At 43.9% G+C, this 120,337-nt stretch overlaps 1 protein-coding gene across 1 annotated transcript; it reads left to right on the plus strand.

The window, feature by feature from the left end:
- The first annotated feature begins 18,168 nt into the window (after positions 1 to 18,168).
- Positions 18,169 to 96,829, plus strand: HOOK2 (hook microtubule tethering protein 2). The gene is made up of 22 exons (XM_082254301.1): positions 18,169 to 18,343; positions 19,817 to 19,902; positions 27,486 to 27,558; positions 31,405 to 31,455; positions 34,704 to 34,836; positions 37,854 to 37,921; positions 40,127 to 40,189; positions 48,517 to 48,597; positions 59,589 to 59,746; positions 68,385 to 68,525; positions 80,435 to 80,636; positions 81,450 to 81,560; positions 82,353 to 82,440; positions 83,096 to 83,165; positions 84,841 to 84,978; positions 86,476 to 86,563; positions 86,637 to 86,671; positions 87,689 to 87,771; positions 90,201 to 90,304; positions 91,330 to 91,434; positions 94,487 to 94,558; positions 95,599 to 96,829. The coding sequence occupies exons 1-22, from the start codon at positions 18,296 to 18,298 to the stop codon at positions 95,767 to 95,769; spliced, it is 2,169 nt and encodes a 722-aa protein (XP_082110427.1). The 5' UTR covers positions 18,169 to 18,295; the 3' UTR covers positions 95,770 to 96,829.
- Positions 96,830 to 120,337: the final 23,508 nt, after the last annotated feature.

A 120,337-nucleotide genomic window follows, 5' to 3' on the forward strand; every position in this document is an offset into this window, starting at 1 on the left:
AGTTGCATTACTACAGCAATCAGTGCTAAAAATATGCACTGTTACTGTAATAATGACACTGGCAGGGAAGGGGTTAACACTGTTGGTGATCAAGGGGTTAGATGTATGCCTCATGCTTACTAACGTGTGTGGGGGGAGGGGGTTCTGTGACACAGACAGAGATCGCAGGTTCAGCTATGCTGAATCCTGTGATCTCCTCCTGTCTGTCACAGAGAAGATCTGCCTGTTTTGTTTACGGATCTTCTCACACTTTCCCCGACGATCAGGGAAGAGAGGCGGTGATCGCCGGCTCTCCTCCTCCGGCCAAACTCTCGCTCTGTCTAAACACAGTGGGAGCGAGCCTCCAGTGGCGCGTGCCGCCAAGACAGCTAGGAGTCCAGCCACGTAGGTCTACGTCGCTGGACCCAGGGCTGCCACTGTGCCACAGTAGCAGCACAGCGAGTGGTCCTTAAGTGGTTAAAGTGGAAGTTTAGTCAAAACCTAACTATCTCTAAACCTACTGCCTACTGCCGGCAACACTCATGCAGCCCCAGACCATGACGCTCCCACCACCATGCTTGACTCACTGTAGGCAAGACACACTTTTTTTCGTACTCCTCACCTGGTTGCCCCCACACACGCTTGACACCTTCTGAACCAAATACGTTTACCTTGGTCTCATCATACCACAGGACATTAATTCCAGTAATCCATGTCCTTAGTCTTTTTGTCTTCAGCAAACTGTTTGCGGGCTTTCTTGCGCATCATCTTTAGAAGAGGCTTCCTTCTGAGACGACAGCCATGGAGACCAAATTGATGCAGTGTGCGGCGTATGGTCTGAACACTGTAAGGCTGACCCCCCACCCCTTCAACCTCTGCAGCAATGCTGGCAGCACTTTTTCCAAAAGACAACCTCTGGATATGACGCTGAGCATGTGCACTTAACCTCATTGGTCGACCATGACGAAGCCTGTTCTGAGTGGAACCTGTCCAGTTAAACCGCTGTATGGTCTTAGCCACTGTGCTGCAGCTCAGTTTCAGGGTCTTGGCAATCATTTTATAGGCTAGGCCATCTTTATGTAGAGCAACAATTCTTTTCTTCAGATCCTCAGAGAGTTCTTTGCCATGAGATGCCATGTTGAACTTCCAGTGACCAGTATGAGAGAGTGAGAGCGATAACACCAAATTTAACACACCTGCTCCCCATTCACACCTGAGACCTTGTAACACTAACGAGCCACATGACACCGGGGAGGGAAAATGGCTAACTGGGCCCAATTTGAACATTTTAACTTAGGGGTGTACTCACTTTTGTTGCCAGCGGTTTAGACATTAATGGCTGTGTGTTGAGTTATTTTGAGGGGACAGCAAACTTACACACACATATATATATATATATATATATATATACATATATATATATATATATACATATATATATATATATATATATATGTATATATACAGTGCATTGCGAAAGTATTTGGCCCCCTTGAACTTTTCAACCTTTTGCCACATTTCAGGCTTCAAACATAAAGATATAAAACTGTAATTTTTTGTGAAGAATCAACAACAAGTGGGACACAATCATGAAGTGGAACGAAATTTATTGGATATTTCAAACTTTTTTAACAAATAAAAAACTAAAAAATTGGGCGTGCAAAATTATTCAGCCCCCTTAAGTTAATACTTTGTAGCGCCACCTTTTGCTGCAATTACAGCTGTAAGTCGCTTGGGGTATGTCTCTATCAGTTTTGCACATCGAGAGACTGAAATATTTGTCCATTCCTCCTTGCAAAACAGCTCGAGCTCAGTGAGGTTGGATGGAGAGCGTTTGTGAACAGCAGTTTTCAGTTCTTTCCGCAGATTATCAGTTGGATTCAGGTCTGGACTTTGACTTGGCCATTCTAACACTTGGATATGTTTATTTGTGAACCATTCCATTGTAGATTTTGCTTTATGTTTTGGATCATTGTCTTGTTGGAAGACAAATCTCCGTCCCAGTCTCAGGTCTTTTGCAGACTCCATCAGGTTTTCTTCCAGAATGGTCCTGTATTTGGCTCCATCCATCTTCCCATCAATTTTAACCATCTTCCCTGTCCCTGCTGAAGAAAAGCAGGCCCAAACCATGATGCTGCCACCACCATGTTTGACAGTGGGGATGGTGTGTTCAGGGTGATGAGCTGTGTTGCTTTTATGCCAAACATAACGTTTTGCATTGTTGCCAAAAAGTTTGATTTTGGTTTCATCTGACCAGAGCACCTTCTTCCACATGTTTGGTGTGTCTCCCAGGTGGCTTGTGGCAAACTTTAAATGACACTTTTTATGGATATCTTTAAGAAATGGCTTTCTTCTTGCCACTCTTCCATAAAGGCCAGATTTGTGCAGTATACGACTGATTGTTGTCCTATGGACAGAGTCTCCCACCTCAGCTGTAGATCTCTGCAGTTCATCCAGAGTGATCATGGGCCTCTTGGCTGCATCTCTGATCAGTCTTCTCCTTGTATGAGCTGAAAGTTTAGAGGGACGGCCAGGTCTTCGTAGATTTGCAGTGGTCTGATACTCCTTCCATTTCAATACTATCGCTTGCACAGTGCTCCTTGGGAGGTTTAAAGCTTGGGAAATCTTTTTGTATCCAAATCCGGCTTTAAACTTCTCCACAACAGTATCTCGGACCTGCCTGGTGTGTTCCTTGTTCTTCATGATGCTCTCTGCGCTTTAAACGGACCTCTGAGACTATCACAGTGCAGGTGCATTTATACGGAGACTTGATTACACACAGGTGGATTCTATTTATGATCATTAGTCATTTAGGTCAACATTGGATCATTTAGAGATCTTCACTGAACTTCTGGAGAGAGTTTGCTGCACTGAAAGTAAAGGGGCTGAATAATTTTGTACGCCCAATTTTTCTGTTTTTTATTTGTTAACAAAGTTTGAAATATCCAATAAATTTCGTTCCACTTCATGATTGTGTCCCACTTGTTGTTGATTCTTCACAAAAAATCACAGTTTTATATCTTTATGTATGAAGCCTGAAATGTGGCAAAAGGTCGCAAAGTTCAAGGGGGCTGAATACTTTCTCAAGGCACTGTATATACATATATATATATATAGAGAGATATATATATATCTATATATATATATATATATATATATATATATATATATATACACAGTGCATTGCGAAAGTATTCAGCCCCCTTGAATTTTTCGACCTAGAAAGTTTAGAGGGACGGCCAGGTCTTCGTAGATTTGCAGTGGTCTGATACCCCTTCCATTTCAATATTATCGCTTGCACAGTGCTCCTTGGGATGTTTAAAGCTTGGGAAATCTTTTTGTATCCAAATCCGGCTTTAAACTTCTCCACAATAGTATCTCGGACCAAAAAAATTACAGTTTTATATCTTTATGTTTGAAGCCTGAAATGTGGCAAAAGGTCGCAAAGTTCAAGGGGGATGAATACTTTCGCAAGGCATTGAATATCTAAATATATATATAGATATAGATATATATAACCCTCTCTACACTCCAGTGCTTTCCCTGACATACCCCTGGGTCCCAAGTTAGCAGTCCTCTCCAGCACAGAACGACACTTGCCCATTTCCTGTAAGCCTAGCCTGTCCTTTAGCATGCCCCCTAGCAGGCACTTTATCATGAAAGTTGGGCTTATAGTATTCCACAACTGAGCACCGTTCAAACACCATTACATGTGCGCTGTTCATTTCTGGATCAATGCCAACCGCTACAAAAAAGGAGAAGCTGTGGTCACAAAAAAATATCAGCAAAAGGACCTGAAACTGAACTAAAGTCCAAAAAAACTCATGTTTCCTTGCCAACGCCAATATCTTATCTTTGACTTCTTGCAGGTGCTGGGTTTTTGGTCACCTTAGGTTGACAGAGAATGATGTGACTCCCAAGCATGCGCCAATGTGTGCCAAAAATATACACTGAGCTGCGCATGGCAGGGGTAAAGGGGGGGCGTTTCAGGAGGAGGGGAAAGGTTTGGAATTTTGGAATTCCGCTTTAGATTATCATACATATGCAGGCTTACAGTTTTTATCCCCCCCCCCCCCCCCTTATGTATTTTTCAATTTAGTCTGTCTGAGGACAGCCCCAGTTCTTCAGAAATAAGAGGTCATCTGAAGTCTGGTCTGATGTTAGGCTGACAATGCATGCTGTCTCCTGAGTGTGCATAACAATATCATATGACAGAGACCCGGAGTTAAAGCAAAAGTGTTGCTAAAAAATAAAATCTATTTTTTAAAAAGCCAGCCTTTAAAAAGGCCACCAGTGACACCAACCTCTGCTCTCTTGCAGAGCTGCAGGTACACCCACCACAGGAATCTTCAGCGTCTGACAGTTCCCATAGCTCCCAACTGTCCCTGATTTTGAGGGACTGTCCTTCATTCGGAACAAAGTCCTTCTGTCCCTCTTTCCTCCTCATTTGTCCCTCATTTTGGTCTGATCTATGTACAGTAGCTGTATATAAAAAGCAGTATTTATCTTTCAAAAATTGTTTCCCAGTGATAAACCTTTAACCCAATTTCTAAATTACCGCATTTGTAAATTTCAAAAGCCAGTATAAAGGAATAGAAGTGGTTAAAAAAAAGCACTTGTGGGTTTGCCTAATATTTTTTTTTTGTTTAATTCTCCTTTAAGGGGGCTTGGCAGGAGATGCGTCCTATCCCTACATACTTTTGCTAGTAGATCTCCCTCATTCCAATCTCAAAAAGTTGGGGGGTATGCACTTCCTGGTGTGTCAGATGTCTGCATCTTCCCACTTACCTGCTGTGATTTCACCTGACAGATTTCAGACAAAACAAGAAGTGAAAGGAAAAGTCCCCACTTCCTACCTAAATCCATGGATAACAGACAAAACAGGAAACAATGAGAAGTCTTTTTCCTTCCTACTTTTTGACAGGTGTCAGACAAAAGTGGAATTGAGGTGAAATTGTATCCCTTCCTACCTATTTGACAGTGTAAGACAAAATAGGAAGTAAAGGGAAGTCACATCACCTCTTACCTATTTGACAGGTGTCAGACAAAACAGGAAGTGAGAGGGAAGTCTCAGCACTTTCTGCCACTTTGACAGCTGTCAGACAGAAGAGAAAATGAGGGGAATTTTCCCCACTTTCTAATGATTTTACAAATGTCAGACAAAACAGGAAGCGATGAGAAATCTTCCTTACTTCCTATCTTTTGACAGGTGTCAGACAATTTCAGAGGTGTCAGAAAAAACAGGAAGCTAAAGGAAATCTCTGCACTTCCTACCTATTTGACAGTTGTCAGACAAAACAGGAAGCTAAGGAAAATCTTCTTGCTTCTTACCTCGCAGTTTCATGTTTGTCGGGTGTCAGACCAAAAAGGAAGTGAGGAAAACTATCTCACCTCCTCCCTACCTGACAAAAAAGGATGTAAAGGGAAGTCTTCCCACTTTCTACCTATTTGATAGGTGTCAGACAAAACTGCAAGTAAAGCTGGATACACACTATACAACTTTTATTGTTAGATTTCCTTTAGATTTACCTTCAACTATGTAGTGCAAGGGCCTGACTGATTGCATACAAATTGAAAGTGTTTAGATTTGACCTCATATTATATGGTTTTGGTAAATCTAAAGGAAAAAATCTAAAGACAATTGTATAGTGTGTATGGCCCATAAGGCTGGATACACACTATACAACTTTTGTTGTTTGATTTTCTTTAGATTTACCTTCAACTATGTAGTGCAAGGGCCTGCCTGATTGCATACAATTTTGACAGTAATTCGATTTGACCTCGTATTATATGGTTTTGGTAAATCTAAAGGAAAAAAATCGAAAGGTAATTGTATAGTGTGTATCCAGCTTAAGGGGGAAAATCTCCCCACTTTCTACCACTTTGACAGCTGTTAGACAGAGGAGAAAGTAAAGGGAAATTTCTCTACTTTCTAACAATTTTACAAAACAGGAAGCAAGGAGAAATCTCCCCACTTCCTATATTTTGGCAGGTGTGAGATAAAACATAAAGTTAAAGGAAAGCTCCCCACTTTCTTCCTATTTGACAGGTGTCACACAAAACAGGATTGAGTGAACCTTGCGCTATAAAAGAACAGACTGCTGCACTTTTTACAATCCTGAATACAGAATATAAAACCAAAATGTAAACGTGAAAAAAGGATGCGCTGTCTATAATCTATCAGAAATCAATCCCAAAAAAGAAGTGCCTTAATAGTCAATTATTCCACTTAATATAAATAGACACAGTGTAAATAAAACATGTGATATAAATGTATAAGAAATTAGTATTCACATAGGAAATAGATTATAGAATAGAATAGATATGGGAATGAAGGACTGTTCTTGGGGTCCTCCATTCCCAGGTGATGCCTTTACAGGAAAACGAGTCAGAAGGAGACAAGAGTTGTGACGTCACCACGTTCCGGACCTGCCAGTGTACTTCTTGGTTGGATTTTCTCTCTACCGCTTGACTAAACTTTTAACTTATAAGTGCAATATTTTTCGTTTTAATAAAGAGTGTGAATATACTACACGACGAGCCTTCCTCTTTATTACATATAGTACATATGCCATGGCCCGAGTGAAAGGGAAAGTTGATTCGTGGTTTGCAGCGAGCTCTGACATATGTGTGTGGAGGCTGGGACGCTGACCATCTTGCATACCATCCATTCCTGATTAGTGCTGCTGTGAGAACGAGATTTGCCCAATCACAGGATACCCCCTTATCTCATACTGTTCATGATCTCCTATAATCTAGAGATCATGATTATCTGGTAAGAGGCTATTTTTTCTTTGAGCACTGATGGAGCACGGAAACATTTTATGAATATTTAACACTCAGCACTGGGAGCAGCGCACTTCATATCCATATTTGTTCTTTTGGAAATTGATATGGACACTTGTTTATATTTATAATACTATTTTATTTTAGGCCCCTTTCACACGATCGGACTGAAAGGGTTCGCCTGTCCGTTTTTTAGGCAGACCAGATTGGACCACCCATTGACTTCAATGAGGAGGCGGATGTCAGCTGACACCCGCCTGGCATCTGATCCGACAAGATTTGCTAAAAAACAGACAGATGGCAATATGTTCGCCATCCATAAAGCGGGTCGGGTCAGATGAAAATGGACACGCTGTCCGTTTTCATCTGATCTCCCCATAGAGAAGAGCAGGACTCTGACAGGTCCGTCTCTGCACAGTGAGCGGAGACGGACCTGTCATTCGCCTGCTCAGCGGGGATTAATGGAGTGACCCCGCTGAGTAATCTGAGTCCGTCCAAATGGATCCGCCCCGTGTGAAAGGGGCCTTATGGACACTTATTTATTATTATAATTTCTTCTATTTCCTATGTGAATACTAATTTTTGATACATTAATATCACATGTTTGACTTACACCATGCCTATTTATATTGAGTGGATTAATTGACTATTAAGGCACTTCTTTTTTGGTATTGAAGTCTCCCCACTTCCCATCTATTTGACAAAACACATAAGCATGTGGAACTCTCTTCCACAATTGGTGGTGTCAACGGGCAGTATTGATATTTTTAAAAGAATCTTGGATGTGCATCTTAAAGAACACAACATACAGGGATATGGGAAATAATTATTGACACTGACACACATACACCTACACAGGTTGGACTGGATTGGATGGACTATTGTCTTTATTCAACCTTACCTACTATGTGTTAGACCATGGGTGTCCAAACTTTTGGCTTCTCTGGGCCACATTGAGTGTAGAGAAATTTTCTCGGGCCGCATATAAAATATATACTATAGTTAAGGTATATAAGTAATAAAATGCTGCCGCGCCGCCGCACCCCCCGCACTAATTTAACACAACTAGAGGATAATCAAATGAAATGGAATCAGTATACAGAGGTTTACTTCTTCTGAGAGATATTAAAGGAACACTCTAACCACCATGACCACTTCAGTGATTTGAAGTGGTCATGGTGGTAGGAGTCAGAAACACTGCACATGCTCGCCTCCCTCCCCTCCCCTCCGAGGCAGTTTCTGCCTACCGTTAGTTGGAAGCCGCTGTGGCCATGCCCTCGACCCGACTTCCTTCCTCCCAGCAAAAAAAAATTTTCAGGGGGCAGTGGGCTGCATTGCCTAGGGTTCCGGGCCGCATGTGGCCCCCGGGCCGCAGGTTGGACATGCCTGTGTTAGACAGAACAGAAAATTAGGGAAAATCTTCCCACTTCCTACTCATTAGATGGGTATTAGACAAAGCAGGAAGTGAATGGAAAATATCTTCACTTCCTACCTAATAGATTGGTGACAGAACAGAAATAGAGGGGGCAATCTTACCGCTTCCTATCTAACAGGTTTTAGACAAAATAGGAAAAGAATGGAAATCTCCACACTTACTAACTATTTAAGGAGTGTCAGACAAAAAGGGAAGTGAGAGGAAAACGACCTAAATTGAGGAATTGAGCTGCCATCTAGAATAAGGAAGGCCTGTGGATGTGTTATATCTGGATTTTTACAGTTCCCCATAAATGTTTACTTTACAAACTGAGGTATGTTGGCATGGACCATAGGGTGAGCACCTGGATAGAAAAATGGTTACAGGGGCGTGTCCAAAGGGTGGTGATCAATAGCGAATACTCAGAGTGGTCTGGTGTGGTAAGTGTGGTCCACCAAGGATCTCTCCTGGGACCAATTCTGTTTATTTTATTCATAAATGATATAGAGATTGGTATAAATAGCTCAATCTCAGTGTTTGCTGACGATACAAAGCTAAGCAGGGTAATAACTTCACAGCAAGATGTGGAAATCTTATAGGAGGACCTCAATAAAATAATGGGCTGGGCAACTACATGGCAAATGAGGTTCAAAGTGGAGTTCCACTCATTTTTTTTAACCTTAGCCACATTGTAATGGGCACCCACAGTGGTTTAATGTTTGGTTGCTTATTTGGGGAAATGCCGTAAGGAAGTACCTTTTTCTCATTTATCTTCCCCGCAAATTCTGGCCGGGGCTGCCTGTGCGACTACGTCATCAGCCTGGCCCGTTGACTCCTGGGAAATCAACGTCATTGATCCCAGAAGTCGCAAGATTTAATGATCGGAACAAAGCGTGCCCGCAGTGTCATTACTGCGCAGGCGCGAGATCGCTAGGTGCATGCCGGGTAGCCAGCTGCACAAAATCCAGTAAATGAAGCCAGGCTGGCTTCAGCTGCCCACATCCTCCATGGCCGCAACCGGAATCGATGGAGAAAAGGGAAAGCCTTATATAGTAAGTCATTATAATGTGCACATGGCCAGCTCTATCCATTGCAGTCATGGTGAATTACAATGATGTCAATGATGTGATTAGGATCATTTTGGCTTGGAGACTGGAACTCCACTTTGATGTTGAAAAAAGTAAAGTAATGCATTTGGGTGCTAAAAATATGAATGCAAGTTACTCACTAGGGGGATTACCTCTGGGGGAATCCAGGATGGAAAAGGACCTGGGGGGTTCTAGTAGATAACAGGCTCAGCAATGGCATGCAATGTCAAGCTGCTGCAAGCAAAGTCAACAGAATTCTGGCAGGCATTAAAAAGGGGGATTTACTCCAGAGATAAAACTAGAATTCTCCCACTCTACAAGACTCTGGTCCCGCAACTTCTTGAGTATTCCATCCAGTTCTGGGCACCGGTCCTCAGGAAGGATGTGCTGGAACTGGAAAGAGTCCAAAGAAGGACAACAAAGCTAATAAAGTGACTGGAGATCCTCAGCTGTGGGGAAAGACAGGCATTAAACATATTCTCTCTGGAAAAGAGACGCTTGAGAGGAGATATGATAGCAATATACAAATACCGTACTGGGGACCTTAGCATAGGGAAAACATTTTCAGTGGGAGGGAGTTTAAAAAGACACGTGGCCATTCTTTAAAAATGGAGGAGAAGGGGTTTAACCTTAAACTGCATAGAGGGTTCTTTACTGTCAGAGCAGTAAGGATTTGGAAGTCCAATCCACAAGCAGTGGTATCCACAGGGAGTGGGGCTAGTTTCAAAAAACGTTTCGATGGGCATCTTAACCACTTGCCTACTTTGCACTTAAACCCCCTTCCCATCCAGACCAATTTTTAGCTTTCAGTGCTCTCACACTTTGAATGACAATTGCGCGGTCATGCAACACTCAACCCATATAAATTTTTCGTCCTTTTTTTCATAGAAATAGAGCTTTCTTTTGATGGTATTTATTCACCGCTGGGCTTTTTATTTTGTGCGCTATAAATGAAAAAAGACCGCAAATTTTAAAAAAAAACATTTTTTTTTTAGTTTCTGTTATAAAATTTTGCAAATTAGTAATTTTTCTTCATAAATTTTGGCCAAAATGTATACTTCTACATATCTTTGGTAAAAATAACCCAAATAAGTGTACATTATTTGGTCTGCGTGAAAGTTAGAGAGTCTACAAGTTATGGTGCTAATCATTGAAAATTGATCACACCTAATGTACTGACAGCCTATCTCACTTCTTGAGACCCTAACAAGCCAGGAAAGTACAAATGACCCCCAAATGACCCCTTTTTGGAAAGTAGACATTCCAAGGTATTTAATAAGAGGCATGGTGAGTTTTTTGAAGTTGTCATTTTTTCCCACAATTCTTTGCAAAATTAATTTTTTTTTTTTTTTTTTACAAAATTGTCATATTCAACAGGTTATTTCTCTCACATGGCATATGAATACTTACAACTACACCCCAAAACACATTCTGCTACTCCTCCTGAGTATGGCGATACCACATGTGTGAGACTTTTTTACAGCCAGGCCACATACAGAGGTCCAACATTGAAGTAGCACCTCCAGGCGTTCTCGGAGCATAAAATACACTTTTCATTTCTCAACCACCTATTACACTTTTGAAGGCCCTGGAGCACCAGCACAATGAAAAAGCCCACTAAATGACCCCATTTTGGAAAGCAAACACCCCAACGTATAATCTATGAGGCATAATGAGTCTTTTGAACATGTCATTTTTTTCCAGAATCTTTCGGAAAATGTGGAAAAAAAATGAAAACGCATTTTTTTTACACAAAGTTGTCCATTTATAAGATATTTCCAACACATAGCATGTACATAGCAAAAATGACCCCCCAAAATACATTCTGCTACTCCTCCTGAGTATGGCGATAACACATGTGTGAGACTTTTTTACAGCCAGGCCACATACAGAGGTCCAACATTGAAGTAGCACCTCCAGGCGTTCTCGGAGCATAAAATACACTTTTCATTTCTCAACCACCTATTACACTTTTGAAGGCCCTGGAGCACCAGCACAATGAAAAAGCCCACTAAATGACCCCATTTTGGAAAGCAAACACCCCAACGTATAATCTATGAGGCATAATGAGTCTTTTGAACATGTCATTTTTTTCCAGAATCTTTCGGAAAATGTGGAAAAAAAATGAAAACGCATTTTTTTTACACAAAGTTGTCCATTTATAAGATATTTCCAACACATAGCATGTACATAGCAAAAATGACCCCCCAAAATACATTCTGCTACTCCTCCTGAGTATGGCGATAACACATGTGTGAGACTTTTTTACAGCCAGGCCACATACAGAGGTCCAACATTGAAGTAGCACCTCCAGGCGTTCTCGGAGCATAAAATACACTTTTCATTTCTCAACCACCTATTACACTTTTGAAGGCCCTGGAGCACCAGCACAATGAAAAAGCCCACTAAATGACCCCATTTTGGAAAGCAAACACCCCAACGTATATTCTATGAGGCATAATGAGTCTTTTGAACATGTCATTTTTTTCCAGAATCTTTCGGAAAATGTGGAAAAAAAATGAAAACGCATTTTTTTTACACAAAGTTGTCCATTTATAAGATATTTCCAACACATAGCATGTACATAGCAAAAATGACACCCCAAAATACATTCTGCTACTCCTCCTGAGTATGGCGATACCACATGTGTGAGACTTTTACGCAGTCAGGTCACATACAGAGGCCCAACATGCAAAGACACATAGCATGCACATACCATGAATTACCATGAATTACACCCCACAATACATTCTGCTGAGCAAAGGGTAAACAAAAGCTTACCTGTAGTTTTAGAAGCGCAGTTGTCCACAGGAGTTGAGTCCAGGCAGCAGGCAGGGACTTGATCAGCAACAGTGCATGCAATTCTCCAGGCAAGGATACCAGTCCAGTGTCAGTGCATGCGGCAGGCAGAGGCATGATGGCAGTAAGTCCTGCAGGCAGAAGTAGGGCCTCTGTCGGGATAGAATGGGGACAAGGGTAGAGGCTTCTCCCACCCAAATCGCTTTGAAGCCTCCGGGATCCAGACCCTAATCTGAGAAGAAGAAAAACAAAAAAAAATGTTTTCTTCATCCAGAAAAACAATTCTGGTCCCCTCACATATGCGAGACCCCTGTGGTATGAATCCCACTACTTCCAGAGGCAGGCAAAAATCGTGGTCAAACAGTCCAGGGTCAGTTCCAGAGCAGGCAGAGGTATGAACAGAATCAGCAGGCAGAAGCATGGTCAAAAAACAGGCCAGGGTCAGTTCCGGAGCAGGCAGACATAGGTACAAAATCAGCAGGCAAAGGCGTCGTTGAATAACAGTCCAGGGTCATTTCAGGAGTATACAGTGGCATAAGGGGTGAAAGCGGAGGACTACGTTTACCATACTAATAATTTAGACAAGTATGGTAACGGCGGAAACAGTCGTCTACACAGAGGCCTGGTTGGGAAGGACACTGGGGACAGTAATAGCGGGTGTCTTTTCGAATTCCTGCCTTGGTACACACCCTACATTTTTTCTGCCGTTTTTGGTCTCTTTGTGTGGGAGGGATTTTACTTGGAAAATGGCGTTCAGACAGTCTGCTTATTACGTCAGATCTAATGTTTTCTGGTGGGCCGTTTGGAAATATGAGGGTTGTGAAGATTTCCTCCAGGTAATAAAGGAAGGGTTGGGGGCTTTCGGTGGATTTGCGGTATAAAATGTAGGAATTGTATATGGCCAAATGAAAAATATAAATTGCTACTTTTTTGTACCAATGATAGGTACGTCTTGTGGGTAGATAGGGTTCCATCATTTGGTCGTTGAAATCCACTCCCCCCATGAATAAGTTGTACTCATGTACACATGTTGGCTTTCGGACTGGGCCATTCCTTCGTCGGGATTCCACATAGTTGTCATTGTGGATCGAAGACAACATGTAGACGTCTCTTCTGTCCCTCCACTTCACAGCCAGAACTTCCTCATTTCTCAGACTCGCCGTCTCCCCTCTTCTCAGCTTGGTGTTTACTAGCCTTTGAGGAAAGCCTTTCCGTTTTTTTCGGACCGTGCCACATGCAGGAGTCTTCTTTCTGTGAAGGTTTCGGAACAGGGGCAAACTGGTGTAGAAATTGTCTACGTACAGGTGGTAGCCTTTTTCAAGGAGGGGGTAAATGAGGTCCCAAACGACTTTCCCGCTTGATCCCATGTAGTCCGGACATTCAGGGGGATGCAGCTGGGTGTCCTTCCCTTCGTACACCCTGAAGGCATAGGTGTACCCTGTGGCTCGGTCACATAGTTTGTAAAGCTTCACCCCATAGCGGGCCCGTTTGCTGGGAATGAATTGTTTGATGCCCAGCCTGCCAGTAAATTTCACAAGGGACTCATCCACACATATATTTTGGTCTGGGGTAAATAATTGAGGGAATATTTCTGAAAAATAATTTAGAAGTGGCCGAATTTTGAACAGCTTGTCAAATGCTGGGGAATTTCGGGGAGGGCACTGGGTATTGTCGTTGAAATGTAGGAACCTCATGATCATCAGATACCTGGCCCTGGGCATTACTGCAGAGTAGATGGGCATATGGTAGATTGGTTTGGTTGACCAATATGCTTGCAGTTCGTTTTTTTTATTGAGTCCCATGTTGAGGGTGAGGCCTAAAAATATCTTGAACTCCTCCACCGTTAGGTCTCTCCACTCAAAGGGACGGGAATAAAAAGATGTGGGGTTACTCTGGATAAATTGATGTGCATACAGGTTGCACTGGGCCACAATGGACGTCAGCAGGTCCTCCGTAAAAATTAAACGGAAGTAGTCAATTGGGGCAAAGTTCTCAGTGTTGACCTGGACTCCTGGCTGGGCAGTGAAAGGGGGGATGATGGCTTCTCCTGAGTTGGGAGGAAGCCACAGGGGGTTCAGAAGGGCATAGGGAAGGCTGGCGTTGGTCCTAACCCTTTGGGGACGAGGTGACACCCCACTTGAGCTTGGCCTTTCTTGCCGAGGCACTGTGGTGCTGGTGGATGGCACTGCGGAGCTGGTGGATGGCACTGCGGAGCTGGTGGATGGCACTGCGAAGCTGGTGGATGGCACCGCGGAGCTGGTGGATGGCACTGCCTCCTCCTCACCAGAACGCCTTCGTTTGGCAGGCGGGCAGTATTCCTCCTCGTCGGAGTCGGTCTGCGTCCCGCTGCTAATGACCGGCTCGTAATTTATTTCGGAGTCAGACTCTGACTCCGAAGATTCCGAAGCAGAAAGCTCCCTGTCCATGTCCTCACTGATTATATTGAAGGCCTCCTCGGCTGAGAAAATTTTTTTTGCCATCGTTGGTGACACTGATGGGCACGGTGACACTGATGAGCACTGGGCGGCACTGATAGGCACACTGGTGGGCACTGGGCACACTTATGAGCACTGGGCGGCACTGATGAGCACTGGGCGGCACTGATGAGCACTGGACGGCACTGATGAGCACTGGGCGGCACTGATGGGCACACTGGTGGGCACTGGGCACACTTATGAGCACTGGGCGGCACTGATGAGCACTGGACGGCACTGATGAGCACTGGGCGGCACTGATGAGCACTGGACGGCACTGATGAGCACTGGGCGGCACTGATGAGCACTGGGCGGCACTGATGAGCACTGGGCGGGCACTGATGGGCACTGGGCGGCACTGATGAGCACTGGGCGGCACTGATGGGCACACTGGTGGGCACTGGGCACACTTATGAGCACTGGGCGGCACTGATGAGCACTGGGCGGCACTGATGAGCACTGGGCGGCACTGATGAGCACTGGGCGGCACTGATGGGCACACTGGTGGGCACTAGGCACACTTATGAGCACTGGGCGGCACTGATGAGCACTGGGCGGCACTGATGAGCACTGGACGGCACTGATGAGCACTGGGCGGCACTGATGAGCACTGGGCGGGCACTGATGGGCACACTGGTGGGCACTGGGCGGCAGTGATGAGCACTGGGCGGCAGTGATGAGCACTGGGCGGCACTGATGAGCACTGGGCAGGCACTGATGGGCACAGGTGGGCACACTGGTGGGCACTGGTGGGCACACTGGTGGGCACTGGTGGGCACACTGGTGGGCACTGATGAGACTGGGCACACTGATGGCACACTGATGGCACACTGGTGGGAACACTGGTGGGCACACTGGTGGGCACAATGGTGGGCACTGGTGGGCACTGGTGATCACTGGTGGGCAATGGTGGGCACTTTTTTTACACTTACGATCTCTCCTCTCCTCACACTGCAGTCTGTGTGTGAGGAGGGAGAGCTGGCAATGAGTGATGATCTCAAATGTTTACATTTGAGATCATCTCTCATTGGATGCCTCGATCGTGACGAATGGCCGCTGTGATTGGCCATTCGTCACGATCTGTGATTGGCTGTGTCCAAGGGACATGGCCAACACAGATTATCCCCGGTGCGCGCTCGCGGGAGCGCGCGGGGAGTCTGTTACTACCGAGGCAATGACAGATGATCTCATATGTTTACATATGAGATCATCTCTCATTGGATGCCTCGATCGTGACGAATGGCCGCTGTGATTGGCCATTCGTCTCGATCTGTGATTGGCTGTGTCCAAGGGACACGGCCAACACAGCTTCTGCCCGATGCGCGCTCGCGGGAGCGCGCGGCGGGCGTGTTTATGGGAGGCCGTTTAAAAACGGCCTCCCGAAAATTCAAGTCCGCGCTGCAGCCGTATATAGGCTGTAGCGCGGATGTGAGAAGGTTAACAATCACAACATACAGGGATATGGGATTTATTATTGACATAAGCACACACACAGGTTGAACTGGATGGACTGGTGTCTTTATTCAACCTTACAAACTATGTAACTACACTATATTACCAAAAGTATTGGGACGCCTGCCTTTACACACACATGAACTTTAATGGCATCCCAGTCTTAGTCTGTAGGGTTCAATATTGAGTTGGCCCACCCTTTGCAGCTATAACAGCTTCAACTCTTCTGGGAAGGCCGTCCACAAGGTTTAGGAGTGTGTCTATGGGAATGTTTGACCATTCTTCCAGAAGCACATTTGTGAGGTCAGGCACTGATGCTGGACAAGAAGGTCTGGCTCGCAATCTCTGCTCTAATTCATCCCAAAGGTGTTCTATCAGGTTGAGGTCAGGGCTCTGTGCAGGCCAGTCATGTTCCTCCACCCCAAACTCACTCATCCATGTCTTTATGGACCTTGCTTTGTGCACTGGTGCGCAGTCATGTTGGAACAGGAAGGGGCCATCCCCAAACTGTTCCCACAAAGCTGGGAAATTGTCCAAAATGTTTTGGTATGATCATGCCTTAAGAGTTCCCTTCACTGGAACTAGGGGGCCAAGCCCAACCCCTGAAAAACAACCCCCACACCATACTCCCCCCTCCACCAAATGATTTGGACCAGTGCACAAAGCAAGGTACATAAAGACATGGATGAGTGAGTTTGGGGTGGAGGAACTTGGCTGGCCTGCACAGAGTCCTGACCCCACCCCGATAGAACACTTTTAGGATGAATTAGAGTGGAAACTGGGAGTCAGGACTTCTCTCCAACATCAGTGCCTGACCTCACAAATGCGCTTCTGGAAGAATGGTCAAACATTCCCATAGACACACTGCTAAACCTTGTGGGCAGCCTTCCCAGAAGAGTTGAAGCTGTTATAACCGTAAAGGGTGGGCCAACTCAATATTGAACTCTACAGACTAAGACTGGGATGCCATTATAGATATGTGCGTGTAAACGCAGGCGTCCCAATACTTTTGGTAATATAGTGTATGTATGACAGGCAAAACAGGAAGCAAGGGGAAATCTCCCTACTTCCTGTTTGACAGGTATCAGACAAAAGAGAAACTGAAGGGACGTTTCTCCAATTCTTACTTATCTGACAGGTGTTTGACAGAGGAGGAAGTTAGAGGAAATCTTTCTACTTTCTGCCTATATGGCAGGTGTTTCAATATGAGGATAAAATCTCCCTTTTTTCTTATGTATTTGGCAGGTGTCAGACTAAACAGGAAGTGAAAGGAAATCTCTTCACTTGTTACTTATTTTATGGGTGACAGAACTAGAAGCAAGAAGAAATCTCCCCTCTTGATATCTGATGAGGTTCAGACTCATCAGGAAGCAAAGGGAAATCTCTTCACTTGCTACTTATTTTATGGGTAGATAGGGTTGCCACCTCATCCCTTTAAACCAGGACACACAATAATTACACAGGTTCTGTGGCTGATTAAGGTGCTAATTAAACTCACTTGGTACCTAATGTGCATTATATCAGCATCAGAACCTGTGTAATTAATGTGTGTCCTGGATTAAAGGGATGAGATGGCAACCCTAGTGATAAAACAGGAAGTGAGAGGAAATCTCCCCATTTGATATCTGACGGGTTTCAGACTAAACAGGAAGCAATGTAAAATCTCTTCACCTTCAACCTATCTGAATGATGTCAGACATAATAGGAACAGAATGGCGAACTCCCCACCGAAATTGTTGGGCCACAGACAAAACAGGAAGTGAAGAGAAATCTCCTCTTTGTGGACACCACATCCACTACTAATCCATATTATTCCCAGAATTTTGACACCACATCCACTAATCCATATTATTCCCAGAATTTTGACACCACATCCACTAATCCATATTATTCCCAGAACTTTGATAAACCTAAGGGATGTCTGCAGCCTCTGGCATCTATTAAGCAATGTGTCAGGAATGCACTGTGCTCTCTAGGCGTGTCTGACACGTCACATACTTTTAATCACTATCAAAGCCTCATTTTTCCAATCAGGCATCGCCCAGGACAGCCTCCAGTCCTCTACAGTGAGAGCAAAGGCCCCTTTTCAGGAAGTGTTGCCTATGGCCACTGGAGAAAGCCGTACGCTGATTGGAGGATAAGCGGAAGAGGGCGTGTGTAGACAGGTGACGCGCGGTGGAAGTCAGCCGTGGCTGGTACGGTGGCCGGTGGAGGATAGAAGTGGTTTGAATTTGTCTTGGCGTGGCCTAAAGTGTTTTTTCCCCGGTGTACGTGAAGGGTGAAGAACCGACAAGAGAGCGGAAATGAGCGGCAGGAGGAAAGAGGAGCAGAGTGACCCTCTGCTGACATGGGTACATGGTGGGAATGGGCACTGCTGGGGGGCACTGTGCGAACCTTACCTGACACCCCAAATAACTGCTTATTATTTCTGCCCCCCCCCCAGGGCTTTCCATTACCCGGAGGGGGAGGGGGCTCCATACTACACCTGCAATGCCCCATGCTGACACTGCACCATATGTCACCCTGCACAGACAATTAGATTCACCTAAAGAGCATATTGAGAATGCAGTGGATCTAACATTCACCAAACATTCACTGCAATACATCTTCAGGGTGCATGAGTATTAAATGACAGGCCATGTGCATCCAAACCTATTGTTGTCAGCGCCCCTGAGAGGCACAGGTGCAGCATCCCGCCTGTTGCGTTTACCACCCAATGTATTCAGGGGCGTGCGCCCAGAACGCAGGGTCCTAAATACAAGTACCACTCAGTACAGCCCTCTGCCCCGTCCAGCCACAGCATAGACCAGTGATGCCGAACCGTGGCACCCCCAGATGTTTTGGAACTACATTTCCCATGATGCTCAACTACAGTGCAGAGTGCATGAGCATCATGGGAAATATAGTTCCAAAACATCTGGGGGTGCATCACTGGCCTATAGTCCATCTCGCCATAGACTTTGATAGGTTGCGCCTATGCCTCCTGGGCACACTGAAACACTGGGATTGGATGCACTTATTTCCTGTTTCATCTCCAGGACAGGAAGTGAAGGGAAATCTCCCCAGCAATAAAGCGATAGTAAGAAAAAGCTTGATGGCATTCAGCCTGGGTTCACACTACTGCGATGTCAGACATCGCATGTGATTCGCACCGCATTTCTGTGCAGATAAAATGCGATGTCTGTGCGATGCTGATTCAGCCAGATGGCTTGACTCGCTTTGGATGTGCAAGAAAAAGGTGCAGGAACCTTTTTTCCCCAGCACTGGAAACGAACTGCATGGGTGTTCACAGACGTGATCCGATTCCTGTCCGAATTCACCGTCTGCACTGCGATCTGCGAACTGATCTGGGGTGTCATTACCTTTGTATTGATACCCGCAGGGTTTCGCAGAGGGCATTGTGAAATGCCTGCGGGGAGAGATGCGATGCGGGAACCTGCACTAGAATCGCACTGGTTACCGCATCAGAGTAGTGCGAACCCAGGGTTAAAGCAGAACGTCGCCTGAAAATAGAGGTTCTGCTTCTCCTCCTCTTCCTTAATAGCCCCCACCTCCCCGCCATTAATGTAAACTTTTATTTCTGGGAGTGTGTACTATTTCCGGAGCGGATGTCCCCCCCTCTGCAACCTCCTGAGGCATGTCATGTGACCTAGGTGAGTGCAGAGCAGGGCCACATCGTCCACCTAGCATTTTCAGGTGACCAGTAATGGTAGATTTCAGTGACATCTCGTATATGCTGCTGGTAATGGAAAATATTGTACTGATCGTGCATTATAACCATATTTACGTGTGTGTGGTGTTTTTGTTTTTGTTTTTTTGTGTAGATGCAAACTTTTCAAGTGTCAGGTCCCTGCTCTTCGTATGAGGATCTGACAGGCGGTGTAGCTATTGCTCAGGTCCTGCATGTCATGTGAGTAGATTCTTGTGGTTTAAATGTAACCATAATCACTATGGAATATGACCTTATTATATTTGTGGCAATTGCACTCACAGTCCCACCCTTCACAGACAATTTCCAGCTCGCAGGACAGCAATCTAAGCATTAGCAGATTGATAGTGATCATAACTAGGACAAGTTAATAGAGCAGTTAAAGAGGCTGAAGGTTTTTTTTACCTTCATTAAGGTAAAAAACCTTCTGTGTGCAGCTCCAACACCCCCCCCCCCCCCCCCCCACACACACACACACACACACACACACACACACGAGCTGCACGATTCTGGATAAAATGAGAATCCCAATCCTTTTTTTTTTTCTTAGAATAAAGATCACGATTCTCTGTGTAGCATCTTTCACATTATAAAGAAATTAGGCTAACTTTACTGTTGTGTGTTGTTGTTTTTATTTTTTTTTTTAATACATTAAAGTATATTTTTCCCCAAAAAAAAATAAAAAATTGAAAGACTGCTGCGCAAATACAGTGTCACATAAAATATTGCAACGATCGCCATTTTATTCTCTAGTCCAGTGATTGCGAACATTGGCACCCCAGATGTTTTGGAACTACATTTCCCATGATACGTAACTACACTGCAGAGTGCAGTAGCATCATGGGAAATTTTTTTACAAAACATCTGGGGTGCCAAGGTTCGCCACCTCTGGCTGACCTGACTGCTGTCCAGAAGGCCATCATTGACACCCTCAAGCAAGAGGGTAAGACACAGAAATAAATTTCTGAACAAATAGGCTGTTCCCAGAGTGCTGTATCAAGGCACCTCAGTGGGAAGGAAAAAGTGTGGCAGAAAACGCTGCACAACGAGAAGAGGTGACCGGACCCTGAGGAAGATTGTGGAGAAGGACCGATTCCAGACCTTGGGGGACCTGCGAAAGCAGTGGACTGAGTCTGGAGTAGAAACATCTAGAGCCACCGTCTACAGGCGTGTGCAGGAAATGGGCTACAGGTGCAGCATTCCCCAGGTCAAGTCACTTTTGAACCAGAAACAGCGGCAGAAGCGCCTGACCTGGGCTACAGAGAAGCAGCACTGGACTGTTGCTCAGTGGTCCAAAGTACTTTTTTTGGATGAAAGCAAATTTTGCATGTCATTCGGAAATCAAGGTGCCAGAGTCTGGAGGAAGACTGGGGAGAGGGAAATGCCTGAAGTCCAGTGTCAAGTACCCACAGTCAGTGATGGTCTGGGGTGCCATGTCAGCTGCTGGTGTTGGTCCACTGTGTTTTATCAAGGGCAGGGTCAATGCAGCTAGCTATCAGGAGATTTTGGAGCACTTCATGCTTCCATCTGCTGAAAAGCTTTATGGAGATGAAGATTTCATTTTTCAGCACGACCTGGCACCTGCTCACAGTGCCAAAACCACTGGTAAATGGTTTACTGGCCATGGTATTACTGTGCTCAATTGGCCTGCCAACTCTCCTGACCTGAACCCCATAGAGAATCTGTGGGATGTTGTGAAGAGAAAGTTGAGAGACGCAAGACCCAACACTCTGGATGAGCTCAAGGCCGCTATCGAAGCATCCTGGGCCTCCATAACACCTCAGCAGTGCCACAGGCTGATTGCCTCCATGCCACGCCGCATTGAAGCAGTCATTTCTGCAAAAGGATTCCCAACCAAGTATTGAGTGCATAACTGAACATAATTATTTGAAGGTTGACTTTTTTTGTATTAAAAAACACTTTTTTTTTTTTTTTATTGGTCGGATAAAATATGCAAATTTTTTGAGATAGGAATTTTGGTTTTTCATGAGCTGTATGCCAAAATCATCAATATTAAAACAATAAAAGGCTTGCACTACTTCAGTTGTGTGTAATGAATCTAAAATATATGAAAGTCTAATGTTTATCAGTACATTACAGAAAATAATGAACTTTATCACAATATGCTAATTTTTTGAGAGGGACCTGTGTGTGTGTATGTGTGTGTATATATATATATATATATATATATATATATATATATATATATATATATATATATATATATATATACTGATTTTAACTCGTAAACAACAAGTGTCAGAAAAAGGCTTAGTCTTTAAGTGTCGGTTTACATTTGTGCGATCACAGAGATCGCATGTAATTCGGTGCGCACTGCTCCTAAAATTACATGCGATCTCTGTGTGGTGCAAATTCAGCCATACAGTTTTTGTATGGCTGAATTCGCACCGCAATCGCACTAAAACTCGCGCAGGACCCTTTTTTTAGTCTGCAGCAGAATCGGATCGCATGGTGTTTCACACTGGTGCAATCCGATTCTGTGCAAACTTTCAGATCGCACTGCGATATGCGATCTCAACTGGGGGTGTCGGCTGTTAATTGACAATCCCAGCGTATCACATGTGGCAGTGTGAACTGCCAGGGGTGCGAATGGGATGCGGGAACGCGCTGTATATTCGCAACATTCCCGCATCGCACAAATGTGAACCGGTACTAAGAGGTTAAACTGCCCTCATTTACAGAAGGAAGTTCATTCTTTTGATCTAAAATAATGAAATGATGTGTTTATAGTTATCTGCAGCCTTAACAACATTGATAAACTTTTGCTGGAGGCTTTTTTTTTTTTTTGACAGTTGTGAGTGAGCAGAGAACAGCTCTGTATGAATTGAGGAAATGCGGTTTTAAGATCGTGGGGGGGGGGGGGTTGAATCAGGATTGCGATTATTTTTTTTTTTTTTTTAGTTCAGCTTTAAAGAGGAAGTAAAGTCCAAAAAAAAATCCGAGAAAAAAAAAGCCCTGTAAAGAGAAAGGCATAATGAGCTAGTATGCATCGCATACTAGCTCATTATGTAGTACTTACCTTAAAACGAAGCCCCCGCCGTGCCGCCACCTCAGCGACAGGACGGCGACATGTCCTGCCGTCCCGCTTCCGGGTTCGCGTCCTCCGGCCATCTGATTGGCTGGAGGCGCGATTACATCACTCCCACGCATGCGCGCGGGAGCCGCCGTTCACGGCACTGAGCTCTGAAGGAACGGAACGGGTGGCCGTTCCCTCAGAGCGCCTGCGCCGATGACGTCATCGGCAGTTTGCGCTGTAAATATCTCCTAAACGGTGCAAGTTTGGGAGATATTTATAGCACCTATAGGTAAGCCTTAATATAGGCTTACCTATAGGTAAAAGTTATACAAGAGGGTTTACAACCTCTTTAACACAAACACACATACATTTTTCAGAATTCTCACCTCTTCCCAAGCCCCGCCCCCACACATTCTTCACAAATCCTCTTACTCTACACAGCTCTCGCCTCTTCACAAACCCCCCCCTCCCACTTTTCACAAATTGCCCCCCCCCCCCTTTTTACAAATTTTGACCCCCCCCACGCTTCATAATACACTCACAAACACACACTTTTTACAGCTTTCACCTCTTCTCAGATTCACCCCTTCTTTTTACAAATCTCCCTACCCACCCCAGCTGTCACCTCTGCACTACACCTCCATCCTTCCCACAACCGCCCTCCTCCTTTCCCTCCACAGCTCTCTCTCACCTCTTTAATAGCAGTGCAGCTGGCAAAGCTCTGGTAGATGTGCGCCATACGTGGTCTTATTTCCCCAACCCTTAAGAACAGCACAGAGCTGAGAGAACAGACCTGAGGAGGGAAGAATGTCGGAACACTTCACTCTGCTCTGTGCTACACTGGTTGGACAAGTGGGGGAGAGGTAAGGAGTGGACTCCTAAAGAACCACAGGAACAAAAAAAATATAAATGCGGGCAGTTGCGGCTTCAGGGCACCCATCAACATGTGCAAGGAAGTGATTAGTGTATAAATTTCCTCTACCGCCTTCTGAGTTTTGTGACAGGTTGGAGAGGACAGGGATAGCCAGAGGTGGCGGAACAGAGTTTTACCTCATTCCGGCTGAAAAAAAAAGAGAGATGGTGTCACACACCGTAGCTCCGGCCTACGCGTTTCATCATCATTTGACGTCAGGGGCTTCCTCCGATAATTATTTGGAAAAACAGAGATATCAGCTTTGATTAGCATCTTCGTCCCTCTTTAACCACTTTACCACCACAAATTTCACGTCCTTTTTTTCCCACAAACAGAGCTTTCTTTTGGTGGTATTTGATCACCTGTGCGATTTTTTGATCACGCGCTATAAACAAAAAAAGAGCGTAATTTTTGCAAAAACAACAATATTTTTCACTTTTTTTTATATGAAATTCCCCCCAAAAAAAATGTAAAAATCAAAATTTTTTAAAATTTTCGGCCAATTTGTTTTACGCTACCTATGTTTGGTAAAAAAAATCGCAAAAAGCGTATTTTGATTGGTTTGCGCAAAAGTTATCGCGTTTACTAACAAAGGGAAAGATTTTTGTCATTTTTGGTGTTTTTTTTTTTGAGTAATGGCGGCGATCTGCGATTTTTTTTTTTTTTTTTGCGGTACTGCGACATTGCGGCGGACAGATCGGACCCTTGACTGACATTTTTGACACTTTTGGGGGTACCAGTGACATTACTGCAGTAATCAGTGCTATATATATGCACTGTTACTGCAAAAATGACACTGGCAGGGAAGGGGTTAACAGTATTGGACAGGGAGGGGTTAAGTGTGTCCTAGGGGCGTGATTCTAACTGTGCAGGGACAGGTCTACTAGTGTAAAAACAAAGATCAACAGTTCTACATAGTAGAACTGTTTGATCTTCACTTTTACACAGGGAGAACTGACAGGTGGCTTGTTTACACAAGCCGCTCTGTCTTTCTCCCGCTGTACCGGCGATCGTAGTGTGACCGGCGGACATCGGGTCCGCCAGTCACACTCCCGCACTCCTCCGTGAACGAGCCGAGGCGGGCGCGCGCCTCAGCGGGCGCGCGCCCGCCCGCTATTGGCTCTGGAAGGAGTGACAGGCGAGCGACGTAGACCTACGTCACTCTGCCTGGCCGGGGCCGACTGCCGCAGTAAATATACTGTGCGCAGTCGGCAAGCGGTTAAGATGGCTAAGTGACTAGAACAGCACCGGTTTTCTGTTTCTTCTAGCAGACAGTTAGGGGGCTGAAGGCAGAAGTTTTATAGATTATAGTTTATACCTAATCTCTCTGCATGTCCTATAACTACTTGTTGCTTAAAGCTTTTGTTACCCCAACACTTCATATTCCTGATACGTGCCTGCTGTACCATGTACTTGTATGAGACAATATCCTGTTCTCTTGTATTGCTTCCTTTATGTGAAATCCCTGGTGTTACAGCTAGTCCACTTGCTGTCCTATTAAAAACTGATCATACTAAGCAGGAGAGCACATTGTGGTCAGTTCTCTAGGTATGCTGGGAACTCAGTGTACTCTCCTTCAATGACCAAACTTGTCCTGACACGCCCCCGCTGCACAGCCATTCGCTGGGAAGCTCAGTGTGCTGCTGCTGCTTCTCCTCCTTCCAAGCTCTTATGCAGCTGAGAACAGAGGTAATGTGATCACTTATAAAAAAGGGGAAAAAAAGTATTTATAATGGAGTTTCTTTTTTTTGTTTTGTTTTTTTTTAAACTTTACACAAATGTTTTTGCCTTTCAGTTCTATTTTAAGCTGAATGGGTTGTTTTACAAGGTGATCATTTACAATCGCTTTAAGTTACTGTTTTGCATTCATTAAGAGCCCATTCAGACTAGCGCGACACAACTTTGGGGGGCGACCTGTGAAGTTGCGTGCACCGCGACTTCGGCACGACTTGCAGAGACTTCATATAATGAATGTCTATGCAACTCGCTCTAAGGTCGCCCCAAAGTAGTACAGGACCCTTTGTCTAAGTCGGAGCGACTTGTGTTGCTCCTATTAGAACAGGTCCTGTGCTAATCAATGGACTGCGACTTGTCAGGCTGACAAGTCGCGCTAATGTGAATGGACTCATAAAAATGATCTTTCAGTTTATTTACAAGTTTGCATAACAGCAGATCTGATTTCACAATATATAGTAACTGTATAATCAGAAGTGCTCCTCATTTTATCATTCAGCTCCCATTCACATTGAGCCGATTTGACATGTCAAATCACATGCCAAATCAGAGCCTATTGCCGGCAATGGCACCATCCAAATCAGTGCGACGTGACTTCGTGACGCTGCACCGATTAGCAAAAGTAGTTTCTGCACTACTTTTGGGGACTTCGGGAGGGGTGATTTCAATGGACATCCATGCAGGAACCATCACAGATGTCTCTTAAATCGGCCCCAAAGTTCGTCTGAAATGGCGGTTTGAAATTGTGCGAGTTCAGCTGAACTTTCACGATTTCAAACCTGCCATCATTGTGAAGCTGGGCTAAAAGCTACCTTTGTGCTCCATTAATTTTGCCTAGGTTTAGATGTTGCCATCAGTCTGCAGGCAGGAAGAAGCATTTCCTAAAGCCTCGTACACACGATCAGATAATCGGACAAATTTTCGTTCATTTTTTGTTGTATGTTGGTCCCGCATCAAAAGTGAAGAGGTTACTTTCATACGAAAAATCTCGTACAGCAGAATTCAACCTCAGAATTGATGTCATGTGTTAAACTGTTTTGTATGTATTCTTTCGTTTCCGAGCATGCGTAGGCTTGCTCTTAAGAATTTTTTTTCGGACGAAAACTGTACTAATTAATTTAAAATCGGACGTTGTGTTCACATACGGTAAAAATTCAAAAGCACGGACATTCAGTTTTTGTCATACAAAAATTCGTAATTGGCTGTCAAAAACACCATACTAATGATCCGAAAATCGGCAGATCAATCGACGGACGAAATTTTACTTCAGATTTTCTTATTGTTTAGTCCCCTGTTTCTTGCTGATCAGACTGCGACAATGTATCTTTGTAGCGAGTCACAAGGTGACAGAATGCAGCAGGGGCTGATCTGTGCCAGACATTTTGTGAACACAGCCAAGAACTGCACCAAGTTTTTCATCTCTGAGTGGACATCACAGACAAGGAAGGGGATCCGACCCTGGCTGATGCCTGAACAAAGATGGCTCCATCTTTCTAGACAGAAAAACAGATGAAGGCATTGTTAGGGCAAGTGCTGTGATCTTGGTGAGAAGTCAAAGTAAGTGCTGGACTGACACATTACTGAGCAGGAAAAAATATATCTGCTGCTAGGACCTCCTTTACATTTGTTTAAGCTGTTTGCAGATCTGTGAAGTGTCCACTGCCTTTTCTTGTGTTTTTTTCACAGTTTTGGCCCATTTCACACAGGCGGACCGTTCAGATCCGCCTGTTCGTTTTTTTGGCGGATCTGATTGGTCCCCCCATGCATCCCTATGGGGCATTGGATGTCAGTGGAGACATGTCCGCTGACATCCGATCCGTCAAATCTGGACGGATGGAAACTCTATTTTCCATCCGTCAGCGGATGGGATCGGATGAGAACGGACCGACGGTCCGTTCCCATCCGATTTTCCCCCATAGAGATGCATGGGGAACTGACAGCTGTGTCTCCGCACACAGCACGGAGACACAGCTGTCATCCTCCTGCTCAGCGGGGGATTGGCGGATCGATCCCCCGCTGAGAAAAGCAGAGTCCGTTTGACGGACAGAGTGTGTGAAAGAGCCCTTACTGAACTTCTTTTTTTTTTTTTTTTTCCTGCAGAGATCCCACCTGGTTTAATGAGACCTGGATGATGCGGATAAAGCCGGACATAGGAGATAATTGGAGGATGAAGGTAAATAATGAGAAAATAATAAATAGGTGATTTAATATATATGGAATTGGTGGGCTTTATATAACCTCTCTTCTCTGATGTGCTCGTTGCAGTTGGTGGATAATGAGTTCTAAATTTTTAACCCCTTCGCGCCTAGGGGTAAAATTAAATCTTCATGCCTAAGCCCAATTTTGCATCTTTGGCATGTGTTTAAAAAAACTGTACATATCATCACAACTACTTTGTGCATCCAGGTGAATACCTTGTTTTTTTTTTAGGACAAATTGGATTTTCATTTTGTGATAAATGGTAATGGATATCTCCTGATTTTTTTTTATTTATTTTTTTCTTTTAAGGAAAATGTAACTGTATATTTCTTGCTACTACCATAACCTACCACCAAAGAACAACCCAAAAAGATTTCCTCATGCTCCTGACAATTGCAGCGATACTACATATGTGTATGTTGTTGTTTTGTACCCGTAGTACAGCCCAGAAACAATAGTACCCATTTTGCTTTTTATCCTGCCTAAAACACACTGATACTAATTAATAAAAAATAAATAAGATCCTGACCTTGACCCAAACACTAACCCTGGGGTTGACCTAGATCACACTTTGATCTAGATAACAACATATTTTTTTAATATATATTCTTTTTAATTAATAATATTATTTATTTATATATATATATAAGTCCACACACTTTATTTATTTTTTTCTATGTCTGCAAGGTGTATGAATGACGTGGCTGTGTGGGCGGAACCCTTCACAGCCACACTGCTTTCAAAAACTGGCAGCTAGTGCGGGGAACTTTTCCCCAAGCTGCAACCACAGAGAGAAGGGGGGGGGGCGACTGCAGCACTGGGAATATGTTACATGTTCCACCCTAAAACCGAGTGGAAGACGTGACATGTTCCCAAAGGTGGACTTATCCTTTAAGCCATGGGTGTCCAACCTTTTGGCTTCTCTGGGCCACATTGAGTGTAGAGAAATATTCTCGGGCAGCATATAAAATATATACTATAGTTAAGGTATATAAGTAATAAAATGCCGCCACGCCCTTTCCGTGTGGACGCACCCCCCGTACTAATTTAACACAACTAGAGGATGATCAAATGAAATGGAATTAGTATATGGAGGTTTACTTCTTCTGAGAGATATTAAAGGAACACTCTAACCACCATGACTACTTAAGTGATTTGAAGTGGTCATGGTGGTGGGAGTCAGAAACACTGCAAATGCTCACATTCCCCAAACCCCACCCCCCCCAACTCCCCTCCAAGGCAGCCTCTGCCTACCGTTAGTTGGAAGCCGCTGTGGCCGTGCCCCGACCCGACTTCCTTCCTCCCCAGCAAAAAAAAATTGTCAGGGGGCAGTGGGCCGCATTGCCTGGGGTTCTGGGCCGCATGTGGCCCCCGGGCCGCATGTTGGACATGCCTGCTTTAAGCCCTGCTCCAGTCAATAGTTCTTCAGAAGACTAGTTGAACCCTTTTACTGCCACTGACAAAAAAAAACTAAGCCATGTGGCAGCGGGGCTTTTACACACCCACCTAGCAACTGCAGACTTTTACCCCTAGGCGATAAAAAGAACATTAATTAAAAAAAAAAAAAACTTTAAAAAGTGTAAAAACTTAGTTACACCCAAGCACTTAAAATCCCTCTTTAAAAAAAAAAAAAAAAAAATCTTGAGCCACCCCTATGTAGACACACACAAGCATAAATGCATGGATCAGGGGTGCCTATTCACAAAAATGTCAATTTTAGTACATGCATGTAACCTATCGCCACACGCCGGAGAATATTCTAGGCCCATTATTCAGTTGCCTCTAAACTGATGACCTCTAGGGGCTTTTAAATTGTAGCTTATGGAAAAATATAGCGTACTGAAGTTTGTTGCCATTTCATGGGTGCACGTCATTTTAAGCCTTGACATGTTGGGTATTTACTTACTCGGTGCAACCTCCTCTTTTATATTTCATCAACAATTTGGGTAATATTTTGTGCTTATGTGCCCTACAATTAACTTTAGTGTATTTTTTGCTGATAATTTGCGTTTAATAAACTGTTGCGCTTATATAGTGACAAAAAAAAAATGGAACTACCACTATTTTATTCTCTAGGTTGTCTGTCTTCGGAAAATATATCATGTTTGGGGGGGGGTTTATGTAATCTTCAGGCCAAAAATTATTCTGTAAACGTGCAAAAAAAAATGCAGAAACGGCTCTGGCATCAAAGGGATTAAAGCCCAAATCCAGGAATTATAAAAACAAAATCTACCCTTGCAGGATTGGCCTCCCTTGCTTTAGTACTTGCAGTACATCCCTGCTCTGATCTGTGGGTGGAGCTTTAGCATCATCACGTACAATACAGGAACATTACCTCTGTATTGTATACTGAGGATGCCGAAGTGTGACCGGCGATGATCACAGCCTTCAGAGCAGGCTGTGGGTCCTCCTGCAGGAACATGGTCATAGGGCTGAAGGGACCCTGCTGGAGAAAGGAATAAGGTAAGTATTGACACTGTACTCATGTACCCCTAGACATAAAAAGCATTTACCGCTTGCAGTGTGGGAAGGGTACGTTTTTATTTTATTTATTTTTTTACACTAGATGAGTCAGGCTTAAACATAAAGTTGGGACATATTAGACCCTCTGTCAAGGTTTTGTTGCTGTTTTTGTGCTCCTGTTGAAGTGGTTGCCCTTTTCTTCATTTAGAAAGGTAAAGCAAAATCTCATCAATGGAGGCACTCACAGAATTAAATACTTGACAGAGGTTTTAACCCTTCCACACACTCCAGAAGGAACAAAAAAGAAAATGGCATGCATGTGTGTAGCTTTTAAAGCTCCAGTATTCCTTCTGAAAGGCATTAACATGAGGGACATCATTTTATCCTGACCCTGTGTGGAGATGGACCACTAAAATTAATATTAGACATGATGGAGTTTAGTTATAGGGAAGTATCATTGTAACTGAATCTACGGTGCAGCTTTGTGAAAGTGGAAGCTGGCATAGGAATTTTCAGATGTAAAATTTCCAGGTCAGTCGAGTCATTCTGACACTTTGCCTAACCTTGGCAATAGAAGGGTTTTCTTTAAAGTGGACCTGTGCCAGGGTGAGCTGAGCTGGGCGAAATAATGACTTTGGTGTTTCTGATATGAGCTTTGAGAATGAATTACTTCACAGTGCCAGTATTTAGAGGTCAGGGAGGGCTTGTTTTAGTGCTTGTTGAGATTTGCGTAAATGGAAACCTTTCTCAACCAGGATTTAATGGAACCTTGGGGTTCCTCCTCATGTTGCCTGGGGTTCCTTAAACAATGAACAATTTCTGCCGTCGGAACACAGCTCAGTGGGGGAGATCGCTGTGCGTACTCCGACCGGGGCTGACAGTTTTTCAGTGTGTACCAGGCTTAAGGAGCTTTCTTCCCTCTGACCAATACACTCTAAGTCAGTGGTTCTCAATTCCGGTCCTCGGGACCCACTAACAGGCCAGATTTTAAGTATTACCTTGGGGGATGCAGACTAGAATACTGCAATCACTGAGCAGCAAATGAGATCACCTGTGATGTAATTTAGTTATCTTGCAAACCTGGCCTGTTGGTGGGTCCCGAGGACCGGAGTTGAGAACCACTGCTCTAAGTATTACCAGGGGTTCCCTGGGACCAGAAAGTTATTTCAAGGGTTCCTCCATGTTGACAAAGTTGAGCAAGGCTGGTCTCTAGGTTTACTTTAAAGTCAAACTTCCTGGTTATGTTTTATAAATCATCCTCTTCCGATTTCTGTTTTTGGTGAATTGAGACTTCAAATATTGACCATATTATAACCATCTTCACTGGCTTCTCCTATCTCTTGTTCTCTTCTACTAGGTAAACAACTTAAAGAAAGTCCTACAGAGTGTTCTGGAGTATTACCAGGATGTGAGTACTTTTCTTTCTTAGTATTTTTTTCTTCATGCTGAATGATTCCAAATTAATAATTTTAGATCATTACTCCCTTAATACAATTTAACCCCAAACTTCCCTCTCTTCTAAAGTACGCCCCATTTTTACCCCATTCTTTATGCCCGATGCTACTAAAATGCCTAACTCAGGCGCATCTTTCCTTTTAAAGCATATGTCCAGGCATTACCCCATTTAGACCCTAAACCTTCCTCTTATTTTATAGTATGTCCCAATCTCCCTTAGATCTACAGGCCTGCCTGATTGGATACAAATTGATATGATTGCATAGGTAGGTCCTCACATTTAATGTTTTTGGTAAATCTAAAGATTATACAATCAGACTGGCATGTGTTTGCTCACCTCGGTGCGCATTTTTGGTAAGACGGAGGTTTTGGTGTTCAGTTTACCAATTGTTTGTAAGGGCTTAGAAGGCATATTCTTCATTTATTTGGCAACAATCTGATGCTAGAAAGACATTTTTTTTTTTCTAACCAACAGACCCTCTTTAGCGTGTGAGATGATCACCAATGGTGTCAGATATTTATAAAGTACTAGAGACACAGACTTGAGTAAAAGTACAATTGCTCTATCAAAAAAGGGACTTGAGTAGAAGTTGAAGTGCTCTTTAAACACAACACTTAAGTAGCAGTACTAAAGTGTTCAACATTTTTTGTACTTAAGTATTGCAAGTAGTTTATTTTAAAATGTACTACTCAAGTACTGAAAGTAAAAGTACAAGTATTGTGTTACGTAGTTATTAAAGAAAGTAGTCAAAAGGCCAGGGCCCCCTCCCATTTTAGATCCCCTTAGAGCAGGCCAGTGCCCCCCTCCCATTTTAGATCCCCTTAGAGCAGGCCAGGGTTCCCCTCCCATTATAGATCCCACTTGGAGCAGGCCAGTGTCCCCCCCCCCATTATAGATCCCCCTTAGAGCAGGCCAGTGTCCCCCTCCCATTATAGATCCCCCTTAGAGCAGGCCAGGGTCCCCCTCCCATTATAGAGCCCCCTTAGAGCAGGCCAGGGTCCCCCTCCCATTATAGATCTCCCATTATAGGTTTCCCTTAGAGCAGGCCAGGGTCCCCCTCCCATTATAGGTATCCCTTAGAGCAGGCCAGGGTCCCCCTCCCATTATAGGTTCCCCTTAGAGCAGGCCAGGGTCCCCCTCCCATTATACCATTATAGGTTCCCCTTAAAGCAGGCCTGGGTCCCCCTCCCATTATAGAGCCCCCCATTATAGAGCCCCCTTAGAGCAGGCCAGGCTCCCCCTCCCATTATAGAGCCCCCTTAGAGCAGGCCAGGCTCCCCCTTCCATTATAGAGCCCCCTTAGAGAAGGCCAGGGTCCCCATTCCATTATAAATTCCCCTTAGAGCAGGCCAGGGTCCCCCTCCCATTATAGGTTTCCCTTAGAGCAGGCCAGGGTCCCCCTCCCATTATAGGTTTCCCTTAGAGACAGTTCTTACTTCTCCTACCTTAGGATGTCTCGAATCCTCCAACCTCTCTCTCCACAGTCCCCAGTCCAGTCCCCCCTGCTGAAAGAAGAATATATTCCTACCTCCATCCAGTTCTCCCGCAGCTGCACAGTGCCCAGAGACAGTCTAGTAATCTAGACTCTAGCAACTCACTGTCCCTCCCCCAGCCAGGGCCCAGAGAGATAATTCCGCAGGCAGGTGTCTCTCCTCTCTCGCCACCACCACTTCACTTGAGAGCCGAGCGGGAGGCGGGACTCGGGCCGAGCCGAGGGAGGGTAGAGGCGGCGAGGCTCTGCCCCTGAGCCATCGCATCGGGTCGGGGAGTGGTCGTGACGTGTGAGACTTGAGTAAAAAAAGTCAGCGGCGGTGCGGGTTTGGAATGGAATGATTCGTAACATTTTTATAATTGTTACGAGTAACGATGCAGCACATAAAAAAATATTGGAATAAAAGTATATGTACTGAAGTAAAAGTGAAAGTAGGAGAAAAAAAATTATACTCTAGGAAAGTACAGATACCGACTTTTAGTACTTAAGTACAGTAGTGAAGTAGTTCTACTTCGTTACTATACATCTCTGAATGGTGTAGTAGCAAGGGTCTCAACCATTGCAAGTGTGACCAGTCCCACAAAGCCAGGGGCAGCACAATACACAATCCCTGCTTATCCTATTACTATACCTCTTCCTTAATTTATTTTTATTCGTTCCTTCTGCACTGAGAGAATCTGGTTAATTGTTATAAGCTACAAGGAGCAGTCCTTCCTTCCACTACGCAGAAGATAAATAAATGACCTTTGTGTCAGTGTTCATTGTGTGTTTCTTGTAAACATAGGGATTCATTTACTGAAGGCAAATAGACTGATAACCTTGCAAGTCCAGTGGCACTTTGCAAGGGAATTCTCCCCAGAGCTTAGTGACTAAGGTGATGGTCTGCTGACTTCCATCATCCAATCATGTGCAAGCAAATATACGCTTTTGTTTTTTTCCTTTGCACATGATTGGGTATTTTTTTGCAAAGTGAAACCTCACCACATTCATTAAGCTCTGGGGAAAATTCCAAAATGGAGTGCAATTTTTCTTGCAAAGCAAAAAAAAAATATACCGGTAATTCTGCTTTTTTTTAGAATGCTCCCCACCAGCCAAAACTTTCCCACTCCATGACAGCTGCCCACTGTTTTTCTATGCCAGGATCCTGTTCCTTGTAGACAATGGAGTCTTTGTATTGGTGGGGTTCCCCTATCAGATGTTATCTGTTTTTTATGCAAAGTTTTCCTATGTCATTTACCTCCACTGCACTTCCTCATCACCTACTGGTACAGCCCATATCCCAGAAAAGTCCCATGCCCCTTGCATGTGTTACTGTCTTGTTATGATTTAAGGGTGATTTTTTTTTTATTTTTTTTAATATTTATTTTTTTTAAGTTCGATTTGTGCTCTTTTTCAAAGTTTTGGTCGAGGGTTTTTTGTGCCTTTTTGTGTTTGAGATGATACATTCTCTTTATGGAGGAACTAGAGGTCCTATGTACAGTACATACAAAAGAGCAGATAATCCCATGAAGCCATAGTACAGGTTACTCAGTAAGCAGATTCCAATGTATCTTAGTAGAAATAGAGCAATTACAGGACAAGAAATCAAGTACTATACAAAGAAAGACCTACGTTTTGATGGGGCACAGGCCACAAGTCCGTTATCTACACTGATAATGAAGTAGATAGTTATTTTAGTTCTTACCGATGTGTTGCCCTGTCTTCTCAGGTGCTAGGCCACCCAGTCTCAGAGGATCATATTCCAGATGTTACTTTGATCGGTGAGTTCTCTAACACAGCAGAGCTCAGGAAGATGGTGCAGCTTGTTCTGGGATGTGCCATCAGCTGTGACAAGAAGGAAGGTAAGTGGACATTTTGCCTTCTCATTTCTCTGGCTGTGGAATAGCTGCCATGTATAGTATCTGCTACTACTCCATGGTGGGGGTCCTGCTATACTCGCATGGATGACACTTCTTGGAATACCTCTCATTGTTAAAGAGGTTGTAAACTCACTCTGTTAACTTGTACCTATAGGTAAGCCTTTAATAAGGCTTACCTATAGGTACTGTAAATATCTCCTAAATTTGCACCGTTTAGGAGATATTTACATTTCAAGCAGTCAATAACTTCATCGGCGCATGCGCTCTGAAGGAACGGCCGCCCGCACCATTCCTTCAGAGCCCTGTGCCGTGAACGGCAGCTCCTGCGCGCATGCGTGATGTCATCGCACCTCCGGCCAATCAGATGGACGGAGGACGTGATCCAGGAAGCAGAACGGCCGATCATGTTGGCCGTGTCACCGGGTGAGCAGGTGGCACTGCGGAGGCTTCGTTCTAAGTTGGGTATTTCATAATGAGCTAGTATGCAATGCATACTAGCTCATTATCTTTCAGGATTTTTTTTTTCTGATGGGAGTCCCTTCATATATGGACTTTATTCATTTAATGTTTGATGAACTTTAAACATTTTTATGCAGTTGTTTTGCACTTTTGCACATTTTTTGGGAGCTTCATAGTATTCCTTTGCACTTTATGCTAATTGTCCATATTTGCACCTTTTTGCATTTTATATTTGGATATTGATTACCTTCTTTTTGTTATTACTGTTTACTGTATACTTTTGTGTACAGTTGAGTTTACAGCTGGCTGATTAATATTTATAATTTTACTATCTAATGTGGATTTCTTCATATTTTTCATTTTCACTTCAAATACTTAAAGTAGAACTAAATGCAAAACTTTTTTTTTTTTAATTTTATTTTGGATAGAGCAAGGGAGGGTAAAACTCCTGCCAGATATTTTTCTTTTCTTTTCGACATGTGTCCCATTGCGGAGATTTCCCTTCACTTCATGTCCCAAAAGCTTAACAGGAATTAAGGGGAGATTCCTGCATATTAAGGGAATTCCTTGGGGACCCCCAAGTCACCAGAACTAGTGTCCCCATTGGAAGTTTTCCCCTCTATTACTTTTCTGGGGACAGCTCAAAAATTGGGATTTTCTTTTACTTTCACTTTCAATGATAAATGGTATACAGCAGGGATCCTCAAACTACGGTCCTCCAGCTGTTGCGGAACTACACATCCCATGAGGCATTGTAAAACTCTGACATTCACAGACATGACCAGGCATGATGGGAATTGTAGTTCCTATACAACTGGAGGGCCATAGTTTGAAGACCCTTGGTATACAGGATAAATAGAGAGGGTGAATCTCTCTAACAGGCCACAGACCGCAAAACAAACTGACAAGCATTCTAATCCCTCTCCACTCTATCGAAAACTAAAAGAATAGTTTTGCTTTTAGTTCTACTTTTAAGGTACTTCTAGGTATAGTAGCTTGTAGATGATGATCAAGATTGGAAGGTTGAGCACTTGGAAGTGACCGAGTTTCAGTGTAGGTGGGCAGTGGTAACCGATTGGGGACCAAAATTCTATGTAGCTCTTGTAGCAGAAGTAGCAGCGGGGTTACTCTTCAGTGCTTTCTCCCATCTTGTATGTGGCAGTATAACCCAAAGGTTTAAGATTCCCTGTGTCCCTTATTGGACAAGTGGGGAATCTGATCTACACTATATTACCAAAAGTATTGGGACACCTGCATTTACCCGCACATGGACTTTAATGGCATCCCAGTCTTAGTTCGTAGGGTTCAATATTGAGTTGGCCCACCCTTTGCAGCTATAACAGCTTTAACCCTTCTGGGAAGGCTGTACACAAGGTTTAGGAGTGTCTATGGGAATGTTTGACCATTCTTCCAGAAGTGCATTTTTGAGGTCTGGTACTGATGTTAGACCAGAAGACCTGGCTCAAGTTCCTCCACCCCAAACTCGCTCATCGATGTCTTTATGGACCTTGCTTTGTGCGCTGGTCCAAATCATTTGGTGGAGGGGGGATTATGGCATGGGGTTGTTTTTCGGGGGTTGGGCTTGGCCCATTTGTTCTAGTGAAGGTAACTCTTAAGGCGTCAGCATACCAAGACAATTTCATGCTCCCACAGTTTGAGGATGGCCCCTTCCTGTTCCAACATGACTAAGCACCAGTGCACAAAGCAAAGTCCATAAAGACTTGGATTGGGGTGGCGGAACTTGACTTGTCTGCACAGAGTCCTGACCTCATCCCTTTTGGAATGAATTTGAGCGGAGACTGTGAGCCAGTCCTACTCGTCCAACATCAGTGCCTGACGTCACAAATGCGTTTCTGTAACAATGGTCAAACCTTCCCATAGTCGCACTCCTAAACCTTGTGGACAGCCTTCCCAGAAGAGTTGAACCTGTTATAGCTGCAAAGGGTGGGCCAACTCAATATTGAACCCTACTGACTAAGACTGGGATGCCACAAAATTAATGTGCGTGTAAAGGCAGGTGTCCCAATACTTTTGGTAATCTTGTGTATTTTTCAGTATGTTTTGGATAAGAAACTGTATACAGTAAGATATGCTGCCAATTGTTTTTTGAGAATCTGTTGCAAAGTTTCTTACCTGCATATTCTGCCTTTAATAGCACTTCCTGTTGCAAGCTGACAACACTGAGCCACTGCCACACAACTTCTGTGCCTTCTGTGTTCCTTCAGCTGAGCTGCCTCCAAGGTCTATTGGATGGGGAGCCCAATGGCCAACTGAAGGGCAGGCTAACAACTCTGCTCCTAATTGCAAAGTGATAGCCTGAAGACCTGATGCTAGAAATACTAAAAAATAGATTTGGGGTGAACATACACTTCAATGGCAGACCAAAGTCACACTAAACTGATTGATGATGTACGGTCTTGCACACGAGAGCTTGTAGCGCATTTAGGACTTTGATATTGCATCCCTCCCATTTAATACTAGAATTAGTTCCATTTTGGATATGTATTTGTATAGTGATGATGTTTTATGTGTTGTTCCAGAGCACATTCAGCAGATCATGACCTTGGGGGAATCTGTCCAGCAGGCCGTCATGGAATCCATCCAGGAAGTAAGTGGAAGAACTGTTATTTCATTCCTGTTTGTGATAATGATTCATATTGGGGCTGAGTAACAAAAGCGTTAGAGGCCGTTCACTTGGAAAAGGGAATGTTAACTTATATTGGTAAGTAGGGTACATTGGCGTTTCTCAGTATTTGCGGATTATACTAAACTAAGCATGCCAATATCTTCTATATAGGATGTGGAAACCTTACAAGCGGACCTGAACAAAATAATGGGGTGGGCAACTACATGGCAGATGAGGTTTAATGTAGAAAAATGTAAAGTAATGTACTTGGGTGCCAGAAAGCAAGCTACTCACTGGGGGGGGGGGGGGGGGGACCTCTGGGTGAATCTAAGATGGAAAAGGACCTGGGGGTACTGGTAGACAACAGGCTTGGCAGTGGCATGCAATGCCAAGCCGCTGCAAGCAAAGCCAACAGAATACTGGGATGCATAAAAAAGGGGATTCACTCCAGAAATAAAGAGATTATTCTCCCTCTCTACAAGACTCTGGTCCGGCCACATCTGGAGTATGCTGTCCAGTTCTGGGCACCGGTCCTCAGGAAGGATGTGCTGGAATTGGAAAGAGTCCAGAGAAGGGCAACAAAAATATTTAGGGGAATGGAGGACATCCGCTATGAGGAAAGACTACAAGCACTGAACTTATTCTCTATTCTCTCTGGATTGATATCATATCCCCCCTCAATGCACAAATACTGTACTGGCGACCCTAGCATAAGGAACAAACTATTCAGAGAAAGGGAATATAATAAGACACGTGGCCACTCACTAAAACTAGAGGAAAGGCGGTTTAACCTTAAAATACGTAGGGGGTTCTTCACTGTAAGAACAGTAAGGATCTCTTCCACAAGCAGTTGTATCAGCAGGGAGCATTGATAGTTTGAAAAAACTATTAGATGGGCACCTTAAAGACCACAACATACAGAGGTATACAATGTACGGTTAACAGCAAACACACACACACACATCATAGGTTGAACTGGATGGACGGATGTCTTTTTTTCGACCTCACAAACTATGTAACTATGAAGGCTCAGCCTAACGTTATGTAGGGCGGTCCGCATGCAATTGTAGCCTGTCTAGGAAAACCCACTCATCCAACTGATCTCAACCCATGTAGGCATTTTGATATTTGCATAAAACCACCCAAGAGCCATCTTGGCTGCTTGCAAGAGGGCTCTTAAGATGTTTTCAGGAATGTACATACAGCACCCTGCCAGCTCCTCCCACCAGCCATGATCTGTCTACATTGCATAGAATAGCAGACATGCAATGGTGACATCATTGGGTATAATATAAGATGTTTTTTTTTTTTTTTTTTTTTTTTTTACCCTGTTGATGAGGGAGGAACCGGAGAAAGCAAATGATTTGCTAATTAAACTTCAGCTTTAATGAAAATTGACGAATGTAAGGTTTTTGTTTTGCTAACACTTGATTGAAGTGAGCACTGCTTCACCTCTACACTATCCAAAGTGATGTGATTATGCTTTAAAGGGTCAGTCCACCCACAGGTGATATTTTATTTACATATGGAGTCAACACCTGGCTTCTTATGTCTTAGATACTCCCAACAAAGCCTTCTGCCTGCCGTCATTTCCAGCTCTGTTCCTGTCCACCTAGGGCAGTCATGGTGAACCTTGGCACCCCAGATGTTTTTGGAACTATCTTTCCCATGATGCTCATGCACTCTGCAGTGTAGCTGAGCATCATGGGAAATGTAGTTCCAAAACATCTGGGTTGCTAAGGTTCACGAACACAAACGCTGACCTAGGAGGATTGCGTTTGTTGTAGCTTTGTGTGATCTAGCTCTTTGTGGAACGTTCTCCATAATATGAAATAAAAAATCCAACGGGGTTGGTGGGAGCCCCTAATAATAGGCACAGCAGGTGTGCAGACCCAGAAACTCAGAACAGAGATCTCACCAAGAGTCTCTGGGACGCAAAAGGAACTGTTTTATTCCCTGGCATCTACCACAAACAGAACTATCAGGTTTGGGTGGAATGACTCTTTAAAAAGCAACTACCAGAAAAAGATCCTGTCAAAAAAAGGAAATGAATATTCTGAATACGGTCATTATAGGAAGGTAATAACCACACAGCTATAAGAATTACATTTTTCAACCATAGTGGTGATTCCAATGCAGCTTTTAAAACTGTCAATGTATTTGATTGTGTGAATTCACTTCTTGCAGCTCCTGAGTAAGGAACCTCCTGATGCTGTTACTGCCGACACCTATGTGAACTATGACAGTCTGGTGAGTGATGTGTTTTGGTCTGAAGGAAAGCCGAGATCTGCCTGTACAGTCTGCCACCCAGGCTATATGACCCAAGACCTGCAAGACCAATTCTTGAGATTATTATGACTGATTCTACTGTGTGTTTGCACTTTAAATATTGGTTCTTGGCACCATCATGTTTTTTTTGTTTTTGTTTTTTTTTTTGTTTTTATGTATGTCCTCATGTAGCTTGGTTCTAAAGCTAAACACTAGGTGCACATTTTGTAGCAATTTTACAATTTTAGTTGTCTGCCTAACAACATTAATGCTCCATTCACACCTGAGCGTATCAGGCTTTTTTTTTTTTTTTTTTTTTTTTCAGGCGGTTTTTTTCAGGGGTTTGGAGACATTGACATCTAACAAAAATGCTTGTAATCTGCCAAAGAAGAAGCTCATGTACTTTTTGAGCTTCCGGTTACAAAACGCTCATATGTGAACAGGGGCTGAATGAATGAATTGATTTTGCTTGTTGGGCGTTTTTGAGATTTCAGAGATAAGCGTTTTACGAGCTGAAAAACGCTCCGATGTGAACAGGGCCCAAGGAAACCCGCATTGTGTAACACTTAAAACCTCACATTAGGCTCCACACACACACACCAAGAGATAATAATCACGGTAAGTTCAATACTTAAAATAAAGTGCTGTGCTAACAAAAAATTATTAAAAATATTTTCCTTGAGAATAATTAAAAAACTCCTTCAGTTTGTGAAGAAAAATGGTTGTGCCTTTAAAAACATAAATCTGTGAATCAACCATCACCTCCTGAAATGAAGACCACCAACCAAAGAGAGTACGATATGCTCTAACCAGAACACGGGGCCCTTCTTGTGAAGGTTAGAAAGGTCAGATAGGCTGATGTGACAAATAGTCCTCTGGAGCATCCACAGGCATAGAAGGCACTCTATATACTCCAGGCCATTTCCCCCCGACATCAGCAATGGCATAGAAAATTTTTTTGAACCGAATAGTGTAAAACAAAGATTGCGCAATGAACAGGTAAACTTGCTGGCTAACAGAGAGCGTTTTCTGTCATCTCCGGTACATGATGATGCAAGAAGGGCGGAGCGAAACGCCATCTCTGTTAGTCAGCAAGTTTACCTATTCATTCCTCAATCTTCTTTTATTCACGTGAGTGACATTTAAGATTGAATCAACATTTTTAAGGGTTTTAAACTATTCAAATCGTGTGTGTGTGTATGTATGTATGTATGTATGTATGTATATATATATATATATATATATATATATATATATATATATATATATATATATATATATATATATATATATATATATATATATATATATATATATATATATAAATTTTTTTTTTTATGCCACTGCTGATGTCTGGGGGAATTACCTGGAGCATACTGTATAGAGTGCCGTCCATGCTTTTGAATGCACGGGAGAGCTATTTGTCAATCCGCTTATCTGACCTTTCTTTCACAAGAAGGTCCCCATGTTCTGGTAGGAGCCTATCGGTGACGATTGATTCACAGATTCTATCACCGGTTTTAAGGGACAAGTGTTTTTCTTCACACACTGAAGGAGTTGCTTTTTTTTTTTTTTTTTATATACATTTTTTTGTTAACGCAACACTTTATTTTGAAATGTAGTTTCCTACATTTCTAAGTTTCCTGGGTGTAAGATTGGTGGCTATGCCAGCCCTGGGCCACTAGTTTTGTAACCTCTCCACTGTAGCTCTTTATTTACAGGTGGTATAATTGCATCACCATGGCTGCAATGGCAGGACTCAAAATCTCAGACTCCCGGCATGTCCTGCCCACTAACACAGCTGAATTTGATTGACAGGCTAGGAGACTCCTGGTTTGTCCTGCCCACAATGACATAATGCCATGGTTTCCGGGCCAGTAGACTCCTGGTTTGTCATGCCTGTTTACACCTGCTGTAATTGGCTGGTTGTATAAATGAGCACAGTGAGATACAATTCCCGTTGCACAATGGGAATTAGTTTCTTCCCGTGGTGCTGCACAGTAAGAGTAAGCCTGGGGTTCACACTTTGTGCTTGTCGGTAATGCACGCAAAATCAAGCTTTCTCTTCCGTTCATTGACAGACACAGCTCCTGATCTTATTAACCATTGGGTTATACTGCCCCCTACAGGAGTAGGACACTAGGCAGAAAAAAGTCTGACTTCCCCTTATGGGCAGTCCCAGGGGGTATACTCCCTCTCTCTGCTATCACTTTTTTTTTTTTTCTGCCTAGTCAGGAATAAGGACCTAGTTCCTTGCTGGGATCTCTGGTCCTGGCAATTTTTTTTCTTTTTAGATAGATATTTTTCTCCTGGCTTTTTCCTGTGAGATTTACAATCAACTGCCGGACTGGGCGGTGGGCTGGATAATCTAGATCCAGTGGTCATCCCAGTCTGAGCAGCGAGTACTCACAGATCTCAGCTCCACGCTAGGTCAGCCACGACATGGCCCCACACCGGACAGGGGCTGGCCTGCAAGTTTAAAATACCTTGCAAGGTCGCATACAACTGGGTCTCGGCTCGAGTCGCAGTGTTCCCCCTAGCCGACAGCCTCCCCATTTTGATGGAGAGGAGGTTTTGTCTGGAGTGTTGCCTGCCTTGTTCCTGGCATAGTGAGTAGCTGCCCACCCCCCTCTCCCCCTGGAGGGTTTTTGGGTGGACGTGGGCCCCTCCTTCCTGTCCCACTTCATCTGCCATCCCATCCTTCTCCCCCCCCCCCCCCTCTACTTATGTTGGGGCTGTGTGGGTGGTCTGGTCCACCTTCTGGGGTGGAGGCAGGGCACTATGCTGGCAATAGGGCGGGTGCGCAGCTGCGACTGGACGATCGGCTGTGCGGGGGAGGGTTGTACCTGGTGGGGGCCCCTGCCAAGGCCCCCAGTCCTGCCTGGGCCTGTGCTTGAGACCTAGGGATCCCTCCTGGGTCCCTGGGAGCCTAGTGGTGCCGCCATTTTCTTGTAGCCTGTGTGGTCAATGCATGGCAGCCATGTTTGTGTAGTCCGGTGGCAATTTTGCGGTGGTATGCCATTGAAAATAGTGGCGGCCATGACAGTGGAGCCCTGTAGGCAGTGATTTTGGCGGTGGGAGCTCCTCCTCATCCCCTGTTGCTGACTCCTGGATCTTTTCACTTCCTGATCGCCACGCAGATTGTCCTGGTGGCTGCAGGTGCCTGTTTCCACTGGGTGGTGAGTCTAGTAGGGTCCTCTCCCTCTCTGCTGAGGATCGCTTGGTGCTTTGTCTGTGACCACGCGCTCGGAATCCACAGATAGTGAGGACGATGTGCAACCGCGCACGAAAAGGTGCTGGTGGAAGCACTGATTGTATCTGTGCAAGAGACCTTAACGATGGAGGATGCAGCTGCGACGGAGGCGCAGGTTCCCTTTGACACTCACAAGCCATCTAGAGCAGCAAAGGGGTTTCCTTCCCCGCCAATTTTGATAGAATTGTCGCTAAGAGTTGGGTCGACCAAAGCATCCTCTTGGGAGTCCCTAAGCGATTTGCTAGACAATATCCCTAGGAGGAGTCCCTTATTAAGAAGTGGACTATTCCACCGGGGTTGGACCCTCCGGTTTCCAGATTGAACAAGGCAACAATGATTCCAGTTGAAGAGTCCCCGGCCTTTAAGGATCCGGCTGACAGAAAGGCTGAGGCTGTGGCCTGTAGTATGTACACTCTGGCTGGTTCAGCACGAAGGCCGGTATTCACCATTGCCCTGGTGCCGCAAACTCTGACCGAGTGGGCTAAGCTTTTACGCCATGACCTGGAAGAAGAACAGCTTCCCCCCCGCCTTTGCTAAGCTGCTTTGGAAGGCTAGGTGCGTCCAATCCTGGACCTCAAGGCGCTGAACTTCTTTGTGCGGGTGCAGAAGTTCAGAATGGAGTCCATTCGCATGGTGGTGGCATCCCTGCATCGGGGATTTTCTTGCCTCGATCGACATCAAGGATGCTTACCTTCACATTCCAATATGATCCGGTCACCAGTGATTCCTCCTCTTTGCCGTGGGAGAGGAGCATTATCAGTTTGTAGCCTTACCCTTTGGTCTCGCCTCTATTTCTCAGGTCTTCTCAAAGGGTTAGCCCCGGTGCTGGCATTGTTACGCCAACTGGGGGATCATAGTACTGGGCTACTCGGACGACCTCCTTCTGTGAGCGGAGTCTCCTACTCCTCTGGTGGAAAACCTGAAATTCAATATACGAACTCTGAAGGAGTTCGGCTAGATTGTGAATTTTCAGAAGTCTGCTCTGGTTCTGTCCACAAAGCTGGACTGTCTGGGTCCTGACTCTGGACTGTCTGGGTCCTGACTCTGGACTGTCTGGGTCCTGACTCTGGACTGTCTGGGTCCTGACTCTGGACTCTGCCTTAGCCAGAGTTCTCTTTCCTCTGGACAAACTCCAGAAATTGCAGGCTGCAATTCGTCTCCTGCTGTCCAGCAGATGGGCATCCCTCCGGACTTGCCTGCGGGTGCTGTGCTTGATGGTGTCCTACCTTCAAGGCTGTTCCGTTTGCACAATTCCATACAAGGTCTCTGAAAAGGGAGATTCTGGCCAAATGGGACCAGACTCCGCAGTCCCTGGACAATCGGATCCGGATGAGAACGAGTAAGTCCCTTATATGGTGGCTTCGTTCTCTGGTGCTTCAGCTGTGCAAATCCTCCCCTTGTATTGGACAGTGGTCACCATGCATGCCAGCCTGTCCGGCTAGGGAGGCGTCCTTGGCAAAAATTCTGTTTAGTGGCTCAGGACACTGGAAGAGTCGACACTACGGAACAATGTCTTGGAACTCCAAGTGATCAGACTGTTCCTGGACCATTGGACGGATCATCTTCAGGGATGTCCAGTGCACATTTAATCAGACAATGTCACGGCCCTGGCTTATGTCCATCACCAGGGAGGCACAAGAAGTGTCCTGGTGGCTCTGGACATAGCCAGCATTCTAAGGTGGGCAGAACGGTTCATTCCAGCCCTCTCCGCCATACAAATTCCCAGAGTGGAAAACTGGCAGATTACCTCAGTCGACAGGCTTGGACCAAGAGGAGTGGTCCCTTCATCTGGAGGTGTTTCATCAGTTGTGTCTCCGGTGGGGTATGCCTGAGGTGAATCTGTTGGCATTCTGACTCTACAGAAAGGTCCAGAGGTTTGTGGCTCGGTCACGGGATCCCCTAGCGGATGCCCCAAACGTGTTGGTGGCCCCATGGGGTCAGAATCATCTGGCCTTCCTTCCTCTCAAGATTTCTATGCAGGATCGAGGCAGAAAGAGATTAGTCATCTTCGTGGCTCCGGACTGGCCTCGCCGAGCTTCAGGGCAGCCATCAGGGGGGGACAGCCCATACACATGTGGGGGGCCCAGGCATTCCAAGGGGCCCAGGCCCCAACCAACGAGGCCGAGTTGTTGCTGCTGTAGTAACTAGCAGTTGCTAAAGCAGGGCAGCTGCAGAGTAAGCCAATGCAGCTGAAGGGATGTCTCTTTGCTGGATTGCGCTGTCTCTTTGCTGAAAATATAAGGCTGTCTCTTTACTGGATTGGGATGTCTCTTTGCTGACTATATGAGGCTGTCTCTTTACTGGATTGGGATGTCTCTTTGCTGAATATATGAGGCTGTCTCTTTACTGGATTGGGATGTCTCTTTGCTGAATATATGGGGATGTCTCTTTGCTGGCTTGGATTTATTTTCATTTATTAAGTTGTAAGAGAGTGTTAAAATAGAAGTGGGTGCACTGAAGGACTCGGTTGGATGGCCAGTGGGTGGATTCTGTGGGACGGCCAGAGGGCGGGCCCTGCAAAATGTTGGTGGTCAGGCCCGGAGGGGCCCAGGCCTAAAGCTGTGTAAGGGGCCCCAAAATTTCTGATGGCGGCCCTGCCGAGCTTGGTATGCTGTTTGCCGACCTTCCTTGGAAGCTTCCTCTCAGGGAGGATCTGCTGTCCCAAGGGCCGATCTTCCATACTGCTTTACAGTCGCTGGATTTGATGGCTTGGCTGTTAAACACCAGGTGCTGATGGATAGAGGTTTGTCTGAGTCGGTCATTCCAACGCTGTTAAAAGCTAGGAAATATACTTCTAGGAATTCATACATTGCGTTGTGTGAGTCTCTTGGGGTTCATCCTTGCTTTTTCTTGGTGGTTTGGATCTTGACCTTCCTTCAATGGGGGGTTGAGCAGAAACTAGCCTTGAGTACTATCAAGGGTCAGGTTTTGGCCTTAGTGGTCTTCTTTCAAGGGGCTTTGGCCACATACTCCCTGGTGCGTTCCTTTCTTCAGGGGGTTAGGCACTTGGCACCTTCCAATGCGGTCTCTGTTGCCACCTTGGGACCTCAATTTAGTGCTCTGTCCTCCAGAAGACTCTTTTGAGAATCTTTGAGAGATTCCCCTGCTTACGCTGCCCCAGAAGGTGGCCTTCTTAGTGGCTAACCCCTCTGCGCACAGGGTGTCAGAATTGGTGGCGCTATCTTGTCGTTCGCCTTACTTGGTAGTTCAGCGGTAAACCGCTGTCCTTGGCTTGATCCTGCTCCCCCATTGGACTCCCCCGAGGTTGCGTCCTCTCCCGGCTGCTGGCTCGTCCGAAGGGAGGAAGTGCCATGCCACAGAAGGGGTATAGGAGCAATTAGGGGAAGCCTTCACCTTGCCTTTATGTAAGTGTGTAATGATTACTGTGTAATAAACCCTGATTGTCTCACTGAGTGGCGCCTGTCTTCTCTTCTCTTATGACTCACCATTTATGCTTATGAATGGGCCTTGGAAAAGGGTTGTCCGCTTCCTCTGCGACCTTTTCTAGATGGATCAGACAGACGGTGGTTCAGGCCTATTCCATCAAGGGTCAGGTTCCTCCTTTCCCTGTCAAGGCACACTCTACTAGGGCGCTCACTGTCTCCTGGGCCTTTTGTCATCAGGCTTCGGTGACGCAGGTTTGCAAGGTGGCCACCTGGTCGTCGGTGCACACTTTCACAAAGTTCTATAAAGTGGATATGTTGCCATCTGCGGATGCTTCCTTTGGCCGCAAGGTTTTGCAGGCTGCTGTTTAGAGGACCTGGTCCTCTTTGAGGGTGTATTGTTTTTTTTTCTGGTGAGCTCCAGTTGTTTTGGTTGAGCTTCTGTTTACCTGGTTGGCAATAGTTAGCCTTGGGAATTTTCTTTTTTGCGGTTTCCCACCTCTCATGTTTAACACTGCTTTGGGATGTCCCAATGGTTAAGATCAGGAGCTGCGTCCATCAATGAACAAAAAACAAAATGGGATTTTTGACTTACCGTAAAATACATTTCTCTGATTTTGATTGACGGACACAGCACCCACCCCTCTGTGGAGTTGTAATTTTTCTGACACTGCTTGTAACAAAACAGAGTACAGAGTATCTATAGCAGAGAGAGGGAGTGTACCCCCTGGGACTGCACATAGGCATAGTCAGACTTTTTTTTTATGCCTAGTGTCCTCCTATAGGGCGCAGTATAACCCAAAGGTTAAGAAGATCAGGAGCTGTTTCCGTCAGTTAACATCAAGAGAAATTTTATTTTACAAGAGGTCCAAAATATTTTTTTTTTTTTTTTTCCTCACCACAGGGATGTACTGAACTTTAGCAGGCCTGCAGCAGTGCCACTAATTGTTATTGGCTGCCACACGCATCTGCTAACGTGCACACCAAAACACATTCTGCTGTAGCACTATTTAGAAAAATGGTCAGGTACGCCGCTTTAAAGTCTTTTTTTAGCTGATCAGTGCCCTCTAGTGAGCATATTACTGAAGTACAGAAGAGCTTGATGGAGTCCTAGAACAAAGATGCTAAAACAGACCTTAAGGAAAAACAATTGGTCTGTTGCTCTTTGCTGCTCCACAGCCCTAAAATCACTGTTTGCTACAGTGTACACCCTCCTGGTATGACCATATACTACTACTTTGATGCTTGTACTTCTGACTTCTGTGCCGGAGGGGGGGGGGGGTTATCCTGTGTGGGGAAGAGGCACTAATTGGCCTCACACAAAACATCCTGGGGTCACAGTGTAGAAGCGGACATGTTAGCGGAGCAGCAGTGTGCTCCAAACAAGCAAGTATTTTCGAAGCATGGTTTTTATGGGAGAGGCAGACCTGAAGTTGTTTTTTTGTTTTTTTTTTTGTTTTTTTTTATGTACTCCTTTTAACTCTGAGCAATTATAACTGAATATTTTTTTACCTTATGCCCTCCTTCAACCCCTCTCTGTGCACCCCCCCCCCCCCCCACCACCAACTTTTTTATATCCCCCCCCTCGCTCCTTTAATTTTTATCTTTCTCTCTCTCTTCCCACTTTCACTCCCCTCTTAACTTCCATTGCTTGTTGGCATTTTGTCTTCCAGTCACGTAAATATTACTACCTTAGTGAGGACACGGATGAGAAAAGTGGCATCCTGCAGCGCTGTCATGACTTGGAGCAGCAGGTATGCGTGTACTTAGTATTGCTTGTAATACATGACCTGTATCTCTGTTGATAATGGAGTGCCTCATGCTGCTGCGCACAGCACTGGTGTTTGTGGTGGTGGTGTTTTTTGCAATTGCTTGTTTAGAAGCCCCCCCCCCCCCCCCCCCCCAAAGCAGCAGTTTTTTTCCTTCACAGGGCAACTCCAGTATACACAAATCACACACACACACACGTGTGTGTATGTATGTATGTGTGTATATATATATATATATATATATATATATATGTGTATATATATATATATATATATATATATATATATATATATATATATATATATATATATATATATATATATATATATATGTGTATATATAATATATTAGTGTGTTTGTGTGTGTGTGTGTGTATGTATATATAATATATGTGTGTATGTATATATGTATATTTATTTGTTAATCTTTATTGTACAGTGCATACGGAAAGTTATCCACAGTTCTTCACTTTTTCTTCATTTTGTTATGTTCCATCCTTATTCCAAAATTGTTTCAATTTATTATTTTCCTCAGAATTCTACAAACAATAATAATATAATGACAATGTGAAAGAAGTTTGTTTGAAAAGTTTTCAAATTTATTAAAGATAAAAAAAAAAAAAAACGAAGAAAATCACATGTACGTAAGTATTTAGCCTTTACCATGACACTCAAAGTTGAGCTCAGGTGTATACTGTTTCCACTGATCTTTCTTGAGATGTTTCTACAACTTGATTGGATTCCACCTGTGGTAAATTTAGTTCATTGGACATGATTTGTAAAGGCACACACCTGTCTATATAAGGTCCCACAGTTAACAGTGCATGTCGGAGCACAAACCAAGCTATGAAGTCAAAGGAATTGTCTGTAGACCTCTGAGATAGGATTGTATTGAGGCACAGATATAGGGAAGGGTACAGAAAAATGTATGCAGCATTGAAGGTTCCAATTAGTGGCCTCCATCATCCGTAAATGAAAGAAGTTTGGAACCACCAGGACTCTTCCTAGAGCGCACCACCCGGCCAAACTTAGCAATCGGGGGAGAAGGGCTTTAGTCAGGGAGTTGACCCAAGAACCCCATGGTCACTCTGACAGAGCTTCAGCGTTTCTCTGTGGAGAGAGGAGAACCTTCCAGATGAACAACCATCTCTGCAGCCCTCCACCAATTAGGCCTGTATGGTGGAGTGGCCGGACAGAAGCTGCTCCTCAGTAAAAGGCACATGACAGCCCGCCTGGAGTTTGACAAAAGGCACCTGAAGGACTCTGACCATGATAAACAAAATTCTCAGCTCTGATGAAACAAAGATTGAACTCTTTGGCCTGAATGGCAAGCGTCATGTTTGGAGGAATCCAGGCATCGCTTATCACCTTGCCAAACCCATCCCTACAAAGAAGCATGGTGGTGGCAGCATTGAGCTGTGGGGATGTTTTTCAGCGACAGGAACTGGGAGACTAGTCAGGATGGAAGGAAAGATGAATGCAGCAATGTACAGAGACATCCTTGATGAAAACCTGCTTCAGAGCACTCTGAACCTCAGACTGGGGCAAAGGTTCATCTTCCAACAGGACAACGACCCTAAGCACAAAGCCAAGATAACAAGAGTGGCTATGGGACAACTCTGTGAATGTCCTTGAGTGGCCCAGATTAGAATCCAATTGAACATCTCTGGAGAGATCTGAAAATTGCTGTGCACTGACACTCACAATTCAACCTGATGGCACTTGAGGGGTCCTGCAAAGAAGAATGTAAGAAACTGTCCAAAAATAGGTGTGCCAAGCTTGTAGCATTATACTCAAAATGGCTTGAGACAGTAATTGGTGTCAAAGGTGCTTCAACAAAGTATTGAGCAAAGGCTGTGAATGCTACGTACATGTGATATTTTTCTTTTTTTGTTTACTAATAAATGCAAAATAATTTTAAACAAGCTTCTTTCACGTTATTATGGGGTATTGTTTGTAGAATTTTGAGGAAAATAATTGATTTAATCCATTTTGTAATTGGGCTGTAGCATAATAAAATGTGGAAGAAGTGAAGCGCTGTGAATACTTTCCGGATGCACTGTATATATTAACCAAAAATATAGATTTTTTTTTTTTTTCCTGTAGTGTTTGGCCTATGACATTATGTAGGACAGCAGAGAGATTACGCTGATGTAAGGACAGTGTGGAGCACACATAGACACTGAGGGAAGAAAAAAAAACAAACTGAACTTGGCTTCCTTTCCAATCTCCCATTTTCTTGCAATACATTGATGTGCAGGAACTCCACACTAATCACTAAATAGATTTTTTTTTTTTTTTTTTTTTTTTTGCATGTATAAATTGTTTCATGTGGATAGGTATTTATGTTAAGGCCGATAATTCCATAGTTTCCTGGTTTAGATTTGCAACTTCTATTGTCACCGCCTTTCATTATTGGACATAGAATCATCAGTGTGGTCCTGTAAGGACTCTTGGAGGTGTCAAGGGAAGCAGAAAAGCTCAGCCAGAAAATAGTGGTATCCCCTGCCTGTCTGTGCAGAATAACACAGGGCTGTGAATCGCAAGATTGGTTCTTGCTTTGGCAAGTAAAGGAGGATATATATATCATCATACATGGCTGCCTACAGTGGTTAGTCCCTGGTCTCATATCCAGTCACTGCTGATTTAACTATAACACTGTTTCTTGGTGTGGAGCACACGGTAATGCCACATGGGTGCATGTAATAACATCTGCTTGGCAGGCCAGGGTATAGGGGTCAGTGGTGGGGATACAACGGTCTTCCCCAATCTAATAATCGTTGTTTGCTGGAGTCTGCCTGTGAAGAAGAGGAATCCAATACTGCTTCATAATAGTGTATTAAAACTGCTCCATGCAACAGCTGATTACAGAGCTGAAATGCAGATATCGGAACCATTTTGTTTGCCAAAAGATTTCTAATTCTGGTTGGTCAGTCTTGTGATGCCAAGCTACGACAGGCAGTTTTTACCAGATTCCAAAAAGAAAATTGCGATGCTGAGCACCTTACTCCTGTGCTTGGAACCAGGTTCTCAGGCTGCCTCTATCCCGGAACTCTCACTTGGCATCCACTATGGCTAAGCTCTGCTGCCCTCTACAACCGGGGTGGTCGACAAAACACTGCAAAATGTAAACAAAGAGAAGAGCGCACCAGCCTAGCGCATTATCCTCAGTGGGCTTTTATTGAAAAAGTGATAAAAGTAAACTACTCAGAGGCTCTGAAAAAGAGGCACTGCCTCGAAACGCGTCAGCCTTTAGCCTTCATGAGACATTGGACTCATCATGGACGTTGCTCTATGGAATTGATATGCTGGAATATGTCGTATGTTTGTGAGTAGTTTTACTTTTATCACTTTTTCAATAAAAGCCCACTGAGGATAATGCGCTAGGCTGGTGCGCTCTTCTCTTTGTTTACATTTTGCAGTTTTTACCAGATTGCATGACTGATGGTTTGTCATTTGTTGGTGTCAGCTTCTTGCTTGTTGGATGATACATTATCACTATAACCCTGCACTGTTCAGTGAGCAGGTAGGTGACACAAGCAGCTGCAGACCTGCAGTTAGAGACCCTGGTATCCTCTTTCTGGCTGTACTGTGTGGCAGAGGTGTATGAAGAGCAAGCAAGACTGGCTGAACAGAAAAGCAAGTTTTGTTCAGAAATTTGACTCCAGTTCTAGTTCATATACTGCCATGTCTATACAGACATGTCTTTCTATACTAGTTAAAAAGAGAGAAGTTTTGCTGCAGCTTTGAGGCTCAAATTCAATCATTGAAATGTATTTAAAAATGTGAATCGGGGGCCAAAATGGTGTCCAGCAGCCAATTAAATGCTTGTGTTCTACCCTGCGTTATTTGCAATTGCACCAGTTTTCTCCCATTGTGTTTTTTTTGATTTACTAATAAATTATCTTCAAACAGAAGAGTGCAGTGACATGTGGCTGATAAGTGAAGAGTGCTGCCTATGCGTTTGTGATATCTTGTTATATAATTGGGGTTAATCAAGCCAATATTCTCTAAAGCACCTTTCTGAGCTTCATATTTTGGCCTTGAGGCCATATTTACACTAATATACCCTTAAGCAAAGTGTTATTCAATTTGGACAAAATTGATTCATGTCAATTTGAGAATGAGAACAGTCCTATGCTAGATATCGGTGACATCACAATTCATATTCATGAAAACACAGCCTATCCATTCACTAGAGACCAGTGACATCACTTAGACCAGGGGTGGGGAACCTTTTTTCTGCTAAGGGCCATTTGGATTTTTGTAACATCATTCGGGGGCCGTACAAAATAATCAACTTAAAAATGAGCCTGTTATATTTGACCACAGCGTGCCCCCTTACAATGCAGACTGACCACAGCGTGCCCCCTTACAATGCAGACTGACCACAGCGTGCCCCCTTACAATGCAGACTGACCACAGCGTGCCCCCTTACAATGCAGACTGACCACAGCGTGCCCCCTTACAATGCAGACTGACCACAGCGTGCCCCCTTACAATGCAGACTGACCACAGCGTGCCCCCTTACAATGCAGACTGACCACAGCGTGCCCCCTTTAATGCATACTGACCACAATGCAGATTGAACAGCGTGCCCCCTTACAATGCAGAGTGAACAGCGTGCCAAGCCCCCCAGACCAGTGCACTTGACTTACCTGTTGTAACGGCGGCTTCCTCTCTTCAGTCCCCGCATCTCTTCGAGTCCTCCCGCGTCCCGCCTCCTCCTCAGCCAATGGCATTGGCCGAGGAGGAGGAGGATCTGTGAGACAATTTTTTCATTCGCTATTGTCACACAAATGGGCGGGCTCGAGGCGCACTGCTCTGCGCCTCCGGTCCACCCTTTTCGGAGACTCCGTGTCAGGACGGAGCCATCGGCTCCTTCTGACACAGCGGCACGGGGAGGGGGGGTGGACATAACGATCGTGCGGGCCACAGGTTCCCCACCCCTGACTTAGACCCTCATATTCATGAGAACACAGCCTGTCCATTCACTATATACCCGTGACATCACCAAGACCATTCATATTTATGAGAACACAGCCTATCCATTCACTAGAGACGAGTAACACCACTAAGACTTCATATTTCTGAGAACACAGCCTATCCATTCACTAGAGACCAGTGACACCACTGAGACCCTTCATATTCCTGAGAACACAGCCTATCCATTCACTAGAGACCAGTGACACCACTGAGACCCTTCATATTCCTGAGAACACAGCCTATCCATTCACTAGAGACCAGTGACACCACTGAGACCCTTCGTATTCCTGAGAACATAGCCTATCCATTCACTAGAGACCAGTGACATCACTGAGACTTCATATTTCTGAGAACGCAGCCTATCCATTCACTAGAGACCAGTAACACCACTGAGACTTCATATTTCTGAGAACGCAGCCTATACATTCACTAGAGACCAGTGACATCACCATACTGCTGAATAAGAGTTTTTGAAACCGACTGGAATATTGTTGGCTTTGTTCCCCAAAATTATATAATTGATATCAGCCAGTGTGTTGACTGACCTGCAGTTATTGGTGGTGGGTTGGGTTTCTAAGATCTCCCTCTTCATTGAGTGATTTTGCCCTCTAAAAAGGTTTTAAGCTGAGTTTGGTGTGACATCTGGAAATGTGGGTGAGTTTCATACCTGCCTTGTATCTGCTACCTCCTAACCACAACTTTCTGCATGTCTGCAATGGTTATGCAATGCCTGCTAATCTAACCCAGTACCGTACCCCTGCTGATTAGCAAGGGGCAGCCATGACACTGAAACCTGCTTGAACTGTGTATGCTTGTATGCCTATGTTTGTGCGTAACTGGTCACGTGAACCATGTCGTCTTAAAACTGATGTCTGTTCTAATACTATATGTATGCGCAAACAAAATGGCTAGTGAATGGCAACTATTTTATATGCAGCACCAGGTGCTGACAATACATTTAGAAAGTCATTAGGTTACTAAAGACATCATAGAAACTCATTATTTTCAGTACGTTAGAGCAGTCAAAGTTAAAGCTGTGTCATCATAGGAGAGATTGCTAGAAGATCTATAATTGTCCCAAACACTTCAGTGCACCGAGGAGTGATGATGGCTCTCTGTTGGAAAGGTTACACTCTGCTGCATGTATACGTACCTGTCCCAACCCTACCTCTATGCATGGTATTTCTTGTATACCCTACTGCATCATGGTTACTTTTCTCCCCTCCTCCAGTTTCTGTTGTCTCACTTAAGCCAAATGTAAAACATTGGTCAAAACTTAAGCTCACTATACACTATGAAATCTGATTGTACAATCTCCTTTAGATCTGCCATCAACTATGTATTACTAGGGCCTGCCCAATCGAATACAGATTGATCGGTTAGATTAGGTGCATCATCTTATATGGTTTTGGTAAATCTAAAGGAGATTGTACAGAGGTTTGGTAATAGTATAGTGCAGGGGTCTCCAAACTATGGCCCTCCAGTTGTTCAGGAACTATAATTCCCATCATGCCTAGTCATGTCTGTGAATGTCAGTTTTTCAATGCCTCATGGGATGTGTAGTTCTGCAACAGCTGGAGGGCCGTAGTTTGGAGATCCCTAGTATAGTGGATGGCCATATTAGGTCAATGAATGATGTCACAAGCATCTTCACCCCTTTGTGTACATGCAGCTGCAGAGTGGGGAGTGCCCTGGATGTAGTTGAGTAGGGAAGGGTGACCGCTTTCTTGCAGGATCAGTTTGGACCCAAGTTAGGCCAAAACCAAGCTCATCCTTATGCCCAGTACACACGATCCGAAAATCGGACAACGCTCCGTCCTTTTTTGTTTGGTTGCTAGGAACTCTCAATTGTATTCGCAAACGGGAGAGGTTACTTACGATACGAATTTTCTCGGACGATGATTCAAAAGCTTCCGGTATGCGTAACCACGCTGTAGCGTGTGAGGGTAAAATTATGTCTACTGCTCATGCACTGTCTACTGCTCACCATTTTTTTCGGACGAACAACATACTGATAATACGATTATCGTACGATGTGTTATAATACGATCAAAATTTTAATGCTTGCACGACCAGATAATATCGGGTGAACTGTCCTGATCGCCTCTCGTAAGCTGTGTACTAACGATCAGATTATCGTCAGATCTTTTCACAAGCGTTATTTTTCGTCTGATTTTCGGATCGTGTGTACGGGCCTTTAGGGTCCACTATAACCGGAGGCATTCTTTTTTTAATGGAATTGCAAACCTGACAATGTTGTTTCTAAAGCAGCCTTTATCAACCCTTTTTTACTCCAGAAGAACCATTAAAATTTGCAGGATGACTTGGGGAACCCTTGCTAAAATGTATACTTACTATTCCCAGTATGTTAGCAAGATCAGTAACTTATGGATATAATAGTAAATAAAATAATAATAAAGCCTTAGAGTATGTGACAACCAAGGTAGGTTATATTCACGTAATTAAAATGCACCTTACATTGAGGGTTATTTAGAAGAATGCACCTTCTACATTGCTGGTTAGTTGGGCAGAATGACCCCCTTGCATTGGCGGTCAGTGAAGCCGAACGAGGGGAACAAGCAAAGTTGGTACCAGAACTATGAAGGAACCAGCAGGTTGGCGGTACATCTGCCACTGCTCCAGGAACCCCTAGCAACCTTAGGAGGGACCTTAGGATGTATGGCCCCTTTTTGAGAATGACTGCCCTAAAAGTAACCCCTCAAGGCAGCTGTTAGCTGACACCGTGTAACCTGCCATTCAATACTGGAGACTGCCATTGGTTTTCTTCCTTACGCTGGCCATGCATTATCCAATTGTCTTATTCAATTACTTTTATTTACCTTTAACTATGTACAGCCCTGCCAAAAGTTTTGAGAATGACACAAATATTAATTTTCACAAAGTCTGCTGCTTTAGTGTTACATCTTTTTGTCAGATGTTACTATGGTATACTAATTATAACGAACATTTCATAACTCTCAAAGGCTTTTATTGACAATTACAGTAAGTTTATGCAAAGAGTCAATATTCGCAGTGTTGACCCTTCTTTTTCAAGACCTCTACAGTTTGTCCTGGCATGCTGTCAATCCACTTCTGGCCCACATCCTGACTGATGGCTGCCCATTTTTGCATAACAAATGCTTGGAGTTTGTCAGAATTTGTGGGGGGTTTTGTGTAACCCTCTTTTGGGGATTGACCACAAGTTCTCAATGGGATTAAGGTCTGGAAAGTTTCCTGGCCATGGCCCCAAAATGTTGATGTTTTGTTCCCCAAGCCATTTAGTTATCACTTTTTTGCCTTATGACAAGGTGCTCCATCATGCTGGAAAAGACATTGTTTCTCACCAAACTGTCTTGAAAAGTTTCTCTCGGAGGATGTTTTTGTACCATTCTTTATTCATGGCTGTTCTTAGGCAAAATTGTGAGTGAGCCCACTCCCTTGACTGAGAAGCAACCTACCACATGAATGGTCTCGGGATGCTTTACGGTTGGCATGACACAGGACTGATAGCGCTCACCTTTTCTTCTCTGGACAAGGTCTTTTATGGATGCCCCCAAACAATCGGGATTTCTTTAGAGAAAATGACTTTACTCCAATCCTCAGCAGTCCAAACCCTATAACTTTTTGCAGAATATCGGGCTGTACCTGAGGTTTTTCCTGGAGAGAAGTGGCTTCTTTGCTGCCTTTCTTGACACCAGGCCATCCTCCAAAAGTCTTCGCCTCACTGTGCATGTAGATGCACTCATTCCAGCCTGCTGCCATTCCTGAGCAAGCTCTGCACTGGTGGTGCCCCGATCCCGCTGCTGAATCAACTGTAGGAGACGGTCCTGACACTTGCTGAACTTTTTTGGGCTACCTGAAGCCTTCTTCACAACAATTGAACCTCTCTCCTTGAAGTTCTTGATGATCTGATAAATGGTTGATTTAGGTGCAATCTTGGTAGCAGCAATGTCCTTGCCTGTGAATCCCTTTTTTGTGCAAAGCAATGATGACTGCACATGTTTTCTTGTAGGTAACCATGGTTAACAGAGGAAAAACAATGATTTCAAATGCCACCCTCCTTTTAAAGCTTCCACAGTCTGTTATTCTAACTCGATCAGCATTACAGAGTGATTTCCAGCCTTGTCCTGGTCAACACTGACACCTGTGTTAACAAGAGAATAACTGACCTAATGTCAGCTGGTCCTTTTGTGGAGGGGCTGAAATGCAGGGTTAAATCTTTCTTTTTTTGGGGGTTAACTTCATTTTCATGGCAAAGAGGGACTTTGCAATAAATTGCAATTCATCTGATTACGCTTTATAACATTCTGGAGTATATGCACATTGCCATCATAAAAACAGAGGCAGGAGACTTTGTGAAAATGAAATATTTGGGTAATTCTCAAAACTTTTGGCCAGGGCCTTAGTGCAAGGGCCTGCCTGATTGCATACAAATTGTAAGTGCTTAGGGTGTGTCCTCATATTATATGGTTTTGATAAATCTAAAGGAAAATTGTACAAGAATATTGTATAATGTATGGGCAGCCTAAGTCAGTGCTTATTCTGGCATAGACGTGTCATGGTTTGTGATGCCATAGAAATGTGCTTTGTCTGCAAAGTAACTCCATTTGTGGGATGTGATTAGGGGCAGCCTCCTATGCTGAATGGGAACCTGGGTGTGGTAGTTGCTCTGCCAAGCCGTCTTTGAACTTACAGAAGCCACACATTTAGAATGACCTTCTCTTTGATTTGCCTTCTGCAGGCCTCATAAATTATACTGCAGTTGTTCATACAGGTTTGTGTTTTCTTTCAAAGCATCTGTTATCTATTGAAGATGGCTAGATAGATATTATTCCCCTTAAAGTAAACCTGTGCAAGATATATGGATGCTGACTCCTTCTGTCTGAAAATTCCATTGCCTCGCTGTTGTTCTGACCTGGCACGTCATTGTCCTGGGACAAGTATGCGGATCAGGAAAGTTGGAGAAGAGGTCCTTATTTTGTATACTTGTTCACCTTTAGTGGCTGGGAGTAGTGATGTAAGAAGGTCAGAATGGCAGCCAGAAAACTAGGATTTTCAGAGGTTGGCCTCAGCAACGTCAGCCTCCGTGTTTCTCTCGTGAGCTATTTCATTTGAGGATGTCTGTGTTGAGCAAAGTATGGAGGATCCATTGCGCTCTTCTTTTGAAAATGCTAGATTCGATTTCTTGACATCACGCTTATGAAGTGGGTTGATAACCTCTGAGTTACCTGAAACATATCTAGGTATAAGGAGTTCTGAGTTTACATGTAGCACTCAGGGTCAGCAAATGGGTTAACAGCCTACATAGTTTTCCCAGTATAGGTTTGCCAAAAGAAATCTAGAGATTGCCCCATTCACACTTGTGCCACCTGAAAGTTGTGCGACTTTGACTAACCCTGAAGCAATGCCTGTGTAATCTTGAGTTCTATGGCCCTCAAGTCACATCAAAGTCGGACCAAAGTAGTGCAGGGACTACTTTGAAGACGCTGCGACTTGAAGTCACACAGATATGAATGGTACTCATTGGAAATCATGGGGTACGACTTGTCATGTGACTTTGCAGTCCCAAGTCGCACAAGTGTGAAAGGGGCCTTACTGATCTCTTCCTGAAAGTGCTAGTTGTCTGGCTGCTATGCTGAGCCTCTAGCTTCCGTACGATCTGTCGAGCTGACTCAGAACACATATACTTACTAGAAAAGGGCAAAGAAAAGTCAGAAGTCCTTATCTGCTTGCATATTCTGGGCCATCAACTCAAGACAGAAGCTTATCATGACTGCCAGGCAACTAGTCTTTCCAGAATGAGTCGGCAATGACATTTTTTACATTTTTCGCAAGGGTTTCTTTTCACTTTTTTTCTTTTACCACATTGTGTCCGCTTCAGGATGACAGGTCCTCTTTAATATTCCTCTCCTCTTCATTCCTGTTTCTCACACTATGGGGTCCCGGTGTCTCTCTCCTCTCCCTTGTCCCCTTCCTTTTCCCTCTGTTAGGTCTCGGTGCTGATGGAAGAGAAGCGGAGCCTGGTGTCCGAAAACAGAGCCCTCCGGGAACATCAGGAGGAGGACGGAATGGATTCGCCCCAAATGTTTAATAAGAAGATGCTTCTGCTGCAGAGTCAGATTGAACAGTTACAGGAGGAAAACTACAGGTATCTGATATCTAGATGAGAGCCTGTCATTAGAATGCCTGACTGCACATCACATAACTATAATGTGTCATAGATGCCCTGTAAACGGCTGTCTCTTGGTAGCACGATAAATGCTGGATTGTGCGACAGAATCATCTATGTGTGGGAATGATGGATCTGAATCTGTCCTGACACTGTCACATACAATACACCTGCAAAGGGGCAGATTTTCAGATGTGGAATAGATATTTGATAAACCTCAGAGAAGCAAGTAATGTTACCCAATTATAAAAGCTACCTCAAAAAATGTGAATATGATCAAAAAGTTCATTTATTTCAGTAATTCAATTTAAAAAGTGAAACTCCTATGTTTATATAGATTCGTTACACACAGAGTAATGTTTCAAGCATTTCTTTCTTTTAATTTTGATGATTTATGACTTACAGCTAGTGATAACCCAAAATTTAGTATCTCCAGAAAATTAGAATATTGTGAAAGTTCAATATTGTAGACTCATGGTGTCACTCTAATCAGCTAACTCAAAACGCCCTATAAAGGTTTCCTGAGCCTTTAAATGGTCTCTCGGTCTGGTTCAGTAGGTTACACAATCATGGGAAAGACTGCTGACTTCACAGTTGTCCAGAAGACAGTCATTGACACATAAGTCACAAAAGGTCATTGCTAAAGAAGCTGGCTGTTTAGAGTGCTGTATCCAAGAATAATAATGGAAAGTTGAGTGCTTGAAATCATTGTAGCCGTATTAGTGCACTTGCGACAGAGACAATTGAGTACTAAAAGTATCACGGAAAGTTGAGTGGAAGGAAAAAGTGTGGTAGAAATGGGTGCACAAGTAACAGGGATAACCGCAGCCCTGAGAGGATTGTGAAGCAGGAATTTGTGGGAGATTCACAAGGGTTGGATTATGACTGGTGCCAGTGCTTTAAGAGCCACCACAAAGAGATGTATCAAGGACATGGGCGCTACAACTGGCCGCATTCCTTGTGTCAAGCCACTCTTGAACCAGAGACAACGTCGGAAGTGTCTTACCTGGGCTTAGGAGAAAAAGGACTGGACTGGACTGTTGCTCAGTGGTCCAAAGTAAATTTTAGCATTTCATTTGGAAGTCAAGGTCCCAGAGTCTGTAGGAAGAGTGAAAAGGCACAGAATCCAAGTTGCATGAGGTCCAGTGTGATGTTTCCACAGTCAGTGATGATTTGGGGAGCCATGTTATCTGCTGGTGTTGGTCCACTGTGTTTTATCAAGTCCAAAGTCAGTGCAGCCCTCTACCAGGAAATTCTAGAGCACTTCATGCTTCCCTCTGCTGACCAGCTTTATGGAGATGCTGATTTCATTTTCCAGCAGGACTTGGCACCGGCCCAGACTGCCAGAAGTACCAATACCTGGTTTAATTATCATGATATCACTGTGCTTGATTGTCCAGCAAACTCGCCTACCTTAAACCCTGTAGAGCAAGGGATGACAAGCTTAACTTCTTTACGGGCCGCATCAGCATTATGTTTGCCCTCAAAGGGCCAGTTGTATCTGTAGGACATTAGATGTCAAGGGCAACCCAACCATCAGAAGACAATAATCCCCCACCATCCCTCATACATATCACATGTGCTGCTGCCGAGAAGAAGCTGAGGGCGGAGCTGGGAAGCAGAAAGTGCATAGTCTGGAGGGGGACCAGAGGAGAGCTTGAGTCAGCTGCTGCTGTCTGCTGAGAAGGTGGAGAGGAAGGGGTGCTGTGGCTGCACAGAGAGGCACAGGAAATATATAAGGTGTTCTGCCCCCCCTCTCAGCTGCAGAGACAGGGTGATGGGAGAGACTGTTCTCTCCACAGCTGAGAAGCATAGGATCTGGCAGATGAGTTCTGTCCTCTCTGCTGCTGACTGCTGAGGTAAGGTGGGGGCAGAGATGAAGAGGGTGCCACAGCTGCAGGAGAGGTGCGAGGGCAACATGAGATGGCCTGGCGGGCCAGATTTGGCCCACGAGCCTTGTGTTTGACACGTGCCATAGAGCAGTGGTCCTCAATTCCGGTCCTCAGGGCCAGCTTTTAAGTATTACCTTGGGGAGATGCAGACTAGAGTACTGCAATCACTGAGCAGCAAATTATATCACCTGGGATGTATTTCAGTTATCTTGCAAACCTGGCCTGTTAGTGGGCCCTGAGGACCAGGGTTGAGGACCACTGCCATAGAGAATCTGTGGGGTATTGTCAAGAGGAAGATGAGACACCAGACCCAACAATGCAGATGAGCTGAAGGCCACTATCAAAGCAACCTGGGCTTCCATAACACCTCAGCAGTGCCACAGGCTGATCGCCTCCATGCCACACCGCACTGATGCAGTAATTAATGCAAAAGGAGCCCTGACCAAGTATTGATTGCATACTATACTGTACATGGAGATTTCAGTAAACCAACATTTCTGTATTAAAAATTCTTTTTTAATGGTCTTGTGTAATCTGATTTTCTAAAATCCTAAATTTTGGGTTTTCACTAGCAGTAAACCATTTTAGAATTGAATTACTGAAATAATTTTAATTTTTGATGATATTCTAATTTTATGAGATGCACCTATATATTCGTGTGTTTATTATTTATTTATATGTCTCCAAAGTCTTTCTCAATATGTGTGAAACATAAATAGCACTCTGGAAAAAAAAACTAAATTGGTATGTTAACCACTTTACCACCGGAGTATTTTGCGGTCTTACGTCCAGGCCACTTTTTGCGATTCGGCACTGTGCGACTTTACCTGACAATTGCGCGGTCATGCAACGCCGTAACCCAAACGAAATTTACGTCCTTTTTTTTTCCCACAAACAGAGCTTTCTTTTGGTGCCATTTGATCACATGTGCGATTTTTTTACTTTTTGCGCTATAAACAAAAAAAGAGCGACAATTTTGAAAAAATAACAATATTTTCACTTTTTTTTATATGAAATTCCCCAAAAAAATGTAAAAATCGAAATTTTTTATCATTCTAGGCCAATTTGTTTTCTGCTACACATTTTTGGTAAAAAAAAATCGCAATAAGCGTATTTTGATTGGTTTGCGCAAAAGTTATTGCGTTTACTAAGGGAAAGATTTCTGTCATTTTTGGTGTTTTTTTGTTTTTTTAACGAGTAATGGCGGCGATCTGCGATTTTTGCGGGACTGTGACATTGCGGCGGACAGATTGGACCCTTGACTGATATTTTTGACACTTGGGGGTACCAGTGACATTACTACAGTAATCAGTGCTATACATATGCACTGTTACTGTAAAAATGACACTGGCAGGGAAGGGGTTAATTTTTATTGGTGATCAAGTTAATGTATGCCTGGTGCTTACTAACGTGTGTGGGGGGAGGTGACTGAGTGACACAGGGACAGATCGCAGGTTCAGCTATGCTGAACCCTGCAATCTGACCCTGTCTGTAACTTAGGAGATCCGCCCGCTTTGTTTACACAAGCAGGCGGATCTCCAGACTCGATTCCCCGACGATCGGAGAAGAGCGGCGGTGATCCCCGCCGCTCCTCCCCTTGCCTGACTCCCGCTGTAACTGAATACAGCAGGAGCGAGCCTCCGGCGGCGCCGCCGCCCACAAGGGGAGGAGTCCAGCGATGTAGGTCTATGTCGCTGGACGGGAACGAGCCACTTTGCCGCAGTACAGTCAACGTGACTGGTCGGCAAGTGGTTAAAGCAGTATGCAACCCAAAAGTAATTTTTTTTTTTATATTGCCGCTTACCAATTGTTAGATGTGATGGCTGCATTAGTTTTCCTTTTTAAGGCTTTCTTACATCTATTTTTATCTAGTGATACAGCCAGCAGTCTGTTTTTTTCACAGGCTCAAGCTCCCCAGCAGAATGTATCAGTTTACATGACTGAGACAAACCACTTTACACTGGCAGGGGTGATAAAAATGATCAGCTTTCATTTATTTATGCAAACTGTTTGTAACTGATTATAAAGTGTTAAGCCAGCCATAGGTGGTTCGAATCTCGGCCGGTTCAGCAGAAACCGTTCTGCTGAAAAAACTCCAAACTTCCTGAGATCTCCAACGACCATGTTTCCGGTGAGTGTACACCAGGAATAATTGGAGATTTCAACCACTTGGTGTTTTCACAGAACACCGGCAGCCTATACACTCCGGTAGATGCTATAATTAGTGTAGATTGTTAGTCCGCCCGCTAGTTGTCGCCACCTTGGAGGCGGCCATGTTTTTGATTACTAGCGGGCGGACTAACAATCTGCACTAATTTATAGCATCTACCAAAGTGTATAGGCTGCCGGTATTGTGTGAAAACACCAAGTGGTCGAAATCTCCAATTATTCCTGGTGTACACTCACCGGAAATAACATCGTTGCAGCTCTTGGCAAGTTGGTGTTTATGCAGAACACCGGAAATGATTCGAACCATGTTTCGACAGACTGAATGTACCCAAGTTGATCAATCGATCAGCTTGGGTACAACCAGCCTGCCAGATTTTGCAAGCGATAATCACTAGCGGCTGTTATAGCTGCTAGCAAGTAATCCCCGTGTTCTCCCGGCGGGGACGGCTTCCTCAGCTGGGAGGACACAATGAATCCACAGGAGGGATTCCCCTGACAACACTATCTATGTTGATGGGGGAATCAAGCAAATTTCTTTCCTGCAACCACATATACAAGTGCATATAGCTTATATAATTTAGTAACATTCAATGCGTGCATGGCCAGCCTTAGCTTTAGTTTGGCTTCAATATGTTCTACAGTGGATATAAAAAGTCTAAAAACCCCTGTTTAAAATGTCAGGTTTCTTTAATATAAAAAAAAATGAGACAAAGATGAATCATTTCAGAACTTTTTCCACTTTTTAATGTGACCTATAAACTGTACAACTCAGTTGAACAACGAACTGAAATCTTTTAGGTGGAAGGAAGTAAAAATAAAATATGGTTGCCTATGTGTGCACACCCTTAAACTAATACTTTGTTGAAGCACCTTTTTGGATTGATTACAGCACTCAGTCTTTTTGGATATGAGTCTATCAGCATGGCACATCTTGACTTGGCAATATTTGCCCGTTCTTCTTTGCAAAAACACTCCAAATCTGTCAGATTGTGAGGGCATCTCCTATGCACAGCCCTCTTCAGATCACCCCACAGATTTTCAAATTGGATTCAGGTCTGGGCTCTGGCTGGGCCATTTCAAAACTCTAATCTTCCTCTGGTGAAGCCATTCCTTTGTTGATTTGGATGTATGCTTTGGGTCGTTGTCATGCTGAAATATGAAGTTCATCTTCATGTTCAGATTTCTAGCAGAAGCCTGAAGATTTTGTGCCAATATTGACTGGTAGTTGGAACTGTTTATAATTCCCTCTACCTTGACTAAGGCCCCTGTTCCAAATGAAGGAAAATAACACCAAAGAATGATGCTGCCACCACCATGCTTCACTGTGGGTAATGGTATTCTTTTGGTGATGTGCGGTGTTGTTTTTGTGCCAAACTTATCTTTTGGAATTATGGCCAAAAAGTTCAACTTTGGTTTCATCAGACCATAACACATTTTCTCACATGCTTTTGGGAGACTTCAGATGGTTTTGCAAAATTTAGCCAGGCTTGGATGTTTTTCTTCATAAGAAAAGGCTTCCGTCTTGCCACTCTACCCCATAGCCCAGACAGATGAAGAATATGGGAGATTGTCGTCACATGTACCGCACAGCCAGTGCTTGCCAGATATTCCTGCAGCTCCTTTAATGTTACTGTAGGCCTCTTGGCAGCCTCCCTGACCTTCTTCTTTTCATCAATTTTGGAGGGACGTCCAGTTCTTGGTAATGTCACTGTTGCGCCACATTTTCTCCACTTGATGATGACTGTCTAAACTGTGTTCCATGGTATAATTCCTTGGAAATGTTTTTTTAACTGGCTGATACCTTTTAACAATGAGATCCCTCTGATGCTTTGGAAGCTCTCTGCAGACCATGGCTTTTACTGTAGGATGCGACTAAGAAAATGCCAGGAAAGGCCTACTAGAACAGCTGAACTTTATTTGGAGTTAATCAGAGGCACTTTAAATGATGGCACTGACTCCTATTTAACATGAGTTTGAATGTGATTGCTTAATTCTGAACACAGCTACATCTCCAGTTATAGAAGGTTGTGCACGCTTATGCAACCACATTATTTAGTTTTTTTTTGGGGGGTGAAATGAAAAATAAAAAACACAATTTCAGTTTTGTTTTTCAATTGAGTTGTACAGTTTATAGGTCACAGGTGGAAAAAGTTCTGAAATTATTTAGCTTTCTCATTTATTTTTTTACATCACAGAAACCTGACATTTTACAGGGGTGTGTAGGCTTTTAATGGCCGCTGTAAATCTGGGAATACATGTAACTCCCCCCCCTAAACATCCCTACTGTCAAAGCTGCTTTCTGCTATGCCTCTTCTGCTCATTCATCCAGAGTTGTGTCTCACTAATACAGGGGGTGTGTTACTGGTCAGATCACCAGGTGAAAACAGGGAGGGGAAAGCCAAAGAAAACAAAACTGCCACCGCATCTAATGATGGGAAAGCTGCAATATAATACATTTTTGGTTTTGAATTTATTACCACTTTAATGTAACGCATAGACAAAGCGAATTGCCTTGAGTCCTCTGAATTCAACAGTGGAGCACATATTTTACATGCTGTACGTTTCGGTGCATAAAGCTGAATGACATGTAATTTTTGTGACTTTTTTCAATCAAGTTACAAAAAATAAATAAAAATGAACGGTGTGATGCGTCATTACAACGCATTGCACTACTCCTTCAGAGCGCACACCAGCAGCTGAGCTGTAATACGCACTACTACTGTGAATGGACCCTAATTCATTACTGTACAACCTAGGGATCAACCGATTATCGGCACCACCGATATATCGGGGGCTGATTTGCACTTTCCCCGATATATCGGAATCGGCCCCTGAGGTTACCGATCTTTCGGGAAAGTGCTGTACCGGAGTGATGCCTGCAGCTAGAGGCATCACCCCAGTACCAGCGTCCATAGCCGGCGGTCAGCTGTCTTCTAATGACAACTGATGCGGCTGAGAAGGTGCTCGGCTGTCATTACAAGGGTCTCCTGTCCCACCGGGAGACCCGGGCATCCTACCTGCGTGGCCGCCGAAGACCCGATCAAAGCTGCATTCGGCTCTGATCTGGGTCTCCATGTAAAAAACCCGGCGCCAAATTTAAAAAAAACTGACCGCATTCAAAACAGCCAAGCTTGGCGTTTTTAATGCTTTTCAGTGCCGAGGAGGGGTTTGTGGTCTTTGAGACCCTCAGATCCCTCCTCAAGGAGTAGCTGTAAAAAAATGTCCGACAATATCAGCCTATACTGATATCTGATGACCAAAATATTGGTATCGGGCTTTAAAAAAACGATATTGGTTGATCACTAGTACAACCCCAGTATAACAAGTCCACATAGTTAACACTAACATGAAAAGGTCTTGCTGTACACTGTTTTTCTTACATCCAATATAGCAGTATACCTTATTAAATCTGTTGCAGCAATACCAACAGACAATAAAATGGTCACCACTATGAACTGTTTGAATTTGGTGCACATGTCTGAGCGTCACGCGGCCTTTGTCAGTTTGTCACACAACTTCCAACAGCATCAACACCCCCATTAATGTGTCGGAAATGCCATATATATGGATAAGTGTTCTATTAGTAATTTTCATTTATCTTAAATATACATTGCAGCTGTCTACAGAGCATGATGATGGTATAATCTGTCCTTGCATAAGCAGATCTTACAGTCCTGTGTTCTCTCTCTGTCTTTCGGTCACACAGGCCAAGTTTACTGCTTATAAGGTGGCATGTTTCTTGAATGTAGGAAGTCATTGAAGGCTCTTGAGAATAATGCACAAACCTAGAGAATATGCCTTGACCCTTAGCACAATAATATTTCACCCTTTTGTGTAAGCTACTTCTGATTGGTTGTTAGAAGTCGATGGACTTTGAACATCATAAATCCTTTCGGTACAAGCCCAACCTTTTGATAAGGTACAAACCATGCATAAAAAGTACCACATTAGAGCACTGTAATCTGCATTGCCTACCCAGCTTTGAAAAGTGATTGAAATGTGTGCAGGTAAAAATAGAATATATGCTTGTGTTTATGTCACAAGCTTGGTACCGTGCAGAAACCATAAAACATCCACTGAGATCTTGATCTGCTGGTCTGACAGTAATAATCACCTCTCAGCCAAGCAGGGAGAAGCCCCAGCACAGGTCTCTGAATCTTGTGAATCCTTAGAGGTAGGAGGACTCTAGAACAAGCTGTTCTCTCCCTGTTGTAGCTGGAGTATCCAGATATGGCAGCTTCATAGGACAGAATATACAGGGGGATTGTTTTAGAAGACATGGTAAGTAAGCTGTCGTGGAGTATATACAGTGTTTTATTAAATTAAAAAAAAGATCCTTTTTTCAGAATTGAATGTAACACAGACCTGAATGACTTCAGACTGTAAAAAAATGCATAAACAGTGAAAAATAGATTGGTAGATCCAAAGATATAGATGTCATCATAACTGATGCAAATCACTGATCTTTGTGTAAAAGTCATGCCTTGCTAACTTTCCTAGAGATAAAGGATATTCAAAATGTGATTGTTTTTTACGAGAGATCTTTGTCTTTTTAGGCTGGAGAGTGCACGGGATGACTACAGGCAGCGGTGTCAGGAGTTGGATCGCGAGGTGCAGGATCTACAGCAGCGTAACCAGGATCTCACAGGGCTAGCACACGAGGCCCAATCACTGCGGGATGAGATGGATGTGCTCAGGTTAGCGGGGATATAGGGAATTGGGATTTGAAGTCTCAAAAAAATAATTCTTAAAGAGAAACCACATCCCCCTTACCTTTTTTTACTAGGTAATCCACAGAAAATATACAAAAAAGGGGCAAATTCGGACTGTGTTGGCCTAGACAAGGAGTACTCGGAATTATATATAAAACATGATTTTACAAAATTTGTTTAAAATTCATATATATATATATATATATATATATATATATGTGTGTGTGTTTATTTATTTACACACACACACATAAATATATATGTATGTGTGTATGTGTGTGTATATATATATATATATATATATATATATATATATATATATATATATATATATGTATATGTGTGTGTGTGTGTGTGTGTATATATATATATATATATATATATATATATATATATATATATATATATATATATATATATATATATATATATATATATATATAATGTGTGTATATGTGTATATATATAATGTGTGTATATGTATATATATAATGTGTGTGTGTGTGTGTGTGTGTGTATGTGTGTATATATATATATATATATATATATATATATATATATATATATATATATATATATATATATATATATATATATATATATATATATATATATATATATATATATAGTGTATGTATGTATGTATGTGTATATATATATATATATATATATATATATATATATATATATAATATAATGTGTGTGTGTGTGTGTGTGTGTGTGTGTGTGTGTATATATATATATATATATATATATATATATATATATATATATATATATATATATATATATATATATATATATATATATATATATATATATATATATATATATATGTGTGTGTGTATATGTATGTATGTATATAATATATATTTACGCACGCAGTGGAAGATATCTTGCTCAGAGGCGAGACCAACTGCAAAACCTTGTATGCATAATCCTCATTGCAATATTTATGGCTGAATATGCCCAATCCTGATGTACACTGCTCAAAAAAATGAAAGGAACAGTTTGAAAACACATCAGATCTCAATGGGGAAAATATCATGCTGGATAATTATCTATACTGATATGGACTGGGTAATGTTAGTATCAAAAGGATGCCAGAATGTTTAATGGAAATGAAAATGATTAATCTACAGAGGGCTGAATTCAAAGACACCCCAAAAAACAAAGTGAAAAAATGATGCAGCAGGCTAGTCATTTTGCTGAAATTTAATTGCAGCAACTCAAAATGGTCCTCAGTAGTTTGTATGGCTCCCACGTGCTTGTATGCATGACAACGGATGATGTCCTGGGGTATTTCCTCCCAGATCTGGACCAGGGTATCACTGAGCTCCTAAACAGACTGAGGTGCAACCTGGCGGCATCAGACGGACCGAAACGTAAAGTCCCAGAGGTGTTCTATTGGATTTAGGTCTGGCGAGCGTGCGGGCCATTCAATGGTTTTAATATAGTGAAATCTCTCGTGCTAATATATTATGTAAAATAACAAAACTTATATGTGAAAAATCATACTTGAAAATACCACATTATAAACTGCAGTCGCTTCTACTTAAAATAAAATTGTATCAAAATAGTGAATACACCACTTAAAAGAAGAACACCAAGCAGGGCAAATGCTATATAAAAAAATAAATACAAATGAGTGTCTCAGAAAATATTTCATAGAAGTCCAAAAAATGATAAATATTGCACAGTTCTGTGAAAAAAAGTGCTTAATTTAGTATATCATCCAATGCAGTGGATCCTGTGAATAAAGGATGATTCTGGGCCCATGTGACCGGCTCTAGAATGGCATTTAGTTCATCGACAGTAGGATCTGTGGGAATTTCCAGCCGTGGAAGCTGCTCATGGAATCTCCAGGACCTTTTTGATCTCCTGAGACTGGTTAGTTCTCCGAGTTGTGTCCAGGATTTCAGAGTGAGTGTCAAAGCCATTTTAAAGGAAAAAAAAACAAGGGAGTTTCCCTTATCTAGAGGAATCTGTCACCGTTTATTCTTACAGCACGATTGCCCATACCATGTAAATAGGGGGCAAATATTTTTAGTGAGTGGCCATCTGATGGGAGCGGTGTTGGATGTCACATTTGTGGTGGAATTGTTGGTGATAGAATCATCCTTTTATTCACGGGATCCACGGCATTGGATGATATACTAAATTAAGCACTCTTTTCACGGAACTGTGCAATATTTATCATTTTTGAACTCCATGAAATATTTTCTGAGACACTCCTTTATTTGTCTTTATATAGCATTTGCGCTGCTTGGTCTTCTGCTTTTAAGTGGTGTATTCACTATTTTGATACATTCAATGGTTATAATTCCTTCATCCTCCAGAAACTGGCTGCATACTCTCGCCACATGAGGCCAGGCATTGTCGTGCACCAAGAGGAACCCAGGACCCACTACACCAGCGTACGGTTTGACAATGGGTCCAAGGATTTCATCCCTATTGCCTAATAGCAGTCAGGGTGCCATTGTCTAGCCTGTAGAGGTCTGTGCTTCCTTCCATGGATATCCCTCCCCAGATCATCACTGACCCACCATCAAACCGGTCATGCTGAACAATCTTACAAGAAGCATAATGTTCTCCACAACTTCCCCAGACCCTTTCACGTCTGTCTGAAAAGCACAGGGTGCCAGTGGCAAACCTGCCAATTCTGGTGTTCAATGGCAAATGCCAATCGCGCTCCATGGTGCCGGGCAGTGAGCACAGGTCCCACTACACTAGAGGACGTTGGTCCCTCAGGCCACCCTAATGAAGTCTGTTTCTGATTGTTTGGTCAGAGACCTTCACACCTGTGGCTTGCTGGAGGTCATTTTTTAGAGCTCTGGCAGTGTTCATCCTGTTCCTCCTTGCACAAAGGAGCAGATACCGGCTCTACTGATGGGTTAAGGACCTTCTACGGCCAGCTCTCCTAGTGTAACTGCCTGCATGGGCGTCCGCAGAACTTTTTTCAGGGGGGGGCAACATTTTAAGGTCACCCATGTTCCGCCCCTTTTCAACAATGTCATTATACTTATTTTGAGTATTTATTTTTAAAGAGCAAATGGCAGCATTTACAGTATTTATAAAGCCTCTAACATAAAAAAAAAAAATTGTTCCTGTTACCTTTTAAAGCATGTTATACAGCACAGTGCTTTGCTGTGTAATTTGACCCCTTCTATCACCTAAAATGCCTGGCTATGTCCTCCCATCTTTAAACTGACCATAGTATACCATGGTGGCTGAGCCCTGACACTGTTGTCAGTTTACCTGCCTCCGTCATCCTGTGTACCCCCTGTGTCTGTATTTTATAAAAATAAGCCATTCTTTACAAGTTTTCAAAGCGCCACTCGTCGCTCATGTGACCCGCCGCCTCTCTCCCCCTCCCCTCCCGACTGACATCAGTGAAGAATCCTCGGCCCCGCCCGCTGTAGGCAGCTGTCAGATGGGAGAGGAGAGAGCCGACCGGTCACGTGAGCGGTGCTGGACCCTCTGAAAATTGGTAAAGAATGGCTTATTTTTTTAAAACACATACACAGGCACACAAGATTATTAAAGAGACCAGACAGGATGGTATAAAGTGGCTTAACAACCACTTGAAAGGGGAACTTGAGATTCCAGGGGGGGGGCGGCATTTGCCCCCCCCCCCTTGCCCCTACCTGAGGACGCCCATGACTGCCTGTCTCCTGGAATCTCATCCATGCTCTTGAGACTGTGCTGGGAGACACAGTAAACCTTCTGGCAATGGCACATATTGATATGCCATCCTAAAGGAGTTTTTCTGCCTGTGCAACTTCTATAGGGTTCAGGTATTGCCTCATGCTACCAGTAGTAACACTGACCCTAGCCAAAGTGCAAAACTAGTAAAAAAAAAAAACAGTCAGAAAAGATGAGTAGGGAAAAAAATGTTAGTGGCCTCCACATGTAAAACCATTCCTTTTTTGGAGGTTGTCTCATTGTTGCCCATCTAGTGCATCTGTTAATTTAATCAAAGCAGCTGAAACTGATTAACAACCCCCTCTGCTACTTAACTAGCCAGATCAATACCCCAGGAGTTTAATTGACTTGATGTTATACTCTGATTAAAAAGTGTTCCATTTATTTATTTATTTATTTATTTATTTTTTTGAGCAGTATATATACATTTCCATGAGTCAATGTGTTTCACCTAAATTAACTTTATTAGGACACATGAAAGATAATAGCAGTTGTCTATAACAAAACAAATGTACATTATGATTAAACGCATACCAAAGCGTTACCACATATCACCTGCAGGATCCCAATCAATGGCACACCTTAATGCCAGAGCAGCTACAGTGCATAGGAAATCCCTGGGCGGGCACCAGAGCACAGAGAGAGGCCAAAATTTAAAAGATGACGGATTCTGGATACCTATATTAAGTAAAACAGCCAATTACAATACCTATTTCTGGTCATCTAAATTTGGCATTTGACCCATAATACCAGATAACATCACTTTGGTTATGTCACTGAAACCAAATGCCAATATATGCTACATACTCCTACCTAAAACACCATTAACCAGTTTAAGAAGCCATGAAACCTATAATTAAGTAAATAGCTAGGCTGCATATCATTACTGACCAATTATGATAAGGGAGCAATCCAATTGCCTCCTCCAAAATGCAATCAGTATATAGAGATTCAGCAAAAACTAAAGGGTCTGGAAAACCAACAAGATTGTACATACTGCAACAGAATTAAATAAAATAATATAGTTGTACATACTGTATTTCCAAAGGTGAATCTGAGACTACACTAGATGGTACTATTTGTTCAGTAAGACTAAATACTCACTGATTAGCCTGGAATGCCCATACAAATATGATGGTAAAGATTTCACATTCCAAGGGAACAAGCAAGCAATCTCAGTCACCGAGATCTGACCCACATCAGCATAGCTCAATAAAAATAAGAATTTCATCCAGTGAGATACCTGACAAAACAAAAACATGCCAACATTAAATAATTTGGATAAAAAAGGAAACACTCTATGGCATCACCAAACAACCCTACTGCTGCACCAGAAATGCCACACCTACCCGCCATCCAATCTGGCACTTGCACAGTCTAGGTATCCTACGGTGGGAAATATACATACACTGTGTTCCAGTTGGGCTCTGTATGGATCTGAACCTCTGCTGTGGCACACCCAGTCCCGAGCCACCGTATTCCTTGGTTATGTTATCAGGGGGCCAGCTGTCACTTCTATTCACTCTAAGTTTATTGAAAAACCTTTTTACATACAAAATTTCACACATAGATGGTACTATCATACCGCTAATCACAGTACAATACAAAAAATATATAATCAACAATACTTTTGGGAGTCACTTTGACATAGAGGAACACGTTTTATGTAATACAAGAGTACCTCTCAAAGAGAGAAAAAAAAAATATATAGAACATGTGTTCTATAGACCTATGTTACTAAATAGATGAACGAATTTACTTATATAAATATTTATAATAATAAATTACTTATATAGATATATTAGTAATATACAGTGGGTACGGAAAGTATTCAGACCCCCTTAAATTTTTCACTCTTTGTTATATTGCAGCCATTTGCTAAAATCATTTAAGTTCATTCTTCTTCCTCATGAATGTACACATAGCACCCCATACTGACAGAAAAACACAGAATTGTTGACATTGTTGCAGATTTATTAAAAAAGAAAAACTGAAATATCACATGGTCCTAAGTATTCAGACCCTTTGCTCAGTATTTAGTAGAAGCCCCCTTTTGATCTAATACAGCCAGGAGTCTTTTTGGGAAAGATGCAACTAGTCTTTCACACCTGGATTTGGGGATCCTCTGCCATTCCTCCTTGCAGATCCTTACCAGTTCTGTCAGGTTGGATGGTAAACGTTGGTGGACAGCCATTTTTAGGTCTCTCCAGAGATGCTCAATTGGGTTTAAGTCAGGGCTCTGCCTGGGCCATTCAAGAACAGTCACGGAGTGGTTGTGAAGCCACTCCTTCGTTATTTTAGCTGTGTGCTTAGGGTCATTGTCTTGTTGGAAGGTAAACCTTCGGCCCAGTCTGAGGTCCAGAGCACTCTGGAGAAGGTTTTTGTCCAGGATATCCCTGTAATTGGCCGCATTCATCTTTCCCTCGATTGAAACCAGTCGTCCTGTCCCTGCAGCTGAAAAACACCCCCACAGCATGATGCTGCCACCACCATGCTTCACTGTTGGGACTGTAATTGGACAGGTGATGAGCAGTGCCTGGTTTTCTCCACACATACCGCTTAGAATTAAGGCCAAAAAGTTCTATTTTGGTCTCATCAGACCAGAGAATCTTATTTCTCACCATCTTGGAGTCCTTCAGGTGTTTTTTACCAAACTCCATGCGGGCTTTCATGTGTCTTACACTGAGGAGAGGCTTCCGTCGGGCCACTCTGCCATAAAGCCCCGACTGGTGGAGGGCTGAAGTGATGGTTGACTTTCTACAACTTTCTCCCATCTCCTGACTGCATCTCTGGAGCTCAGCCACAGTGATCTTTGGGTTCTTCTTTACCTCTCTCACAAAGGCTCTTCTACCCCGATAGCTCAGTTTGGCCGGACGGCCAGCTCTAGGAAGGGTTCTGGTCGTCCCAAACGTCTTCCATTTGAGGATTATGGAGGCCACTGTGCTCTTAGGAACCTTAAGTGCAGCAGAAATCTTTTTGTAACCTTGGCCAGATCTGTGCCTTGCCACAATTCTGTCTCTGAGCTCTTCAGGCAGTTCCTTTGATCTCGCTGCTGTCAACCTGTGTTTAAGAAGACCTTTTTTTATATATTTGAAGGAACCCAGTAGAATAGAAAGCAAGGTAATTTGTGGCGTGTTGGAGGCATCCCCCCGTGACTGTAGTATACAGCCGCATAATCCGGTCCCAAAAATTGTAGATTTGAGGGCATTCCCACCAAATGTGCCCTTAGCAGAATGGCAACGCCAACATATATCAGATACATCTGGATGTGTACGATAAAGACATTGGGCACAGATGCCAGTGGGATAGAAGCTTATAGTTCATCTCCTGGGCTTTAGTTGCTGAAGACAATCAATGTGTAAGCATGAACGACTTTTCCCACTCTTCTGCTGTCATTTGGACATTGAGATCATATGCCGATTTGTTTGCGAATTCCGGAAGATCAGGGTGATATTTTGCAAGAAGAACCTTGTATACCGCTGAAAGAATATGGTTTGGTTTAAGATCTTCAGGAGACGGGACTCAGAAGAGTCCAGATCTCTATTAAAAGATTCATTTAGAGAGATAGACAGGACGACAGTTGCCGATACTCCATCCATTGCAAAAGTGAGGGACCGTTGTGTATGAATTAAGTTCAATAAAGGAGGAAGTGTTCTTTAACATAAAAATTTGGCAAATTTTTCAGTGGGTCTCCTTATTTCACGTTAAACGGGTCCCGGTCACCGCAGGTGGAAATTGCGGATTACAACATAAAGGTGGTATTTGTCCTGATTGTGAGGAAAGCCCTAGTTGGTACAAATTTATCCCAAATACCTAAGCCCCGTACACACGATAAGAAATTCGGAAGGGAAATTTCGTCCGACGACCGATCTGCCGATATTCGGATTGTTAGTATGGTGCTTTCGACAGCCGACTCAGACTTTTCGGGTGACAAAATCCTGATGTGCAGGCTATAAAATTTTTGTTGTCCGTAAAACAACGTCCGATTTTAGTCTCATTAGTACAGATTTAGACGGAAAAAAATCTTAAGAGCAAGACTAGGCATGCTCAGAGACGAAAGAACACATACAAAGCAATCCAACACATGACATCACTTCTGAAGTAGAATTCGGTCGTACGGGAAAATTTGTATGAAAATAACCTCTTCACTTTCCACATCAGACTAGCATGCCACAAAAAACGGACGACAGATTGTTTGATAATCTGATTGTGTGTACGGGGCTTTAATGAGATGTGAGAAAAGGTAGAGAGGGAGGGTGGGACCCGGTGAGGACCGCAAAAAGGCAGATCTATCCAAGGAAGCGCCTGGAGATTCTATGAATTAATCGACTGTTCTATAGAGACCCATTTCTTGGAATGAGAATGGTGGAACCAGTTCACCAACCTGGTTAGAACCATTGCAACATGATAATAGTAGAAGTCCGGTGCACCTACACTTCCCTTAGCTTTAGGTAGGGATAGAATTGTTCTGTGTAGTCTAGGTCTACTACATCCCCAAAGAAACCTTTGTAATGGCAGATTGTAGTGCAGGGGTCTTCAAACTATGGCCCTCCAGTTGTTTGGAAACTACAATTCCCATCATGCCTAGTCCTATCTGTCAATGTCAGAGTTTTACAATGCCTCATGGGATGTGTAGTTGTGCAACAGCTGGAGGGCCGTAAGTTGAGGATCCCTGTTGTGTGTTAAAAAAGGATCTGGGAGTTTGAAAAAGGTTAAAGAAACGTGGAATTGTAGTGTGGGGGTGAATAGTTGGAAAACGGCGCTACCTAACGCATGTGCAAAGATGCGGGTGAGGAGGAGAAAAGTGCTTAGTGCGTGCAAAGTGACATATAGATAGTTGTGTACATGGGTCGATATATATAAAATTTAGGCCAAGACAATAAATAAATAAATAAATAAAAAGTAAATGTGAAGTGTGGTAAAAATGTATGATAAAAGATGTATATTGAATCAATAATATAGTGATTTCCAATAGGTGCTGCTGAATAAATAATGATTAATACAATTACTAAATAGGTAAATAATGTAGAATAAATACTGTTGAATAAGTAATGTTGGGTAAAATAACGCTGGATGTATTGGTTATAAATCGTTCTTAAATCAAAGGAGCAGTGAGGATACTAATTGTATACCTTTTTGGGATGTAATTCTCCAATTTAAACACTAGGTGTCACACTTACCCTAAGACCACAGATGTTAAGTATATGAGCCAAAAGACAGGATGTAGGTGAGATCCTCAAACCTGTCTACTGACGGTCCCCTCGGACCCAAAAAGATCCCATCTGGGTACAAAAGGGAGAAAAGAGAAAAGCTACTCAGTGTGATAAGTGTAGATCGGGTATACAATATGATAGTAGCGACTCACGCTTGGGTAGATGCAGCAGATCCCTTCAGATATTGGCAGTCTGCGCCAAGGAAGCTCCTGCGTTCCAAGCCTAGGCGAGCTGCGGACCGGAAGTGACGTGGGTTTCCGCCCTACGTACGTTTCGTCATAGGACGTCTACGGGGAGCGGTACCCGTCAGTCGACCTCATCGTCCAGAAATAGCCAAAGTCATCCCATCAGCCAATCATTCGCCCTGATACACACCTGAGGTGAAACGTGGAATTGTGTCCATTTTCAGTATGTTAATCCTCTGGAAACTGAGTTTAAGGCATTGTCATACTTTTTGAGATCTTGTATGTTGCATGGATAATTTATTGAATATAAATAAGCTGGCTAAGGCGGAATTTGAATACCTAGCTGAGCGCAGAGGAGCAGAATTTTAAATGGAAAATTATTCCTACGAGCCTGAACTTTATATGGTTAGAGTGACACATTGAGGATTTCTGATTTTGCTAAGTTTTACCTTGAAGTTACTCAAGGCTCCAAAGAACTGAAATTCAAATAGAATAGAAGGCATAGAGAAATGTGGATTAGTGACATAAAGTAGCAGGTCATCAGCAAATAAAGCGAGTTTCACATCCTGTTTGGTCTATTTTGAGTGCCGGTGATGGAAGAAGTTTGTCTACGGGCTGTTGCTAGGTTTTATGTACTGTAAAACTGTTTTTACTGGTAAGTCAAAAATCACACAAAATCACACACTTGTCAACCAGGCGTGGTTAGGGGGGGAATTTCCCTTATTTACGCCACATTAGGGGGTAAGCTTCAATTCAATAAAACTGACACTGGTAGCATGGGAATTGGATTCGGTTTACTCCTTGGATCAATGGCGTCATGCATTGTCCTCAATCCATAAATCTACCCGGAATGTAAACAACTTGAAAATGTATAAAATCACCCACCGCTGGTATCTAACCCTGTTTAACCACCTCCCACCCGGGCCATTGTAGATATACGGCCGGGCGGAAGTCTCGTCCTTCTGAATGGATGTTCCGGAACGTCCTTCAGAAGGAGAGAGATCGCGCCGCCGCGGGCACGCGCAGCGGCGCGATCTCGATGTGCCTGTGTCCCTCAGACACAGAGCAACATCATTCGGCAGGAGGGCCCTGTGATTGGCCCTCCTGATCACATGACGGCTGTGTCCAATCACAGCCGTCATGTAATGTAAATAGAGCCGTTGTAACGGCTTCGATCTCTTCTCCTCCTGACAGATCCTGTCAGTGAGGAGAAGAGGGATGATCGGTGCTGCTGCGGGGGTGATCAGTGAGTATTTCTAATTACTCACTGATCACAGGGGGGGTCTGTGCTGGTAATCAGAACATTGATTACCAGTGCAGCCCTGGGGGGGGGGGGGTGCCACTAAGCCACCAGGGATGCCCACCCATGACCACCAGGGATGGCAAGCAGGGCTCAGAGAGCCCCCCAGTGCCCTCCCTATCAGTGTTGCCCACCAATGCCATCTATCAGTGCCGCCCACCAGTGCCCATTATTGCCCACCAGTGCTGCCTATCAGTGCCGATCATTGCCGCCCAACAGTGCCACCTATCAGTGCCGCCAATCGGTGCCCATCAATGCTGCCTATCAGTGCCCACCAATGCTGCATATCAGTGCTATCTATCAGTGCCACATATCAGTGCCCATAAGTGCTACCTATCAGTGCCACCCCATCAGTGTCTCCTCATCAGTGCCTGTCAGTGCGGCATCATCAGTGCTCATCAGTGCAGGAAAAAACGTATCTATTTACAAAATTTTATAACCTAAACAAAAAAAATGTTTTTTTTTTTATTTGTGCACCAAAAAAGAAAAAACCTGACGGTGATCAAATACCACCAAAAGAAAGCTCTATTTGTGGGGAAAAAATGACACAAATTTTGGTTTAGGTACAGTGTTGCATGACTGCGCAATTGTCATTCAAATTGCAACAGCGCTAAAAGCTGAAAATTGGTCTGGGAAGGAAGGGGGTTTAAGTGCCCAGTATTGAGGTGGTTAAACTATCCCGATTCTACCCCCATCTCCCTAATACTTGTTGGAGGGGATGCGGCCAAATAGGCACCCTATTTCACCTTCTTTAGTCTTGTAAACATCTTGCTAAATTCTGGCCGACCATCTTCTGTCTTCTGACAAACCTTCTAGCTATTCCCCTGCAACTAAATCAGAGCCTTGCCGTACTTAACCTGGAAATTGATAACATCCCTTACTCTTTACGGAATGTTGTTACAAACCTTCTCCTTGCTGCTCGGCTGCTTCTACTGAGGCGGTGGCGGACTCCTTTACTCCCTTCCCTGGATGAGGTTATCCACCTGACCCAGGAACATTTCACATATGAGAGAATGTTTGCATCGGCTAACAATATCTTGGACAAAGCTAATGAGAGATGGGCCCTGTGGATAGATTGGCATAAATCATATGATGGTGCGGGAATTTGACTTCCCTTAGGAAGTGGACCTGTCCTAATAACTTCTGAATGCTTAGAATCCCTTCTTCCCGGTTTCCATTTCCTGTTGTTGTATTACTGCTAACTCCTTTTAGAGTTGAATATATGTTCTTTATACAGCCTATATGTTCTACTCGGCATGACTGTTGTTTTAGAAGTGGATTATCCAGGTGCAGGCTAGCGCCTCTTAGTGTGTACACTCTGAATCCATGACAGTATTTATCACTGTTGTTCTTGTCATGTTTGAAAACTTAATAAAACCTATTGAAATTAGAAATCACACACTTGTGTTCAATTGCTTGAGCAGCTCAACTTTATGGTAAAATGCAGCATAAGTATTTAAAATGTTTCTCCTATCTTCTGTTACATCTCAGGCATTCCTCCGATCGGGTGGGGAAGTTGGAGTCTTTGGTTGAGTCGTACAAGAAGAAACTGGAGGATCTGGGTGACCTGCGCCGCCAGGTGAAGCTCCTGGAGGAGAGGAACACAGTTTACATGCAGCGCACCTGTCAGCTGGAGGACGAGCTTCACAAGGCGCACACATCTCGCGGTCAGGTGGAGGGACTCACCAGACAGGTAAGTGGATGAATACCAGCATTATTGAAAAGAGGAAGAAAGATGCAGCTGAGCCCTGATGTCCTTTTAGTGAGAATAAATACACAAAATATTTAGGAAAGTCAATAACAAAGCATGAGAGGGGCAGGCATGTATGTGCATTGAGCAGACCCCTAAGTGCTGGACTGAACCAGAGAGGCACACAGCGGAGGGATTTCTGTATAATACAGACTGTAATCGGCAAATAGTGGGTCTTGCTTTAGGAACATTTTAAAGTTGAACTTTAGTCAGAAAATGAAGTCCTGCTAGATCGCTTCAGGCTGGCCCTTTTTGTAGGTATAGCTATGTAAACATTACTAATAAGTGCCTATACTGTTTAAAATCCAGTAATACACTGTCGCACATGCTCAGTTGCTCTCCAGCCTTGACATGTTGGTTGAGGACACAAGCAAGCATGACAATTAGCAATCCTGGCATTTCAGTAATGTATCTGATTTGTAAACTGTTAAATCAATGGGTTTAATTCATCTTGATGATTTACTGCTGTTCAGGGCTCTGGGCTTCAGAAAAATAGCAGCCTCCAGCAAGAAGAAACCCGAGCGATGCTGGAGGCAATTTATAGCACACACTCATTTTGGGAACATAATTATTCATGTGGAATGTTTGTTCCTTCACTAAAGAACATTATTTTTTGTCAATTTGTTATGGGTAAAGTTCCTCCTTAAAGTAGAAAGTGTAAAATGGCTAACAGGTTCACTTGTACATCTTACTGCTTTCATCTGTTGACTTGTTTACCCCACCCTGCTGTAATGCTTTCATTTTCAAACACTGCAGATCCAGGAACTGCATAAGAAGCACTCCTCAGAATCTCTACGTGCTGAGAAATGGCAGTTTGAGTTCCAGACTCTTAAGGAAAAGTATGAAGCTCTACAGAAGGAGAAAGAGGTGAGCTTGGGTACCACTGTACAATGATAGCTGCTTACTAATGCTCAATAATTTGAGCATCAGACATTTAGATTTTGAAACAATAACCCTGTTGCTAAAATCACAAAATGCAACCAACAGTCTCCTTCCTGTAAAGGAACATAATAAATACTTTCTGGGAAGAGGCAAATCATTTCTTTGTTGTCTTACGATACGAGCGCAGCTGCTGACTGAGCCCCGGTTCACACTAGGGCGACCTGTGAAGCGACCTGGTCGCCGCAGGTCGCCTCCCATAGGGAAGCTACGGACCCGTTCTAATAGAAAAAGGGTCCGGAGCTTCTTTGGGGCGACCAGGAGGCGACCGCCATAGACTTCAATGTTATGAAGTCTGTGGCGGCCGCTCCGAGGTCGCGGCGCGCTGCTCGCACCGCGATCTCGGAGGTCGCCCCTGAAAGTAGCGTCGCGCCAGTGTGAACCGGCGCTGACGCTACCAAGTGTGTTGAAAAACGTATTCCACGCTGGGTGCTGTCCTATCTCCCACCATCCACAGCATAAATACCAGATCCAGTAGTAACGTTGTGGCTTGTGGGAAAGAACCATAGAACCTAGCTACTTTTTTAGTAGTTTATACACCACAAATAGGCAGTATTGCCACTTTTACATTTAGGCACTAATTAAAGGTTTTTTTTTTTTTTTTGTTATCTAATATGTATGTTGTAGCAGGGCTATTGGACCTATCCTTAGCTTGGTATTTGCTAGGTTTATAGTATTTCGAGTCCTTTTTATATCTTGCACTAACCTGTATTTATCTAGCGGTTGCTCACGGAGCGGGATTCTCTCCGGGAAACCAATGAAGAGCTGCGCTGTTCCCACCTCCAGCAGACGTGCCTTGTACAGGGAGGTGAGTGGCCAGGAGGGGACTGTGACAACTTTTATTTTAGCAGATTTTCTTCATTCCTTAGCGTTAAAAGGAATTTATGAGGTAAATATCGAGAGCACCATTGCTGACCTCAGTCTGAAAATGATGGCTGTCATGTTGATTCTCAGCATTGTTCACCATTTATTGGGTCGCTGACTTAGAGTGAGGATGCAGCCATTTAAATTGGAACTTCTAAGTTTCATAATTTTGTTAAGGCCTGTTCTTCTAATTCAAGGCTTAAAGAAAACCTGTGCCACAGCATCTTTCTGTTGTGCCCCTTGGCTGAACATATCAGTGGGGGAGTAAAAGAAAGGTATATAATATAAAGGAAGTGAATTTGTCTGTGGAGTGCAGCATTAAAGTGAACCTTTGCTGCGCCCTGTATAATCAACTTCAGGTCAAACACACCTGTTAAAGTTTTTTTCTAAATCTAAAAAGCACATCTGAAACTGATCTCAAATTCAGACATAATGTACCTGAAAGTACGTGGTGTTTGTCCAATTATTAAAGGTCCTTCTATGTGAACACCACTTTACCTACCTTAACCAAATCTCAGATAAGTATATATGCTGTATGGGTTGTTCATTTTCAGCTGTGACCTATCAGTGTTTAATATTTCTTCTTTCCTCCATTGCAGATGTTCTTCTTTCTGGTCCATCTCCTCCTGTGGAGAATTTGGCAGCAGAGATCCTGCCTGCAGAAGTGAAGTAAGTCTGTCTAGCGATGTCTGTCTGATGTTCTTTGGCGGGGGAAGAGTAGAAGCAGCCATGTTTTTTTATTTGTAACCCCGAGGGATTGATTTCATAAAGGCAAATAGACTGTGCACTTTGCAAGTGCAGTTGTACACTGCAAGGGCATTTGCTCCTAAGCTTAGCAAATATGGTAAAGCTCTACTGACTTCCGTTATCCAATTATGTGCAAGCAAAAATTTTGTTTTTTTTTTTTTGTTTTTTTTATATAATTTTTCTTGCTTGCGATTTGGGTATTCTTTGTGAAGTGAAATTTCACCTACCGTATTTTCGCGACTATAAGGCGCACCGGATTATAAGGTGCAGTATCGGTGAACAGTAAATTTTCAAACTATTTTCATATATAAGGCGCACTTTTTTTGGAACGTTGATCCGCGCGAGGTTTACTGGCAGGGTGCTCATCGCGAACACTCGGATGACAGTTCTTGTGGATACTTTATGCCAGGCATCCACTATCCACTGGCACACAGTGGCATAACTGGCCCGGCGTTGCCTCCCGGTCTTTGTGAAGGAGTGCTCTCCTTCCTTCATCCAGTTTTCCCACGTGATTCGCAGTTTCGCCTTGAAGGAACGATTGACACATATGTCCAGTGGTTGCACCCCTTTGGTCAAACCATCCAGTAAACGGTAAGTTTTCAAACTATTTTCATATATAAGGCGCACCGGGATTATAAGGCGCACTGCCAGGTTTTTGATCAAATTTTAGGATTTTCAGTGTGCCTTCTAGTCCGAAAAATACGGTAAATTACGAAGCTAGCTCTGGAGCAACTGCACTTACAAAATACAGTCTATTTGCCTTTAGTAAATCCTCCCCTTTGATCTCTAGCTGTACCTGTACTCAGGGCTATATTAGGACTTCATGCTGCCTTATGCCTGAACATTGTCACCCTTTTGTAAGGCTCCCCCCCTTGTGTTATGTCAATACTTCAGTAAAAAAGTATTACTAGATCACGCTGCTGTAGGTAGCATTAAGTCTGCTGTGTATGCAGAGCTGCTTTTCAACTTTAAAGAACTCCATGCAACAGAAAGGACACATGGATTCATGTTCAACTAGAAAATACTTTTTACTCTGATTAACATTGTTTGCACTCCGGTACAGCTGAATTTATAGACACAAATGTCTAAAAGTAGACACAAGATGGAAATCTAAATTGGAAAGCGTAATTAGTTTAATCATTTTGATGCTCTGTGCATCAAAAATTCTAAAGCCCTTTGTCACACGAATACGCTCACGTGACCCTTGACAGTGCCATTCCCAAGAGTGCTTATTGCCATCGCGCCACCTGCTGGGGTCTTCGGAACCTGTGAGGACCTTTCCGAAGGACAACCAATGGAAAGTGCTCATATGTCAAGGCAGCAGTGTGGCAACCTGGGTAAGCACCCACCCACTCTGCAGCCTAGAAGAGATAACACGTGGGACCCAATATGTCACATATGATCACGGATTCAGGTATGCATTTGGGACTTTTTTTTATTATTTTTTTTTAGGTATTGGAAAATTAGCTGGGGGGGTAAAGTTTAGTGGAGGCAGGTCAGCTTTAATTCTGCAGCCTCAGTCATTGGACCTTGAATGCCATATGGTATATACAGCCCTGTATGTCATGTATTCTACTAAAACTTGTATATCTTCCAGGGAGACAATGATTCGGCTGCAGCAGGAGAATAAGATGCTGTGTGTTCAAGAGGCCTCATACCAGGAGCGTCTCACTGAGATGCAGAATTTCCTGGAGGAATCAAACCGGGCCCGTAATCGTCAGGAAAGTGAGAACCGGTAAGGGAAAGAAACTAGTGTGATAAATTTTATGAATATTTTTAGAGCTTACTCCCGTAGGAGATGCTGGTAGATGTGCACATGTTCATTCTCTAATCAGTGCAGGCAGGCACACAGCAGTGTCTCATCCACTCAGGCTCAATAAACAGTCTAGGGGTGTCTTTTTTAAGTCTGTTGCTAAGTAACTGGCAATTTAGAAGGGCAGTGGGGTATGAAATACTCAAACGCTTGATACCTAAGTGGCAGAGGACTTTTCTCATTCTCGAAGCAGCAGCAATACTGTTTCTGCTCCCAGCTGAGAACCGGGAAACATTTCTGGACAAGTTTAGCAGAAATAGACTGAAATGGTCTAGCTCAGTGATGGCGAACCTTCGCACCCCAGATGTTTTGGAACTACATTTCCCATTATGCTAATGCACTTTGCAGTGTAGTTGAGCATCATGGTAAATGTAGTTCCAAAACATCTGGGATGCTAAGGTTTGCTATCACTGGTCTAGCTTCTTACAGCTGAGGGACCACCAGATACTGCACCACAGGGGTTGGCTCTACTCACAGAGCCTGGTAATGGTTAGTCCAGAGATGTGACCTCCAGCAGAGCAGCCCAGTTTCTAGTCCAAGTAGGGGGTTCAAAGGCAAGCAATACCCCTTCCTTTGAGCACATGGATCCATCCCCACAGGGAGAGAGAAGACAATTCTCCCAGAGTTCCAGCCTGTTTAACAGTAGCCCAGCAACCATCTGGGCACACCTCCCAGGGATTGGCTAGGCCCTATTAAATTTTCAGGGAGGGGATTTGAATTGTCCCGCCCTAAGATCCAGAAGCTTCTGTTGAAGGCAGGGGGAAGGAATCAAACTCCCAGACTGTAAAAGCCTGAACAGACTACACCAAACAATTACTGCTTCTGTAATTACAGTAAAAGCTCAAAACACTAAATTTGCCTAACAACCTAACCAGGAGAATGCTACATTTAAGCATCATGATACAGGTATTTAAAGTGGAGCTATTAGTCCAGACTTTGCAAGTCTGCATGAATAAATTCTGATGTGTCACAAAATACAGTGGTAGCATACCTTTTCTAAAAGCTGTGCCTTTTGTCATCAGAAAGCTGCTGTGCAGATCCAATTGGTGACTACCTAGGCTGAGATAATGTCATCAGTTTTCTGCACATGGCTTCTTTTCGGTATGTAGTGTTTCTGATATTAAGTCCACTTTATTGAAAATTTTTTTAAAAATTATAAGGAAATATATCAACATGCTATAGCTGATCCCTCCTTCCAAAAACAATTAGCTATCCAATTGTCCTGCTTCACTGCCATGGAGAGCTCAAATACGAGGATTTCTGACTTTCTATTCTGATTGCATATTTTGTGTCAATGACTCAGTAATGATTGAAGCCAAAGACAGGCAGGAACCTGGAATTTTTGGGATGCAAGCCATGTTAGCCCTGTTTATCTCCCACTGCAGGTTTATTCTGACTTTGGCTTTGATCTTCTTTCAGACTGAATCAACAGCAGATTCAGGAGCTGCGGGCTCAGGTGGAGGATCTCCAGAGACAGCTGCGGGAACAGGGCAGTCGTGCTGAAGATGTAAGTACTGTTTGTGTGATTCTAATTTTGTAGCTCGCATATGTGACTCTGACATGTGCTTTTTCTTTTCCAGTCTTCACAGCTGAAAAGGAAGCTGGAGGAACATCTGTAAGTGTAACCTGTCTTGTCGGTACTGCTGATGTAAGGGTCAATTCCATACTTCATTAGGAGAGTGGAGTGGTGGCGCACTGGTCTCCAAGCCATATATAGAATTGTTCCAGTCTAGCTAGGTACATTTTATACTGAGGTGACTCTCTAATAAATGAGAAGCTTTGGCAGAACTTTCAGGATAACCATCCTGCATAAGATAAGAGTGCCAGACTGGAAATGACAGCCCAGATGTGATTCTTCGTCATAGTAAAAGGTTTTTCTTTTTTGGTAAAAAAAAAAAAAAAAAACTGCTAATACGTTTAAGGGTTTCTGTTGAGGTGCCCTTCATCAGGGCTTGATAGGGAGCCTGGACAAAGGTTTAATGTCCTGGGGTTGTATTGAAAATGTGTTTTGAGCCCGCTGCTTGAAGCTGCTGGACCAGTTCATGCAGTCCTTGCTTCCCCTGTACTAGCTAATATACTGAAAACCCTAGGTCTCCTGAACACGTCACATTCAGATATGGAGTGTTATATGTGGCAGGCCTTGTTCTGTGAGGCCACATATATCTGCATTTTGACAGGGTCATTGTGTTGTGCGGAGTGCGTACTCAGTCATGTGCCCCCAACACTTTGACCGTGCTGTCACCTCCAGTCACAGTGGTCACCTGATCAGAAAGCCCATGTAATCCCCAATGGCATTACATGCTCTTCTTCCTTTCTGTAAAACGTGCAGCATAAGCAGACTCAACATTGGAGGTGCCTTACTTGTGGCTTCTGCTTGTCAGCCTGGCTTCGCCTTCTCTGTAATGTGCGTGAGGCAAGATGGTGTAGCTTTTTAAGGGGAATATTTGTTTAACTGGCAACAGATTGGAGGTTTGTCCAACGATTATACACCTCAGATTGTAGCTGAATAGTTCATACATATATATATATATATATATATATATCCAGCTTATGTACATGCTGGCAAAGGAAAGGGGTGCAAGAATTTAAAGCCATTCTTAGTGAGCAAACTATTTTTTTTATTATTTCTCAGGGACATGCTGCATGACGCTCACTCTGAGCTTCAGAAGAAAAGAGAGTACATAGAGACCCTGGAACCCAAAGCTGACCTGAACAGTAAGTAGGCGTCGCGTTTTCATTCTGGTCAGCCAGTCTTGTGATTCACACACCTCTTAAACAAAGCACAGCCAGACAGGTGACATGCATTTTCTTGTTCAGTAGTTCAGCTTTCTGATAGCTATGGGTCTTCTTATCCCTTATCAATCTCTTGCCTAATCATTCTGTAAATAATTCGGCATTCTCACCTTTATCCTATGAGCAGAGAAGTGACCCAGGAAAGATTTTTTGTAAACCAGAAATTGGCAGACTTGTCATTGTGACTAGCAGAGGTGTGTTAATCACAAGAACGGCTGGTCAAGATTATATAGCACTGATCATTTATGCAGCACTTTACATACCGTACATTGTGTAGAAAAGAAATCAGGTGCGCTAAAATTCACTGGTGTCACAAATCAGGAAAAGGTGTGACACTATAATGAGTGTCCCCCATATACCTGTGATGTGTTTCCAAAATTGATGTGCACTTGAACGGGTGTACAGTAAATACTATGCGCCCTGGTGCATATACTTGGGTGTGTTATGGTGAATAGGTGATGATAAATGGATAATGTGATACCAACATAAACCAACAAAGTGCACAAGTAATTCAAAGAAAAAGTGTCCAATATTTCAATGGTTGCCACCTCAGTGTATAGTCCATATACATATAAAAGTGCATAAAGTCCCAATCGTCCCCTCACAGGCTAAAGTAAAATCCACTCTGTGGGTTCCTCTAGATCCGTGGGGTGCAGATGGGTTCCACCACCTTTGTAGGGAATAGCCCCTTACCATAGAGAAAAGAGGTTAAGGACGGATAATCAGCCCAGTAGTGTCTTGGGAATTCAGGGAGGTCACCGTAAAATAATCAGATAGTAAGTGTGGCCTCTTACCAGATCGCTCAAACCAAAAGGCGACTGTCTCACTGATCTTTCGGTGTCTCAACCCAATCCCGGTCCACTCTTGTTCTGGGTGTTACTCTCCGACCAGGTGAGGGCTTCCACGTGTATCTCACAGAAACAGAATCAGACCATAGCGCAGTACCTTTGACAATTTATTAAAACAAAAGTATCCAGTGCACTTACAGTTAGATGTTAACTAATGGACACAGGAAACCGATACCGATATTGGAGAGGCCGTGGCCGCCTGCAGTGCGGTCCTCGGCAACTTGCAATGACGATGCGGCGCTCCTCTGTGACGCGTTTCCACTAAACAGTCGTCTACGGAAATAGACGTAGACGACTGTTTAGTGGAAACGCGTCACAGAGGAGCGCCTCATCGTCATTGCAAGTTGCCGAGGACCGCACTGCAGGCGGCCACGGCCTCTCCAATATCGGTATCGGTTTCCTGTGTCCATTAGTTAACATCTAACTGTAAGTGCACTGGATACTTTTGTTTTAATAAATTGTCAAAGGTACTGCGCTATGGTCTGATTCTGTTTCTGTGAGATACACGTGGAAGCCCTCACCTGTGCGGAGAGTAACACCCAGAACAAGAGTGGACCGGGATTGGGTTGAGACACCGAAAGATCAGTGAGACAGTCGCCTTTTGGTTTGAGCGATCCGGTAAGAGGCCACACTTACTATCTGATTATTTTACGGTGACCTCCCTGAATTCCCAAGACACTACTGGGCTGATTATCCGTCCTTAACCTCTTTTCTCTATGGTAAGGGGCTAATCCCTACAAAGGTGGTGGAACCCATCTGCACCCCACGGATCTAGAGGAACCCACAGAGCGGATTTTACTTTAGCCTGTGAGGGGACGATTGGGACTTTATGCACTTTTATATGTATATGGACTATACACTGAGGTGGCAACCATTGAAATATTGGACACTTTTTCTTTGAATTACTTGTGCACTTTGTTGGTTTATGTTGGTATCACATCATCCATTTATCATCACCTATTCACCATAACACACCCAAGTATATGCACCAGGGCGCATAGTATTTACTGTACACCCGTTCAAGTGCACATCAATTTTGGAAACACATCACAGGTATATGGGGGACACTCATTATAGTGTCACACCTTTTCCTGATTTGTGACACCAGTGAATTTTAGCGCACCTGATTTCTTTTCTACACAATTTTATCACCATTTGGTTCGAAGGTTGCAGCTATTCACATTACTGATCCTGCGCACTCATTTAATTTTATACACATACCGTACATTCACTTCAATCCCTTCCCTCAAACAACTTGCAATCTACGGTCCTTATCACACATACGCATACTACAGCCAATTTAGACGGGAACCAATTAACCTACCAGCATGTCTTTGGATTGTGGAAGAAAACTAGAGTACCTGGCGGAAACGTATGCAAACTCCAAGCCAATGGGGTATTTGGCTGTCTGCCTGAGGCTCCTCTTTAATTTGGTTTATCACTCAGTAGTTGTTTTTAAAGGTTTAATTAGTGTGAATTGTAATCCCTGCTGTGTTTCTTCAGTGTCCAAGAAAGTGGACGAGTTGCAGCAGATCCTGCGGCAGAAGGAAGAAGATATGCGTGCCATGGAGGAGAGGTACAAGAGATATGTGGAAAAAGCCCGTACGGTGAGTAAATCTGTTTCTTGTCAGACCACCTCAAATACTGTTTTGTTAAAGTATAAGATCACCTTTAAGAGCATGTTACACCCATATTCAGAGTGTAACATGCTTCTGTGCACCCACCTCTCACCCCCAGCGCTCCCCTGGTGAGCTGTGGGAGGGACCCAGCAAGTCCCACTGGCTACAGCCGTCGTGCAAAAAACTACAGGAGGGGGCGGAGACAGGACCAGTCACCCTGCACAAGGAGAGAGGGCAGCAGTGAGCGGTCTTTAGTACAGGGAAAGTCTCACACTGGATTACTGCACAGATCTGGAAGAGATACACAAAGCACACCAAGATTCAAGGAAGAATACACATGACTAATTTATTTAGACAATATTTGCTTCTTATGGAGTTCAGCACTAAAGCAAAAACATCTTCACATCACTGAATTAGGCTAGAATATTGACCTGGCAGAACGATATGGCTTAAGGTTGCATTTCAGCATGGCTTAGTTTTCGCACAGATAGTTAAGTGTATTCTATTTTTTTTTTTTTAATCAAACCGGTTCTTTATTGAAATAAAATAAACAGTAACATTGGAACAAACAAGTCAGCAAGTAATTGTGAGAATACAACATGTCATATGGGCTACAAAGAGATGAGAATGTAAACGGCATGTGCATCATGGGCATGGAACATAGAGGTAACACAACATTACAGTAAAATGGCTAGGAGCAAATATAGGATAACCGATATTGTGGCTCAGTAGGCTGGGGAGTGGTCTTGGGTTCAAGAACATGTCTCAGAGGCCTGCACCTATCTGTCCCAGATCTTATTGAATTTAGCGGGACATCTACAGTGAACGTATATTAGTTTAAGTGTATTCTATTTTAGTTTCTTCCATTTCTTTTTAATTTTTGCTCTTAGGCTATTAGTCCTGTACTTACGCTTGCCTTATTGTGGAGTAATGTATTGGATGGTCCAGTTACCCTGTAATGGTACATATATTACAGACTGCCGTACCATTACTGATATTTATTGTATGTGCAGGTTATTAAGACTTTGGAGCCCAGACAGCAGACTTACATCCCTCCTGAAATCCAGGCCTTAAAGAACCAGCTGCAAGAGAAGCAGATGCGCATCCGGCATTTAGAGGTGAGCAAGAGGGGAGTCTTTTTTTTTTGGGGGGGGAGGTTGGGGGTTTGTATATGAACAGAAAATAGTAAAGCAGTTTTTTTTTTTTTTTTTTTTTTTCCCTCATATTTCTTAAAACACATTTCCCTTACCACCATTAGCTGGCCATGTGACCTCCTAAGGTTGTCTTTGTCTTCTACCTTGGGTGACAATTGGTGGTCTTCAGTGATAAACGAAGCAATTACACAATGATGCCAGTGCTGCTGCTGTATTGTACTGCAGGATCAGGTTGATCCTGAAGCTCTGTACACTCAGGCTGAATGCCCGTCCAGCCAGCTTCTGTCGGACATGCGTGCTAGAAAACCAGCTGCCGACTGGCTCCCGATCAGCACTCTCAGCCAATCGCGCGAAGAGCACTGATCAGTGTTCTGGCGAGGGTGCCGTCCCCCCTGTCACAACACAACAGCTGGGGGGGGGGGGGGAGATCACTTGTACCAACATCGGATCTTTGGTACATCGGCTCCGACCAGAGGTGACCCTTTTTTTTTTTTTTTTTATTATTTTTTTTTTTTTCGTTCAACCCGCTGGGTTAAATGGGGGGGGAAAAAAAAAAAAACTGTGTACCAGGCTTAAGAGGGGTATGTCCATGATGGCCTGGGCTCACAAGAAGTGGAATGAACATTGCTGGCCATTGTTTAACTTGAAAAAGGATCAGCAGCAAAGTGGCTTTTCTGCGAGGAATGATGCTAGGGACAACTTTTTTTTATTTTTTAACACAACTGGCAGTTTGTTTTTACATACTGGAGATGCGTTTACCCATTCCATGCTCAAGCACCATTCCTGACTTGCCTCCTCAATCAGCAGTAGCAGCTGTTCATTCCAGGCAGAACGACACTTGCTTCATTCTACCCATTTCCTGTGAGCCCCACCTGTCATTTTACATGCCCCTGAGGGGGGTTCTCACAAAGGCGAGACTCTCTATGCAAAAATCTGGCTTGTCTTCACCGGAAAAGCTAAAGGACTGTATGAAAAAAGTAAGTAAAGGATTTTTTTTTTTAAATCAAAAGGACCGATAGGGTTGGGGGGGCACTGGAGGAAGGTTTGAAATGCTTGAGTTCAACTTTAAGGTGGGGTTATTTTATTTCACTCCGGACCCTCATACCCTTCCAGAGTTCACCAAAGTGAGCAATCTGTTTAAATGTGGAGAATTTATTTAAAAGGGTTAAAATGCACTCACTGCATGAGGAGAAATAGTTGCATGTCATCAGTCAAGCCTTTTGTGGAGCCATGGAATAGTGCAGAGCTGGTATTAAGAGGCCATCATAATGGGCTGCTCCTGCAGGCTCCCTACAGCGAAGTAGTTATCCCTTGGGTTGATGGATCAGGTCAGCACCTGGTGCAACACTTGAGCAACCTATTACAATGGCCTCTTAATACCGAACTTTGCACTATTACATGGCTTTACAGAAGGCTTGACTCTGATGACATCCAATTATTTCTCCTTGTAGTGAGTGCATTTTTAACCATTTTTTACTCTTTTATATATTCACTCCTTTTTTTTTTTTTAATTAATAAATCCTCTACCATGATGTTGGCGCCCTCTCTGGTTTTCATTACATTTGCTAGAAGTGATCTTTAAAATGAAAAACACTCCTAAATTACCTATAAATAAATAACTGAAAAGTGACCCAGTGCCCTTAGGAATATTGAATCAAAACTATAATAATATGCTGCTACTTATACAAGGTCAATTCTAAAAAATGAAATATGATTGTTACACTCTAAACCAAAAATGGCAGAATAAAACAAAATAATTTCAGAAGGGCAGGGATGGTGGTAGCCCCCATCAGCTGTTGTAATGTTCCAAAAAGCAACAGTAATATGCAATAAGTCTAAACACTGTTGTTAACACTAATTGAAAGAGTCCATAGATAGTCCGTAAAATCAGAACTTGGCTATTAATGCTTGTTATTGATTAAACGCTCATCCAAGAGGGCAAAAATGGTGAGTTTTAGAGGATGCACCTTCACTCTCCACCACCAGTGTGCCAGGGATAATACGGATGGAATGAAGACTCACCAGAACCATATGCCTACCCACTCTCATGGATAAGGCACCATCAGCATATCATCACAACTCTCTCCCGTCCAATACGCTATCCAGCAAAGTCCACTCTTGACCATGTATGTGGAGACCAGGAAAAAGAGCCTCCACTAGCGTGATAACGTTTCAACTCAATTTTATTACTTAGAGTAATACTTGGAGATGATCACACGGCGTTCACATTTGACTGGGGTGTGATCATATGGCGTTCATATTTCACTGCAGTACAGAGCGGTGGGAGTCCCCGGAGGGAGGTCGGTTGTAGCGTGGAGCTGACTGATTACTGAAGGTGGATACTTCTGCTGTCTCTAAGTATTACTGTGGCTATATTGTAACAAGTACCAAGTGAGTGCAATGTGTGTTGTTTTAGCATAAATAAAAAATTTAGTTGAAACGTTATCACGCTAGTGGAGGCTCTTTTTCCTGGTCTCCACATACATGGTCAATAGTAGACTTTGTTGGATAGCGTATTGGACGGGAGAGAGTTGTGATGATATGCTGATGGTGCCTTATCCATGAGAGTGGGTAGGCATATGGTTCTGGTGAGTCTTCATTTCATCCGTATTATCCCTGGCACACTGGTGGTGGAGAGTGACGGTGCATCCTCTAAAACTCACCATTTTTGCCCTCTTGGATGAGCGTTTAATCAATAACAAGCATTAATAGCCAAGTGCTGATTTTACGGACTATCTATGGACTCTTTCAATTAGTGTTAACAGTGTTTAGACTTATTGCATCATATTACTACTGTTGCTTTTTGGAACATTACAACAGCTGATGGGGGCTATCACCATCCCTGCCCTACTGAAATTATTTGGTTTTATTCTGCCATTTTTGGTTTAGAGTGTAACAATCATATTTCATTTTTTAGAAGTGATCTTTTGTTTTTTTTCCTTCCTTTTTTTTTTTTTTTTTTTTTTTTTTTTAAGCAAATTTTAAGATTGTTTTGTTTTTTTCCTTCTCCTTGCAGAATGACTTTGAGAAGACAAAATCCCAGCGAGACCAAGAAGAAAAACTTATAATAAGTGCCTGGTATAATATGGTGAGTGAAAGTCTCATTTGTGAATCGGTGTACAGCGTTGTCATTGTGTGCACACTGAAAGCCTGCCAGTTAAAGCGTGTAGAGGCCTCTGAGCTACAGGTGGGGAGCTCGGGCCTCCTCAGGCTTAGTGGGCAACCTCTGTAGTTTATACAGTTGTGCCACTGATGGACTGACAGGATGGTAAAGCAGTACTTTAGTAAAAGTAGTAGTAGACCGCCTCTTGCACCAGTCCCAAGTTCTACTCTTGCACTAGAGCGCTCTTGCAGTCTAGAGGAGCTGTGCTTTGCATACATCACCTTAACCATAGTCCTGCCACCTGTACATGTGAGGTTGCATGCTATAATTGGGGGGCAGTATTAAAGTGATTGTAAAGGTTCATTTTTTTTAATTTTTTTTTTTTTTTAAATAACAAAACATGTTATACTTACCTGCTCTGTGCAAGAGTTTTGCACAAAGCTACCCCGATCCTCCTTTTCTGGGGTACACCGGCGGCGCTCCTGGCTCCTCTTCATTGGGTGCCCCCACGGAGTACCACTTTCTATGGGGGCACCCGTGTGGGCACGCTCACGAGTCCTGCTGCTGTGTCCATTGACTCAGACAGCGGAACTTGGCCCAGCTCCTGTGTCACTGGATTTGATTTACAGCAGCGGGAGCCAATAGCTTCTGCTGCTATCAATCTATCCACTGAGGACCAGAGACAGCGTCTGGAGCCGCTGAGCTTGTGCTCGTTCTGGATCGCTCGGGTTCAGGTAAGAATAAGGAGGGGGGGACCTGGGGGAAAGCTGCAACCAAGAAGGTTTTTCACCTTAATGCATGGAATGCATTAAGGTGAAAAACCTTGAGACTTTACAACTCCTTTAAGGCTCTGGAGAGGGTGAGCCAGTATGATGACTTCTTGGCTGAAGATGGTATTTGCCTAACCAAGCAGGTTTGGGAGCTTTTTTAGCACACTAGAGGCGTCTACTGTTGAGTCAAGTTGAGATTATGAACCTTGCAGTCACTACAGGTACACTTTAAATGAAGATTCCCTTTCTTTTCAGGGCATGGCACTCCAGCAGAAGGTCACAGATGACAGAACTCAGGTCCCCAGCGGTGCCCAATCCTTCCTGGCTCAACAGCGACTTGCCACCAATGCCAGACGCAGCCAGCTTTCCCGCACCTCCTTGCTGCCCAGATATGCCAACGCTGAGAAACGTCAGAGCCTCTCCTGAATCCGCTTGCCTTAGAATGGTGGACATCTCCGAATAGACTTTAGAATAGGAAGCTAGGCCTCAAATAAGCTATCAGTTGCCAGGCCCTGTGGGGAGCTCAGTGTAACCTAATTACACTGGGGAACTCTTCTGCCATCCTTGGTCCCCATACTGTCTAGGGAGCCTGGCATGTGTTTTTATAAAGTGAATTTCCCCTTTAATAAAGGGGAGCTGCCTTTTAATTTATCGCTGCCTCCTTTTTAATGCCATGTAGATATAACCCATGTAGATATAACCCAGAAACTATCCCATAATGATCTTGCACGTCCCCTCACCTGCACTCTACAGACAATCACAATTTTTTTTTTTCACCTCCTTTGTAAGAGAATGTTACCATATCCCCCACCTTTAATACACGGATGAGCATCTTTATGTACTGTTGATTGGTGGTGATGTCACAGCCTCGTGGAAATCGTCCTTCAGCCAATCAACAGGAATAAAAAAAAAATGCCCACTTCCTTTTTATAAATACTGTTTAATGTCTTTCAAACGAAGAGTAAAATATGGTTTTATAAGAGATTTTTTTTTAATACAGATGAAATATTTTAATGAAGAACTATGGACACGTCCGTTTTGAAAGTTATAAAAGTTATAAATTCATTATTTGTTCTATAAGTATGTTTCTTCTATTCAGATATCTGTCATTGAAAAAGTACCCTGAGTTACCTAGTAGGTGTCAGTTTTGTCCTTTGCTGGGGTGCGTCAGCTCTAGAGAGAGACTGCCATCCAGTGACTGTTTTGCTTCACTACAAGCAGGACAAACCGATAGTTTTGGGAACTTGAAAGTGGCTTTTTCACGTGACTGATGCACTTTACTAGTTGAGCACAAACCAAAGGCCTCTGTTAAGACACGTCCACCTTCTTCTTAATGTCTTTCACTATGTTCTATTACTGCTACTGAGCTGTTAGCAGCTACACATTCAATGTGAATTTGTCCTTTTTTTTAAGTTTTGATAACGGGTCGTGTATGAACTGCAGGCGCCCATATCAAACACTCTGTGTTTTAAATCATGATTGGTTGTTTTCTGGATTTTTTTTTTTTTTTTTTTTCCCTGTCATCCACAGTACTTTTTTTGATATTCCCCCTCATGCTGTCAACTTCAAATGTGATGTCACCAACCCGCATACAGGTGATAAAACAGTTGGCATTGATGTCCCTACAAAAATATTTTAAGATTTATTTTATTTATAGTTTGTGATGTAGTGTCATATGTGTGATCTTTTTAAACATGTGTTTCCTTTTACTGTCATTCTAAAAGCTGTGAGCATGCGTAGGATGTGGACACCAGTAGAAATATGTCAGAAATTATTTTCTAAAGGGAGCGTTTCATGGTTGCCTGTTACAGCTGGGGCTCCCATCTGTTCCTTTCAAAAATGTGAGAAGCTGCTGGTTCTGGAGATGAACATCATGCTCTGTAACCCCCATCCCTTAGGGATCAGCCCCACTTGGGGTGATGGAGAAGTACCTGCTCAAACCACTGTGGGTTGATCTCTTTAGCTGTGACAGCTAACAGCTGTTCTGACAGGGCCCCTTTAATGTGACATTTAGTGGTTATTGGTTGCTGCCCTTTGCACTGCCTCACTGAATTTTGCACCATCACCTATAGGTTCTGTAAGCATTTTTTAAATTAGACAAGTCTTGGAAACCTGCTGTGTTTTGTACTAGGGAGAAACACCCGGGAGATCTGCATCCTTCTCGGTTTGGATGGAGACTTGGAAATTCTTATACAAGTGAAGCTTGAAGTCTATATGCCCAAGCTGATTCTGAGGAGGGGAAACTAAAAGCATCTTCTCTAGACTTGACATCACCTTTCCTGAGCAAGCCTGACCTTTTATAGACCCGGTATATTACTATGGTCTTACTAGGAATTGGAGTTTCTGCTCTTCAGCCAAATATTTCAAACCTGCCTTGAAAAATATGAACCTGATTGGCTGAGGGCATGTCTCCAGATCAAATGTTGATATATCCGGCCTGTGTGGTCAGAGGTTCATAGAGAGTTGTCTGTATCTACAAATTGTGCAAAATATTTCAGATTCCCCTCTCTGGGTTCAGGGGCACAGGAATCCTCAGCTGCACTCTAAGGCTAGGTTCACATCTGTGCCGGTGGTGCCACTGCGGGACCCGCAAAAATGCCGGCAGCCGCAACCACCCACACAGAGAAATGCTGGACCCGTGGGCGGGTGCCACTAATCCTAATGGCATGCCGCCCACACTGGAAATCGCACCTGTACTGGGAACCTCAGTTCCCGTGCGGGCTGCGATTTAAAAAAAATAGTGCAGAGACTTCTTTCCTGCATGTCGCGGGGCACGGCAGCCCGTTTTAAATGGATGGGCTCTCGTGCCCGCACAAAACTCGGCTGCATAAGTGTGAACCTAGTGTCAGTGCTGCATATATATTTTGCTTTTTGTAAACCATTTTTTTAAGGGGTTTTCCATCCTCATAGATATAGGATCATAAATTACTTTTTTGGTACTGCTGTCTGTGCTGTGACTTTCACTAAATTCTTTGTTTTGTGCTCTAGCTTTGTATGAGGCCACCCTTAGCTGTATTCCAAGATGATGGGTGTGGTAGCTGAAGAAGTAGAGCAGTACATGACTTAAAGTGGAGTTTCAGGCTATACCTAACAAATCTTAAAAAATGCTCCCTCATGCTGACTAACCTGTATAAGAAAGATGTATATATGTCCCTAAGTTCAGGCTGCTCCGGCCTGATCACGACTGGATTCCCCTGTGTCTGCCAGCAGCGGCTGCATGGCAGAGGAGGGAGTGCCAACAATCGATGGGCTATAGGAGCCTATGGCTGACGGCACTGCTCCCAGGCATTATCAGCCATTGTCAAGCGATCTCTCCGCTCCTCTGCAGCTGCCGCTGGGTGAGACGGGATCACATGACCGGACCAGAGCAGGCTGAAAATTCATTTTTCTTACACAGGTTAGTTAGCAAAGGTGTCAGGAGGAAGGGAGCATCTTGGGATTAGTTGGGTATAGCCTGGAATTCTACTTTAACACCAGCAGCAGGAATTTTGTTGGAAAGAGTGGAGCAGTTAGAAAAGTTGGAGTATAAAAAAATCTACAGAAAGTTGAACAGGTAATAAGCCCTTATATTAAAACTAGCAAGGATGAAACGCCCCCTGGTGTCTCCAGACTGCATATATGGCTGGCCTTAAGTGGATCAAGTCATAAAGTAAGGGTTAGCCATTCTCTCATGCTTCGGTAAAGAAATACACATTAGTGCCCTGAAATCCCCATTCGCTGGAGTAGGCTTCCTCTTGGTTCATCCAGCTTCTATGATACCTGGGATTCTCCACCAGGACCACAAGTGCTTTCTTTGTGAAACAAAGGCAGCGATTGTCTGCCTCACACAGAACCCACCCCGGTGGAGAGAAGCCCAAGTGTCGCACAAGCGGTGGTTTATCAGATCTGGAGGCAGCATACAGGTTTTCCAGGACATCTTATGTGTGCTCTTTTGACTTTACTCTAACTTTACCTTTTGCTTATGGTGCTTAAGGTAACTTGTTGTAATATAAAAGTGAACGAAAAAATAATCTACCACTGCTGCTTTTGAAGTGTGGACTCCAAGGAAGTCACCCTTGCCCCATCTTCTCTACTTAGTGAGTCATTGGCATGGAATACGCTTGTCAGAACTTGTTGCAGGTCAGTGACTTGCTGAGACCAGTGGTAACCCCCATGAGTCTTTAACTGGGTCCCTTTAAGTACTTTACTGCTTAGTTTGAGTATGAATTCATTAGAACTACGATCTTTTTTTTTTTTACACCGTTATTCTTTTTTTATTCAGTAGAGCTGTTTTTGAATGCTTTTGTGTATTTATATATGTTTGCTATTAAGTTATCAGCCCTAGTTTTGCCATCTTAGTTTATATAGATGTTTTATCTAGGTTTTGTGTCTTCTATTCCTTTAAGGTACAATGCGGGATATTAAAAATTTCATAGATGCATTGCTTTCAGTTGTTAGATTGTGTATGTCAATCCCATTGATGACTCAAACACCTTTTTAAAAGTTACATTGTTGCTAGAGAACACGTGCAATAACACGACCCTTGTGGAACTAGAACTCCCAGCATGCCGTGGCTGCTGCAGCATTCTGGGATGTGAAGTTCCACAGAGGGGCATACTCGTACTGCTTTTTATTGCATATTCAAATCTTTTTCCTCATTTCAATCAGTATTTCTAGCTGAACGTTTTTCTGAACTTTTAAAAGGTTAGTAGCGTCAGTTTTATTCATAGTTGAGATGTTATGGAATCCCTTCTACCAGCTGCTATTTGTTCTTATTTAGTCATGTTGCTTTAAACTGTCAACTTTTATACACTACAAATAAAGTTTTACTTCTCTTTTTATCAAATCTGCTATTGTCTCCTCTTTAATTGACGTCTTTAGGTCAAATTAAATGCTAAATGGTTATAGATGACATTTGAACGAACTGGCAGACAAGAAGGTTAATGTCACATCTTTGGGCTCAGCAGTCACCCATTGTCCAGCTCACCACTTTTTTCAGGTCCGCTTTTAAGATTTTGAAATCCTTTGTCAGAAATTGTGCAACACTGCATCTAAGAACGTCACGTTTACATATAGAAAGTCAAAAGTCAAGGTTTTCTTTTTAGGTCCTTTAGCAATAGTTGTGAAGAACTTTCATAGACTTGTCATCAACAGCTTCACCTAAAGTGAACCGAACATGGCCTGAAATTTTGTAAAGCGAACAGTGTAGGAAATTTTCCATACCTGCAATTACCTCTGCTAGTCATCAGAGTAATCCGACCCTTAAAGGGGAGTTCCGGGCACAAAAAAGATTTTTTTTTTTTGTGCCCCTCCGCTAGGTATGCCGCACCTGAAAAGGAATTGGATAGTTATTTTTTTTTTTTTTGTTTACTCACCTTTTTATTGACGATCGTAAATACTCACCTATGACAGCTTCCTCCTCCAGCGCCGCGGCTCACCCCGTCACTTCCTGCCTCGCGATGATTCCTGGGAGCTAAACGTCATAGCTCCCAGGAATCAATGCGCCGCACCGGCCCCACTCGTCATTTCCGGGCGACGCCGCATTCCCCTGCTAAACAGCTTCTGGGCATGCCCAGAAGCTGTTTAGGAATGCGGCGCCGCGCCGGAAGTGACGAGAGGGGCCGGTGCAGTGCATTCTGGGACACGAAGACGTGGAAGAAGACAGAGAAGAGGACCGCGCCGGCTTCAGCTGCCCACAACCGAGATGGAAACGCTGTGGAAGAAAATTTCTAAGTAAGTATTTCTTCTAAAAGGTAAGTGCGAACCGGGACAGATCAGAGGCTAGCCATTGTGGAATGTGCTAGCCCTGACTGTCCCGGGGGTATGTTCAACAAAAAAACGTTTCTCTGCCCGGAACTTCGCTTTAAAGTGCTACTAGAAAAACAAACATGTTATACTTACCTGCTCTGTGCAGTTGGTTTTGCACAGAGCAGCCTGGATCTTCCTCTTCTCAGGTCCCTCTCTCCTGTTGAGTGCCCCTACAACACACAGCTTGCTATGGGGGCAGCCGAGCAGCAGCTCCGTGTCCATTCAGCCACAGAGCTTTTTTTTTTTTCTCTCTCGCTCTCTCGCTCTCTCTCATATCAGGGAGATCGCTGTACTAACGTCACATAGTCCAGCGAGCTCCTCCTCAGTGGGCTGAAAGGGGAAAAAAAAAAATGATGGTATGTACCAGGTTTAGATCCCATGCATAGTCGGTCTATGGGGGTCTCGCCTCCTGCACAAATTGTGCCTAAAGTGAAATTGTGGCCGGATATTCAGTCTAACTATTCTTAACAAGCAGTAAAACGAACCTTCAATGACCTCTGTAACAGTAGACACTGTATGCGATGCATACTAACTCATTATGCGTTTCTCTTGCAGGGTGAAAAAGGAAAAAAAAAAAAGGGTTTACAACCTCTTTAACGGCGTGGCTGTTGAAAGCAAGGTGTTGAGGGATAGAGGTCTCTCGGATTCGGTGATTCCTACCCTTTTGAAGGCCAGGAAGTCGACATTTAGGAAGATCTATCATCGTACGTGGAAATCGTACATTGCATGGTGTGAATCGCTGCAGCTGCACCCTCACTTGTTCTCTATAGCTAGGGTTTTGGCCTTTTTACAAAAATGTGTTGAGCAGTTCTTGGTGTTGGGCACTATCAAGGGCCAGGTGTCGGCCTTGGCTATTTACTTCCAACGTCCATTGGCTACTCAGTTTCATTTGCACTTTCATTCAGGGGGTGCGTCATCTGACTCCTCCGCAGAGATCCTTGTTACCGCCGTGGGATTGTAATCTGGTTTTGTCTGTTCTTCAAAAGCCTCCTTTTGAGAATATTAGGAAGATTTCTCTGCTTTCTTAGCCACTAGGAAGGCAACCTTCTGCGACAATTACTTCTGCCCACAGAGTCTCTGAGTTGGTGGCGCTGTCCTGTCGTTCGCCTTATCTGGTGGTCCACAAGGATAAAGTGGTCCTCCGACCTAATCTGACTTTTCTCCCAAAGGTGGTGGTGTCGGATTTTCATCTGAATGAAGACATTGTTGCCTTCCTTATGTCCTAAGCCTAAACATCACAAAGAAGTTGCCTTGCACTCCTTGGATGTGGTTCGGGCGATGAGGGTTTATCTGACAGTTACTGAGTCCTTCAGAAAGTCGGACTCTTTGTCCTTCCGGACGGTCCTCGCAAAGGTTTGGCTGCGTTCGCTGCGACCATTTTGAGATGGATCAGGCAGATGGTTGTTCAGGCTTTTTCAATCAAGGGTCAGGTTCCTCCTTTCCCTGTGACAGTGCATTCTACTAGAGCGATGAGTGCCTCTTGGGCTTTTCGCCATCAGGCCTCTGTTTGTAAGGCAGTGACTTGGTCGTCTGTAAACACCTTTTACTAAATTTTACAAGGTGGATTTGTTGGCATCTTTGCATGCCTCTTTTGGCTGCAAGGTTTTGCAGGCTGCTGTTTCATAAGAGAATGTTTTTTTTGCTATTCTCTTGGGGGTCTCTTACCTGGGTGAGCTCCTGTTGTTTAGTTGAGCTCCATGTTGCCCGGTTTTAGCCTTTTGGAGTTGAAGTTACTGTCTGTAAATAAATCGTGTAGCACCCTACAGGTAGGTGCTAGGTAAATATATAGTGGGCCTTGTCTGCCTAACAGCAGGACTGTGATTTGTTGGGTAGGGTGTCAGGGCTTCCAGATGTGCCTGCTGAGAGGAGAAGTATCCCCACTGGCTCCTTTGAGAGGTTTCTCATAGGGCAGTGTGGGAAGCCCAATAAGGGGACACATCCCAGCTTGAGAGAGAGACCAGTCCCAGGAAAGCCTACACAGGTTGTGAGTACTGAGGATTGCCCCTGGGGGTTTGCCTGAAGTTAGAGGGGAACCACTCTGGAAGAGGTTCTGGGATCCAGTGTCAGCTAGCTGTAAAGGGGGTACCTAGGTTGAGGACCCTGAAGTTTTAAAGGGGGCACCGGGAGTCTGGGCCCTGAATTGTACAGTGTGTCAGTAAAGCGACAGTTACAGAGTTCTACAAGATACTACCTCAAGCTGTACCAAGTGGGCGGGACAGTATTTAGTGACTTCCACAGCATAGCAGTGTTGGGAGTTCTATAGGTCTCAGTCTTGGATCTACAGGACTAGAAGTCGGGGATTCAACACTTTGGTTATACAGAGTGTTCTTAGAGTCAGTGAGCGTTGGCTGGTGTCAAGGAAGCGCCAACGGGCATTTTTTAGTAATAAAGTCCCACATGTAATTAGTTCAAGCCTCAAGGAGTATTCCACTCATTCCTTTCTCCCATCCCCTTTAAATTAAATAAAAACAACAAACAAAGATGCCGGAGTTGTCACTGCTTCGGTTATCACACCCAGGGCCACAGCTCACATGGGCTGGAGAGAGTACCGGTTCTAAGGGCAGATCCACATCGGGCCACAGGCCTGGAAAACTTGCTACAATCGTAAAAGATACAGTGCCACTGATAATAGGATCTGTGCAAATAAGCAATAAAGTGCTTATATGAAAGGTGCTTGGTCAATTGGTAAAGTGCTTATATAAGGGCTGACAAAAAATTACTGTCTGGTTGCATTTTTCCTACCCCTCATTGGGACATCCCACTCAGCTCACGGAGATGAGGCTGCATCTGTCAATGAACGATAGCTAAAATAAGATTTTACCGTAAAATCTTTTTCTCTGATATCCATCGACAGTCGAAGCACCCACCCCTCTGGATGGGGATGGTTCCTTTTGTCTTCACTGCTTGCAACTAAACTAATGTGCTGGGCTGTGGCAGTGGGGGTTATGCCTGGAGGGACAGCCCCGTGGGCGTGTACATGTTAAAAGTTTTGTACTGCCTAGACTACTCCTGCAGGTGGCAGCATAACCCACTCAGCTCACAGAGATGAGGCTGCGTCTGTCGATGGACATCAGAGAAAAAGATTTTAGGGTAAGATCCTACAAAAAATCTTATTTTTGCAGCAGCTTAACCCACCCTATTACCTGCTCACAGCAGTAACCCAGTAGCTCAGCTCCCCATGCTTCCCCTCCCAGCAGTGAAATTCTGCTCTGGCAATTCAGCAAGTTCCACTTCCCCCCCCCCTCCTAGCTCAGCTCATATTGTTTCCCATTTTTGACAGTGATACAGCTGCTTAGCCCACTCCCTCCCTCCTCAACCCCAAAGTGATTGATTGTAAAGTCTAGTTTTTTGCCTACAAAAATAACAAACATGTTATACTTCCCTCCTCTGTGCAGTTGGTTTTGCTCAGTGCAGGCCGGATCCTCCTCTTCTCGAGTCCCTCCCTCCTGTCAATTGCCCCCATAGCAAGCAGCTTGCTATGGGGGCACCTGAGCCGGGTCACAACTCCCTGTGTCCATTCAGACATAGAGCCCCAACCCTCCCCCTTTCTCTCTCCTAATTGGCTAGCTGACTTCGACAGTGGCACCGCTGCTGTTTCTCAGACATTTAGGAGAGAGAATCTCAGACAGCAGGGACACTCGTGGACATCGCTGGAAAGATTAGGGGGGGCTACTGCACACACAGAAGGCTTTTTATCTTAATGCATGAAGATAAAGTTTTTATAACTCCTTTAAAGAGGTGCAGATCTACCTGAACAACATGGGAGAAGTAAAAAAAAAAATCACCAGGCCCAGTGTCGCCTCATCACACCTGCTATAAACCTGATTGCTGTACTACTGTGCCGCAATTGCATTCAAAAAGTGCACCAAACCCACGGGATATAATAGTCTATGGCTAAGTGAAGGAAAGCTGCAGCTACACTGCACTGCACCCTTGGTGTGGGTAAACTGCAGGGCATCAGTGTGAAAGCAGCCCTATACTATTATGCCCAGTGTATGACTTTCACTGACCTGAAGATCTCATCTTTCCTGCTGCTGGAGACTGCTGGCTGGGATAAGAGGTGGAGTGCAGTTGGTGTCACTCAGCATGGGAGAGGCGGCAACAGCTTCTGCGGTTCTTGCTGTACAGCTCCAACTTTACAAGTAGTCCCTCTCCATTGTACTTGGTTTGATGCTCTGGAATGGCGGGTCAGCAAGCCCAGACCACAAGCTACAGGTTGCTGACCCCCTGTCTTAGACCTTTTGGATGGCACTCATTAAACCTTTATATGTAGAAATGTTTCAATGCATATTCCCTTTAGGTTACCCATAGTCAAAGCAGTCAGGCATTCATCCCCGCCCCCGCTTATCTAAGTGGGAACTCTGGTGATCATGAATGTTTTTTTTTTTTTTTTAATCCACTTAATCTGTAGTATTAATATGCAATCTGTAGCATTCAACTGGACTTAGATTGTAGACGTTTCTTTGCTTCTCCAAGCCACTTCTTCATGTCTAATGAGTGTTAGGAAAGGATCTCCACTGTTTATATCTAACTTGATTTTACCATAAAAAGGCAGATGTTATGTTCGAAGTACTTGAAGCATGAAAGAGGCTATCTACATACATCAAACTGGAACAACCATCCCTGAACAGAGGTGGTGGTCTTTGACACCAATACCATCATTTCACATAGACAGTACTGTTGTTTTACCCCAGCTATTTGACAACCATTAACCTTCAGCCATGTAAATTGAAGGAGTAGCATTTTATGAAGACTTTGACACCAATGGGAATATGTAACTAGTACAGGGGATAGTTCCACAATTTTCACACCTCCCCACCGGTACAAGAACATCTAAAACACAAGAAAAAGTGATTTAACCGGTTGCCGACTGCTCACAGTATATTTACTGCGGCAGTCAGCCCCGGCCAGGCAGAGTGACTGTCTACGTCGCTCTCCTGTCACTCCTTCTAGAGCCAATAGCGGGCTAGCGCGCGCCCGCCTCGTTCACAGAGGAGTGCGGGCGTGTGACCGGCGGACCCGATGTCCGCCGGTCACACTACGATCGCCGGTACAGCGGGAGAAAGACAGAGCGGCTTATGTAAACAAGCCGCCTGTCATTCTCCCCTGTGTAAAAATGATCAGATGGTTCTACTATGTAGAACCGTTGATCTTTGTTTTTACACTAGGAGACCTGTCCCACTACAGTTAGAATCACGCCCCTAGGACACACTTAACCCCTCCCTGTCCAATACAGTTAACCCCTTCCCTGCCAGTGTCATTTTTGCAGTAACAGTGCATATATATATATATATATATATAGCACTGATTACTGCAGTAATGTCACTGGTACCCCCAAAAGTGTCAAAAATGTCAGTCAAGGGTCCGATCTGTCCGCCGCAATGTCGCAGTACCGCAAAAAAAAAATCGCAGATCGCCGCCATTACTCGTTAAAAAAAAAAAAAAACACCAAAAATGACAAAAATCTTTCCCTTTGTTAGTAAACGTGATAACTTTTGCGCAAACCAATCAAAATACGCTTTTTGCGATTTTTTTTTTTTTTTTTTTTTTTTTTTTTTTTTTTTTTTTTTTTTTTTTACCAAACATATGTAGCGTAAAACAATTTGGCCGAAAATGTTAAAAAATTTAGATTTTTACATTTTTTTGGGGGGGAATTTCATATAAAAAAAAAGTGAAAAATATTGTTATTTTTGCAAAAATTACGCTCTTTTTTTGTTTATAGCGCATGATCAAAAAAATCGCACAGGTGATCAAATACCACCAAAAGAAAGCTCTGTTTATGGGAAAAAAAAAGGACGTGAAATTCGTTTAGGTACAGCGTCGCACAACCGCGCAATTGTCCGTCAAAGTCACGCAGTAAAAAATCGCAAAAAACCCCCTGGTCAGGAAGGGGGTAAAATCTTCCGGGGCTTAAGTGGTTAAAAAGCATGACGTTGTTTACACTTCATAGATCACTTCTGCATTTAGAAAAGATAAAACAGAGGTGCCCTTATGAATGAGGCCTAAAGTACTTTATCCAAATCCTGGTTGATCTAGTAGTAGTTGGTCATAGTCAACTGGACTTGGTCTGTAATGTTTCCCTGCTAATCAAATTGTTTTTTTCAGCTCCAAATGGGAAGTGTAAATATAATATATTGCTAAAGGACCCTTGTACAAATAAGAAAAGGTTGAGTGCGCTGCTGAAGTCTTCTGAAAAGGCTGTTTGTTTGTCTTGATGAGACAATAGGGATTGGAGTCGCTGACCCAGAGCAATTCTGCAGAGCAGGACTTTCGCCAACTGTGAATTGGCAGATAACTGGTATGCACTTGCTTGTCCCAGATCATCTACCTACCATGTGGAAAGGAAAGGGGTCAGGATGACAGCCCTAAAGTTTGAACCTTTAAAAACAAGCCAGCTTCCATTTTTCTGTTCCACAGCTTCTTTTTAGGAAGGATTGTTCACTTTCTTGCATATTCTCAATCATGACTTCTGTAAGCTTGGTCAAAAGACTGATGTGCAAGTACGGTTACACAGCCGCAGCCACTGTGCCCAATGGGCAGCACTAACTGGAGTCTTATGGTAGTGTTACCCAGGGCTGCTGTTAGAAATCGCGGGGCCCTGTACAGACTACCTGGCAGGGCCCCCCCCCCCAAGAAAATATTAAAGATATATTTAGCTAAAATAACAAAATCACTATTAGCAGACACAAATATAACATAACTCGCATAATTCCTGCTAAATCAAAAAAAAAAAAACTATGTTAAATAAAAAAGAAGATGAGATGAGAAAAATATACAAGCTGAGTGCGCTGCTGAAGTCTCCTAAACAATCGGATTTTTTTAAAATCTTACCGTAAAATCCTTTTCTCTTAGCTCATTGACAGACGTAGTCTTCTTGATTCACAAGAACTGGGTTATGTTGTCTCCGCAGGAGCAGGACTAGGCAGAAAGAAAAAACGTTCTGGCTCCACCCTAGGGGCAGTCCCTGAGGGTATATCCTCCCTCTCTCTGCTACAAGGCATCAGTTCTGTCACAAAGCAGCAACAGAGAATTTAACCCAACCCAACTCAATGATAGAGGGGCGGGTACTACGTCTGTCAATGAGCTAAGAGAAAAGGATTTTACGGTAAGATCTTACAAAAATCCGATTTTCTCTGTCGCTCATTGACAGACGTAGTCTTCTTGATTCACAAGAACTGGGACATCCAGAAGCAGTGCCACAAATGAGGGGTGGGATTGACCGAAATCAAAATCCAATCTAGAAGGCCCAACCGGTGCCAAACTAGAAGTTTTAAAGGCTCATTATAAACAAAGAATGAGACTCAAATGAAAATTTCCAACGGAAAAAAACCCTCGAGGCAGACCACTGGTCTCCTCAAATGGCGGCCTGCAAAACCTTGCGGCCAAACGAGGCATCAGACGATGCCATTACATCAACTTTATAATGTTTAGAAAAGGTATGCACCGACGACCAGGTAGCCGCCTTGCACACCTGGACCACTGACGCCTGATGGCGAAAGGCCCATGACGCACTAAGTGCCCGAGTGGAGTGCGCCTTAACAGGGAACGGGGGCTCCCGACCCTTAATAGAATAAGCCTGTACCACCGTTTGTCTGATCTATTTGGAAATAGTCGCGGCAGATGCAGGCAACACCTTTTTGGGTCCATCCGGGATCACAAAAAGTGAATCCGTCTTGCGAAACGAGTCTGTCGTTTTCAAGTATACCCTGATCGCCCGGACCACATCCAAGGAGTGTAAAGCAAACTCCCGAGGATGACTGGGCTTAGGACACAGGGAAGGTAATACAATTTCTTCATTCAGATGAAATTCTGAAACCACTTTTGGTAGGAAGTGATGGATTCGGACGAAGAACCACCTTATCTCTATGAACCACCAGATATGGGGAACGACAAGATAAAGCGGCCAGTTCTGACACCCTGCGTGCAGAAGTGATAGCCACCAAGAAGGCCACCTTCTGGGACAACGTAGGTAGAGGAATCTCCCTAATATCTTCAAAGGGAGGTTTCTGAAGAACCGACAATACTAAATTAAGATCCCAGGGTGGTAACGGCGCGCGCACTGGCGGAGCCAGATGTCGCACCCCCTGGATGAAATTCCGCACCAAGGAATGAGTAGCCAAAGGCTTCTGAAAGAAGATAGCTAATGCTGAGACCTGACCCTTGATAGTGCTCAAGGCCAGTTTCTGCTCAACCCCTTGTTGCAGAAAAGCTAATATTTTCGACTAACCGAATAAGACCGTGGACAGAACCCCAGAGGTTCACACCATGCAATGTAGGACTTCCGTACGATGATAAATCTTTCTGGAAGTCGCTTTCCTTGCTTTAACTAGAGTAGGAATAACTGAAGCTGACAATCCCTTGTCCTTCAGCACCTGGGTCTCAATAGCCAGGCCGTTAAAGCCAGCGATCATAAAGCAGGATGGAAGATCGGTCCCTGAGACAGTAGGTCCTCCCTGAGAGGAAGTCTCCACGGGACGTCCGCCACCAGTCTGACCACGTCGGCGTACCAAGCTCGGCGAGGCCAGTCCGGAGCTACCAGGATTACTGGAATTCCTTTCTCCTCTATCCTGCGAAGAAGTCTTGGCAGTAACCCGAGAGGAGGGAAGGCATACATTAGCTGGTATTGCCCCCACGGGGCGATCAGTGCGTCTGCGGTCTCTGCTAGAGGATCGCGGGAGCGAGCCACGAATCTCTGTACTTTCCTGTTGAATCGTGATGCCAACAGATCCACATCCGGGGTGCCCCACCGTAGGCACAACTGGTGGAAAACTTCTGGATGGAGGGACCATTCCCCCTGATCCAGAGTCTGACGGCTGAGAAAATCTGCCTGTCAATTCTCCACCCCCGGAATGAACACCGCAGAGATAGCTGGAACAAATCGTTCCGCCCAGCGAAGAATGCAAGCCACTTCTTTGGCCGCTCGGACACTCTTGGTGCCCCCCTGGTGATTGACATAAGCCACGGCCGTGGCGTTGTCCGACTGGATCCGAACCGGGCTGCCCTGGAGCTGCTCGGTCCAGTGAATCAGACAAAGTCTGATCGCTCTCAGTTCCAATACATTTATCGGCAACCTGGATTCTTCCAGGGACCAAAGTCCCTGGACAGATAACTGACCGAGAATTCCTCCCCATCCGGATAGACTGGCATCCGTGGTCACTATCGTCCAATATATTGGCAGAAATGACTTTCCCTGGCTGAGCATCGGAGACCGAAGCCACCAGACCAGAGACTCTCTGGTCTGTTTGCTCAATCGGATCCGATTGTCCAGGGATTCCGGATTCCGATTCCATCTGAGAAGAATCTCTTGCTGAAGAATTCGGGTATGGGACTGGGCAAATGGGACTGCTTCGAAGGAAGCCACCATCAACCCCAGAACCCTCATGCAAGTTCGAAGAGAAGACCAGCTGTTGGATAGTAACAACTGGACTGCTGATTGAATCTTCCGGAGTTTCCCTACCGGAAGGAAAACTCTTGACCTGACTGTGTCTAGAATTAGACCCAGATATTCGAGCCTCTGGGTGGGAACCAGAAATGACTTTTGCTGGTTCACCAGCCACCCGAATTCCTGTAAAGAAATTATAGTAATTTCTATGTTTTGTAGCAGGGTCTGAGGAGACTCTGCATGAAGCAGGAGATCGTCTAGGTAACCTAGAATCGATATGCCTCTTTGGCGCAGTAGTGCCAACATTGGGGCCAACACCTTCGTGAAGACCCGAGGAGCCGTGGCGAGACCGAAAGGTAACGCCACAAACTGATAGTGGTTCTCTTCTACGGAAAAGCGTAGAAACCGCTGATGTCCTGCGAAAATGGGAATGTGAAGATAGGCGTCCTTGATGTCTATGGACGCTAGGACATCCCCTGGATGCAGGAAGGCTGCTACTGTGCGAATGGATTCCATCTTGAATTTCCTTATGTTGAGACAGGAATTGAGTGCCCTTAAGTCCAGAATTGGACGCACTTTGCCCTCTTTCCTGGGTATTGTAAATAGGTTTGAATAAAACCCTTGAAAACGTTCTGTCCAAGGAACGTGGACTACCACTCCTTGTTGTAGTAAATCCGTGACTGCTCTCCGCAGATCTTCTAAACGAATCGGGGATAGTCGGATATTGGAAGGGAAGAATCGCGCCGGTGGGAGAGATCGAAACTCGATCTTGTACCCTGACCTTATGACTTCGCAAACCCACTTGTCCGGGATTCTGGAAAGCCATGGATCCGGGAACCGGCGAAGACGTCCCCCCACCCCAATTATGGGTGGGGGCGCACCTTCAGGCTTTGGACGATTTATCTTCAGGTCTGGAGGGGGCGGGCTTTTGCTTGCCCGACCAACGTCCCCTGAAGCCTCCTAAAGGAGCTTTGGAGGACTTAATTTTTTCACCCGCGGGATGAAAAAACTTTTTGTGAGCAGAGAAAGAAGGCCCTCGTCTTTGACGAGTTCCTTTACCCTTAAGATTTTGCAGTAAAAAGGTGCTCTTTCCACCCGTGAGATCCTTAATGATCTCATCTAAGTTGGCTCCAAATAGACGCTCTCCTAAAAAGGGGATATTAGCCAATGCTTTTTTGGAACCTTGGTCGGCTAACCAACCTTTTAGCCACAGTGTACGCCTGAGAACCACTGCTGAAACTGATGCTCGCGACAATAATGGAGTGGCGTCTAACGCCGCATCACACACAAACTGTAACCCCTGTATCATCTGTTCCAACAAATCTGATACCGCCTGAGGGACCTCTTCTAAGTCCCGGGGTAACCACTTGGTCCATTCAGTTACAGTCTGCGAAACCAGACCAATAGCAATTATTGGTCTGAAAGCTGATCCAATCAAGGAAAACATGGTGCGAGACATAGCTTCTATCTTGCGATCCACTGGATCTTTAAAAGACGGAGCGTCTTCTAAAGGAATAACCGTGGCTTTATTCAATCTAGCAATTGGTGAATCCACCACAGGTGGTTCTGTCCATTTCTTAATGAGGGTTTCCTCAAACGGATAACGCCTGTTAATGCGTTTAGAAATAGTAAAAGTGCGTTTTGGCAGACTCCATTCTTCTTTGATTGGATTGCCAAAACATTTGGGCAATGGAAAAACCTTCGCCACTTTGATGCGTTTTTTAGTCCCAAAAGGGATTTCAATTTCAGCTATTTCCGACGGAATACCCTGTAATCTTAAGGTTTCTTGAACAGATACAATGAGTGCGTTTACCAACGCTTCCTCTCGGGCTATGGCTGATGCCGAAACATCCTCCTCACTGTCTGAAGAGACAGGACCCGAGACACCAATCCCAGATGAAGTACCTGCAACTGCAGAAATAGGCTCAGATTCTGAATCCGAAGTTTCAGATAATAAGGGGTTAGGCGGGGGTCGCTTTCTTGCGCCCTGTCCCTGACAAGCCACTTCCACCCGGGACACAAAAGTTTCCATAATAGCTGACAATGATTGAACCGTCAGTGGGGTGCTGGAGGATCCTGCAGACACCTCGAGGGGATCCGGTGGAGATACATGAGTGGCAGGGTCCATAATTCAGGACACCTCTGCCAGAAAAAACAAAAAACTTTTTTTTTTTTTTTTTAAATAAAAAAATACCTTTTTTTTTTTTTTTTAATGTGTCTCCCCCTAGCGCAATAGCGCCCCTCAGAGTACCTGCTTCTCGATCCCCACAGAGAGAGAGAGGGACCCCCAAGGCTCACCACCCGATGCAGAGAAGTTTCCAACCAACTGCAGTCAGCGTCTGTCTTTTACAGACTGGAAAGAGCTGTGTTCGTTTTCCCGGGTAGAAGGACGTGGCTCCGCCCCCTGTGTACACCTTCCGGCGTTCCCAGCTCTCCACGAGGTAGCTGGGCTCATCAAACATGGCCGCCCCCATACAGGAGACAATAGACTCCAAAAACATGGCGGCCGGCGTGACCTGAGGACATACATGCACCTGGTCTACGGTAAAATGGCGGCGGACCGCCGAAATCGTTTTTCCCAGCACATCCACCTGCATCTCTGCTAAGTGGCGGTTTATCGATCTGCAGGAGGTACACTACAATTAAGGTAGGATTATACCTCCTATGTCTGCTGTAATACTACAGTCTGCTGGGTAGAGTGTTAGCTCTCAAACCAAGTCCACTTCCCACCAAACACATACTGTATTTACAAGGGGGACTTTTAGTGTCAGATATATACTGACCATGTATGGAGGGGCCCATAATTCATACTGCCTCATAACGAGGAAAAAAGGGAACATTTACTCACCATACCGAACCGACAGGCACCCTCTCTTCACAATACCCTCTCCACCGGGGTGGGGGGTTGTGGACCACTCCGGACGCCTCAACTCTCTGGTTCCTGGCGTCCAAGCGAGACTTTTAACTCGCAAGGTCAGTCCCTCCAATGGGACTCCGTCGCGGCCGACCCAGCGCGGGGCTCTGGTCTGCACGCGTTCGTAGGCAGAAACCGGGGTGACCACTGGATCTCAACATCCAGCCCGTCGCCCGGCCCTGCATACTTACTTGAATGTGTCGCGGCCGACCAAGCGCAATGCAATGGTCTGCGCGCGCTCGTAGGCCGGCTGGGGTGACCACTAGTGTCGCCCAGTCCGGCGTATTTGCTTGAAGATCTCACAGGAAAAAAACACTGGAGAAAACTGCCTAAAAAATATTTTTTCTAAAGAAAAAATCTTGCCAGGACCAAAAAGATCCCAGCAAGGAACTTAGGTCCTTACTCCTGACTAGACAGAAAAAAACTGATTCCCTGTAGCAGAGAGAGGGAGGATATACCCTCAGGGACTGCCCCTAAGGTGGAGCCAGAACGTTTTTTCTTTCTGCCTAGTCCTGCTCCTGCGGAGACAACATAACCCAGTTCTTGTGAATCAAGAAGACTACGTCTGTCAATGAGCGACAGAGAAAGGCTGTTTGTTTGTCTTGATGAGACAATAGGGATTGGAGTCGCTGACCCAGAGCAATTCTGCAGAGCAGGAGTTTCGCCAACTGTGAATTGGCAGATAACTGGTATGCACTTGCTTGTCCCAGATCATCTACCTACCATGTGGAAAGGAAAGGGGTCAGGATGACAGCCCTAAAGTTTGAACCTTTAAAAACAAGCCAGCTTCCATTTTCTGTTCCACAGCTTCTTTTTAGGAAGGATTGTTCACTTTCTTGCATATTCTCAATCATGACTTCTGTAAGCTTGGTCAAAAGACCGATGTGCAAGTACGGTTACACAGCCGCAGCCACTGTGCCCAATGGGCAGCGCTAACTGGAGTCTTATGATAGTGTTACCCAGGGCTGCTGTTAGAAATCGCGGGGCCCTGTACAGACTACCTGGCAGGGCCCCCCCCCCCCCAAGAAAATATTAAAGATATATTTAGCTAAAATAACAAAATCACTATTAGCAGACACAAATATAACATAGCTCGCATAATTCCTGCTAAATCAAAAACAAAAAAAACTATGTTAAATAAAAAAGAAGATGAGATGAGAAAAATATACAGGCTGGGCAGTTGGAGCTCAGTGATCAGAGAGAGAGAAACAAAAGTTACAATTTACAAATAAACTCCTGAGCAGAGATAAGTGCTGGGAGGGGGGGGCCACACAAGGGAGGGGGATTAGTGAGGGACAACTGTCTCTTAACAGATAAAAGCTGATAGCAGGGAGAGGGACAGATCAGATTCAGGTGCTGGAGGAAGATTTCTGTATTTATTGTCCATCACTAATCCCCCTCTCTATGTGGGCCCCCCTGTGTGCTCGGGCCCCCTACAAGAGGGCTGGTGGTCCCCCCTATCAGCGGCCCTGGTGTTACCAGTAGCAATTGGAATACTGCTGTATTTGGGATTTAAAAAAAACTGGTAGCTACAGTGCCTTGAAAAAGTATTCATACACCTTGAAATTGTCCACATTTTGTCATGTTACAACTAAAAACGTAAATGTTTTTTATTGGGATTTTATGTGATGGGGCTTTCCATCTGTTGCAAAACTACAAGTCCCATCATGCCTCTGCCCCTGTGTGTCATGATTGTGGATGTTAGTCTTTTTATGCCTAATGGGATTTGTAGTTCTGCAACATCTGGAGAGCCACATTTTGCATATCCCTAAGATAGACCAACACAAAGTGGCACATAATTGTGAAGTGGAAGGAAAATGCAAAATATATTTTAAATGTTTTTACAAATATCTGAAAAGTGTGGTGTGAATTTTGTATTGAGCCCCTTTTACTGATACCCCCTCAAATCTAGTGGAACCAATTGCCTTCAGAAGTCACTTCATTAGTAAATAGAGTCCACCTGTGTGTAATTTAGGCTCCATTCACACCTGGGCGTTTTCAGCTCCAAAAACGCTCAAAAGAAACACTTCCAAAACACCCAACAAGTAAAACCCCATTCATTTAAATGGCCCCTGTTCACATCTGAGCGTTTTGCAAAACGCCTGTAGCTGAAAAAAGTACATGAGCTTCTTTTTGGGCTGATTACCAGCGTTTTTGATAGAGGTCAATGAAAAACGCCTGAAAAAATCGCGGTAAAATCGCGGTAAAAACGCTACGCTCAAGTGTGAATGCAGCCTAAATCTCCGTATAAATACAGCTGTTCTGTGAAGCCCTCAGAGGTTTGTTAGAGAACCTTAGTAAACAAATCTCATGAAGGCCATGGAACACACCAGCCAGGTCAGGGATAAAGTTGTGGAGAAGTGTAAAGCAGGGTTAGGTTATAACCTAAACTGACAGGCTGGGCAAGGAGAGCATTTATCAGAGAAGCAGCCAAGAGGACCATGGTAACTCTGGAGGAGCTGCAGAAAGCCACAGCTCAGGCGGGAGAAGCTCTCGACAGGACAACTATTAGTCATGCACTCCAAATCTGGCCTTTATGGAAGAGTAGCAAGAAGAAAGCCATAAAAAGTCCTGTTTGCAGTGCGACGGGAGTCACTTTGGATGTGGGGCCCATGGAACCCAGCTCACCTTAGAGAGGTTGGAAAATCCCTGTCTCAGCTCCCCCCTTATGTTTAAGTCACCCTTTGTCTATTAGGGGCACAGGGTGACCGAGAAAATGGACAACTACTTAAAAAGGACACTAAGAATATGGTTTGGATTACTTCAAATGGGACAGTAATATTTATCCATAATATCCCTCAAAAAATCTATGATACAATGTTCATTCAGATATAGTGGAAATATTGTATGAGCTTTGCCTCAGACTATTGTAGGTCAGAGCTGGACAGTCTGCTATTGTCTAATAGGCTATTGTGTTTTTATACTTAGGATACTGTGTAATGTATTTTGTTTTAGCCTTGTTGCTGGCCAGTGTGGTCACCCAGGCTGGTTAAGGGGTGAATTAGCACATTAATTAAATCACATTCAGCTATTAGTGTTTTACTTCCCCTCTAGCTACTGTTTGTGTTGATTGTTCCTTAGTTATGTTAATTATATTTCCGTATACCATTTCATCTGCATACAATAATATAATCAGGCTCACCTGACCTGGTGGGGGTATATATTCTGTGTGAGTTTGTTAAACAAACCGTTCCTGATTTTTCAGTTAAAACGAGTTCTGCCTAGTTCTTGTTTGCAATAGGCGCTATAATATCTGATATCTATGTTCAAGACTGGAAGCAGCGGTATAATGACGGAAGCACACAGGGATACTGTCAGTCCCGTCACATGCAGTTTGCGAGAAGCAATGTAGGGGACTCAGCAAACATGTGAAGAAAGTGCTCTGGTCAGATGAGACCAAAATTTAACTTTTTGTCCTAAAAGCAAAACACTATGTGTGGAGGAAAACTAACATTGCACATCACCCTGAATACACCATTCCCACTGTGAAACATGGTGGTGGCATCATGTTGTGGGAATGCTTTTCCTCAGCAGGGACAGGGAACCTGGTCAGAGTTAATGGGGAAGATGGATGGAGCCAAATACATATATATCCCCCCCCCCGGAATCTCAACTTCCCCTTTAAAAGTGTTAAGCCACTTTATATCATCCTGTCTTGTCCGTTTAATAACCCTGTGTCCGTTTTAAAAAAAACAAACAAGCTGTTCTTTACCAGTTTTTATAGCCCTGAGCGCCGCTTATGTGACCTGTAGGCTCTCTCCTTTCCCCATCTGACAGCTACGTGCCACGGGTGGGGCAGAGGTTTCCGTGCTGACATCAGTCAGGAGGAGGAGAGAGGTAGCGGGTCACGAGAGCGGCGATTGGCACTTCTGAAAACTTGTAAAGAATGGCTTATTTTTTTAAAACACAGACACAGGGGCACACAGGATTATAAAACAGACTGTAGACAGGATATGAAACTTTAAATAAAATACAGCAGCAGGAGGGGAAGGGGGGGGGGGGCACTGACACAGTAGCAGACAAGCAGTGAGGGAGGGAGGAGAGAGGACAGAGGAGGAGAGGAGGACTGCGGATAACGGACACGTAAACTGACCACAGTGTCAGGGCTCAGCGGCCATGGTATATGGTGGTTAGTTTACAGAGGGGAGGACAAAGCCAGGCAGGATCAGCCAAGTACATTCAGGTCCATAAATATTGGGACATCAACACAATTCTAATCTTTTTGGCCCTATACACTACCATAAGGGATTTGAAATGAAACAAACAAGATGTGCTTTAACTGCAAACTTCCAGCTTTAATTTGAGGGTATTTACATCTAAATCAAGTGAAAGGTGTAGGAATTACAACAGTTTGTATGTGTGCCTCCCACTTTTTAAGGGACCAAAAGTAATGGGACAATTGGCTGCTCAGCTTTTTCATGGCCAGGTGTGTGTTATTCCCTCATCATCCCATTTACATGGAGCAGATAAAAAGGTCCAGAGTTAATTTCAAGTGTGCTATTTGCATTTGGAATCTGTTGCTGTCAACTCTCAATATGAGATCCAAAGAGCTGTCACTATCAGTGAAGCAAGCCATCATTAGGCTGAAAAAACAAAACAAACCCATCAGAGAGATAGCAAAAACATCCTGTTTGGAACATCCTTAAAAAGAAAGAACGCACCGGTGAGCTCAGCAACACCAAAGACCCGGAAGACCACAGAAAACAACTGTGGTGGATGACTGAAGAATTCTTTCCCTGGTGAAGAAAACACCCTTCACAACAGTTGGCCAGATCAAGAACACTCTCCAGGAGGTAGGTGTATGTGTGTCAAAGTCAACAATCAAGAGAAGACTTCACCAGAGTGAATACAGAGGGTTCACCACAAGATGTAAACCATTGGTGAGCCTCAAAAGCAGGAAGGCCAGATTAGAGTTTGCCAAACAACATCTAAAAAAGCCTTCACAGTTCTGGAACAACATCCTATGGACAGATGAGACCAAGATCAACTTGTACCAGAGTGGAGGGAAGAGAAGAGTATGGAGAAGGAAAGGAACTGCTCATGATCCAAAGCATACCACCTCATCAGTGAAGCATGGTGGTGGTAGTGTCATGGTGTGGGCATGTATGGCTGCCAATGGAACTGGTTCTCTTGTATTTATTGATGATGTGACTGCAGACAAAAGCAGCAGGATGAATTCTGAAGTGTTTCAGGCAATATTATCTGCTCATATTCGGCCAAATGCTTCAGAACTCATTGGACGGCGCTTCACAGTGCAGATGGACAATGACCCGAAGCATACTGCGAAAGCAACCAAAAGAGTTTATTAAGGGAAAGAAGTGGAATGTTATGCAATGGCCAAGTCAATCACCTGACCTGAATCCGATTGAGCATGCATTTCACTTGCTGAAGACAAAACTGAAGGGAAAATGCCCCAAGAACAAGCAGGAACTGAAGACAGTTGCAGTAGAGGCCTGGCAGAGCATCACCAGGGATGAAACCCAGCGTCTGGTGATGTCTATGCGTTCCAGACTTCAGGCTGTAATTGACTGCAAAGGATTTGCAACCAAGTATTAAAAAGTGAAAGTTTGATTTCTGATTGTTAATCTGTCCCATTACTTTTGGTCCCTTAAAAAGTGGGAGGAACATATACAAACTGTTGTAATTCCTACACCATTCACCTGATTTGGATGTAAATACCCTCAAATTAAAGCTGAAAATTTGCAGTTAAAGCACATCTTGTTTGTTTCAGTTCAAATCCATTGTGGTGGTGTATAGAGCCAAAAAGATTAGAATTGTGTCGATGTCCCAATATTTATGGACCTGACTGTATTTTAGGTGATAGAAGGGGCCAAATTACACAACACAACCACTGTGCTGTATAACATGCCTTAAGGAAACAGGATATTTTTTCCTTTTTTTTTTTTTTTTTTTTTAGGTAAACAAATTCTTTAAAAATAAATGCTACTGTTTGCCCTTTAAAAAAAAATACTCAAAATAAGTATAATGACCAAGCCCCACCCCTTCATGACATTGTTGAATAGGGCGGAGCATGGGTGACCTTAACTTCTTCCCATCTGCGCTACAGCCTATATACGGCTGCAGCGCGGACTCACATTTTCGGGAGACCGTCTTTATACGGCCTCCCAGAAACAGTCTCCCCGCGTGCTGCCACGAGCGCGCATCGGGGAAAATCTGTGTCGGCCGTGTCCCTTGGACACAGCCGATCACAGATCGGGGTGAATGGCCAATCACAGCGGCCATTCACCACGTGATCGGACCGTCCAATGAGAGATGATCTCATATGTAAACATATGAGATCATCTCTCATCGCCAGCGCTCCTTCCTCACACGGAGCCTACAGTGTGAGGAAGGAGGGAGAGCTGCACAGCGCTGGGGACACAGAACAAATGTAATCAGGGCACCGATCACCAGTGCCCTGATTACTAGAGGTAAAAAAAAAAAAAACACACAGTGCCCACAGTGCCCGCCATCAGTGCCCCCCATCAATGCCCACAATCAGTGCCCATAGTGCTGTCAGTCAGTGCTCATCAGTGCCTGCTCATCTAGGCACTGATGAGCACTGACTGGCAGCACTATGGGCACTGAGTGTGGGCACTCATGGTGCCGCCCATCAGTGCTCATCAGTGCCACCCGTCAGTGTCCATCAGTGCCATCCGCCAGTGCCCATCAGTGCCGTCCCTCAGTGCCACCTCTCAGTGCCGCCTATCAGTGCTCATCAGTGCGGCATATTAGTACCTCCTCATCAGTGCCCATAAGTGCCACCTCATCAGTGCAGCCTATCAGTGCCGCCTCATCAGCGCACATCAGTGAAGGAGAAAAATTTATTTTCAAAATTTACTCGCAGAAAATAAGAATAAACTTTTTTTTTTCTTTTTTTTTGTAAAAAATAAAAAACCCAGAGGTGATTA

This window comes from Pelophylax lessonae (assembly GCF_965119305.1).
Source record: "Pelophylax lessonae genome assembly, chromosome: 4".
NCBI classification, from domain to species: Eukaryota; Metazoa; Chordata; class Amphibia; order Anura; family Ranidae; genus Pelophylax; species Pelophylax lessonae.

What these genes read in the sequence shown, in the direction of transcription:
- HOOK2 (XM_082254301.1), top strand. Translation starts at nt 18,296, where the DNA reads ATGAGCGGCAGGAGGAAAGAGGAGCAGAGTGACCCTCTGCTGACATGG. An exon ending in GAGATAATTGGAGGATGAAG is followed by an intron (nt 27,559 to 31,404) that starts GTAAATAATGAG and finishes CTCTTCTACTAG; the next exon opens with GTAAACAACTTAAAGAAAGT. An exon ending in AGGGCAGTCGTGCTGAAGAT is followed by an intron (nt 86,564 to 86,636) that starts GTAAGTACTGTT and finishes TTTCTTTTCCAG; the next exon opens with TCTTCACAGCTGAAAAGGAA.